The sequence below is a fragment of the Nicotiana tabacum genome, chromosome 4 (assembly GCF_000715075.1).
Source record: "Nicotiana tabacum cultivar K326 chromosome 4, ASM71507v2, whole genome shotgun sequence".
NCBI classification, from domain to species: domain Eukaryota; kingdom Viridiplantae; phylum Streptophyta; class Magnoliopsida; order Solanales; family Solanaceae; genus Nicotiana; species Nicotiana tabacum.
The window spans coordinates 54,271,787-54,390,244 of NC_134083.1; the positions used below are offsets into that span (position 1 = coordinate 54,271,787).

General features: G+C 36.2%; 9 protein-coding genes across 10 annotated transcripts; 4 read left to right on the forward strand and 5 right to left on the reverse strand.

The window, feature by feature from the left end:
* Positions 1–7,566: 7,566 nt before the first annotated feature.
* Positions 7,567–8,624, reverse strand: LOC107804689 (uncharacterized). The gene is made up of 3 exons (XM_016628614.1): positions 8,435–8,624; positions 7,720–8,330; positions 7,567–7,635 (listed from the first exon to the last, which is right to left on the reverse strand). Exons 1-3 carry the CDS (start codon positions 8,622–8,624, stop codon positions 7,567–7,569), a joined length of 870 nt encoding a protein of 289 aa, XP_016484100.1.
* Positions 8,625–21,848: 13,224 nt separating this feature from the next.
* LOC107804694 (DNA polymerase alpha-associated DNA helicase A) lies at positions 21,849–30,464 on the forward strand. Of its 2 annotated transcripts, none has more exons than XM_016628626.2 (7): positions 21,849–22,971; positions 23,550–23,858; positions 23,950–24,233; positions 26,143–27,174; positions 28,201–28,369; positions 28,734–28,891; positions 29,907–30,464. In XM_016628626.2, exons 1-7 carry the CDS (start codon positions 22,218–22,220, stop codon positions 30,147–30,149), a joined length of 2,949 nt encoding a protein of 982 aa, XP_016484112.1. In that variant the 5' UTR covers positions 21,849–22,217; the 3' UTR covers positions 30,150–30,464. The 2 variants fall into 2 exon arrangements, 1 of the variants encoding a protein (XP_016484112.1); XR_012708697.1 differs by having other exon boundaries at positions 21,899–22,971; positions 28,201–28,411; positions 28,705–28,891.
* A 1,777-nt stretch (positions 30,465–32,241) lies between these two features.
* Positions 32,242–35,235, reverse strand: LOC107804699 (protein BOLA4, chloroplastic/mitochondrial). Its single transcript, XM_016628631.2, has 3 exons — positions 34,901–35,235; positions 32,729–32,796; positions 32,242–32,634 (listed from the first exon to the last, which is right to left on the reverse strand). The coding sequence occupies exons 1-3, from the start codon at positions 35,153–35,155 to the stop codon at positions 32,487–32,489; spliced, it is 471 nt and encodes a 156-aa protein (XP_016484117.1). The 5' UTR covers positions 35,156–35,235; the 3' UTR covers positions 32,242–32,486.
* A 2,470-nt stretch (positions 35,236–37,705) lies between these two features.
* On the forward strand, positions 37,706–55,366 carry LOC107804693 (dual specificity protein kinase YAK1 homolog). The gene is made up of 18 exons (XM_016628625.2): positions 37,706–38,391; positions 41,712–41,911; positions 42,478–42,631; positions 42,725–42,834; positions 42,921–42,990; positions 43,087–43,169; positions 43,253–43,331; positions 43,409–43,449; positions 44,015–44,137; positions 45,196–45,346; positions 48,528–48,642; positions 48,753–48,835; positions 51,548–51,622; positions 52,102–52,176; positions 52,305–53,101; positions 53,473–53,634; positions 54,277–54,560; positions 54,749–55,366. The coding sequence occupies exons 1-18, from the start codon at positions 38,230–38,232 to the stop codon at positions 54,823–54,825; spliced, it is 2,841 nt and encodes a 946-aa protein (XP_016484111.2). The 5' UTR covers positions 37,706–38,229; the 3' UTR covers positions 54,826–55,366.
* A 1,069-nt stretch (positions 55,367–56,435) lies between these two features.
* On the forward strand, positions 56,436–62,823 carry LOC107804695 (RNA polymerase sigma factor sigA). The gene is made up of 10 exons (XM_016628627.2): positions 56,436–56,893; positions 57,540–58,351; positions 59,146–59,344; positions 59,467–59,559; positions 59,838–59,966; positions 60,056–60,109; positions 60,185–60,262; positions 60,689–60,751; positions 61,684–61,796; positions 62,318–62,823. Exons 2-10 carry the CDS (start codon positions 57,663–57,665, stop codon positions 62,424–62,426), a joined length of 1,527 nt encoding a protein of 508 aa, XP_016484113.1. The 5' UTR covers positions 56,436–56,893; positions 57,540–57,662; the 3' UTR covers positions 62,427–62,823.
* Positions 62,824–63,373: 550 nt separating this feature from the next.
* LOC107804700 (putative folate-biopterin transporter 7) lies at positions 63,374–66,025 on the reverse strand. The gene is made up of 2 exons (XM_016628632.2): positions 65,333–66,025; positions 63,374–64,680 (listed from the first exon to the last, which is right to left on the reverse strand). Exons 1-2 carry the CDS (start codon positions 65,658–65,660, stop codon positions 63,623–63,625), a joined length of 1,386 nt encoding a protein of 461 aa, XP_016484118.1. The 5' UTR covers positions 65,661–66,025; the 3' UTR covers positions 63,374–63,622.
* Positions 66,026–81,066: 15,041 nt separating this feature from the next.
* Positions 81,067–84,392, forward strand: LOC107804691 (uncharacterized). Its single transcript, XM_016628616.2, has 2 exons — positions 81,067–81,741; positions 83,547–84,392. Exons 1-2 carry the CDS (start codon positions 81,266–81,268, stop codon positions 84,190–84,192), a joined length of 1,122 nt encoding a protein of 373 aa, XP_016484102.1. The 5' UTR covers positions 81,067–81,265; the 3' UTR covers positions 84,193–84,392.
* A 665-nt stretch (positions 84,393–85,057) lies between these two features.
* Positions 85,058–97,454, reverse strand: LOC107804690 (alanine--tRNA ligase-like). Its single transcript, XM_016628615.2, has 23 exons — positions 96,974–97,454; positions 96,436–96,674; positions 96,156–96,296; positions 95,230–95,376; positions 95,003–95,155; positions 93,813–93,942; positions 93,184–93,280; positions 92,945–93,065; positions 92,114–92,173; positions 91,505–91,555; positions 91,332–91,427; positions 90,576–90,677; positions 89,971–90,093; positions 88,403–88,546; positions 88,219–88,290; positions 88,050–88,125; positions 87,793–87,935; positions 87,602–87,710; positions 87,335–87,522; positions 86,332–86,421; positions 86,066–86,248; positions 85,793–85,972; positions 85,058–85,445 (listed from the first exon to the last, which is right to left on the reverse strand). Exons 1-23 carry the CDS (start codon positions 97,338–97,340, stop codon positions 85,374–85,376), a joined length of 3,084 nt encoding a protein of 1,027 aa, XP_016484101.1. The 5' UTR covers positions 97,341–97,454; the 3' UTR covers positions 85,058–85,373.
* A 4,213-nt stretch (positions 97,455–101,667) lies between these two features.
* LOC107804696 (cysteine proteinase inhibitor 6-like) lies at positions 101,668–106,102 on the reverse strand. Its single transcript, NM_001325761.1, has 4 exons — positions 105,839–106,102; positions 103,220–103,439; positions 102,598–102,743; positions 101,668–101,839 (listed from the first exon to the last, which is right to left on the reverse strand). Exons 1-4 carry the CDS (start codon positions 106,085–106,087, stop codon positions 101,699–101,701), a joined length of 756 nt encoding a protein of 251 aa, NP_001312690.1. The 5' UTR covers positions 106,088–106,102; the 3' UTR covers positions 101,668–101,698.
* Positions 106,103–118,458: the final 12,356 nt, after the last annotated feature.

The window sequence follows — 118,458 nt, forward strand, 5'->3', positions numbered from 1 at the left end:
ATAAGTAATCATTCAATAAAATCTTGGATGGAATAATTGATAACTTTTAATCCCTCCTTTTTAATTTGCATGGAGCACAAAAATATAAGAAATAATGAATGATTTGATTATGCTATAAAAAATTTATGGTTTTAAAAGGATTTTTTTTTGTTCTCATTTGATTTTTATATCAAATCATAACAACTCACTATTGATGAAATGATTTAATGAACTAAGAATATTTACTAATAAATCACGGTGGAGTGGAAAAAAAAACGCACATTCGTAAAAATACATGTCATTTATTTATTGATTTGATTAAACAGTAGATGCATGTAAGTTTTTATCATATAAAAGTATGTCATTAAAGATAATAATATGAGGAATTTAAATTATCTGAAAATATATTACTAATTTTTTAAAATAAACTAATAAAAAAATAATGTGACATAAAGTGAAAGGAAGGAATTATCTTTCATGTACATGGTGGTCCATGACAATATCTGCTCAAGTAGGAAAACAATAAATGCGAATAATCCTGCAAATATTATGTTATATTATGTGTGTGTATATGGTGGTCCCTGACAACTGAATTAATATAGATTTTGCAGTTATTGGCGGATGAGTAGTAGCCTATTTTAGGTACACCATGGTAGATATCTGGTAAGCAACCTCCACTTCCAACCAAGAGGTTGTGAGTTCGAGTCACCCCAAGAAGAGCAAGGTGGAGAGTTCTTGGAGAGAAGAATGCCGAGTGTCTATTGGAAATAGCTTCTCTACCTCATGGTAGGGGTAAGGTCTGCGTACATACTACCTTTCCCACACCCTACTAGTAGGATTATACTGGGTTGTTGTTGTTATTGTACGTACATAGTAACCATAAGTTTTTTTTTTTTTGTTACTTTTATGGGACAACTCTTGATGCTTCGTCTCAATCTGTACGTAATTTGGTCCAAAGGTTGGTCAATTTTTCAAAACTAGTCATTTACTCTTTTTCGATCCGTAGATAGTAAGTTTATCTAAATAATAAATGTGAGCAAGAGTATGGTAAAGTAATTATTACTATGTATTTCTTATACATTTTAAAGTTTGAAAGACGAAAATAACCCTCAAAAATTGAATGACAATTTTGCCCTTCACATAAAAAATGACTTCTATTAAATGATAATTTTGGCTACATTGAGTCGGACTAATAGAGGATTGTTTCACCTGTGAGGGAAGTTGCGGTGGTGAAATATTTTTGAGAAAACTATTCTGTATAGCCCCTAAAAAATTTAATAGCCCATATTTTTTTTCTGAACCCGAAATGTTCCTCCGGCCCAAACATATTACATCTAATGACCCATAATCCATAATACACTGACCCGCCTCTTAACTCATTTTTCTATTGCTCTCGGCTCTCAATGCACTAACCCGCCTCTCGAAACACCATTTCTTCTCAAACACACCTTCTCCATGTTTACTCTTGCTCTCAATGTAAGTCAAAAATTTAATAGGTTTACCGATTTTTGTTCATAGTCGACTCTATAATGGAGAAAAAGAAGTCTTTGAAGAAAAATAAGATGTTGAGGGCATCTCCACATTCTTTGAAATTAGCTAGTAAATTAGTGAAATATAACCCTAGTTTTATTAGGAATGATGATGACGATTTTGAAAAATTACCAGAATTTGGGTACAATTTGGGGCATGCAACCCCTCAATATGTTGAAGCAAGGCAAAATGTCCCTATTGAAGGATGTAAAGTACCACTGTTAATAGAAGGACTCGTTCACATAGCGGGACTCCCAGTGATAGAGTAACGAGGTCACAAACTGCTCAGCGAGTAGTTGTTGAAAAAGGCACAAGTTCAAAAAGAAAGATCAAAATGGTGGAAAAATGATGTTGTGAAGGATAAGGGTAAAGATTCTAAAAGGAAGGCTAAAATGGATGGGGATGATGTTCCATCAAAAAAAAGAGAAAAGTTTATGTTGATCAAAAATGTTCTAGCTCATCTGATTTGAAGGTATTTTCTAATGATATAACTCTGACTTGTGTGCGCTTAGTTTATTTTAGTATGTAGAAAATTTATCCAATATATTAGTTATGTTCCAGATTTGAATATAAAATGTATCATTCTTTTTCATATTGCATATAATTTGTATCAAGTCAACAAGTAATGTGCAATTTGTATATAAAGTGTATCATCTATCCACATAGTGTATAAGTAATGTTTAAAGTGCGTATTTGTGGTTGTTATGAAGCTTATATATATTTATATTTTTGTGTTGTCTACAGCTTTGGGATTACTATATTCCTTTGGATGATCATTATAGTACTCGTATCAGTGTGCATACAAACTGCAGTATAGTGAAATATTTGAAAGATACTTTGGATGATCACCAGATTGGGATGTTTAGAAGAACATGTTTTGGTTATTTTGTGAACTTGCCCGAATTTTTTATACAGAACTAATTTATCCATTCACTATTGCTTAGGAAAGTGGTGTCACCAAAAGATGATGAGTTATGGATTAAAGTGAATAGCACCAAGTTGCGCTTTGGACTTGCAGAGTTTTGTATTATCACAGGTTTAAAGTGTAATGATGATCCCAATAAGGATTATGAATATGTCAAGTCGAGTCGGTTTATAGAATTATACTTTCCAAGCATGTCGAAATTGTCTAAGAAATTGTTAAGTGACTGTTTCTTGAAAAAAATATAGAAATCTGATGAGGACGCATTAAAGATTGCAGTATTATATTTCATTCACAGTTTCCTATTTTCTATTACGAATGATGATTTGATAACAAAGAATGATTTTCTGTTGGTTGAATCTGGTGATTTTGAGACTTTTCCTTGGGAAAAAGTGGTTTTTAATGCTACGTTGGAGTCAATGAAGGATAAGGTTCGTAGCAGGAGAGAGATGTATCGATATGATGGTTTGCCTTTGGCATTCCAGTAATGGTTTTATGAATGCTGCCCCTATACTCAAAAAAACCTCACTTACCGGATTGGAGATCTTGTGCCATGCATACTAAACTTGACTGTAAAAGAAAAAGGTGACCTTCAAGAGGTTGAAGAAAGATTTTTTTTTTTTAAGTCAAGAGCAGGTAAAAAAATATTTTTGATTAGTTTATAACATTTTGTAGCAATACATATGAATCTACTTTTGATACATAAATTATGCATTTCTGATACATAAATTATATATTTATGATACATAATATCAATTAACTGTATGGTGTGTAGTTTCTACAAGTACTATATTGGTTGTCTTTTATTTTTTTAAAATTTCATGATTGCTAAGTTTTTTTTTATTTGTAGTTGGTGTTTGGTAATATTGCCCCAACAAATGTTAAACAAACAAGGCTTGATTTGCATGATTTTGTCCCTGTGTATGAAGATCAAAATGCTGAAGTTAATCTAATAGATGATGTTGATGATTTCAACACTCAACCTAAAAAGAAATGCTAAGAAGCACCCAAAAAATAAGCAGGAATCACAACCTATTAACAATGAGAATACGGATCCACAGCCCAGTAACTTGAGTTCAAGTGAGAATGAGCTGAAACTTTTGAGAAGTGAAACCAACATGGTACCGTTCTATTTTGACTTTAAGCAGTTTCGACAACTTAATTGATATTCGATTTCACTATTTCTTTTATAGGTAAACGACAAGGTTTCATATTTGGAGTAGTTAATGATTACCTCGGTTGAAAAGGTTTTTAAAGCTTTAGGTGAACGCGATACTTTAGTATTCTCATGACTATGCTTATTTGTTATTTTTACCTATTATTATAATTTTTATAATTTTTTGTATATTTTTTCTGAACAGGGTAATAGAAAAGATGACGATCATCATGATAGTCATGGCCATTATGATACTGGTGATATTCATAAAGATTATTTTGGCGATAAGGAAGTTGCAGAGAATAATTTTGGTAGTGAGGAAGTTGTAAAGAAAAATATTGACACTAAGGTAAGTCTAAAGCAAACCGTTATTGTTATTGAGGGTATGGTGAAGGATTCTATAGAAACTGATAAAAGTAGTGAAGGAGTTGGTGATGACGAAGCCTTGATTGAGGATGTCGAGCCTAAAATCACTGCAATCACCCAGAAGTTTTGTGAAAAGTTATTGGTGGAGGATTCTGTACAAGTTGTTGGTAAAAACAGTTGTGAGGAAGTTGGTGAGAACAATGGTTGGACTAGTGATGTTGAGGCTCAAATAACTGCAATTACCCAAAAGTATTTCAATCAAAATATTGTACATGGTAATTGTTTAGGAGTGAATACAAATATTGCTACTATGCAAGAGGATCGTATAGTTGTTGTTGATCATGACACACCTGAAATGATCCCTAGAGAAAGGAAACGAGCAGGGGTCATGAAGTCACCATTCATGAACAAATTTGACTCTGGTGGCACCATTCAAGTTGCTCAAGATAAGCCAACTAAGTCAAAGAAGCCAATCTTGACAAATAAGTCCATCTTCACTATAAAGTATCCTTTTCAGAAAAATGTTGACAATCCTATTGATTTCAGAATATTGTGTAAGTGGAACACTTTCATCAATTGAGGCTTAAGGACTAATGCACCGTAAGTTTTATGTTTCAGTTTTTTCTTTTTCTTTTTTTTTCTTGTTTATTTTTCGTGTTTCGTGTTATGCACCAATCTTTTTATCCTGATTCATCATGGACGGTGTTTATACAGAGATTAGCAATAAGCTAAATAAAATATTTAAATTTGGAGCTGATGATATTGGAGAAAAAAATGGTTCTTCACATTTGCATATCCCGGCCTACCCTTGTGTGATTCAGTAAGTCAACGTTATAATGGTTGTTCATATTTTCAGTATATTGATGTTAATTTGTTAGCATAAATATCATTTCTTTTTCTTTTATCCATGTTGTAATTACATAAAGATTATAACTGTAATAAAATGAGAAATGAGACTCGCTAACCCATGGATAGCAGGCGGAAGAAAGGACTAGAGCTATATTGGCAATAGAAAACATAGTATCAACTTGGAAGAATATCTTTTTATGTATATTTGCAGTATCTTCTGTAAAATGTATAATCGATTTATACATAAAATATATATTTTAGTTTTCTCATACTGTAATATTCTGACAATGTGTGTTTATTCTTCATATTTCAGCATATTGATGTTATTTTTTATTATTTGGGAAAGAAAAGGAAGTACAGTGTTGATGTTCCAGTAAGATTCACAACTACCGACTGTTGGTTTAACTGCTTGATTTCGAATTTGTACAAGAAGTTTTTGAAAAAAAAGAGAGACATGAATTTGATTACTGAAACAAATCCAATTATTGAGTATATACTTGGGTGTTTTTTAAGATTTAATGTTCCTTAGTGTACTGTTGATGAAGTCCTTTTCCCTATAAATATGTCAAGAGGCACTGGATATTGGCGAGACTGTCATTCAAAGATCTACGCATTTATATATACGATTCCATGAGTGGAGCACGGCAGAATAGTGCAGTTCAGAGATCAATTGAGCCATACTCAGTGTTGCTCCCATATTTCCTTCATCGTATTGATTTTTGGGACACAAAGGAGAATCCAATGGGAATCTCCACCATTGATCCTTTTGAGATTCATGTCATTGATGGGTTGCCAACGCAAGATAACACGTAAATTATTATTGAATATTTCTGATAATTATTCATTTTTTTGTACATGAATTCCTATTTAGATATTATACTAACTTATTCGTTTATGTGCGACCTTGTATATAGTGACCGTGGTGTTTATGTTATTGCATTTGCTGAGTACATCATTCAAGGCAGCAATATTCCTGAAGCTATTGATATTGATGGGATTCGGAACCGATATGGTATATTGCTATGGAATTATGGAGTGAAGAAACAAAGAGCACATGCACTTAGTGATGACGAGTCTACTGGTAGATTGAAGGATCTAGCCAAAAAGGATAACAAGAAAAAGGGCAAGTCGCATTCTATTGTCGATGACATGGATTTGAAGGATAACAAGAAAAATGTCAAGTCGCATTCCGTTATTGATGACAAGGCTTTGAAAGATAACAAGAAAAAAGGCAAGACGCGTGCCGTTGGTGATGACGAGACTTTGAAGGATATTAAGAAAAATGGCAAGTTGAAGGGCAAGAAAAAGTAGTTTGGGATAGTTTAGCAAAAAATTCACATGTAGTTTTAAGATGAAGTAGTTTGGTTATGATATTGTCTTATGATTGGGTACAATTGCATACTTATATCACGTTTTATGCTTTTTGTTTAGGATGTTTTTGAACAATATGTTTGAAATGCTAATGTTGAATATTACTTTTAATTGCGACTTGTTTGTTTTCAGTTAATAGTGAAATTATGTAAGTTTCAGATTGTGTAGTTTTGACTTTTCTACAATTTTAGTTTTGTATTTTATACAGATAATTTGTTTCGACAAGTTTTACAATTTTAGCTGGTGTTGCTAAGTTGTTATAGGAAGTTTTATGAATGAAGTTTGGGGGCAGCTAAACTGTATATAAATTGTATAGCGACAGTCTATTTTGTATAGTAACAGTCCTTTTGTATATGTTTTGTATAGTGACATCTATTTTATATATTTTTTGTATAGTGACATCTATTTTTCTATATTATTTGTATAGCTATTCTGTATATTTTTTAGAGAAGTCATAGTCTATTGTATGTAAATTGTATATACAGTAGTGACGATTTTTTATTTTTTTTTGGTATAAATATACAAGTTCTATTTTGTATATGTTTTGTATAGCGACAGTTTATTTTTTGTATAGGAATAAAATATTATATATAAATTATATAGTTACAGTCTATTTTGTATATTATTTTTTTGTATAAATATACAAGTTCTATTTTGTATATTTTTTGTATAGTGACAGTCTTTTTTGTATAGTGACATCTATTTTGTATATGTTTTGTATAGCGACAATTTATTTTTTTATTTTTTGTATAGGAATAAAATATTATATATAAATTATATAGTTACAGTCTATTTTGTATATTATTTGTAAAGTGATATTTTTTTTTGTATATATTTTGTATATTTTTATCTATTTTGTATTTGGAATAAAACTTCTACCAATACTTTCATTACGACAAAAGATAGCATCTTTATTCATACATCAGAGAGAATCTGATTGCAAATCTCATTATTTTTTCATTATTCTAATTGTAACATTCACAAGGAAAAATGTTACAAAATACTAAATCATTGATGAACATCTACTAGTTGTCTTGAGCATTCCTGCATGTTCTTATGTTGTGTCCTTATTTTTCACACAGTCCACAGGTAACTGTTTCAGTATACAGATATTCATAAAGTCCCTTGCGTCGCGACTTCGTCGGTCTTCCTGATTTGCCCTTTACTATTGGTGGTAGCACCACATTATCTAACACCTCTGTTGGAAGGTCCCATGTAGTTTCATCTAGAAGTGGATTACTGGCACTTCATATGTCTTCTTGAAGTATTGGTTGGTATAATAGGCAGAACAATATTTGGGTACTTCTATGTGTGTGTAGTCCAATACTGCCATAGCATGTGGACAAGGAATCTCATCCACTTGAAATCGTTTACACGAGCATTCTCTTTTTTGCTAGCATACTATGCTCCGCCTTTGTTCAGCATCCATTACTATATATACATAATCGGTTGAAGGTCTCACCTAAATTTAAATATATATCATTAGTAAAATAGGGATATGACAAGTATTAATGTATGAAATAAGACATGATAAAAGAATATTTACCGTCATCTTCTGCGACAAATAGCTATTTTCCTTCAGTACTTCGTTATATTTTTTTTCTAGGCCAGTAAATGCACTCATTGCAGTCATTCTATTTGTATTATTCCATTCCATAACCAAATTCATCATATAATCTAGCAAACTTATGATTGGTAGCTCTCTTGCCTCTTTGTTTCTTGCATTGAGTGACTCGGCAATATTTGAAGTCATCACCATGGATCTATTAACAGTGGAATGCGTTATGGACCACTTTTTAAAACCAACTTGGAACAGGTAACCCCTTACCCTCTTATCAATGATGTCCATATCTTGCATGAGGCGATTAAAATCTTCAATTTTGTATGCTTTAACCATTGCAAAAAATACTTCTCTCATCCGGTCATGGTTCTTCTTGAACTGCTTCTTTATGTTATTCCAAAGATGAAAGATGATGACACAGTGAGATACCTCTGGACACACAATTGAAGCACCCATCAATATGCTTGCATGACGATCGGATACGATACACATCCTTTCTCTTTCCCCAAAATCCTGTCTAAACATTTCAAAAAACCATTCCCAAGAAGCATCATCTTCAGAATCGACAACAACATATGCTAGTGGAAAAAATTTACCTGGTTAAGCAAATAAGAAAGCATCCACATGTTATTTTTGTTATACACGGATAAGAACTATCTATACCATATATAATTATTATACAAGTCTGCGACATATTCACCTGCCGCATTTTGTACGCTAGCTCTTAACATTGTTCCCGTGTGTGATGATTTGAGGAATGTCTCGTCAACCACTACAACAGGGTAGCAGTATTTCCATCTTATGATTGATGCATTTAGTGCGACAAAAACATACATGAAGTGCCCATCCTCTGATTTATGTAACATTGTGACAGAAACAGAATTTGTCATATTTATCATATACAAGTGACCCGGTAGTTTACTATAAGATTCGTGTGGTATCCCTCTTAGCAGTTCAAGCGCCCTTTCCTTTGTTCTATAAGCTTTTACGTAACTCATATTAATCCCATATTGTTGTTTTATGTTGCTCATGATGTTTGTCGGAGTGTATATTATTTTTGGATTGGCATATTTGTTGCAAATCATTTTTGCAATGGCTGACGAAATAGCATGACGTTGTGAAAACAGTCTACTCGTCTCTGGACAAGTGTGAACATCATTGAACCGTCTAACCTTGAAGACATTTGATTTGTGTAGACTTGAAGATCTAAGACTCCATTTGTAACTTTCATCCACGTATTTAAGACAATACCTATTTAAAATATAGTGTTATGATAATGCACTTCTTCAGATTTTTACACTTGTGTCTCTAATAAACAAGCAGTATACATATGCAATCTCATTATACAATAATACAAGCAGTATACACAAAATTACAGAGAAGTTCAATCTCATACGTAGAAATCATACCTTGTTGTAGATGATCTATCAACTATAAATTGATATTTTTCTCGTATTGCGTAGTTCTTCATTACACTAATGAGTGTATGTTTGTCCCAATATAACTGACCTTCTGTAATTTTTTCATGTTGTGGATTGTCTATTATACAATTTTCCTTCATTATTTCAATCTTGTCTTCTTTTCCATGATTATCCATCATCTCTACAATATTAGTTCCGTGTACTTATTCTACGTTCTAACATAGTAAACCAGCTGAAGTTGTTGTGAGTAAGTTGTCACCCAAGTATGAACTTGAATATGAGTATTCGGCACTTGAATACAGAGTTTTCAACGTTATGCATAATAAATATTCAGTGATATCCAGGATTTTATTTTTCACCTCCATATACAAGCGCACACTCATATCATTGTATATTGGAATTGCTATATAGCCATCATTCACTGTATATTATATCCACATCGCGCTTGTAATTGAATCTATATACAATTGCTTGTATATCTCATTAACAAAATACTCATAGCTACATCCCGAATTGATCAACACGCCATTAACAAGGAAATTAATAAATTTACTTTCACTTACCCATTCACCACTGTGTTGAAGTAAAATCAGAATTAAAATTGGAACAATAGTTCCAACATTCACAATCTCCATAGACATTAGTTGAGTTTGTCGATTTTGTATCTATTTCACAATTTAAGAACAAAATCTCAACTCTATTAAGCTGATTGTAGGCCGCAATTGTGCAAAAATTTTGAATTTCACCGTGAATATTTTGGAGCTCTTCTCTGGGTTTAATCTTCAGAAACCCTAGAATTTTTTTGACAATGTGAATAATTGGGCAACTTTTATACTGTTTGGAGATTGAAGATCCCATACTGAACGCGTGAATTTAGGTAACAAAATCGATTATGAGTGCTTTCCTTTTTGTTTAAGTTGAGCGTATGGTTTCAGCTTTTTCAGTTGCTAGCCTTTATTATTATTTTTAGGCTATGACTTGTAAAGGGTTATGTTGTGGCTATTAGGTGATATAAGTTTGGCCCTAGTGACTACAAATGAACTTCTCTCAATAATTTTTAGTAACGTTGTGGTCTTTTCATATTTTTGCTTTAATTGTTTTGTCTTTTGAGTTTCCAACGATTATAAATGTAGCCTTTTCACATTTATGTTGCACTATATAAAAGCACAATAAAGTGTCAGATCACTTTATCTTTTTTTTTCTTGTCCCATAAACAACTACTATGGTATATTTTGCTAGATAAGATATTTAGAACTTCACCAAAACCAAATAAATTAGTCCAAGGATCAGATGAAAGACATACTCTCCAGAATATTATACGGTGTAATTATGGCCAATATTTTGGCTAATGGAGTCCATCTCACATAAGCATAAGCATCCTTGCAAAGTGTAGACTTTGTTGGCAATATTCTTTGGGACCCAAAAATATTGCATTATGTAGTGGACATCATTTGCACAACTTGTATCTCTTCTTTTACACCTAAGAGACAAAGACTTTTTTGCCTATAAAAGGGAAGGCAATTAGTTCATTTTAGACACACCAACAAGACTTGTCTTCAATTTTTGTTTCTTCCTTTCTTCCTTTATTAAGAGTGTTTTGTATGAGAGTTAGTGTTGGCAAGCACTTGTGTAAACCCTTTCTTTAGAGTGATATTGTGAGGTTATTCTCTTACGGTATTTGGGATTAATTAGAGTGTTTACTCTAATTTTGTACTCTCTTTGGTATAGTGAAATTGCTCCTCTCCGCTTGTGGACGACGTAGGCCACTTTGATCGAACCACGTTAAATTTGTGTCTTCTTTCTATGCTTTAATTACCGTTGTTATCAACTTCAATTGTCTTTGTCATTGTCATTATATCGTTGTTTGGCAAAATTTTGCACTACCCGAATTCCCGATCCTAACAAATTGGTATTAAAGCCGGATCTAACCGGGTTAGTTTTAATAGCCAAAATGACTCTAACAAAGACCTATGTTGAGAAATTTGACCGAAGTGCAAACTTCAAAATGTGACAATTAAAGATGGAAGTTATCCTAATTCAGGATGGCTTAGACTTAGCGTTGCAAGGAAAGGAGAAGAAGTCGGATAAAATGACGGACGAGGAGTTTACCATCATAGATAAAAAAGAAAAAATCAGGTATCATCTTAAATCTCTCAAATGAGGTTTTACGTAAAATTTCTGTAGAAACCACAATCAAAGGCATATGGAAAAAATTAAAAACTTTATATATGAAGAGGACGGTGGAAAATAGACTTTACCTAAGGCAAAAGCTTTATACAATTCGTATGGGTGAAGGTACCTCTATTCTCTCTCGTCTTGACGCCTTTGATTCCATTCTTATGGATTTGAGTAATATAGATGCTAAAATTAAAGATGAGGATCAAACCGTGTTATTGCTTTATTCTCTACCCCCATCTTTTAAGCATATAAGAGATACTATGCTTTATGCAAAGGATAATATCTCTTATAAAGATATTAAATCTATCTTAAAATTAAAAGAACAGATAGATAGTGATCACTACTAGAAATTCGGTAAAAACCGACCAAAAAAACGACCAACGTTGGTCGGTAATGGCCAAAAACCGACCAAAATGCGACCATTTACGTGTGAACGGTATTTTTGTGGTCGGAAAGGAATACCGACCAAAGTTGGTCAGAAATTACCGACCAAATTTTGGTCGGTCAATTAAATTCAAAAAAAAAAATATTGCAAAAAAAAAACCGACCAAAGTTGGTCGGTTTTTTCCGACCAAATTTGGTCGGTATTTTAATTATGTAATAAAAAGATTCACCATCTGGGAATCGAATCGGGGTCTGTACTGTGGCACGATACTATTCTACCACTAGACCATTGGTACATTTTGTTTTAAGATTGTCTTTTATTTGATTTATACTCTTTAATTGCATTTTCGCACGAAAATAACCGACCAAAGTTGGTCGGTTTTATTAAAAAATAAAATTACCAACCAAAGTTGGTCGGTTTTTTTAAATGACCCGCCGAATTAACCGACCAATTTTGGTCGATTTTTTAAATATTAATTTTAATTTATTTTAATTGAAAAACCGACCAAAGTTGGTTGGTTTCTTGAAACATAAATTTTGCGGGACTCAAAAATAGTTTCCCGCATTTTTGCGCCAAAAAAAACCGACCAAAGTTGGTCGGTTTCAAAAAAAAAAATTAAAAAAAATATTTTGAGAAATCGACCAACTTTGGTTGGTTTTTTGGTCGGTTTTTTGACCGACCAAAGTTGGTCGGTCGACCTTGGTCGATTTTTGCCGAATTTTTAGTAGTGGATATTACTGGGGAAGCTAGTGCAACTCAAGCGGAAGTTGGCTTGTTTGTTAGGGAAAAATCCGACTCCATATCCAGATACAATAATTTAGAGTGTCGCTATTGTCATAAGAAATGTCACATTATTTTCGAATGTTTTAGGCTGAAAAATAAAGAAAAGCATAAGAAAAGGAAAAATGAGCACAAAAATACTCACACCGCCGAAGCTAGTGTAGCAATTGAGGAGATTTAGGGAACTATATTTTTAGCAACTGAAACAAGTTTCAGATTAGAAAATGAGTGAATTTTAGATTTCGGTTGTTCATATCATATGTGTCCTAGCAGGGACTTATTTTCTACATATGATTCAGTTGCAGGTGGAGTTGTCCAGTTGGGTACAATGTTACTTGTAACGTTATTGGCAAAGGTACAATTCGGATCAGAATACACGATGATGTGGTGAGAACTCTAACCGATGTTAGATATGTTCATGAGTTGAAGAAAATCCCATCTCTTTGGGCACTTAGAATCACTTGGGTGCAAATTCAATGGTGAATGTGGAGTTCTAAATTTTTTTTCAAGATGCTCTTGTGATCATTAAAACTCACAGATCTCGTTCGTTGTATACTTTATTGGACTCCACTTTTATAGGCCCTACCACAGTTTCGGTATAGACAACTTGTCCGATTTTTATGGCATTAAATTTTGACATATGCCCATTAGGGCTTTTACGGAGAAGGTGGAGCAAATTTACTATATCAACCAAAAATAGGCTAAGGTGGAGATTTGTAATTATGGCCAATATTTTGGCTAATGGAGTCCATCTCACGTAAACATAATCATCTTTGCAAAGTGTAGACTTTGTTGGCACTATTCCGTGGGACTCAAAAATATTGCATTGTGTGGTGGATATCATTTGCACAAGTTGTATCTCTTCTTTTACATCTAAGAGGCTGAGACTTTTTTGCCTATAAAAGGGAAGGTCATTTGTTCATTTTATACACACCAACAAGACTTGAGTCTTCATTTTTTGTTTCTTCCTTTCTTCTTTTATTAAAAGTGTTTTGTATGAGAGTTAGTGTTGGGAAGCACTTGTGTGAACCCTTTCTTTAGAGTGATCTTGTGAGGTTATTTTCTTAGGGTATTTGGGATTAATTAGAGTGTTTACTCTAATTTTGTACTCTTATTGGTATAGTGAAATTGCTCCTCTCCGCTTGTGGACGACGTAGGTCACTTTGACCGAACCACGTTAAATTTGTGTCTTCTTTATATGCTTTAATTGATGTTGTTATCAACTTCATTTGTCTTTATTTTTGTCATTATACCGTTGTTTGGCAAAATTTCGCACTACCCAAATTCTCGATCCTAACATATATATGGTCATGGTATGAGCTATTCGTGACCGTTCATTTCTGTGACTTTTTTGTTTTCTGCACAATTAATAAATATGCTTTCTGGAGAACAAAAAATACAACCAGGTTATTTAAAAGAATTGCTGTAGTACTTTCAACACGCAAAACTAATTATTTTAAAACCATATTTCTAACACAAGCAAACTAATCAAAACGAGAAAGTGGAACGAAAATAAAATTGTTTAACTGTTCAATGACATCATTATCTGTATCACTGTATGGTATATAGTTTGTTTGATTCGGATTCTGATAATTAAACTTTTTCTTAACATATCACGTGTTAGTACAGGAGTATTATTGGAGACCATGAGAATGATATCCCACTCGTTTTAGGTTCAAAAAAGCCTCTTTCCGAACAAAATGTCTGGACAAAAAATAATGAATTACGCAACCGACGATTCTAATGTGATGTAATTAAGAGACCATTAACTGCATGTATTACTCCAAAACTAAGCATGCCTAGCTTGCTTTTAAGATATAGGGTAAGCAATAGGGTAAGCAATAATATAATATGCTGTTACTTCTCAAAAAGGGATTTTCCTTTTTCTTATGTTTAACTACTACTGTAGTGTAAAATAGAGATAGAGACGACGTTGTCCTTGCCTTGCATTGAGAAAAGAAAATGACGGAGAAAAGAAAACCTTTGTTGCTTGCATGCTTCCATGCAAGAATACTAGACGCAAATTAGGTGTCTTCGTAGAAACCTCACATCCAAAATTGACCCTATTGCTACTATACTTTTCGTCTACAGCACGTATTGCCTTTTGCAGGTAAGTTTTTGTAGGTATCATGTCCACATATATAAAGAGAGAGATACGATATTTAATGTCAAGTCATTCTTCCTCAATTGTCTCATTATAACTTAATAAGAATACAACGACCCCATACTTGCTTTCTTCTTTCGTTTGAATCCTCTAGAAAGTTTTGACGTGTGGGTTCTAAGGATGCCAAGTGTATAGGCCTTGCCATGTCCTATTCAAATGAGATTCATATCTGCCCGCAATGGCGAAGTTAGATATTTCACCAAGGACCGTAAAAAAAATAATAAAAAAATAATAAATATATATATAAACTTTTAGCTTACATTATAATTTTTCGACAAGTGATATCAATTGACACCTCTTAGCCTAAGGTGGCTCTGACAGTGCTGGCACATGTATTGCGGGTTTAAACTTCATGCGAAATTTTGAATAAACATGGGAGCATGACAAATAATTGTCTTTAATTTGTTTTTATCATATACTACTTGTTTTGTTAAGGAATTTTTGTGCATCTTCTTCCACTTTAAAGACTAGTTAGTATTTAAAATTTTCCAACATTATTTAAATAATAAGCGTCCATCCATGTGCAAGGAAAAGCAATTTAATATATCAAAAAAACTACTACTAAATTATAGTATCTCCACATTCAATTTTCTAATTTTGGTTCTAAATTAATCTTGATTTGATGCCAAAAAGAGAACAAATATTAATTTGCTTTAACTTGATTGGAAATAAACGTTTTAATATATGTAAAGAATTGCTGACATTAATTCGGGCAACTAATTTGCTTTAACTTCTTTCTATTAATTAAAGTTCACCTCTCTTTAATGCAACTTTTCTTAATTGATCATTACTTTCAAGTGAACATTGGAGAAAAACTACAAAATTTGAAGGTCCTACAACCTTTAATTGTAAAATCGGCATAGATTTGCTTCTGAATTCTAGAGAAGATCAGATGGACTGCTCGAGAAAAGAAAAACAGAACATTATGCTAAAGTGTAGAAGAAGAAAAAAACACCCCAGGAACAGTAGGCCTCTCTTTTGCGCCAACTAGGGCCACAGTTTTCTTGGTTGCATTTTTTTGATATTTTATTATTAAAAAAAATGTAACATAGTATCAAGAATTAGTCTAATATTTTAAATATTCTCTATTTCTTAACTCTGAATTCGTGACGTTCGACTTCAAAAACTAAATTAACTTGAAAAAGAATGTCATATTTATTGGAATAACTTGGACTATAGTGCATGCCCTTTATGCGCTATAGGTCTTTGGAAAAGGCCAACGTCAATTAACGTTGGCGGTTAACCCAAAGACCTATAGTATAAGGGCCATGCGCTTTACGTATTCTTGTTCTTCTTCTTTTTTCATGTTAACTTTGTTCTTGAAGTCTAATCTTACGTTACTTTGATTCCGGACTCAAGAAAATAGTGACACAAGGAGAACATCGGAGAATGATTGAATATGAGTGGTTATTAGGGAAGAATAAAAGCGTCACATTTGTCAGAGAAAAGCCCGACATATCATGGTACATAATTATCTTAATAGTCCATTGTACATATGATGGAAACCCGTGTGGAGCCCAATAAGAAAGCCCTCCAACAAGTGGGTCTGAAGTTGAATCTACTTGAGGCCCATTATTCATGCACAAAGCGAATATCATCACATTCATTTGTTTAGGAATTAGGATGTGAATAAGATCTAAGTCTTCAAAATATATACTCATTTAAAATGAAGACTTAAAAAACATGGAATAGTACTAGCAGAAGTTATGGTAGGATGAATAAGATACCTTTATCCTTAATCAAAAGTCTAGGGGTCGAATTCCGGGAATAAAAAATATCTTGGTGGAGAGTGCTTTCTCATTTAATAGGTTTTTCGTGACACATATTCGGATTATTCGAGACCCTAATATGGGTACCAGACACTGGATTGGAAATAAAATAAAAAATAAAATAGGACCACCAAGGGTTGTGATGGGATGGATAGGATCCCTCCATACTTAATCAGCGGTCTAGGGTTCGAGTCCTTAGAATGATTTTTTTTTTGGGTGTGCGAACAAAATCCCACATTGGTAGCTAAAAAGATTGGGAGTCTATATATAAGGTGTATGGATCTCTTAATGGTGTGAGACCCTTTGGGAAAAATCGTGCGGGCTTGGCCCAAAGTGGACAATATCACACCATGTTAAGAGTGTATTTGAGCTAATTTAGCCTAACAACTGGTATCAGAATCCAAGTTCGGCGGGACGAGTATGAAGATGGCAAAGTGATGGTGCGGGGCGGTGCACGCACAAGAAGAAGCTAGTTGCGGCCTTCGGTCGCCATAATACTTTAACAATGTGAGTGGCACACAATGAATCTCGAATATTGACCCGTGGATCGTGGTAATGTTCCACATGGAACTTAGTTCAAGGGGGAGACTCGTAAATCGTAGTACTGGGCCATGTGGAACTTAGTTTGAGGGGGAGATTGTTGGGTGTGCGAACAAAGTCTCATACTGGTAGCTGAAAAGATTGGGAGTCTACATATAAGGTGTATGGATCTCTTAATAGTGCGAGACCTTTGGGAAAAAACGTGCGGGCTTGGTCCAAAACGGATAATATCACATAATATTAAGAGTATATATGGGCTAGTTTAGCCTAACAACTGGTATCAGAGCCCAGGTTCGGCGGGACAAATTAGGAGATGGCAAAGAGATGGTGCGGGACGGTGCGCACACAAGAAGAAGCTAGTTGGAGGCTTTGATCGCCATAATACTCTAACAATGTGGGTGGCACACAGTGAATCTCGAAAATTGACCCGTGTATTGTGGTAATGGGCCACATGAAACTTAGTTCAAAGGGGAGACCCGTGAATCGTGGTACTGGGCCACGTGGAACTTAGTTTGAGAGGGAGATTGTTGTGTGTGCGAACAAAGTTCCACATTGGTAGCTAAAAAGATTGAGAGTCTACATATAAGGTGTAAGGATCTTTTAACGATGTGAAGCCTTTTTGGGAAAAATCCTGCGAGTTCGATCAAAAGCGGACAATATCGCAACGCAAATCCGAATTACTTTTGACCATAATGTGAGTATTGGATAATGAGTAGTAACAAAAAAACATGGGACGGGGCCACATGAACTTATATGATTATTAATCACTAATTGCTAAAAGCAAACTTCAATTATTCCTTCTTTAATGTACGATGTGGCAAGAAGTAGTGGGGCTGGCAGCTAAGAGGTAGGCCTCGCAATGACCATTTTAAATTGATTGGTCTTAGTTTCTTTTTCATCATAAGATTTGATGCCTTCAATCATAACTTTTATTTCCTTCATTTATGCATGGCTCTCGAGATATATGCCTTACCACATATTTTGGAGGAGTAATTTATTTTCGTTGTTCTCAACTCTCTTTCATCATCAGAGCTTATTGAAACTTTAATTAACAACTTTCTTATCAGGCCTCTTCCACTATTCTTTTTCTCAGTTCAAGGCGCAAGTCAATGAAATTACAAATCGAGATTTATGGTTCCCTAAAGTTAAAGAATTTATGGTTTCTGGTTTTGAAATGAAATTTTGACAGGTTTTGGCTGAGATTTTCTAGCTTGTACTTTAATTTCCCTCAAACATTATGCAATTTAGACCTTAATTAATCTCTCTTAACGTTAGTGACAGGTGCAAATAGCAAGGGGGAAGAACTAAAGCTGGCATCCTTAAATATATTTTTCTTTGGAAAGGCAAACTGGAATTCAAGGATTTTTTTCTTCTTTTTCTCACCATAATCTAGTTGAAGTTGTAGATATGGAATGTCAGTATTGAAACTGAAGTAACTCTTGCATGGTATAATAAAATCGACATGAGCCTAGACAAGTGGAATTTTCCGAATGCTCAACTCAAGTATTATGTTAGTCATGTTCAAGGTTGCTTAACTTTGTAATTGAATTTGGTCGAGTTCAGACTCAAGTTTAGCACAATAAATACTAAATGAATATTACTAAGAAAAACAATAATAGCGCTTTAATGGAAAATTGTAATGTAACAATACTTGGTGAAATAATTACTTATCATCCAATTTTGGGAAAAAAATCATAAATAGTTTGATTTACAATTGGTAAATAAAAAATAGATACAATTTCAAAGTAATCGAAATTTAGCCATTTTTTCATATAAAGATAAAATCACAAACAAAAACACCCTAAAAACTCAAAAAAAAATTCACCATAATATGCTGGAATTTGAATTTTTTTACATATGATATTCTAGCATAATGTGCTGGAGTTTCAAAAATAATATGCTGGAAGTTTATACGCAAGGGCTTCAATATTCAACATGTTATGCTGGAACTTTCTGTGTTTCGGCTAGGCTATTTTTGTCCAGATTTTATCTTCGCATAAAAAGTGACTATTTTTTAATAACTTTGTAAACACTGCTATTTTTTTATTACCAATCCGAAAAAACCGGCTAACCCATGCTATTTTTGCTCCAATTTTTGTGGAATGGAAGACAAGGCCCAAACTTTAGTAAATGACTCGAGTAAAGAGCAGTGATGGGCCAATAGTCTTTCTTTAGCACCATTTGAGGCGAAAAGCAATAGTGATTTTTTAGGCCCAATTCAAGCAACTTACAAACATGACACTGAATTTGCATTAGTGGATAATTAGTAAAATAGTTAAAGAATTAACCAAAATAGCCGTTCACTACCTTTTAAACTAAAATAGTCGGTAGACATATAATATATGTATAATTTATGTGTAATATGTGTATAACCCTGTATAATCAATATAGGTAAACAGTAAACCGTAAATCCGGTTGATTATTTATGTAAAGATCCCATAACAGTTTCAGGATTTGTTAGGAACATTTGAACTTGTTCCACTATTTATTATACATGCAGAACTTTTCGTTATTAGGTGCTTATGAAATGTTATCATACATATATCATGTAATTGGAAAAACCATCACCGTAGCTGAGTATCTAACACGATTAAGAAGAAATAAGTTGCATGGGAAGGATCAATATTAACTTGATGTTCCAACTTCAGCTTCGTTTTTTGTTTTGTTCAGACATATAGTATTCGGAGTTCACTTACAGAGTAATCTGAAATTTCACCACGTAAGGCCTAATTAAGAAGAAATGCTCCTTGCTAAAAATGTCTCATTCTCAAAATTTAAACATTTAGACCTCTCGTTAAAATGAGGATAACCTTTTTAATAGAAAGAAATGAGAAGGAAAAAGGATCAAAGATCTTTGATGAGAATTGAACCTCGCACTTAAGTTATGTAAGATGTAGTTGCAATTAAGAGATTACAAATTTAGTTTTGGCCTCCAGCTCACAAAAAAAAATAAAAATAAAAGAGAGTAAAGCAAAAAAAAATTAAAATAAAAGAGAGTAAAGAATCGATGAACCCTCTAATAGTCCCTCAAATTAAAATAATACTCTTCACCTGGAACTTGTGACGTCCCAACAGACACTTGGGAAGTCTTGGTTAAAAGAGTTCTTTTTTCTTGTTTTTTCCAAAATAGATGTTTGGCAACACCAACCCGAAGATACTCTCGTATGGTATAATATTATCCATTTTAGGTCAAGCTCGCACAACTTTTCCTAAAAAAACTCATATCATTAAGAGATTTTTACAGGACTTTATTTGCATATCAACAGTTTCGGGTCAAGCCCGTACGATTTTTTTCCAAAGAGGTCTCACACCTTTAAAATATTTCTACACTTTATATGTATGCTCTCAATCTTTTTAACTATGAATGTGAAACTTTGTTCGCACCCCGGCGATAGTCCATTATGAAAGTTGTGTCCAAGAAGATATTTCTAACAAGCTGACGAGTGATAGCTCAAGACAAAACTCATTTTTGGTGTGGGTGAAAAATATAGCTAAATATCGACTTTTAATTTTTCAGAGTATGATAGGGCCACGTTTACGAGCAAGAAAAGGTGTCAAGCACTCTCAACCACTACATCATCCAATTGGCCACTACCAATAGCTTTTGAGATTCATTTTGTGTTGTTGTAGTTTTGACTTTGAGTTGAAAATCTACGTCAACAAAAGGGTCTGTCTATGAAACCATTAAAAGTTTCAGAAAATGAATGTGAGGTGCTACTCCTCTAAATTAATCTCATACGAACTAAGATAAAAAAAAAGTAATCGCAATATTTGAATGCTTATAAATTATTTAACTTTTGTTGCGTAATTGAATTTTTATCTCATTTCCTTTTAGTTTTCTTCATTCATAAGTCATTTGATTCGGATAAAGTTTCCTTATTGTTAACTACGAGGATATCATGAATTTACAGGACTTTTTTTTTCCATGTTTGAAAGATTTCTCCTGCAAACCAAGCTAGTGACAATAAATGCAGATGAATCTTCAGCTTATGATTGTAAAACTATTATACACTTAAATGAGGTATTCAATGAACATTTCGTCATCATTGCCAGAGGAAAGCGCTCGGGACCATTAGAAAAAAAGTAAAGGACGAACAGTAAAAGATGATGTAATTTTGCTTCGTCTAATTTCTGTAGTCATTTTCTATTACTAATGAGTATCTTACTTTTTTTTTTTGTTCTATATTGGGTTTTACCTGTTATGATTAAGGAAAACATATACAAATGTCACAATGTTAAGGCCGTATTCAGGAAATCACATATGGAGCTCAAAAGAAGGCCCAAGTCTACTGAAACACTAGAAAAATGTTAGATCACAATTTTGATTCCTTAAACTTACTCCTGAACAGTTTTGGTCATCTAAGTTTGTCGAAAATAAGCAATTTTGCTCTTCGTCAAATATTTAACAAACTTTGGGTATTAAATTTAGTTAGAATTGTGATTTTTTTAAAGTTTATGACATGTGTCACGACATTATTGATGCGTGTCATAACAAGTAGTAAGAGGTGGGTAGAAAATAGATTGGGGAAGATTTGCCGTATAAACATTTGGGCAAAATACAAACTGGCTGATTAAATATATATTTTGTCGGTTATTATTCCTAAAAATGGCTAAAAATATATATTTTTCTTACATTATAGGGGTGTCTTAATAGGAGTTTAGCTACAAGTTCGATGGCAAAAAATTTATTAAGCCTATTTATTACTCGTGCAACATAGTTGAAGTTTGTTTATTTTTTGACAATTGGAGCTTAGATCAAAATCTGGTGGTTTAAAAACAAGAAATAACCAAAGAATCTCCGTCCCTCAAACGAGTCCACATTCTCCAAAGCATTTTTCATAGGCTATAAGAGGACAGAAAATGAACACGTTGGACAAACAGAGGTCACAAGCCCTCTTAAGTCTTAACTATAGAATCCCAAATACCCAATAGAAAGACGTGTTCAGAGAGAGTTCAGATCTTCTCTCTCCCAAAATACTCCTCAGATAACGACTTTCCATTGCTTTCACAGCCTCTTGTTTCACCACGACACAATCCCATTTCCTTTTTTTTCTTCTCCTCCAATTTTAATTCCCTAAAAATAAAAATCTCCACTTGAATCTTAATTTCCTATATTAGCAGCCTCTATCCCTAGCCTCATATCATTACTGTTCTCACTTCCCGTAATATCTTAAATACTTTTCAAGAATCTTGATTTTTTCTGCTTCAATCAATGGCATTCTGATCTGAGTATTTTTCTGTTCAGGATGCAAGTGAAACTACTAAAGATGGAACCTTTATGCAATTCCTGTGGCAGCATCTCCACTTTAGCTCCAAGCTGCCTCACTCTCCGCTTCTATAAAAAAAGATCCAATCTTTCTTCTTTCTTTGGCTCTGTTAATCTTTCCAACCCCCAAAAACGCATCTTTCTTGATTCCTCCATATCTTTCCCTAATTACAATATTCAAGCCAGCTCAAGTAGTACTACTGGAACTAAGTCCCTCAGTCCCAGAAGAAGAAAACCCAAGAATGTTAAAACTACTGAGATTCCTGCAGTTACATCAAAAGGGTCATTGGGAAAAAAGACAGAGAAAATACAAGAATGTTCACCAGAGGAGAGAGATAGTGGGCCGGTTGACGTGCGAGCATTGAATGAAAATGGTGACCCAATGGGGCGCAAAGATTTGGGTAAGTGTGTAGTGAGGTGGATATCACAAGGGATGAAAGCTATGGCTACAGATTTTGCTACAGCAGAGATGCAGGGAGAGTTTATTGAGGTTAAACAGAGAATGGAACCAGGATTGACTTTTGTTATTCAAGCTCAGCCTTATCTTAATGCCATACCTATGCCTCTTGGCCTTGAAGCTATTTGTTTGAAGGCCTGCACTCATTATCCTACCCTCTTCGACAACTTCCAGCGCGAGCTAAGGGACGTTCTTCAGGACCTTCAGCGCAAGTCCGTGGTCCAAGATTGGCGCGATACTGAGTCTTGGAAGCTTCTCAAGGATCTTGCTAGTTCAGGTAACCCTCTGAAATTTACTCCCTTTGAAGTCATGTTATATGACATGTTTGTCTGGAAGGTTTATGTTATATTAATAATTGCAGTATAGTAGTGAAAGAAAGGGATTAATCATTGAAAAACTACTCTTTGTGCTTCATTTTATATGATGATGTATGACTGGACATAGAGTTTATGAAGCAAAAGAAAGACTTGATACATAGGGTAAATATATATAACAAATCAATACTCCTAAATTCTTGTGTTTCCATCATGTCATGTCATTCCTATAAGGGAATTTCATTAAGGGTTAAATGACAGTGTTAAAATCTCATAGCTTTAGATATAGAAAAGTGTCAATCTTCTTGAAATAGACCAAAAAGGAAAGAGCGTCCTGTAAAATGGATTGGAGGGAGTATCGGATTCTTGGAAGTTGTATAAAGCAACATCAATAGAATGGTGTCAAACTATTTAGGACATAAAGGAAGATAAGACTTTTATATAGATTGAGAAAGGAAGAACATATTTTATTTTATGTTCTACTCTGACTATGGGTTCTCAGATTGATGAGCTTGTTTTTCCTGACACTATTTACTTGCAGCTCAGCATAAAGCCATTGCAAGGAAGACTTCTCAACCAAAATTTGTTCCTGGTGTAATGGGAATGGACCTCGAGAAAGCCAAAGCCATGCAGAGTAGGATTGATGATTTCACCAACCGGATGTCAGATTTGCTTCGTATCGAAAGGGATTCTGAGTTGGAGTTCACTCAGGAGGAGTTGAATGCTGTCCCTGCACCTGTCTTAAATTCCGAGGAACAGAAACCATTTGAATTCTTGGTTAGCCATGCTCAGCCCGAGCAGGAACTCTGTGATACTATCTGCAATCTGACAGCAGTTAGCACGTCTATAGGTGAAATAACTTTCTCTCACCACATGGATGTTTGCCAGTGTGAATTACCTTTATTGAATTGGGACATGTTTTTGTCTTTACCAACGCACAGGATTAGGTGGAATGCATTTAGTGTTGTTCAAATTGGAGGGAAATCACAGATTGCCTCCAACTAACCTCTCACCTGGGGACATGGTTTGTGTCAGAACATGTGATAGTAGAGGCGCTGGTGCAACTTCTTGCATGCAAGGATTTGTGCATAATCTAGGGGAGGATGGACGTAGCATCAGTTTGGCTCTTGAGTCGCTTCATGGAGATTCTACCTTTTCCAAGCTCTTTGGAAAAAATGTGCGCATTGATCGCATTCAAGGATTGGCTGATGCACTCACATATGAGGTATATTTCGGTCCTTCAAATCTGCCCGGTTATATTTCTTGTTAAAATCATATTGAAAAGTAAATGTGTAAAGCTATGTGGAAAGGTGAAACTAAATGGTTAGGTTATAAGGAGAAATAATTAAGTATGCGATTAACCTAATTAATTTAAATGAGTAAAAACTGTAAGGGGTCTACCAAGTCCCTTCGACGTCCCAATTCTTCTTCTTGGTTGATCTTAGGAGGGAAATGCACACTCCACTGGTGATCCTCTACATTTGTCTTATGATTTTGAAAGGAAAGAATTGAGGTTAAGCTTGCTGTTCCATGTTCTTCTGAATTAAGCTATGTTGTGGAAGTGTTCTTAATTATTGAATTTTCCTTGATTAAAAGGTTCTTCTCCATAAATCATTGTTGCATGTGGCAAGACCTGTGGTAAATGCAAGGGTATAGTTTGATCCTCTTCGCTTAGCGGACAGAGAGACTCTGGCACACCTAAGTTCTACTTTTTTAGAGAAGCTCATACTTCATTTCCAAGTTTCAGGCCTAACTTTGAAAAATCTAAGAAGCTCATACATTTGATTTTGTAAAAGCAATTATTTCGTTGATTTGGGAGAAACTCCTGTATACAAGTAGTATACTTCATTTCCAAGGTTCAGGTATAACTTTGGAAAACCTATGTATCATCAAATGCTTATAAATCTTGAATGACCTTCTGCCACTAGGACTGCTTTGGCAATTGATATTGTAGAATCATCAATGCATGTCGTGCTTTTTGTTCTCATAATGTTCTAAGTGCCTTCACCATTTCTCTTTTTTCACTTTCTTCACTTGTTCTCTTTCTTCTTTATGTTATCCTAGTATTATCATTTCATGCTATGCTTTCTGGTAGAATAGAAAGCTTCATCTAAGGAAGCCATCTCCATACAATTGTCTTTGGCTGTTGTCTCACCAATCTAACCATCCTTTGTATCCATAAAGTACCTCGGAAATGGAAATACATAAAAGGGGCTGGTTTTGCTCTCTTATTTTATCAGGATTGTTGCTAAAGTTTCATAAGTTTGGACGCTTACATGCTCATGGAGGCACAACATTACTTCTTTTAAAGGGATCTCGTGCACACCAGTGAGATACCTGTTAGCTTAGATGATAGGCTGCTTTTTATAGAGAATCATATTTATCTAAGACTCAAACTTTTGTATTCCTTATCAAAAAAGATTCAAACTTTTGTAAATCCACTGCAAAAAGGAATTCACCTATATAACAGTACAATTATTACCTTATCAAGAAATGGAAGACTCACTGAAGCTTTACAGGCACTTAGGTCTTAAAAGTAAATCCTGCGTGCCTTTGCATATGACCGTGATGTGTGAAAGTTGTATATGATCAATGCTAATGTGCAGTTCTTGATTATCTGCTGGTTAGTAATTTACTATATATAATCATGGATCACCATAGGATTTCTTGTGCTAGGTTGTCTTGCATATCAACTTTCGTTGTTATTTCCATATTGTTAGTAAGGGAAATGTCTTGTGGTACTCCTAAAGTTAACAAGACATACAAGATCAACTTATTTGTGGAGTAAGAGTTGTATTTGACACAAATAGAGGATTAAGTTTGATTTGGCTCTTTATCTTTGGTACAAGATGTTTGCAATATTGATTTTTGATAGATGTTGCCGAATGTTTTATGGTAAGTTCTGTCTTCCTTGGGTCATTATTATTCATATCGTGAAAGAGTAATTTTGTGTAAAAAAGTTTTAGAACCTTGCGTCGTGACCAATGTTTAGATAGAGTAAAACGTTATATTCTGTTGAATTAGTGAAATGTCACAGCATCTTTTGAGAATTCCAGGCTTCTAATCAAGCTTGAGAAGAAAATAATCTATCTTAGAAATTTAGAATGTGGTATTCACCCCTTTCATTTTGGCAGCGCAATTGTGAAGCCTTAATGATGCTTCAGAAGAAAGGCTTCCTGAAGAAAAATCCTTCAGTAGCTGTGGTAGCTACACTTTTTGGAGATAAAGAAGACCTTGCGTGGCTCGAGGATAATGGCATGGCAGATTGGTCTGAAGTGGAACTTCCTAATTCCACAGACAGAAAATCATTTGACGCTTCCCAGAGAAAAGCAATTGCATTAGGTTTAAACAAGAATCGACCTATCATGATAATTCAAGGGCCTCCTGGCACAGGGAAGACCGGTATGCTGAAGGAATTGATTTCTCTAGCTGTTAAACAAGGTGAAAGGGTGCTTGTAACTGCACCTACGAATGCAGCTGTCGACAACATGGTTGAAAAGTTGTCTGATATCGGACTCAACATTGTTCGCGTTGGAAATCCTGCACGTATATCCCCTGCTGTAGCTTCAAAATCTTTGGCTGAAATTGTGAATATCGAGCTGGCTGATTTCCGAGCAGAGATTGAGAGGAAGAAGTCAGATCTTAGAAGAGACCTGAGATATTGTCTTAAGGATGATTCTTTGGCTGCTGGTATACGTCAACTTCTGAAACAGCTTGGAAAGTCCATCAAGAGGGAAGAGAAGGAAACTGTGAAAGAAATCTTATCAAGTGCTCAGGTTGTGCTTGCAACAAACATTGGGGCAGCTGATCCACTAATTAGGCGGCTGGACACGTTTGATTTGGTTATTATAGATGAAGCTGGTCAAGCAATTGAACCATCATGTTGGATACCGATATTGCTCGGAAAGCGTTGTATTCTTGCAGGAGATCAATTCCAACTTGCTCCTGTGATCCTTTCTAGAAAAGCATTAGAAGGTGGTCTTGGAGTTTCCCTACTGGAGAGGGCAGCAAGTTTGCATGATGGGATGCTGTCTACAAAGTTAACAACACAGTACAGAATGAACAATGCCATAGCTAGCTGGGCTTCAAAGGAGATGTATGATGGATCATTAATATCATCTCCAACCGTTGCTTCTCATCTTCTGGTGGATTCTCCTTTTGTCAAGGTATGAAACACTTCTCCAATTTCACTAGGATTATAACTTTATGATTTAAATTATTGTACCTTGTCTACCTTTTGTTCTTTTCTAAAGTACGAAGGAGGAGTTAGGTTCCTTTCTTTGTCATTTCCGTAACGTAAAACTTAATGGCTTTTCATGAATTTCTTCATGCACGTCAAGTATTAAATAGGAAAGCGTAGGTGTAGAGGTTAACATATAGTGCAGAATATCTGTGCCATTGGCAGTGTTCAAATAGGATGACTTTTTCAGTAGGAATTTACCTTTTCGGATTATGAGATTTTATGAAATTTTATATGGACCTTAGAAGATACCCTTTTTGAAGTAAAGGTCATTAATTCTACCTTATGCCTAATTTCAAGCACAGTGTTATAATTTCAACCTGCATATGAAAAATAGATACATAGAACTCTAAACTTAAGATTACAATGCTTCATACTGTTAACCATGTGAACCAACTCATCTTGCTTTCCAATAGTTAGAGAGGATTATTTATTTAAAATCTGCAACACGATCGCTGATGTGCGAGCCCAATTCTTTTTTTTTTTTGGGGCCAAGCATGTCTATTTTGTAAATGTGCGACTGTGAGACACTAGCTTGGGATAGAGGTGTAGATGTTCTTGTTTTTTTGGTGGCTGTGAGATTTAACCTCTTTGATATCATGGAATTATGTGAACTACCTAATCTAATAGTTTAAACCATTAAATAATATTTGGCCTAAACTCCTTAACTCCCATAATGTCTTTCTGCATTTCCTTAATATCTGTAAATTTGAATCTCTCTCCCTAACATTTGCTTACTGATTTTACTGTGCAATACATATCATGTTTAGAAATAAAGGTGCTGCTGAACGCTTTATTGTGGAGTTACAATTTGGTTGTTCTTGGCACTGCATTAAAACATTAGGCAGGGTTATTGCTTGCTTGAAACTTTAGCATATTGTTTGACCAATAAGTAAATGGTTAGATAATGCATTCCATTGATGATTTTAATTCTTGTAATTGCTGCATGCAGCCCACATGGGTTACACAGTGTCCGCTGCTATTGCTTGATACGAGAATGCCTTATGGAAGCTTGTCAATTGGTTGCGAAGAGCATCTGGACCCTGCTGGCACTGGCTCCTTTTTCAATGAAGGGGAAGCAGATATCGTAGTTCAACACGTCTTCAGTTTAATTTATTCTGGTACATTCTCTTTACTATTAATTTTCTCTGCAAATAATAATTGTAGATCCTTTAATTTCTCAGAAAGTATTCATAAACAAAATTTGCATGATGAGTGTTTCTGTGGCTCAAGCGACTAGACAACATACGCATTCATTGAATTCAATTATCAAATATCTTGTGCTTAGGTGAGATAGTGATGACAATTTTGTATTCTCTTGTTATAGCCTATGAATGCATCTTTTACGTCTGAGATGAGGGAAATTTTTTTTATTTACATTTGGGGAATTTGGACGTACTTTCTACCTTTGTTTCTTCATAAATCATAAATTAGTATTGAATAGCCAAAGAAGTAGTATCAATTATCTTAAATTATCTTGTATAGGTGTTCCCCCTGCAGCTATTGCTGTGCAGTCTCCTTATGTCGCTCAAGTGCAACTGCTTAGAGACAAAATCGATGAGCTTCCCATGGCCACTGGCGTTGAGGTCGCAACTATTGATAGCTTTCAAGGCCGCGAAGCAGATGCTGTGATAATATCCATGGTAAGCTGTCACTCTACTCGTATACATGTTGACATGCTTCTTTGGATGGTTCTTTCATTTCATTCTCATCTCTGCCTTATAAGGATCATTTTAATTAATTAAACTTCCTAAAGCATTTTTTTTTCTTGCATATTTAATCTTGGAGGCTTGGTTTTGAAGTGTCCTAGAGGAAATTTTGTGGTATCCTCTGATAATTAGTAAAAAACAGTAATTCTGATCGAATGCTCAGTTACTATATGCTAAGTTATTTGGAGGGGGATGACTGTGTGTTCCAGTTTCATATACTTGATTAAGTAGTTAAAGCCATTCCCCAAACAGCAACTTTTAGCAGGGAAGGAGGAAATCAATCTGGAAACTTTATACAAGCTTCAAGTTTCTGTTTAGTAGAGAAGCATATTATTCAGTGTGCTAAATACTCTCCATTGCCTTGTATTAATTAGTGAGTTGGGAAGACCATCTTTTTCCGCTACGATTGTAGTTATGATTGCACTCTAAGGGGTCGTTTGGTTGGGAAACAAGTTATCTCAGGATTAGTTATCCCATAATTGTTATCGCATCCTCCCATAGGGATAAAAATAACACTACAATCCTCGGGATTAATTATACAGCGATTTTATCCCAACCAAAAGTGGGATGAACTTATCTCAAATTTAATCTCGGGATTAATTATCCCTTATCCCTCGTACCAAACAAGCCCTGAGGGGTTTTGGGCTTCTTATTTCTCCTTAGATAACTTCATGTATTGGAACAATGTATACATAATCCTTATTTAGACCTTTGAATTTTTCTTATATAGAAATGAAGTTGAGCCTATATAGGTGGGGTATGTTTTACTATTTGGTTCTTTCGCCGAATGCATTTGACATGGCAAGTACCTTCAACCTTAGCACAGCTTATCTGTTTCAAAAATAGATCAAGCTACGTTATGCACTTCAATATATATTGTTCAAATATTGAGAAAGAGAGTATGTAAGTGCATGCTTAATTATATAATTTTGCTTTGATAATCCTGCAGGTACGATCGAACAATCTGGGAGCTGTTGGCTTTTTGGGAGATAACAGGAGAATGAATGTTGCCATAACAAGGGCACGAAAGCATGTAGCAGTTGTCTGTGACAGTTCAACTATATGTCACAACACATATTTGGCGAGGCTGCTTCGCCATATCAGATACTTTGGCAAAGTAAAGCATGTCGAACCTGGTAGCTTTTGGGAATTTGGCCTTGGTATGGATCCAATGTTGCCTACTGCCAGTTAAGTTGGGAAGAGTTAACCAAGACCCAAATTTTTAATGCTCGTCGTCCAGCTGATGACGAACTGGGCGGATTTTCAGACTGATTGATGCCCTGGTTTGACCAAGAGGACGAAGCTCGGGGTAATTTTTATTTGTATATATAATTCAAAGAAAACTTTGTGAAAGTGTACATATATATTCATATACAGCTTCAATGTCTATATACAATTCTTGATTGTTTAACTCCTATTTTCCCTTGTATTTGAAACAGCATGAAGATTATAGTTTCAAATTCACTGACTGCAGGAGTTGTACATATATGAAGTACTTTTTGGAAAATTAAGAGTCAGAGTGATCTCCAAACTTTCGATAAACAAAAATCTTTTATTACAGAAAATGATAATTGTGTCCAATTTTGCAATGAAAGAGTTATGGCATGTCGAAAAATATATACTTTTACTTCTAGATGATAGCTGCAAATTCAGAGTGGGAAATCGCAATTAAAAACTTGCATTCTGAGTTTAGTGGAGTTAATGTACAAATAGAGATCAGTTTTCCATTTTTCTACTGCTGCTGATTTGTGATTGATGAAATGATGATTAAGGCGTATGATATGTATAGTAATACTACCTTAGGGAAGACATGCTTACTGCCATCAGAAACAGAGTTGTGGGGTTGTTGAAGTTAAATAACACAGACCAAAAGGATGCTAGAAAATAATGCAAAGTAAACATCAATTTCGAACAAGAAGTAAAAAAAATCTCCAGAATCTCATATTCAAAGCTACATATAGACCAAGTTGTCAAAATGGTTTTTTTTCACTTTAAGCCCGTACCAGAAAATATTTATATTCGGTAGCCGAAAAGTGTATAAAATTTATATATAATATACAGAATGTATATATATACAAAAAATAAATATTTTTCAGCTATTATTTTGAGAGCGACTATACATTGTCATTTTCCCAAAAAAATCAAAGACAGTGAGGATGGAAAAGGAATGTAAAACAACAACTACTATATCTCACAAGTCGTGCCGCAATTGCAGTCTGTACTGCGTCTAAATGTTCAATATGGGGTTAACGTGTTGATAATTATTCAATTGAACTTGCAATACACGTTAATGACGTTATTCATTGGGACTCTTTTGATTTTCTTACTCAACGCGATCTTCTAATTCACGAGTTGATACATATCACACAAGTTTATGAGACGCATCTTTTCTTTGGCTTGAGCAGTTGGATCGCTCCTCTTTCAAAGATTTACGGGAGAAATTCAAAAATAGCCAGATTTACAAGTGTTAATTGAAAAATAGTCACAGTTTCAAAAGTAATCGAAATTTAGCCACTTTTCATGTAAAGATAAATCTGAACGAAAACACTGTTTAAAATCCGGAAAATATTCCAACATAATATACTGGAGTTCCAGTGTAATATACCGATCCATCATAATATGCTGGAAGTTTATACACAGGTGCTCCAATCTCTAGTATATTATGCTGGAACTTTCCGCGTGTTGGAGTTCAGCATAATATGCTGGAAGTTCATACACAGATGCACCAATCTCCAGTATATTATGTTGAACCGGTCTGTGTTGCAGCAAAATAGTGACTATTTTTCAAATGACTTTGCAAATGCTGGTTATTTTTGAATTACCAATCTGAAAACTAGCTAGCCCGTGCTACTTTTACAAGATTTATAGTAACTCTTATATCTCGATCTTTTTTTTACTTGTTCTTTTGCTTTTCAAACAAGCCAACTTTTTGTACCCACTTATGCTTTTAGTTCTATCGTCACTTTGATCACTTACCAGAAATGATTAGAAAATTTCGTCTTTTTCACTTCTAATCAACACTACAACAATACAGCTATTTTTCAAATGCAATTTCCATTGGAATTCAATGGATATCTAAAAAAACAATCAAACAAGAGTAGATATTTCGTGCTAATATATTGGCAACGACAGAGAGCTGATAATTTTCCAACTCCAAATTTCTGTATATATTCAGCCAGCAGTGAAATCCAATTTCTCTCAAGCTTCTTATTTTTCATCAGAATTTCAGAAACATTGCGCAAAGGCCTTAACTTGACTTCATTTGGATGGGGCATATTCGACTATTGTTCTTCAACCACCAGTACGGAAGAACTAGATTTTGAAAATGAGCCAACTGCTGTTACAAAATGGCAGGCATTCAATGCCCTGTCTCATACTAACAATGTAAAGCAAACACTACTTTAGAGTTGACATCACTCAAAGTTATCTTTGTTCATTGTAACATATCTGATATCAATTGAAAAGCTGTGACTTGAAAATAGAGTAGTTGATGGAGGTGGTGCTTTGATACTCCTCGGTTGTGTCTTGATCACTTCCCAGCTTCGGTCGGTGTTTTTGTAGTCATCTGGTCAACTGCATGCACAGTGTTCTGAAGCTCTTCCCATATGGCTTTGTAGACCATCCTCTGCCTATTCACAGCAGATTGTCCCTCAAAAGCTGAAGAGACTACATCAATGCTGCAAAGAGAAGAATAACAATGACTTTACAGAACTAGCAACAGATACACTCACCACTTGATTTAGGCACCATCTAATAGAGAAGAAACCTCACCTGACATGCCGACCATCACCATAAGCATCTTTAACGATGACTGAATCCGCATTCAACTGTTCCTTGATCTGTTGACATATATTTAAATTTCAAATGGACCATTTTAGGCAGAAGTACAAAATACATGAAGGTAAGCGCATTGATGTCCCCAGTAGAAATGTAGCCTAAACTATTGGAAATATAGGAGCATAGAATTTATAAAGCTAAATGTGCATAAGCCAATCAAATTCTGCTATCTTTATTAATGTAATAGTAGGCTACAGCCTTGTTTATGTAACTGTGACAAAAATGACAAACATGTAAAAAGGTCAATCATCAAAAGTGTCTGTAATGTCACATCTGAATGGAATTCTTGAAGAAAAATCTACTTCAACCAATATGCCCTTAGGCACGGCCACACATACATAGAGATCACGCTTGGAAATGGTGGACAATGAGCTACAGCAAAACTGATTGCGAAAGATGGGACAAGGAAGAGTAGTTCTTTACCAGAACTGAAATTGTGGACATGCTGCGCTTAAGAGCTGTTGCTGCTATATTTTAGTTAAAGTAGGTGCTAATATATGCCATAAAGAAGCAGCATTCTACAGTTCGTTCTTATATGACTCCGACGTTAATGGCATTTGATCAATATGAACCACCTGCGTTGCACCAGAACCAGTTTGCAAACAAAAAACTTATACTTACTACGAGGAAAAAGAAGAAAAAAGCAAACTATATCTGAGTAATTGAGAATATTGTAAACTAACATGTAAGGATCCTCTAGAAGGGATTCACGTAAATCCAAAATCCAGACCGTGCTTTCTTATTTGGTGCGATGAAGTCTTTTTATAAGCATAGTTCTATTAACATCAATACGACACAGCGACGAATAATGTGAGATTCTCCTAATTTTTTGATAAGGGAGATTCTCCTAATATATGATAATTGCTTGCAAAATAATCCTTTCCCCACCCACTAACACTATCGTCAACAAATGTACACTCCCTCTATATTTTTTCTTCCCTTTACATAGTTCAAGTAGTTTTCAGCATCTATATCTGTCTTCCTTTCTCATTCAGCCACTTCCCGCATCCAGGAAACCACTCAAACTCATCACAGCTCTGGTGCCTATAAAATTCAATTTTTCTCATAACTTTACAGTTTACTGCACATGGATCAAGGTGTTGCACTGCACCATGCCAGTAGCTATTTGATATAATATGCAACATCTGTGATCCTAGGGAGGTTAGTTCAACTTAACCGATAAAATTCCAGAGGCTAGTGGCGCACGGTTTGAAATTCGGTGGATAATTGGCCTGCCCCTCTACCCTTCTCCACTTAAGTACCAAGCTTATGTTTGCAGCACGGTTAGACGCACATCACGAGCTGCGCTCTTATCACTAGACCAAAGTCCTAAGAGCAAGGGGTTTCATTGCATGCTTCACTGCACATCCAGAGGTTGCTTTATTCACTGTTTTTCTTGATCCTTTTTTTCTTTTCAAATCATAACATCTTCAACTCTATGATATACCATTGTAATAAATATCATGAATATTTTGTAGCTTCAAGATGGCACATACTCATCATTATCAGGTTCCTTCTATATAAATTGTATTGTAAGATGGCACGTACTCAAGGATGTTTTCTTCCCAAACTGAATTTCTCGCTCCTCTACGTCCCTACCAACGAATTGAACCCCGTACCTAAAGCCCCTTGAATTTACACCTCTTTTTTCGTCCTTAAATTTAGACCTCAAGTTCTTCTTTTTGGTCTCTAAATCCCTCCTCCCAATTCTAGTTCTTCCTTTGAATTTTGATAGTTAACGTACTATTCTATTCACTCTACATTTTTTTCTTGGATCAACACTATTCAGTGCACTCTACTTATCTTTCATAACTATTCTAATCTAGTAGTGAGGCTCATTTGGACTCGGTATTCAGATGCATTATAGTTAAAAAAGAAAAAAGTAACAGCGTCAGTAGCAAAAAGAAATATGCTTCCAAGAACATTTCTTGGGGTCAAAGCCTCAGTAATCCATAAAGTTTTAAGCTTTAGAACGAGATACTAGCAATGCCCAAGATATAGAAACCACATAGCAGATAATACAATCCCAATTAAACAAAATTACAGGTTTTATGGTCACAAAAGGGGCAATAAACGCATACTAAAAAAAGAGTCGATAAGATTAACCTTTTTCTGCATAGACTCCATAAGAGGAGAATCAATCGAGCCAGTATCGCTAGTTGCACGAGTAGAGAAAGTCCGACGACCAGCGAAAAGCTCAATCTTTGAACCTATTTGGGGAACGAGCTTCATCGGCCTGTAGGAACGAGCAGAAATAGAGACGCATTTGAGCAATGAAGGTACACGTGGCTGAACGGAGCTGCTCAGTCGCCGGATACACAGCGCCGCCACGTTTGGCCTTACAAACAACGCTTTCGTCATCTCTACTCTCTTTCCTGTTTGGCGTCAAAGCGAATTAACACCTTATTCTTTTTAGCCCTTTTGTTTGTGTATCTTTTTTTTTTTTAAAGAAATGTATTGTTGGGTTAACTTGCCCCCCGTGACAATAAATTTTGTCCAAGTTTTTTTTCAATTTTTTTTGGCAAAACTTGTTTGTTTATAGATTTTATCCATGTTTTAAAAAATTTTAAAAATAAAATTTTTAAATCCCCAAACTAGCTCTAGACCTATTTTTGGCCCAAAATATTACTTTTGAATTTTTTTAACAATTTCAAAAATTATCCCAAACTTTTGTATTTTATAAAAAAAGTCTACCATCAATTATGACCCAACTAATCCACCAGGTAATTACTATAGTTTTCTTTTGGACTAATAAATCTTGTAACATTATTGTAATTTGAATAATTATAGTGGCTAGTAATTGTGTTATTAGCAGTTGATATTAAAAAATTAAGTTATGGTTTTATGATAGTGTATTATGTAATTTATTATAAAAATGATAATTTTGTGCCAAACTTATTATCTATGTTCAGGACTATGGTTTGTGATAATGATAATGAATGACATCGATGAAAGTTATGCATATACAAGATTAGTAAGTTTGTTTGTTTAGTGTTGTTGGTTATTTTTGATAATTTTTAGAACGGGTATAAGTCACATTTTATGCTTTATTTTTCAAAAAAAAAGGTAAAATATATTTTGAAAAATTATGTCCAAACAAACTTTTATCTCCAAACCAAAATCCACCAAAATCAACTTTTTTAAAATAAATTTAGTAATCTATGCCAAACGCTAGCTTGGACTCACCTCGAATTGTTTAACCAGAGAAAAAAAATCTCTTTTTGTTTGTTTGTTTAGATTGACATTTGAAATTTTGAATTCTAATCTTCTTTAGTTTGTATCCCCTTCTCCATAAAAAATATTTAATGGCACTCGTGTTTGTATCAAACTAAGTAATTTATTATTTGAAGTTAAGAGTTTAAGTAAAAATGTGTATTATTTAATCATATTAAGCCCATAATATATGTATAAAAATATATATTTTATATTTATTTAATTGATGTAAACACTTGTTATGGGTTGTAAGTATAGATTTTACCATCATTAACACTATGCCAAACTTTTAATTTCTATGCATCTCTATTATTTAGCCAGTTAAATAAATAAATAAATTTAAGTACTGTATTTCTTTATACACACGAATATCTTTTTCAAATTTGTATCAGCTTATGTCTGCTTTTTGACAAAATAAATAAATATAAAATGAAAGCTAAAATTCTTGGCATTACTTGTACTTTTTCCTCATTGTATATCATTTAAGGAGAAGAGCTTAAACCTTTGTATTTGGACGTATTGTTTGTACTTATACGTTGTCAAGCAAAAATAAAGAAACAATTGATGATCACACATTTTCCTCTTGTATATCATTTTTCAGAATTCAGAAATATATAATATGAAAACAAACATAGTTTTGATCAAGATATGAAAACAAACATAATTTAAAAATTGATAAACAATAAAAATTCTTTTGCTTGTCTTTGAACTGTTATCATTTACAGTATCTCTCCCCTGGGGCTTGCTATTTCCTTGAAACTTTTAAACAATATAAAGGCTAATCATTTTGGCACTGTTAGGATTTTGTTGTTATATTCATAATGTTGTCACTATTGAAACATTTATGTAAACACCACAGCCGTGTTAGATTTTTTTTTGAAATGTAATGGTTTGATATTTTGATCAGCTTTTGCATGCTCGTTTAATTAAGTAATGAATGTATAAAACTCAGTATATTTAAATGTAAAAGCATTTTGCAATTACATAATCAATATAGAGAGAGGAATTTCTTAGTTAAACATAGTCTTACTTCTAAAAAAATGTAAAAGAATTTTAATTTAGACATTGATGTTGTGTTAGAGTTAGATACAATTGAGAAACTGCACAATCTGTAACTATGTTTTTGCAGCACTAGCTTGTGCTTGATCTCTTCATACTAAAATTCTTTATTACTTACTTAAAAAAAAATAATTTTATTAGGTCACTTAAAAAATACTTATAAGTGGCTTGCCAATCAAAAAATAAAAAATTTAAGCAATCTATTACAACAGATAAAACCACATGTAGTATAACAATTTTTAATATTTGAAGTACACAAATTAATAAATTCTTTCAAACAGTGTTATTTAATAATTTCTCTGTTCCATTGTCCATGAACCTTCTCGGAATACGAAATGTCAAATTAATTAATTTTAGTGTGAATTCGAATATAAATTTTTTAATTTTTTTTAAATAAAATTTATATATTTAGAAACTATATAAAAAGTACCATAAGTTATTAATAATTAATAATTTAAAATATTTATAAAAATTATAATAAAAAAAATTATTTAAGTCACTAGATTACTTAGTTCACATAAAATGAACACAGGGGGAATAAACACTACTCCTATAATTGGAGAAACAAAAAGATAATAAAAATGTAAACGGCGGAGTAAAGATAGAAGAATAAATAAGTAACTAATATATAGTGCTAATAATAAAAGATTTACATTAACGTGTAGCTGTGACAGAGCCGGGTTTTTTCCCAAAAGAAAACAAAACAGAAAAATCCCAATCCGGAGCAAACTCCACCGAGCGACGGTGGCTTCCTCTCCATTTGACACTTCTTCTTCTACCTCAGATTCACTCGCCCATTTCTATTTAATCGTTATTTCTGTTTTTCGCCCCACTACTTTGATCAATTGTCACGCCGATACCCTCCCACAGTTTCTTTTGTTATCTATCATCATCACCGATAAAGACCAGTTCTTTTACGAAAAAGGGGAAGAGATATTTGAGTTAATCGCCGTAGGGGAATGACTTGAAAATCTTGTGTGGATGGATCTATGGATGATAAAGATCATGGTTTGACTGTTAAGGAAATTGGTTGGTGAATGAGGATGGGATTAGAATCTTCTGGTGAAACTAATCCTCGTGATTTCCGGAAGATTGTTGCCATGATTCCTTTGCTTTAGGGTTTCGTTTGTGTTGTAATTTTGTGATACAAATAATAGTTATTAATGGATGAGGGCAGTAGTAGTTCTAAGGAACAGGCGGCAGAGGAAACCTTATCATCATCATCGTCATCATGGCGGCCCAGCCAGGGAGTGTTTGGTCCTTATTTGCCTGTTCTTCAGCCAAATGCTAAGCCCCAAAGTTTGCGGGTAGTTGTTAGAAGACCTGTAAGTGTTTCTTTCCCCAATAATATTTAGAATTCTTTACTTTGTTTACTGTATTCCACTTTGCATTTGAGCTTTCTTGGTTGGGGGTGAGATAAAATTCTGTCCACTACTGCATTCTGAATTTTGAGTTTTAGCAATTGATGAGTCACTGGAACTCTGGACGTACATATATAGATAATGATTTTCTGTAGAACTGTCATAAGTAACTAGAGGTGAAAGTTTATCCTAAAGTTAGTCATATGGTAGTCGAAAGCCGTGTCGTTTATACTGTCTGTTTTCTTCAACCTCGGGTCAAATGACTAAGAAGGAATCCATTTGAGGTTTTGAGGTAGTTCAATCTAGATATAAGCACAAAATGGGTTGCTAGTAATAAGAAAGAATCTTGGTGTATTTGTCTTATGGGTCACATGTAACAGCTGATTGCTGAGGCTGTACCGCTGAGAGTTAAGAGTCCACTACATGGCTAGCCTGATCTGCAACATTATCTTGGGTGGACTGATGATAACTGTTTGTTATATCAGCTCTAAGGAGGGGTGAGTATGGTAAATGTGATTTGCGGATGATCAGCGATAAGGTTTATGACTATTTAAATGGAATGTTTGCTGTATTTACTCTTTAGACTGTAATTTGTAGCCATTCCAGCAACCGCGATGATGCTCTGACTCTTCTCCCGACAGCTTGCTTCTAATTATGATCAATGAGCTGAGAGGCGGCTCTACTCCCAGATAATATGCCCTTTAAGGGTGTCGTATTGCGACCTTCATCCCGTCCTGAAAAAGAAAGAAAAAGTATGCATTTTTTGTCTGAAAAAAATTCACATTGTTAAAAAGAATATATTCGGAACTAGCATGCATGAAAACTCCAGTGTTTCAATAATAGAATCAATTGCATGCTTATTGAGGGAGCCCTTTCTCTAGACAAAGGATGGCTTTGCAAACAGGTACACTCATGTTAGCTGTTACTGATATCTCTCTTGAAGAGCGATTTGTTTGGGTTTAGTTTCTTAGGTAAGAGGGATAACCTCGGAATGTTTGGTTTCCACCTCTTTCTTAGTGCCCTAGGTAGTGCTCTGATACTGTAGAACCATGCGAGGAAGGTTAAGGGAGCTAGTTTCACAATAATGTAAACATCTATCGAAAGGAAGCAGACTTACGCTCCTGAGGTCCACTTGCCATCTAGTACAAGGAAGCACTTCAGTGGCCTTCTGACGAGGATAAAGTGGAGCAAACAGTGATGAATCATAACGGGAACAAGGCATTGTGTCTGATGTTTTAGCTCTCACTCTTTCTTTTGTCTTTATTGGAAGTTAAATGAGGATGTTACGGATTGTTGGAGCAGTTCTACCGCACTTGTGCTTTAAAGAGAAGCTTCAACTTTTTATTCATTGTCTTGATCCTTACGATGTGATATGGCCATCAAGAATTCTTGACTGTTTCTACCAGAACATTGCAAAGGTACTTTCTACGAGATTTAAAGGTGTTAGAGATAAGGTCATACCTACTTCGATATGCTTTTCTGGTGGAAGTGAGATATTCTGAATTCTAGTGTTATGGAAAATGAAGTCGTGGATCCTGAATTGAAAATTGGCCAGGTGTATGACGGTGTGGATGGTAAGTTCCTACTCTATCTCCTTCGCCGGACAAGGTTAGAGGATTAATACATCATTGCCTCCCACGGGTCTTAGAAGGAGGGAGGGTCCATTATCTCGGATGCTTATTTGTTTGTGATGGAGTGAGACAAATCCAAGCTTTTGGTCCCTGGTGTGATTTAAGGTGGTGTGCTACAACCTCCGATTCAACATGAGGAAGTTTGAGGTGATCCGGTGGAGTGGAGTGTACACAATTTAAATGTGTTGATGATGAGGGAGAACTTAAGGTTGTCAAACTCCACATGAAACATTTGGGTGTTGGAAGGAAAATTTAAAGATGGTAGACTTTATTAGCGAATGATTTAGAAACTTGAAAGAAGAATGGAATGGTGGAAGAAGCATCATCACTCTCGAAGGAAGAACACCTCGATACAAGCAACAATGTCAAGTGTTCACTCTTATATCATGTTCTTATTCTCAATCCGTCATGCGAGAATAGAGAAATTGATCAAACTATTTGTTAGACGACACAAATAGATATAATAAGCCCCACATTATTTGTAGGAATAAGGTAACAACTCCTCTAGGGAAGTGGAGTTGGAGATTGGAACTCTTGAACATGACATTGTTAAAGAAATTGCTTCCGAGATTTGCGTGGCCTATTGTGAAGGAAGGTAATCTCGGTGAAGAAAATGATTAAGGTAGAGAAATGTAGTTTTTTGGTTAATGGGGCATCATTGTACACCTTAAACCTCAGAGGTTTTTTTTTGGGGGGGGGGGGATAGAAGTTAGAAAAAATAATAAAACTAGTAAGATGTCGTGCTTTTGGGGAGAGGATAGGGGATGACTGTATACTTAGGTATGAAAAACTCTTGGATCAACACTCCCTCCCTTCCACCGGTCAATGAAGTGGAAGGAGAACAATGAGGTCTTAGGTCCAAAATTTCAGCAGAGGAAAAAACACTAGGTGTTTTCTTCCTAATTGCCTTAGCTTTGGGAGCAGAGTTACTCGGTACATGTGTTGATGGGAGGTAGTAGGTCGGTGGAATAGCCAAGGTATACGCAAGTTGGCATGGACTCCACCGTCATAAAAGAAAAGTACTCCCTCCCTTCCATTTTGTGTCACTATTTCCTTATTATTCCATTCAAAAGTGAATGACTCCTTTCTATATTTGGGAACAATCTAACTTTAAATATCCCATTTTACCCTTAATGACATATTTTTATAGCCACAAAAATCTCATTGCATGTTTAAGACCACAAGTTCCAAAAGTTTTTCTTTCTTAAACTTCGTGGCAGTCAATCTACGCTATATAAATTGAAATGGAGGGAGTAGTTTCTTTTTTTGCAATAATAACATTGTGTAGAATATTTCATTTATTTCACTTTGGTGTATTCATTTCAGTTAAATGATATATAAGTTACATGGTCATATGAAGGCTTTGTGTCGTCCAACTTATTCATTTATTTCACTTTGGTGTATCCGTTTCAGTTAAATGATATATAAGTTACATGGTCATTTGATGGCTGTCCTCCAAATTCCACCTTCGTTTTTTTTGCATCTGAATGTAAAATGCATTTAGTTTGTGAGATTATGGAAATTATTTGGCATCTTCGCGATTGTGCTTTATCATTATTTTTATTTCTATTTTTAATTGTTAATTTAGCCCTGAAATCTAAGTTTAATCATCAATAAAGCGTTTTCCATCACACCATGATCTCAAAATTGCAGTTGGTGGCAAGGTTGACTAAAGATATCGTTGAGACATACCGCATCTGCAATCCTCAGTTCAACTACTCTGAAGAATTGAATCCAAAGAGATTCCTGACTTCCCCATCGGCTGGAGTGTTGAATGATGGCTATGATAATGCAAACTCAGACCTCATTCTTTCGGTCAATCTTGAGTTGGTTAATTTGGACACAAAGAGAAGGTTGTTTATTCTTCCCTGTTACACAATTTTCTATCTTGTATTTGTGGGTCCTAATTGCTTGAAATGCAAAGCCTTTAGAGAAGAGGAGATTCTTTTTATACTTTTCCCCTGCTAAAGTTTCCGGTTTGGTTAAACCGGAATATTTTGCTGGCAGTTGTCTCATTATCGCGATTGAGTATTTTTTGTTGTACACTATGTATTATCTGGTCTAGTGCACTTTATTTATGTGACGGTGCTTTGCCTTTGCAGACTTAACCTGAAAATGTAAAAGAAGAAACATGTCTGAATATTTATCCCAAGATTATTTTAGATGAACAAGAAAAATAAATATTTGATTATCTACTTAATGACATGAATTTGCACGCCTTTCTCTTGTTTATGAGTAAATTACGGTAGTATTACTGTGTGATTAGTCTGAAGTGCTTTTCTAGCCATGGAGCAATTTGATGATCACTAAAGTTCTACTCGTTCAAATGGACATACGTCATTTTAGTCATAGTTTCCTTGTAAATCCTCTCACTTGTCACAAATTGGTCTAATTTTTGTACTGCTTTCACTGTATACAGGTATCTTATCAAGGATATGCTTGGCCATGGAACTTTTGGTCAGGTTGCTAAGTGCTGGGTTGAAGAAACAAATAGATTTCTTGCTGTTAAGGTCATCAAGAATCAACCAGCTTATTATCAACAAGCACTTGTTGAAGTTTCTATCCTGACAACAGTAAAAATCCCTGGGCTGGTTTTGTACTTTCAGTGCTAAGTCAGCAAAGTTGATCTGGATATCATTAGCTCCCTTTTCTTTTTCTTTTTCCAGTTAAATAAGAAGTTTGATCCTGATGATAAGCACCATATTGTTCGGATCTATGATTACTTTGTATATCGACGTCACTTGTGCATTGCGTTTGAACTGCTTGACACAAATCTGTAAGTTGCTGGAGAAGCAGCATTTTAAATGTTTCGTGTGATTATCTGCATCAATTACAGCCACAACATTCTGAGATTTAATGCAGGTATGAGCTTATAAAGTTGAACCATTTTAGAGGATTGTCACTGAGCATTGTCCAGTTGTTCTCGAAACAGGTAATCAGTTGCTGCGCTGAAGGTAGAACTTCTGATGATGACCACATCTGTTTGTGTAATGAAGATTTTGATAAGTTTGCCTTCCAATGTGTATAGATATTGCGTGGATTAGCGCTTATGAAAGATGCTGCTATAATTCACTGTGATCTGAAGCCTGAGAACATTCTTTTATGCACAAGGCAAGCTTCTCTGATGCCATTGTCGGTGATGTTATTGTGCTTCACTGCCTTTTCATTTCATTTAGTTTCTTGCATCTTGTCAGTGTGAAGCCAGCTGAAGTAAAAATTATAGACTTTGGATCAGCATGCATGGAGGATCGTACTGTTTACTCTTATATCCAGGTGATTGTTGCTTCTTTCTGTTCAAATTTACTTGATTGCGCTGATATCTTTAAATTTACTAAATTCTTCTTATGCAGAGTCGATACTATCGGTCACCTGAAGTCCTTCTGGGATATCAGTATCCTTAAGTTTTTAGTTAGATCCTACTCTCTCTCTTCACCTTTTCTTATAAAAGTCCCTGCAGGAGGCTGAACTGGTGCAGCCACAGAATTTGACTGCATGTGTAATTGGGTGGAGAATTTTTGTAGTAAATTTCATAGGCTCTCAGATAATAGTGGAAAATTATTCGTTCAGCTTTATGTGGCAATATAATTGGAATGCTTTCCGTCCTTCTGTCTTAAATATGCTAAGTTTCTCATATTTTATCACCAGAATCACAAGCCATCAGGTTGGGCATTCTCTAATTAGATAGATCAAATAGGAGAAGCATGTCATGTCCTCCCTTAACCTCCGCAACTATAAACTCATTGAGTTTGGAGCTTTTGCTACAATGTTTAAAGTGAGCAGTTTTTGTCCCCAGTGAAGTCATCAAAAGATATATGCCAAAGAGCTTTTCTTTTTATGCAGTATTTTACCATGTTGGGACAATCATAAATGATGGGAGTTCACATTTTATTTTCTATGTACCTCATTATTTGAATTTGTTATAGTTTTCGTGTATTGTATACCTTAATCTTTCTCAGATATACCACTGCTATTGACATGTGGTCATTTGGGTGCATAGTTGCTGAATTATTTCTAGGGCTTCCACTGTTCCCAGGAGCTTCAGAATTTGATCTTCTGAGGAGAATGATTAAAATACTTGGGTAAACTTCTTTCCCGTGTCTTGGAGATCTCGTATTTCGTCTTACAAATTCTTTCCATTTTTTCTAATAAGGGAAAAAAAACTTTACTAGTTTTTGCTTCTTTTTTTTTTTGTCTTTCTTTTGTTAAAATTGTTTTTACAGTTACTTTCTAACAAGAAAATTACACAGTTATGGTATCAAAACTTGGATACCATATAGCTACTTTGAGTAGCTTAGCTGATTCTGCAAACTGTAGTAGTTTCCTTGTTTTGATGGTTCTATGTACGTAGTAAAAGGATGGTAAGGTTTCTCTCTGAGAAGACTGAACCAATCATCATGATAGTTGCATGTGATGGGTTGATACTGAGTGAGCTGGTCAAGGTCATGCTCATTATTAGCGCCTAGCGAACTTTGAGTAGAAAACATTACTGATTAAGGACTGGCTAGAGAGCCTGAATAAGAACAAAAGAAAGCTGACCCTGACAAGGCTATTTTCAAGTCCTAGTAACTCCAAAGCAAGCTAATGCAGCTATCATATTCAACAGAATCAGTCCTAAGGACTAAATTAACATAGGGTAAATTTTCGATGGAGTTCTTAGAAATGGCTTATTTCAGGAGACTGCTCCTGTCTCTAGTAGAGGTCATTTTTGGAGATTATATAAATTGGTGAAGATGCTCAAACACTGGAAACCCAAGTACATATGTGTGTGATCTTTTACATGTTGACCTTACACACTTGTGGGATCTCAAAGATGTTTGTTTACATGCTTATCTGAGTAAGGTGCCACGACGAATAGTTATCTTCTTGTAGCTTGCACACCAAAACCTTCATCTCTAACTGGTTAAGATTTTTGTCTTCACTCTTTCCTTGTCCAGCAGTGCAGCTGCTCTGTGAGCTGACGCCTTTAGGCTTTATCTTCTTATAACAGTTATATCTGCCATGCTAGTTGATTTTGTCATGCCTTGGTTATGAAGGAAACAATTTGGGTTGCTCTTCTGTTCATTATGTTGCAATATGTTCAGGTTTTCGTGTATCAACTCCTGTGGCTTAGTTGAATACTATTTTAATTTTTGTGCAGGGGGCAACCCCCTGATCACATACTAAAGGACGCAAAAAACACCAGCAAGTTCTTCAAGTTTGTTGGGAGCATTAGTCATGAAGAGTGTGGACCAGGTCCTTTGAGCAGATCTAGTGTTTATCAAGCTTTGACAGAAGAAGAATATGAAGCTGTAAGTCAATGAAATTCAAACCTAATGAATTATGACAACAGGGTCACTTCCTTAGTGCTGGAAAACATTACATTTCTTTTACTTAAAAATTGGGGTACTTTTCTCGGTCTCTGGTCTTGTAGAAATTCGTATTTGCTGGTAGCTTTTAGAGATTAAGTTCATTTTTGATATGTTATCTTTTGGAAATGAAATTGTAGCTAGGACTTGGAAAAGTTTTTCTTTTGGAACTGAAATATCTAAAATACCAAGATCGAGGAAGAACATTAATAGAAAAAACAAGCACGTAATTTTGTGCATTACATTGGTAATATGTGGGCACCTTCACGTGTTTACTAGCTGTTTTGCTGGAAAGATTGTTGATTTCCTTCTTGGTTATGTTCATGTGGTATCCTTTGTCTGGGAAGCATCTGTGAGAGTAGATGGAGATTAGTTTATTTTGCTGTCTTTTCTGCACTCAGTAAATGCATAGATTGTATTAATATCTTCTTTACTGCTTCTGACTCATTAGAGTTCTTTGATTAGAGAATCTTTTAGCAATAATATGCACAAATTCAGTCCCATGGTGTGCAAGTCTAGGAGGTGTCCATTTAAGTGTCACCTACTTACCAGCATCCTTATTTCCATTGCCACAATGATGTGCACGTGAAGGTTTCTAGCAGGTTACAGTCTCTGGTGGCAGCTTACAAAAACAGTCACAGTCGTTATCATTCTTGTCAGTTGAGTAAGAACGATGTCTGACATTCAACATAACTGGAAAACTAGCGAAATTACCAGGTGTTGGATGATAAGTGTTGAATTGTGTGACAACTTCATCAAAACACTTAAACTGTTAATTGAAACACATTTATTTGTCTATTTATTTTAGGTCTGCAACTATCAGTATTGAGCTAAAAACCTGACTGGTTTTGGTAAATTGTTACTTTGAGGTAAACTATTTTGAACGCTATATACTATACCTCTAAGTGATACCAATAGACTTCCAGGTTGAAGGGACGAATGTTCTTCAATAAACTTCCTTGTTTTGCTGTGGCCTATGAGATTTGTGTTTACAAGCAAATTGAAAAATAAGGAATGAGAATTTAAGAGGGCAATCTAGCACCAAAGGGTGTGTCGTAACTCGTAACGGTCAATGAAGTGGGTAAAACTATGGGAGTCAAATTCCAGCATAGACAAAAATTCTAGGTGATATTACCCATTTGCCTAAACCTTGGCTGGTAAAGTTAGTGAGTTACCCGGTGCCTGTTCTGGTGAACTAGTGGAAGGTAGCAGATACTTGATGAATAATCAAGGTGCACGCAAGCTGGCCCGGCACCATCATTGTAATATATGTTGAGGCGGATCCAGAATTTTGAGTTTATGGGTTCTGGATTCTTGAAAAGGCAGGTGACTGGGTTTTAGATAAATTTTTTATACATAGTGGATTTCTTATCACAAACACAGGGTTTGGCCAAAGTTATTGGGTTCCGCCAAACCCGTAACTAGAACTTTAGCTCCGCCTCTGAATATATATGTACACACGCACAGTTATCTAAGCGGTCAACCTATATGTTCTCAGGTTTACTGACATCGTAGTAGGGTGCTTACGTTTTTAGCTTAAGTGATGTCAGTAATGTTTGAATAATGGAAGTGCTACCTACTAGTAGAAACTGGGATAGACATGCTGAGGGCGAATTATTTCATACCTGCAAATTCCTAAATGAGAAGTACATAGAGAGGGAACTCTTTCTTCATTTCACAGAACTCTTATCATTTGCATTTGTTGGGATAGTGCATTTAGTTTTGGTACTGAATTCTGCGCATAAAGAACAGGTGTTCAGGTCTCTATCTTGGGTGGAGAAAGATTTAACATGAGAGACAGATAGAGATTTCTCACTATTTCCAAACCTTCCCTTACCAAGACTTCTAGCTGGACCCTAGTACCTTTACAGCTAATATTGGAGTTGCTGACATGAAATGCATGAAAAATGGATCTTGATAATGTCTGCTTTTGAAATTATTCGTCAGACAATCTGGAACTTTTTGCACAAAAAGACCTGCAACTATCTGTAGGAAAGAGTGTGCTGAACCATGTGAACTGAGGTTATTTTTGAAGTGGTTTGATGCAACTATCGGACTTTTGTATCATTTTTGGCGCTGATGTAGCATTAGTCAGTGTTATGATCTTTAACCTGAGATTAAAGCATATGATGCTTCCTTTTCTTTCTTCTCTGTATAGGTGGAGGGGAAAACAGGTTAAGCAAAGTAACCTATAAAAAAGATAATAAAAAAGGATATGCAAAGAGAAATATATATGAAAGGTAGAATGTTTTACTATAGCTTCCTCGTATTGCATGTCTTTATTTTAAAACATCAGCTATTTTCTTTTTTTCTTTATTTTTTTTTTCTTTTTTGAATTTTAATATAGAGGAGAGCCTTTGAGATATTGGTTCCTTTCATACATCTAGCATTTTGGTCGGTTCTCTTAGACCTTTTTTTTGGTTGGTCTTCACCTGGACAATAACTCATGTTATGAAATATTTGACGCGTAGGAGCTCCAGAAAACTATGAAGACTTGAATTTGGAAAAGATACTAGTTGCTTGTCAGTTTGATAGTCATGAGGATGGCTGTTATTGAGTTTAAGCTCTTTTTCCTCTAATTTCGATAGTGTTCTGTTGCATGTGTAACAGCTCCAAGTCATTTCATTTGTGAGCATTCCAGAATCTGGCAGTGTAAACATCATTGAAGTAATTCAGGATCTGATATCCTACCTTTGCAACTGATATTTTGCCGACTTAATGGAACTTTTCTTCGGAGAATAGCATTACAGGAAATTAGGTTCTGGGGAAGAGCTTTTACTTCTATGATCTGCTTTGCAGAATCTTCAATTGCTACTTTGTCCTTCAGGGCGCATAACAGCATATTAATCCAAACAAGTTACTTATCTACTTATTTGTGTTGGATGCTATCTCTAAGCTCAATTATAGTATGAAATGTCCCAGGAAAGGTTCAACCAAACAGCTTCTCCTGAAATTTCTGATAGTTTTAATTGCTAACTATAGTGCACCTCGTAGCGATTGATTCTTTCCTTCTCTGAATGGCTATCTCAGTTCTCAATGCATCTTTACAAGTCATATTGTAAGATAGTCTTCAAATGCTAACATATTGTCAGCTGCTAATGACATGTTACTGCATCTAATTCAGAGAGAGTCAAAAAAGCCAGTAATCGGGAAGGAGTATTTCAATCATATGAACCTTGAAGCAATTGTCAGAAAATATCCTTACAGGAAGAATTTGGCAGAGGAGGATATTATTAAAGGTTGGAAGTTATACTTTTCAAGGCTTATACAGTATATAAATAGGAAATCGTGAATGTTATTTACATATTTCCGAAGAGTTTCTGATGCTTTGCAAAACTTATTGTTGCAGAGAGTCAAATACGATTAGCACTAATAGACTTCTTGAGGGGGCTTGTGGAGTTTGATCCAGCTAAGCGATGGTCACCTGTGCAGGTTGCTTATTATTTACATGTAGAAAAGATTTGATTTCCAGTTTCTGTTAAATGACATTTTTGGTGAAAGAAAAATATTTGTGAACAATGTGAAATCATTTGAAAATTGTTCTTGATGCAACAAGTTGGGCAAACCAATTCTTAATTGGTGGTACCATAAAAAAAAAAAGCAGCTGACCCTATTGAGTCGGAGAACTCTGATGCTTTCTCACATAAACTCTCAATAGTTCCACCCTTCCTCTAATCATATCATTGTAAATTCCTGGAATAATGAGCACCACATCTACAGTAAAGTTGTTCTAAAGCAGCTACTTGAATCCTTTTATTCGTAACACAGGTAGTTGCATGCTCTCTAACGGGTAACACACTCTTATTGCTTTTGGTGTAGGTTTTACCTTGAGGTTGTTACTGTGATGTCCTTGGTATAAAGTCATTCTGTCATCATGCTTTTGTAGAAATCTTGTGGGACCCCTGTTTAAAGAATATTTAATAAGAACTTTCTGTAAGGCCTTCTTTGATGAAAACGAGTCATTTTTAATCTGATAGGTTACAGATCATGGGGTGTTAGTTTGATTCTTCAGAGTCAATCTGGATTTTATGTACGTCACTGGGTAGTTAAACTTAAGGCAAATAATTATCTTAGTGCCAAAGGTGGACACAGTATTAGAAGATGAATTATAATGCTTTGTTAACTTTGTAGCAGGATGCAGGATATTCTTTCAGGGTGACATCAGCCTCTAGGTTATTTCATTTAATGTCTGCAGACCTCCCCTCCCTTTGAAAACAACAACAACAACCACCACCCAGTAGAATCCCACTAGTGGGGTCTGGGGAGGGTAGAATGTACGCAGACCTTACCCCTACCCCGGAGGGATAGAGAGGTTGTTTCCGGGAGACCCTCGGCTCAGAGACAATAGATTCGTAACCACAACAGAAACCACAAAAATAGTATCAGCATCGTAAAATACAACAAATAAATGGAAAGGCCAAAATATGAAAGACGACAACAACAAAAAAAATAAAAATAAATAAATAAATAAATAATAATAATAAAAATAAATTATGAAACACAACAAAAATCGCTAGCAGTCCTAGACAAAACACTATCAGACTAGCCGGTGCAGCAAGGAGAAACACTCGACTACCCTCTAACCTACAACCCTAATGGTCGACCTCCACACCTTTCTATCAAAGGCCATGTCCTCGGAAATTTGAAGATGCGCCATGTCCTGCCTGATCACCTCACTCCAGTACTTCTTAGGCCGCCCTCTACCTCTTCTCGTAACTGCTAGAACCAATGCTCACACCTCCTGACCGGAGCATCTGGGCTCCTCCTCTGCACGTGCCCGAACCACCTAAGCCTCGCTTCACGCATCTTGTCATCCACGGGAGCCACGCCCACCCTCTCCCGAATGATCTCATTCCTAATCTTATCCATCCGAGTGTGCCCGCACATCCATCTCAATATCCTCATTTCTGCTACTTTCATCTTCTGGATATGTGAAATCTTGACTGGCCAACACTCAGCCCCATACAACATGGCCGGTCTAACCACCGCTATGTAGAACTTACCTTTAAGTTTCGGTGGTACATTCTTGTCGCATAGGACTCCAGACGCTAACCTCCATTTCATCCACCCCACCACGATACAGTGCGTGATATCCCCGTCGATCTCCTCATCTCCCTGGATAATAGACCCTAGGTACTTGAAACTCTCTCTTAGGGATGACTTGTGAGTCAAGCCTCACTTCCACATCCGCTTCCCCCGAAACGTCGCTAAACTTACACTCCAAATATTCCATCTTGGTCCTACTCAACTTGAAACCTTTACGCTCCAGGGTCTGCCTCCATTCCTCCAGTCTCACGTTAACGCCGCCTCTCGTCTCATCAATCAGAACTATATCATCAGCGAACAACATACACCAAGGCACCTCCCCTTGAATATGGTGTGTCAGTGCATCCATCGCCAGGACAGATAAGAACGGGCTGAGCGCAGATCCTTGGTGTAACCCCATAACTACCGGAAAAGGCTTTGAGTCACCTCCCACTGTCCTAACCCGAGTCTTAGCTCCATCATACATATCTTTTATCGCCCTAATATAAGCTACCGGAACACCTTTCACCTCCAGGCATCTCCAAAGAACGTCCCTAGGTACCTTGTCATACGCCTTCTCTAGGTCAATAAACACCATGTGCAAATCCCTCTTCCTATCTCTGTACTGTTCCACCAACCTCCTAATAAGATGGATAGCTTCCGTAGTAGAACGACCCGGCATGAACCCGAACTGGTTCTCTGATATAAACACCGCCCTCCTTACCCTCTCTTCCACCACCCTCCCCTCCCTTTGAAAATGGAGTTTATTTTCTCTTTCAATATCTCTATCCTGTTTTATTTCTCAGATTAAACAGAATAAGCTATAATGGCCACTGATATAAATCTTCTGCTATATGATAAACTTCTTCATTTGAACTCTATTTAAGGGGAATGGAAGTAACTGACTTTCACAATTTTGAGAAGTTTCATGCATCTTACTCCTACAAAAGCAATAATAAAGTATGCAACTGTGATTCAAATGTCGTCAGATAGCACCATTAGTAACGGAAAGGAAATTACTTTCGTTAAAGTTGATCGATGATAAGAGAGAATTAACAATCACCCACAGCATTTTATGTCATTTTTCATATTTTAAGAGATTCAAATATTGTGCTGTAGGCATCAAAGCATCCTTTTGTGACTGGGGAGCCTTTCATATGTCCTTATAGACCTGCACCAGAGACACCTCGACTGGTGAGTGGATCATTTTTGGGCTACCAGGAAATTTTTTTCTATCTATATGATCTTGAGTGTGTTATCTATCTTATATGCTTGTCAGTCCATACTTAACCTTATAAGAAAAATATGCTTGTGTGTCCAGTTTTTAGGAGTAACTATGTATTTCAACATGAGTTCTAAATTTTCCGTTGTCTGGCTTACTTCATTGTTATGCCTGTGCTCATCGTTCTTTTACATAGAATCTGAATTGCTCTTCAGCTGAGTTTTTTCTCTCTCTAAGCTTTAGTATGAATTGAAGCTGACAATTTCATGATGGTTTCTCTATATACTGATCATTCTCTTCACTTTGCTTCAAATGTACTATGCACCTTTGGTAAGAATTATTTATTTAAAATGGACTTTCAGAAGATGAGGGTATATGGAATCGCACCTGATCTTTTTTGTTTGATAAGGTTATCACATCTGATCTTCTGACTGATTGTCTTTTCTTGTAGCCTGTTTCTCAGAATGTTAAGGTGGATCATCACCCAGCTGGAGGCCATTGGTTTGCTGCTGGTCTATCCCCTAATGTGAGTAAATTGCTGTATACATACACAATTAAATATGCCTACTTGTCATCTTCTTTTACCTTATCAACATTCAAAGGCAAATATTGGTTTCAGTAACGTTATGTAAAGGATTTTGTATTGTCATGCAGATTCCAGGCAGGAATCGAGTGCCTGTGCAGAGCAGCCCTCATTATCAGGTTATGCAATATGCACATGTAGGTAGCTATGGTAGTCTAGGAAGTCATGGTAGCTACCACGATGGTGCTGGTCTTAGTAGCAGTTATGGAAGTTATGGTGATAGCAGTAATCTTCATGCATTTTATTCGCCTGCGGGTCCATCAGGCATGCATCTCTATGCACAGAATGGTGTATCAATTCTCGGGAGCAGTCCAGACACCAGGAGATTTAAGCAGCTCCCTCCTGGGAATGGGCTTGGTGTCAGCCCAGGAAATTTTATTCCTATGTCTCTTGGAACTAGCCCATCACAGTTTACTCCTCCCAACATGTATAGTCAGATCTCTGCTGGTTCTCCTGGAAATTATGGTCCTTCGTCACCATCAAGGGGTAGTTGTCATGGATCACCTTTAGGGAAGATGGCAGCAGGTAGCCAGTATAATAGAAGAAAAGGATGGGGATATCCTGGTAGCTACCAGTCTCAAGAAATATCATCATCCTCTCACTGGCAAGGGCAGGTTGCAGATGGCAACAACTCTAGCCAAGCCAATTCTCCTGTCTTTGGTGGCTCTCTATTGCATCTACACAGTAACTCAAATCCCAGACAGCAAGGATCAAGCAGTGTGACTGTTGGTTACTCTAATGCGCATAATATTACAAGTTCATCAATGCAAGGTGGTCATACACAATTCCAGAAAACTCAGGGTGTACATGATAAAACTGAGGGTAGTAACTCATTGCCTGATCCCGCCGATTGGGATCCCAATTACAGGTAAATTAAGGGGATGCATCATTTAACAAATCCAAACAATGTTTAGAGACTGGCTTCTTTTCAGAAAATGATATAGAGAGTTCACTGGCAGAAGGTGGTAGCTGTATCCTTGCTATATCTCTTTCTATGTTTTTGACACCTCAGGCTCTAACACATCAATTTATTCTATTCACTACTGATATTTCCCTTTTTATCCTTTTCAATAGGTGTAGTACAATAAAAATGATTGTCTTCTGTACTGGCTTTAAGTTGAAACCTCTTTCATGAAGTTCTCTATGAATTTGCTCTTCCATATTGTAAAATTATTGGGTTAATCCCTAGCGTATATGATGTGTGATAACATGTTTGGTTTTGCCTCGTCTTTGAATCAGTGAAGAACTGCTTCTGCAAGAAGATAGCTCAGAAATGAGCAACTTAACAAGTGAATTCGCCAAGGGGATGCATCTTGGTCAAGCTGCAGTCTCCCAAGAACCATTGTCTGGAGTGAGAAGACCAAGCCAGATCTCAAATCTGAATCCCAGTATGTCTCAGAGGTAAGTTTTAATTTTATATTTTTCTGAAGGAATAACCTTACATGTCCTCAAATCCCTTTTCTTTGTTGGTATACATTTCTTTCCTTCGAGTCTTATGTTATGTGATAAAACATATCAGGTCTATCTCTCATCATGCCTGCTTTGGGTAAAATTGAAGTTGTATCAAGGCAGTTAAGACTTCTGTTTGTTTCCCACAAGATACTGGGGGCTCTGATTGCCAGGAACTCACATCTAATATCTAATTTTGATGAATTGTTGAAAACAATTTGATAGCTGAAATTTATGCTTCAAGATGCTTTTTTAGGACACTCGTGGGTTTTCTGCTTCCTTCCTTCTTCCTAAATTGTCTTAGTTGACTTTGCATGGTTTGTCTGGTAAATATTTGAAAAATTAGTATTGTTTAGTATATTTTTTTAACATGTAGGGTCACTTAATGAGTTTTGGTTTTAAAGAGAAATTGTACTGAAAAAAGTAATAGTGGGTCTGACATTAATCTTATAGAATATTTCTTTATTTGGGATATGGACATTATTTAGGATGCACACTTCTTTCTTTGTTTTATTGTCCTTTCCTTTTTTATCCATTCCTGCTTGTGCAAGTGCTCTTGTTTTCTTTCTCTTCACTATTGCTTGCATGATTTAGACCAACGGGGCAAACTCAAGCATTTTTACCTGGAGAGGTAGGAAGCCCTCCTTCAGGTCATGAGCCACATGCTGGATACATGCACACAATGGCAAATCCATCATATTTAATGCCTCATTTTGCACAAAGTTCTCCAAGCCGCTTGGGACAGCAGCCTCTTTACCGATTTAACCAGGGGAGACCAGCTGTTCATTACAATGAAAGTCATGCCAAGGCGCAGTCATCTCATTCTACCTATAATACAGATGCTCCAAATTCTGCTCCAAGGAATGGTGCATCATGGGGTAAAGATTCACTAGTTTCTCTCTCTCTCTCTCTCTCTCTCTCTCTCTCTCTCTCTCTCTCTCTCTCTCTCTCTCTCTCTCTCTCTGGGTTTGGGTCTTTTCTCCTTTTGTATTTGTTCAAATAGACTCTTAACAGTTGATTGGATAGGTTTTGACATGTTTCCAACCACCACCTTGTGCTGTTGTAGGGCGTAGAGGAAGCAATCCTATTCCAAACATTCCACCAACTTCCAGGACAAGAAAAGACTACAAGAGAGTTGTTTAACTTTTTGTAGTCTTCATCGACGATTAGTTCGATAAGCAGTTCAGACAAGTGAAACAAAGCGGGTAAGCCTGCTTTAGTGGCGTGCGTTACAAATCCTCATCGACGTTCTTTTGTAGTGCTTGCATAAATGTTAATTTAACACCGCCATGATCTGGTCATGCCTGTTTGTCATCACCATGCTCGATCTGGGAGCTCGAATTCTGCTGTTCTCTCCAGTTCCGAAGGGCCAAAAGATGTGGACGTCAATTCCCTGGATCTAATTTATTGCAAGAAAACTCTAACCAAGTTGTCTGTTAGTACTGTTGCTCCAGGGGATTAAGGGGGATTTATTAATTATTTATTTGAGCAAAGCTTGGTTGTGTTGAGTAGGGTGTTGAATCATAGTTTAAGGTTTATTTTTTAGCAATCTCTTTGTAAGCTAAGACAGGAAATTTGATTCCTTGTAAGTTGGATATTTATTTCAATATCCTCTTAACACATCAATGTGACTACTCATAAATTAAATGGAATGACGTGAAGAAGCGTGGAATTTGTGTTCTTAGTTTGTTTACCATTGATATTCACAGAAATATAAGTCAATCTTCACTGCAGAAGCTAATTATGACGGTTGTAGTAAGGCTAGTAGCTGTTTAGTTTTTTTGGTATTCTTTTTCAATGATCTATTCCTTTTGATTTACATAAAAATAAGAATAAGATTACTATTTGAGATTCAATTATTTGGATTTCTATTTCAATAATCCCCCGTATCTCAATAGAAGCTTGTTGCTGGTTAGCATTATAGTCGGAGCAAGATCATACGTTTTGAAAAATACATTGTGGCTTATCCTGATAAGTGGAAAAATTACTACTTGTGTGAGGTCTTCTTTTTTTTTTTTTGTAAAAATAGCACGGACTAGCCAGTTTTCGGACCGGTAATTGAAAAATAGCCAGCGTTTGCAAAGTTATTAAAAAATAGCCACTATTTTGCTGCAACACGGAAAGTTCCAGCCTAATATACTGGAGATTGGTACACCTGTGTATGAACTTGCGGCATATTATGCTGGAACTCCAGCACACGGAAAGTTCAAGCCTAATATACCGGAGATTGGAGCACCTGTGTATTTACTTTCAGCATATTATGCTGGAATCTAGTATATTATGATGGAGTTTTATATATATATATTGGAACTCCATCATAATATAATGGAGTTCCAGCATAATGTACTGGAACTCCAGTATATTATGCTGGAAGTTCACATGTAAAAAATTCGAATTCCAGTATATTATGCTGGAATATTTTTCGGATTTTGAACAGTGCTTTTGTTCAGATTTATCTTTACATGAAAAGTGGCTAAATTTCTATTACTTTTGAAACTGTGGCTATTTTTTAATTATCACTTGTAAATCTGACTATTTTTGAATTTCACCTCCTTTTTTTGTCTCACAATTTTGTAGTCCCAGAATTTTATGAACCCAAATGTGTAAGATATGAGTCCACAAATATATGAGATAAAAAGATAACTCATACAACTAATGTTAGTTGCGTGAAATTTTTTTTACTTTGTACCTCACACAAGTAATGTCAGTTGTGTGAGACACAATAAAATCATTCGAAGGGAGGAATGAGCATTAGCAGGACCTAGAACTATTGATGGAAAGAGTTTGGGAGAGGAGAAAGCTCGAATAGGAAAAAGGACAAAGTAAAGAAAAGAGAAAAGCCAGTGGAAACGTGTACCGCTGACAAAACAAATAAGAAGTCCTACGCCACACGATGTGGGACCCGCATATCTATTCCAGCCAATGGCCAATGGCTATTGATCTCTACTGACCCCACCCCCATATCCAGAATTAAATTCACTCTTCTCCTCTCGCGTTATTTTCATTTCCTCCATCAATTTAATTATTATTGAAAAATAGCAACCAAAAAGAAACAATACGTAAAAATACAAAGAGAAACAACGAATATCAATTCTGTTGCAACAAACTCAACTTCTCCCAACGCCATTGCAACAGCATTACTGTCACTTTCTTCTCTTCATTCTCTCTTATCTGTATTTTTTTCTTTTAGTGGTTCAACTGCCAAATCCAGGTATGTAGCTGCACTGATCACTTTAACATCTTCCATTTGATTTCAATTTTAACAGAGATTGCTCTAATTTTCTTATCGTACATAATTTTACAATCTGTTCGCCTCGTAATGTTCGCTTTGTATACAAATCTGTTAATTCCCTCGTAATGATCGCCTTTTGTGGAGATGCAAGCTGTTATTTACATTGCGTACTGTACTTGTTATGGTTGTAGTTTGCGTTGTCCTGGCTTTATAGTAGCTAATTTTAAGCTTTATTGGAACTTTCAAAGAGCTCTGTAGGAAGATTGTGTATATGAGATTGCAACTCCGCTTACTTTGTTTCATACCTGGCCTGCTAAACTACTTGATAATTGAAATTTCTTAGTACAACTTTACTGAGGCTTCTAATTCCCTTACCTAAGTATGGAACAAGTAGCTAGCTCACTGAATCTAACATATATACCATTGCTTTCTGCTATAATTTGTTTTCCTGTATTTACCGCGTATCCGAAAGAAAACAAGACCAGAAAATGAACTTTTTGAATGTTCAGAAAACGTTTAGTTGTTGTTTGTCTAAATTTCTGCTTGTTTTCCTTATTTTTGATACTAAGTCTCTCTATGGTTGTTATTTTTGAATATTTGAAATTTTCCTTGTGACTACCTGCAGGAAGCTGCTAAGTGATTAAGGAGATTAATATCAACATAGCAACTTGGTCATATGTTGTTGTGATTCATCTACCTTGTTAGACGACGTGTGATGGTTTTGGATTTTTAGAAAGGCATAGCCCTCATGATGGCCACAGCAGCAGTTATTGGACTTAGTGCAGGAAAAAGACTCCTAAGCTCTTCCTTTTATTATTCCGATCTTAATGAAAAGCTAAATTGTACCAGTGGTCATAGTTTGCCCTGCCATCAAGTTCCTTCTGTTAAGAATGTGATCACTGCGAAGAAGTCATCCGATTACAGCCCCAGTTGCGTATCCAGTCGAAAACCACAATCCGCCAAGGCTCTTAAAGAGCACGTGGACATTACAGACGACCCTTCTGATGTGCCGTCCTGGTTTGAAATGTATGAACAATTGCAAAATGAAAGCGATGATGAGGACGATTCGGTGGAGGTTCTCCTCTTGCTGCAGAAGTCTATGCTTGAAAAGCAATGGAATCTTTCTCTTGAGCAGACATTGATAGCTTCTCCGCAACATGAAAAGAAAAGTAAGAAGACGCATATTACTTGCTCAGGGACATCTGCTAGGCGGAGGAGAATGGATTCTCGACAAAGAGTTCTTGACCGAAATATTTCAGCTACACCAACCATTGCAGCCAAGCCACTGAGATCAATTATTGGTCCAGAGCTACTTCAAAATCGTTTAAAAGGTTACGTTAAGGGTGTAGTAAGCGAAGAACTGCTCACACATGCTGAAGTGCTTCAACTATCCAAAAAAATTCAAGTTGGCCTTTATTTGGAAGAGCAGAAATCCAGGTAACTAACTTCATGCCTCTTCTCTTAAGTGTAAACCTGAGATACAAGCTGAGCATATCACGACTGTAACAGAACCTAGTGTACAAGAACAAAAATGAAGTAAAAGAAACCTGTCTGGATCCATCCCACTTTATTTAGCTTTTTATCCAGGCAAAACACACACTCATGAAACTAATAGTAGTTGTTATCAAAAATAGAAACAGTCTATTTCACAGATTGTCTGACTGCTCTCTTTACTTCTCTAAAATTATTTATTTCAAAAACAGAAAGATCTTCATAAAATTTGATGTCAGACTGTTAGCACCATTTGTTGGACTGCGCGGTATACTTCTCTACACTTATTTATTTCGAAAACAGAATGGTCTTCATAAAATTTGATTTCAGACCGTTACGACAATTTAGTAAAGCATGTGAGGAAGGTTGTTGTGCCCTTAAAAATGCTATGCTACTGTGGGATTGAATTTTTGGGGTGATTACGGTTCAGGTCCTGTCTTATCATAAAAGAGGAAAGAACAACCGAGCTGGAATGCTGAAGGACGGTGTACTTTGCCTGTATAACTTATTTCGTTTATACACTTCAAAAGTTTCTGTATCAAGAATTCTAGTTATTTCCTTATTGTTAACATGTTTCAGTTCAGGAGGAGTAGTTAAGCTTTTGAGATAGATTGGGGGTTGGAATTAGTGTTTTACCATAATTATAGCTCCACTATTCTTTCATTAAATAGGAATAATCTTAACTATTGAAGGTTTTAAAGATGTCTCACACAGTCTTTTAAAATCATGGAAAACTTCAGGCTGAAGGAAAGATTGGGATGCGAGCCTTCGGATGATCAACTTGCTGTTTCCTTGAAAATGTCACGTACTGATCTACAATCTACATTGATCGAGTGTTCCTTGGCAAGAGAAAGGCTTGCAATGAGCAATGTTCGTCTTGTCATGTCAATTGCTCAAAGATATGATAACGTGGGTGCTGAAATGGCTGACCTCGTTCAGGTGACTCAAATGTTGTGCAATCAAAAGTTAGATATGCAAATTTCTTGCACTTATACATTGATCAATATAGTTTGAAATCAAAATTTGCACCTCTGAAAGAAAAGTCTTTAATTTTCATACAGGGAGGCCTTATTGGGCTGCTTCGTGGGATAGAGAAATTTGATCCCTCTAAAGGATACAAAATCTCAACTTATGTTTATTGGTGGATTCGCCAGGTATGGTCATTGTTTGTCCAGAATCTCAACCAACAAAGTACATAAAAGATTTCAACCAACAAATTATTTCCCGTGCTTCCCTTATTTCTAGTTTCTCCAAAACAATTAAGTTCATGCTTATTGAGGGGCTTCTGTCTCTGGAGTCTGGATATACTCTCTGATTTCTTTTGTTTTGGCAAGAATTGTCAAGCCACATTCCACTCGTAGAGGTCTTTTATCTGGTCACAAGTTTGTAATAGTGTCAGGACCTTTCCTAACTTTTTTTGCCCCTTGTTCAGGGTGTCTCGAGAGCGCTGGTTGAGAATTCACGAACCTTAAGATTGCCAACATATCTGCATGAAAGACTCAGTCTAATCCGTAATGCAAAGACGAGGCTTGAAGAAAAGGGAATAATTCCATCTGTAAATGTAAGTTCTGTCAAATTTTGATATATTAGAGAAATTTTTCATGTCACTTACGCAGTTCTCTTCTTACTGGCTCATGTTCCACTCTCCAGGATATAGCTGCATCCCTAAATATGTCCCAGAAGAAAGTCAGGAATGCAACTGAGGTACAATAATTTTGTGGCTTAAACTTGTCCTGCTCATTTTTTCAGAAAATTTTGCTTAAACATTTCTTCTTACAGGCAAGCAGCAAGATGTATTCACTTGACAGGGAAGCATTTCCCTCTTTAAATGGTCTCCCTGGAGAAACCCTTCATAGTGTAAGTCCACACTCCAAATGTTCATATATTGTATTTAACATTGTGGTTGACAACTTTTATGGATTTTATCAAATAATTCAAGCACCGCCATGCATCTCAAAAAGTGCATGTTGACGATTCGTTTGATATTTGAGTTGATAATTACAGTAGCTATCAAAAATTTAGATTTAATTCTCAAAAATTTGTGACAGAGAATGGAAATAAAAGTTACTCATTTTTGGGGGAGAGTTTGGGCATTAGAATTACTCACATAAGGTGAACTGTAACTGTATCATACTATCCTGCTACTGGGGATTTGAACCAAAAACAAAAAGAACCAAGAGCCTGAGGTCATTGAGGCCACGTGGATTCTTTTTATCAGTCAATACTTCATTACTGAGCATTGTTTCATGATCTCGTGTCTTTCTTATCTTTTCTTTTGTGCAGTACATCGCTGATAACCATCTGGAGAACAACCCATGGCATGGTGTCGATATATGGGCACTCAAGGTAATTTAGTGAAGTAGAGCTGTCACAAGTAAAATGGTTAACATATAAGGTTCTTAATATCTAACCTGGGGGCATAAAATAAAGAATTCTCTATGAGCAAACTACTGGAATATTTATGTTCTGATTTATCCCCCTACACCAAACCAATGAGAAAAAAAGTAGTGGTTGCACCCTAATTGATGTATCTCCAGAGATGGTCTTACTTCCTAATGGAATTCAATTCTAGCATTTTTGCCAAGCATTATTTCCATTAGATATATCTTCCTTAACTGTAATGCAGTTCTGAGTACATCAGCTCATAATGATGGGTAAATTCCAAATCTCTCATGGAAAAATAAGCTCTTACATTCTTCGTACTTTTATGGATAGCAGTTAATTGTGGCCTTCCCATGCCGATCCCGTTATCGAGGCTTGAGTTCCATATATATTGCTTGATATAAGCTTGTGATTAGAGGTGGATCCCGGATTTGAAGTTTATGAGTTTCCACAACGACCTCAAGTTAATACTACAATATTAACTGGGTTCACAAACAAATAATTATAGAAATTTAGTGGATTTTTTAATATAAATACAGGGTCGGGGAAAAAGTTACTAGGTTCACGTGAACCTTAACCAAATGCATTAGACCCCCTGCTTGTGATGTCTCGGGAGTCTCTTCTAGATTTCTAGATGTCTAAATGTCATGCTGCTTTTGGTTTGCTCATCTTCTTGTTCCATTTCCTATTGGAGGAAGGGTAATCTGTCAGTTAGAAAACCAGTATGTAAGGAGAAACTGACTAGTAACTAAAATGTTTACACTTTCATCAGGTTTGCTTCAGAGGAAAAAGTACCATTATATGCTTCTACCAACTCTTTTAGCAATGTATAGATGATTCAAAAGTTTATATCACTGGTGAAGAAATATCATCGCTAACGTTTATAAGTTTTACAGGATGAAGTAAACAACCTCATTTCGTCAACTCTTAGGGATAGAGAGAGGGAGATTATCCGACTGTACTATGGTCTGGACAATGAATGTCTCACCTGGGAGGATATTAGTAAAAGGTAAGACTCAAATATTCGTGGTTGTTAACTTTTAATTAGATATTACTTGTCCCATCAATACACTTCCATTGTGGAGATTATGTTGATGGTTAATGAACGTTCATGTTTAACTATGGTTCTTTTGGGATATTTTAGAAGTCTAGAGCTCTTATCTCAGTTCAACTAGGGTTTTTTTGGGATAATTTAGAACTCTAAAGATCTTATCTCTTAGAAGCCAAAATGAAACGGCATTACATATGAAGCACATAAGGTATTCAGGTTGCCACAATCGCCATGTGAATAATGAGAAACAATTAAGTACATAGTGGAATGTAAAGAAACCGCACAGACTGATCAAGCTTCAGAATGCGGACATATTAAGACATGGATGTTTGCACAAGCATCTACCCGTACTTGTACTGAAATTCGCCATGCTAATGTTGCTTATTGTATGGAAATTCATGTTTTGTTTATTGACACACATTTCCTGAGTGCATACGAACCAATGAGTTATTCTAAATGCACTTTTCTTTTTTTAACAGGATAGGTTTGTCCAGAGAAAGGGTCAGACAGGTGGGATTAGTTGCACTTGAGAAACTAAAACATGCTGCAAGGAAAAGGCAACTAGACGCAATGTTGATCAAACAGTGATTTGGAGCATTTGCTGCGACTATAATACAAATTGACTGTACATAAAATGTGAGAAACTTCCATCTCCAACTTATTTTTTTGATGAGGAAAACGTACAGATAAGGACCCGACGACATTCCTGACCACCCGCCAACACCCCTCTCCCCAACACCAAGCCCCAAATTTGTATGTGAAGAGACAGAAAGATGTAGCAAAATTTTGTGTCCGTATATTTTAGAATGCCAGACGTGCAAAGAGCAAAGAGTTTGTTTGCTGAGATAGGAGATAATTACAAGCAAATGATGTGGATACATTCTGCATGAATATGTGTTTCCACTTTGATTTGATGCTGATAGCTTATTGTTGATAAGAGAACATATATGCTTGCCAATACGTATTACAGTATTACTAGCTAAAAGTCAAGCATTCAGAATTTCAAAGCGTTTTTTATCATTCAATTTTTTCCTTTTTTTTAAATAATGGTGGTGTCCAGATCAGTTTGTGCACACTTCAGCTAATTCTTTAGAGCTCTTGTTACTTCTCACCAATTCAGTACAGGGTAACTCTATCCACCAACATTTACATGGTAAAAATTCACTTAGCTTTCTTGTCTCCAAGTTTCACACGGCTCATTCTAGCTTTATTAATCGCTAGACCACACCTGCCATTTTGTTTACACTATTCTATGGTTCAAAGACACGGCAGAGAAATTGATAGCTTCATTATATTCTCTTGTTACTACGACTCTAAACACTATACCTGAATCCGTTGCATTCTAATACTCATAACATATTCGAAGACAAATAAAAGCTTCACTAGCATTAGTAATCAATCATATGCTTACAAGTTACAACTCATGGAAAAGAATATTAAATAGTAACAGCCGAATCAGAATGTACAGTGAAACAGAAGCTATCTCAAGGGTACAGAGCTTATTTAAACTGAAGACAACATCAACAAGAGGCTAATTGGAGCTAAAGCCATAAACCAATTAAATTATTAAATAGTGAATGCTAACATCCGAAAACCTAAACTATGAACTACTCACGTATGTAACTCTATATGTATTATGAAGTGAATCTCCTCCCAAAGTTTTGTATGAGATCCTCCTGGAACGACTAGTGTATTCCCAGGAAATTGGCCAAGGCCGAGGCTAGGGGAAGGTGAGTTTGAACTACTGCTGAGCTGAAATGACTAACACTCACTGCTAGAGCTCATCAACCTTCCTTTGATTTGGTTTTCGGTTTGACACCATCAGGTATGCATGATGACCAATAAAGCGGCAAAAGTGTGCATACTGACTGTATTAAAAGGGCATGTTGTAAACCAGAGAAGTCATTCCCTGTCACTTGGACAAACGATGACAGTGCAACACCAAAATAGCCACTAATAATAACAGCTAGAGCTATGGCAGACATGAGAAATGCCATGACAGATCCTTCATACCCCGGCGGGCAAAGCTGTGCCATAACAACAGTGAAGGGTAAAATCTTGAAGAAGTAGAGAACCTCCAGAAAGCCAGAGAAAAGCACCACATACAATGAGTCAGGAATACCAAACATCCTGTATACCCCTTTCACGAATAAGAAATCCGAAAACATCAGAACAGCCATAGTAGCCTGAATTGCTGAGATTAGCTTCCTAGGAGACGTTGATTTTAGGTTCTTGTTATAGATTATACCCCACAACAGCATTGCAGCCTGCCCGAATACCTTAGATATACCCAATACTGATGATTCAATACCTAAATGTTGTGTCTGGTAATAGAACATTGTTCCTGTTAAAGCTGGAATTACTGCATAAGAAGCTGCAAACCACAAAATTGAATAACAAATCTCTGGCTTCCGCAATGCAACTAGAAGCTCTGAGAGTTGCTTTTTGATTCCAAGATTAGATGGACTCTTGGGAAGGTCCAAGGAACTTTCATGAATAAAAATTGTAACCAGAAATTGAATAGTTAAGAGAATGCCAAACATAAGGAACATCACTTGAGGTGAAACACGGTCAATGGCAATACCGCCTGCAAGGTTACCAAGAACTCCACCGACAGAAGAGGCGATCCAAACAAATGACTGGAGCTGACCTGATGAAGAATGTTGCTTATTTTTGGACGAAGAACTAGGTGGTTTTCCTAACTCCGCAACAATGGCATCGTTGGCAACCTCAACTATTGAAGCACCCAAGTTTCCAAGCAGGAGATACAGAGTGATTGTAAAAAATGAAATATTTGAAGGGGAGAGGAATATAGCAGTCCATGACACTGCCTGCAGAAAAGCTGAACAAAAGTATAATCAAGTGAGTCCAAATGCATATTAATGCCTACAGTAAACTACATGAAAACCACAAAATGACTTGTTTCTGGAACCCTATCTTCTGATTAACCTCCATTACACAATATACTACACAAATAAAGAAGCTTTCCTATCATTTGCCTTTTACTACTTTAGGATTACTGCCTAGAATTGTCGAATCTCGATAACTAAATTATCAATCAAGTACCAGTTCCCACCTTTGCAATAGAACAAGGATGCTGCAATTTCATATTCAGCAAACAACTAATCTATGGTAGATCACAGAAAACTCTAGAAAGTAAATACAATTTACAGAGTGGTGAACATAGCAGGTGGTAGATGAAAGTGAGGTTATGAAATAAAGGTGCAATCTTTCTTTATTTTTTCCCTTCTAATTTAGCATTTCGTGCTTGTCTATAACTTCAACCTTGTTTCTTCTATTTCTGTTCAGGAAAAAATGGAGGCAGCTGACAAGGGTGATATCTTATTCATACTATACAAAACTCATTTTCATAATCAATTTGACTGTGAAGAATGGGAAACATAAGTTGCGAAAACACTCAGTACATGTCACAAGCAAGTTTGTAACTTATAATAAAGCCACTAAAAGAGAAGAAACAGGGCAAGTAAATGCACCTCCAATGGCAATATAAGGAACACGATGCTGGCCAAAAATGTAAAAAGAATCAGATAGAATTCCATAAAAAGGCTTAGCCACCATAGGAAGATTAGCAGAACTCTGAAGGATCTGAAGTGTGGAGGGGTCCACCTTAAGGCCATCTTTGAGGAAAAAATTAACAGCCATCCAAGGGAAACACCTGAATCCCTGCACCCAAAATCCTAACCCTAACAGCAATTTCCTCATCCCTTCACTCTCATTGCCACCACTACTACTATCATTATCACCTCCTCCTCCGTCTCTTTTCCTTCTCCCTCGTTCTCTGATACTCTCAGATGATACCATAATTATTTATTCAAAAAACAGATCTACTTGACTTGATGATATATATATATATATATACACACACTATGATTAATTGTTACTACAGTAAGGTATCAAGAACCCAAAAAGGTGATACCTTTGATCAGATTCAATGGTTTAAGTTTTTGACAGCAATTTTGCAGAAAGACAGTGAAATGGGTATGATTCCAAGATTCGTTGTGCGATCCAAGACAGTGGCAGGTAAAAGCAAAAAGAGAGTTTGGGGGTCGTGGAGGGAGGAGGGGTCTGTAGGGGGGTGGCAACTGGTAAGATTTTCCAAATTTTCTGGATATAACAACGTGGCGAGTTTTCACGTCGAGTATGCGTAGGAAGATTCGTATTTTATTGTCTGCACCTACGTATCTTTTTCATTTGTCTTTTGGGCATAAAGTAAAAGGTGGTACTAACAAGATTCAATTATTCATTTGTGGACACAAAGTTCAGTAAAGAGTGACGTGGTAGCGCTTTAAAGCATGTTACAGCTGGGACCACACACATATATACACATGCCGTCAAATAAAATAAGGGTATTAATGGATATTTAAAAATCGATTAAACCGATCGAATCGTACCGTTAGAGTTACTTATCGGACAGAATTATGCTTAACGGTTCGGCTTAACGGTTATCGGATTATAAATATAGTAATCTGCTAGCCATCCAATAAGATAATGTGCTGATTGGTATCGGATTAATGATTATCGGGCGGTTTATCGGCTAAAGCGGATAAAAAAATTTTGAACAATCAATACCAAACGACCATAGTAAGATGACATGTCGATACTTTCAGACTTATGTCGGATTCAACTTCAAAAGACTGCCTTGTTAATCTAACAGTACTTTTGAAGTGTCGCCTTCCAATCTAGTACATACAAGAACTACTAATAAGGAAGATATAACAGATACTAGCTAATCTATGCAAAGAACATAGTTCCAGTTCATTGCACTATACAAAATCCAGATGAGCATCCTAAACATGAAGAAAACTAGTTTCATCGATCTTACTATAGCTCCGCCTAACTTTACTGTGCTATAATATGAGCTAAATGTCTCGCTTTTATCATTTCAAGTAGAACAACACAGAAAGCTCAAACCAGTTGAACCAACACAAAAGCAGTTGCAGAGTCGTTTTACATAAGGATAAAAGTGTAGATATAAAAATTCTTAACGGGTAAACGGTTTACCCGATAAGAAAATTGAGTAATCCGTCTCCAAACCGTTAAGCCGTTAATTATAAAATCTCAATCCGTTCACCATTCATTACCCCGATAATCTGATACCAATAAGCCAATAAGCCATCGGTTCGGTTCGGCTAACGGTTTCAATTCGGTTTTGAACGGCCCTACATACTGTATCGAACTGATTTTTAAGTTTCTTTTAATAAAACAGTAAGTTTTTATATAAATCTATAACCACAACGATAATTAGGGTATGTTTTTTATTTTATGAAAATAAACCGAGAAAATACCGAACCGTACCGAATAAATTTACATGTGTAAAATATATTTATATATTAATTTTAAAAATAATAAAGCATTAAATTTTTTCTTAGTCTTGGAATTATGAAAATAGTTACAAGCCAACAAGTAATTAAACTCAACATCCTAATTCACAAACCTATTATGCTACTTCTATTAAAACTAAATTATTTCCAACATATTCACTAGCAAGATAAGACACAAGGTATTATAGTGATTATGAGTAGCAAACTACAATGTATTGCATATGTTTCCTTTCGTATGATTTAGATTTTTGAGTCTCGACACTATGTTTGGATCGTTGTTACCCATTATTTTATAATGTATTGTATTGTACTGTATTGTATTGTATCGTATCGTTTTATGAATACAATGTTTGGATAGACTATATTGTTTATTGTTGTTAAATAACATTTTGCTTTTTGGTTTGACTGTATCGTACTGTACAGTAATTGATAAGTTTACTAAAATACTCTCAATTATTTTAAATATTTAATTTATCAAGAATTACATATAAAAAATATTTAAGAAAATCACTTTCTACTAATTTATCACCAATTATGTCTTATATATAAGTTAAGCGATTAAATTCATGCAAATCCTATCGAAATTAGTGGAACAAGTTAATAATATTAAAAATAATAATAAGTACACTATGTTCATAATTAGATCATATTAATAATAAAATAAAATAAAATGTTAAGTAGACTCCATTTAGAATTTAGATCATAAGTAATATTTCCTAACAACCAATGCCATAAAGCTAATTGGAGATAAAATAATTAGAATTGGAATTACAAATCAAAGTAGAAGAAAGAATAAAACAAAAGTTAGGGAAAACCTATACTTGAAGAGTTTGGAAGCGGTAGAAGCAACGAGATTTTCACGTTACTAGACTTCACGTATATAGCTTATATTTGGGATGCTGTCTTTGAGAATTTATATAGGTTATTGGACTTCACGTAGAATTTTATTATAAAATTATATGAGAAAGAGACGTTGCTATTATTTAAAATAAAAAAAGATAAAGGGTAAAATAAAATTATAAAGTAATAAGTTAGGGCATAATTAGAAAGAAAAATAGGAAACGATCCCAACACACCAAATCGGTTGTTTCAAAAAATGGAACTTTTCATTGTTCCGGAACAATGGATTTAACAATACAATACAACCAATTTTAACTAAACAATCGAAACAAACATTGTTTTGGGAAAACAATACAATACGATACAATGGGTAACACCGATCCAAACAAGTTGTCAGTCTCAGCTTGGTTAATATCTTTCCACTCGTGTGATTTATATGTAATTTTTCCTACGTGTGTGGCCCAATAGGTTTAAGGCCCATAATTAATATTTAATTAATGATCAAATCTCATCCGTCCGATCGGTTACTTGATGGACGTACCAGATTAAGTGAGAACCTCTATAAATTGGTCCTCTCCCCACCAATTAGGGTTACCGTATTTTTCTATTCTCTCTTCCATCACTAAAGTCGGCGGTAACGAAAGTTAGGGCAAGGGGCGAGAAACCAATTCCAATTAACGTTCCCGCTTCGTGATAATGGCTTATGATTCAGGTATGTTTTCTATAATGATTATATGTAAGATTGTTATGTTCAAGATCCTGGTATGAATTTAAAGTTTACGCTTACATTATATTTTCTTTGTATTAATTTGCTTAGTTTCTTTTACGCCGCTGTAGAATAGTTGATGGATCTATACTCTAGCCATCTTTCATATTTTCTTAATTCATCACCCTTTCAAATGTAAAAATGTCAAAAAAGTTTTATTAAGTCTTATAAAATTACGTATGTTATTGTATCATACTCCTACTAGTGACTTTTACATAAAAAATTAACTGTACAATACCGATACCGAAGAGAAACTGATATGATTGGGACAGTTTTGAAAAGTTCAGTTTTGATTATACATAATAGAATAACCAAAAAATTGGTGTGATACGAATTTTATAAAATAACCGGCCGAACCTAACCATTTACGCCCCTAGTGGCAACTGCCAACCTTAATTCGTTTAAAAAGGCACATGTAATAGTCATCGTTTGGTTTAAAGACAAACGATACGAAGTCGAATTAATAATGTAGAAATTAATAATACAAGAATTATTATTTATATAATGGTTAGTTAACATATTCAAATAAGTACATAATATATAATTTAAAATATTTGTATAACATTTAAATTTTAAAAAATATTCTAACTATTGAGAGGGTTAGTTTTATCATTTAATATTTTGTTTCATGTATTATATTAATTTTTACATTCTTATTTTAAATCTATCCCGCATAATTTATGCAGGTTTTTTTGGCCGATTATTATCAATAAAATAACAAAGAGCAACCAAACATCATAAGTAAAACTGTATGTTGATTTTGTGTGGAGATATCTCTTCAAACTCATACCAAACATTGCATAATTTAGTGATGATTTTTATGTAGAGATTAGTTATGCTAAAGCCCCAGTCAAACAAACCCTTAAGTGATATATGCAGAACTTTATCCGGGCACTGTTAATTACTTGATTTACTGTTACAAATTGATTTGTAAACTTATGAAATTTGTAATGATAAATTTTAAGATTTTACTTGTTAATCTTAAATTGATGTTTATGTTACGTTAGTATTTGTCAAGCTGTGTTTTATTCTATATAAAATACACTTGAAGCATTATTTTTAAATAAATACTACTCCACACATATTTTCCTCAAATTCTACAAAGTTAGGGCGAATTGCCGCAATAGTCACTTTTAAGCCCGTTGTATAAAATGTATTCATATTTTACAATGTATTTAAAGATTAGTCAATTCATTTAAACTTTAAGACTAAGTATCCTGAATTTAGAAATTCAAGACTTAGGGGTCGTTTGGTTCGCGGACAGAATTATCCCGGGATTATAATCCCGGAATTAATAATCCCTAGATTATTTAGCACCAATGTTTTGTTTGGTTTGTTGAATTGAAAATGGGATATACCGTGTTTAATCCCAGACTTTTGTTTGGTTTGAAACTAAATAAACTTGAATATATCATTTGTTTCCATTTTTAACCTTAGTATAAACTTGAATATATCCCAGAATATATATTTGTTTAATAGAAGTTATGTAATGTTATAATCCTTGTCTTGTAATATTCTAGAATCAAAAGATTGGATCACTACTTTATTATTGTTCGCTGCTTGTTTTTTGAAAATGTTCTTGGCCGGTTCCAAAATTGACCACATAAATTTTATAATCCATATCATATTCTCTGTTCATTCGTTGTGCTGTTATTTAATGGAGTTCAATTCGAATTAATGGGACTACTAGAATGAAAATCCAAACACATTTCATCAGTTCAAAAACAGTGAAAAAGAAAAGGTCTTAACGGGGATAACATGGTCATTTTTTAATCTTATCATGGGATTAGTTATTCCACCTATAAGGTAGTATTAAATAATCCAAGATTGTGGTATAAAATTATGGTGAGATTAGCTAATCCCTACAATCAAACATGAGATAAATTTAATCTCAATTCCTATACCACCTTATCCAACATACCAAACGACCCCTTAGTATCCTGAATTTTTGAGCTGATAATTTGAAATTCAGGACTAAGTGTCCTAAATTTCTGAACCACTAATTTAAAATTCAAGACATAAGATTCGAACTTCAGGACACAATTTTCGAACTTAAGAACACGATGTCCTAAAGTTTGAATTTTGAGGTTTAAATTATAGGACGTCGTGTCCGGAAATTTGAACGAAACTGCTAATTTTTAAAATCATTATATTCTGTGGATATATTTTAAATGCTTAAAAGTAAGTATCTGACGTCATTTTCACGCAAAGTTGGTTAAATGACATCACCTCAACGACTTTAAAATTCCTTTCCACCCAATTGTGCAATTTGGCATCGTTGGCTCCAATTTTTTCCTTCCTTTACTCCCTTTGCCACCTTTCTTCCGTATGAATCCAAAATTGAGGTGGGAAGGGCATGTTAATTGGGAAAAATAGATTAGTGAAAGAGATGAGAGTTTTTAGTGGACCTAAGTGTAAGTGATCTGCGGTGAAACATTTAATTACTAATTGCAAGCTCAATTCTTGACCAAATATCCAATATGCTTCTAGGGAAAACAAGAAGGGCAAAAGAAAAAGAGGAAGTAGTGGCAATTAACTACGGAACATTTTTGCATTTATTTTCAATCAGAAGAAAATATGGTCTCTGTCATCAATAACTTTGCTTAATAAATCAAATCCATTCAGTAGTTTTAATGAATATTTTTAAAAAATACAAATTTGGACTGCTGTGAGACTCGCTTCAAGACGAGACAAAGCTATGATCAATGTTTTGAGACAATTATGGGAGACAAATCTTTCGGGGGATTAACATATGATGCTTGAGTTATTTGTTTCATCTATATTTTATGTCTTGAGTTAATTAACTCCGGGGGCGGATCTATGTAGGTATACGAGGATGTCCGCCTCGAATAAACTTTGTATATATATATATAAGGAACTTTTACCCGGACTCTTTCTTTTAGACTTTATTACCGTCATTTGTCCGATATCTTTTTACCTAAATATTTAATTTTTTTTATTATCTAATTGTGCAAATTCTTCATATTTGATGGAGTGGTGATATTATCTTTAACGAAAAATGACATTGTATAGCCGCTTTAAAAATAATAATCGAAAAAATGTATAAAATTTGTATATTTTTGTATATATATACATTCTGTATGTAATATACAAAAATTATACAAATTTTATACACCTTTTCGGCTACCAGATGTAAATAGTTTCTGACGCGGGTTAAAAGTGATAATACCCCTACCTTTAATGGATGATACATGTTGCTGATATTATACTCCATAGAAATTTTGAAGAATATTATCTAGTTGTAATACTTTTACACTTGGATAATTTGTTGCAAAAAAATGAGAAGAATGCCTAATGAAAATAATGCTTTTAATGGATCTTTTTTCCAATTGATAATTGGCTAATTGATAAGAAGAAGAGAAAAATATAAACTGACAAGTGTGTAGACAATAAATTGCGTCGATAAAATAAAATCAAGACCGAAAATATTGTAACAATCATAGTATTTTATTTCAAATAATTGAGTGTTACAATCTCTATGAATCCTCTGATTCTTCTTTTCAATAGTAAATAAAAGAGTCTCCGAGCTTAATCTTGAATTTTATTTTATTTTAATCCAAGTGCTTGAAGCTTGATCTTGATCTAGACGTATTTTTAATCCAAGGGCTTGCAGCTTGTTCTTGAACTTTTAATCCTTAGAACACTTGAATGCTTGTAGCTTTTAGAGAAATCCGTAGCGTGTGATCCACGAGCTCCCTCTTGCTTCTTGTTATAACTTCTGGTCCCTTTTCTGAGTTATGAAGACCGCTACTTATAGTTGTGGAAGGGAAGAGTTATGATAAGAACAAACTCTTTCCGACCAATCAAATTGAAGTGCGACAAGGCCGCATTTGATTGGCCAGAACATGTCACTTGCACACGTGGCGCGGTTTCATTGGCCTTTTAATTTGACTTGGCATGTCTTGTCATTTTGACACGTGGCATGATCCAATTGGCTCTTCTGTTTGACTTGGCGTGCCACGTCATTTGACATGTGGCACCAAACTGGACCTCTAGGAAGATGACATCTTGGGCTTAATGAAGTTGGCTCATCACTTTAGCCCAATTAAATAGGCTAGCCCAGTGGATTAAGACTTATTTATTTTATCCATACACATTAGACTTATATAATTAATTCAATTATATTAGCCCATAATATTTATTTGAACCAATATATCTTGAATCTTAAAATATAATTCAAATTATTTTATGAATTTAATTTTAGTAAATTTATATGCCTATAAATGCCCCTACTTCAAGACGTGTCGAGGCGTAGACTTTTAAAACCCGAACTTGGCCTTGAAGTACGGATTAATCCAGACATATTCCTTTAGATGATAACTTAGATAAGAAGAAACTTTTTACACTTGAATTATCTCAAAGCAGAACCACACTGGACTATGTAATACGTCCAATATTGCTTTTAAAGTAGCCTTCTAGCTTATCAATTCAAATAATGGCCTCACTTATGTACTAAAGTTAATATCATGTTCTTTCAAGATTACTTATTCTTGCAATTGAAGCCTTGTAGTTAATTGTGCCAACTTGATCCAGTCAACACACATGTTATTAACTAAACAAATATGAAACCATCATAACATCGGACAACATCTCATTTACTAATTCCTTACAAAAGCCACGTACACATTTCTTTGACACAAACGAACACGCCGCTATTAATAGGTGGCCTTGTCCATATGGAATTAATTTTGTTAGAGTCCAACACAGAATGGAATTGCTTAACCAATTCCAACTTGGGCACGGAAGATTTAATCACTGTCGCTACAACGATCCCACACCGAACATGGATTGTTATTGCCTCCTCTCCTAAATCTATATAAAGCATTGTGCTCATATTTGTTGAGCATCAATTCGTAGTATTTTCAAACCATATTGAGTCTAATTTTATAAAGCGTTGACGCATTTCTTTTTTGTTTTATTTTGTTGTCTCTTTTTTTTCTTTTTAGAAGTAACTTCGTCAAACTACGAAATCCTTTAAAATTTTGCGATGAAGACCTTTAAAATTTACGACGAAAAACCATAAAAGTTCGCGATAAAGACCTTTAAAATTTATGGCGAAGATCCATAATAGTTCGCGTAAAAATCCTTAAAAGCTCGTGGTCAAGATCTTTAAAAGTTCACAGTGACGGATCTTTAAAAGTCCGTTGTGAAGACCTCTCAAATTTGTGGCGAAGACCCATAAAAGTTCAAAGATCCTTAAAATTTGCAGCGAAGACCCTTAAAAGCTCGCAATGAAGACCTTTAAAATTTGCGGCGAAGCCCATAAAAGTTCGCGATGAAGACCTTTAAAATTTGTGGCGTAGACTCTTACTATATGACCTAGTAAAATTTGTGGCGAAGACCCATAAAAGTTCGCGCAAAGATCGTTAAAACTCGTGGTCAAGATCTTTAAAAGTTCACAGTGACGGACCTTTAAAAGTCTGTTGTGAAGACCTTTCAAATTTGTGGCGAAGACCCATAAAAGCTCGCGATGAAGACCTTAAAAATTTGTGGAGAAGACCCATAAAAGCTCGCGATGAAGACCTTTAAAATTCGTGGCGAAGATCCATAAAAGTTCGCATAAAGATCCTTAAAAGCTCGTGGTGAATACCTTTAAAAGTTCACGGTGAAGACCTTTAAAAGTTTGCAGTGAAGACCTTTAAAATTCATGGCGAAGATCCATAAAAGTTCGTGTAAAGATCCTTAAAAGCTCGCGGTCAAAACCTCTAAAAGTCCATAGTGAAGACCTTTAAAAGTTTGCGGTTAAGACCTTTATAAGCACGTGATGAAGACTTTTTAAAAAATTAGTGGTAGAAATCTTTAAAAGTCGGCAGTAGAAACTCTTTAAAGTTCGTCACGAACACCTTCACAAGTACCTTTAAAAGTTCGAAACATACGCCTTTTAAAAGTTTGGAACGAAAACCTAAAAAATCCGAATGCTTTAAAAAGTTCGAGACGAACACCTTTAAAAGTTCGCAACAAGAACCTTAAAAATTCGAATGCCTTTAAAAGTTCGAGACGAACACCTGTAAAAGTTCTCAACGAAAACCTTTTAAATAAAACACCTTCAGAATTGTCCCGGACAATATTTTAAAACCAGCTTTATATTGCACCATGCTGGCAATTTCAGATTTGCGCAGTCTCATCAAAATATTTGTATCTTGATATAGAAACGTTGAAATTATGAATAGTTTGGTTTTTTGGAAATTAGACTTCAAGGTCTAAAACATGTCCAAAATGTGGGATTTAATACCTTAAGGATAGTTTCAGATAATATTTCGAAGTCAACTTAAAATTCCAACACGCTAACAATTTTAAACTTGCGCGACTTCACCAAACCTCTTATATCTTGATGTAAAAATGTCGAAATCATGAACCGCTTAATTTTATGAAAAATAGACTTTGAGATATAGGACATATCCAAAATTCAGAATCAAACAATTTGAGAATCGTCCCGGATATTATTTTAAATCTAACTTTAGATTCCGACACGTTGACAGTTTTAGATTTGCGCGACTTCACCAAAACTTTTATATCTTGATGTAGGAATGTCAAAATCATGAACCGCTTGGTTTTATGGAAAATAACTTCGACATCTAGGACATATCCAAAATTCAGAATCAAACAATCTGAGAATCGTCCCAGATATTATTTTGAATCTAACTTTAGATTTCGACACGTTGACAGTTTCAGATTTGGCGCGACTTCGCCAAACTTTTATATCTTGATGTAGGAATGTCGAAATCACTAACCATTTGATTTTATGAAAACAAGACTTCAAAATCTAAAATATTTCCAAAATGTAGGATTTAATACCTTAAGGATTATTTCAGATAGTATTTCGAAATCAATATCAGATTTTAATATACCGACAGTTTCGAATTGGCGCGACTTTGCCAAAACTTTTATGTTTTGGTATGGAAGCCCGGGGTTCACAAGACATCTTTCTTGCTATTAACGGAAATCCAAGAACTCCATTCTCACAAATATCTTGGGTCCAAGTCTCTTTGAATTTAAAACGTTGTGCCAAGGAATCTTTCTTCTTATATTTGTGTTCCTTTTTGACGCCTCTCTTCTCCCCCTCCCCCCTCCCCCCCTTTGTTTTTGGGCATGAGCGAATATGAAGTCCAACAAACTTGAAGGTTATGCGAACATGAAGACATAACGAATCCCCAGACTTTGATGCAAATATTGTCATCATTTCAGTGAAGACACCATTTTACCATAGCAGCTTGCCCCCCTTTAAATCAAATGGGATCCAAAGCTTAACAAAAGAATGATATCTCAGCTCGATTTTCAAGTGCTGATTAGATGGATTAGATTCCATCGTACTTCATTCAAACAACAATTAGGGCACTGTGTATCTTTTGAACTCATACGACTGAACTCATAATGAAACTCTAAGCTGCCTACGTACCTCGGTGAAGAGGATCAAGTCATACCGTAGTTCAGAATTGGTGATTTTTTTATCCTAATTTTTGCCTAGGCTACCTCTTTTGAGATTTTCAACCGAGAGGACTCTTTTTTTTTTTTTGGTGGGCCGTACACAGTTTAGACTCATGCGGTCCAGGAGTATAGGAACGTGCAGTTTAGGCTCATGCATCAAGGAGTGTTGCAACTTGAAGATTTTGCTCAAATTTGAAGAGCTTCATGACATGCAGTTTAGGCTCGTGCGTCCAGGAGCAAAGTAATTTGAAGATTTAGCTCAAATTTTAAGAGCTTTGCAACTTGAAGTCTTTGCTCGACTTTGAAGAGCTTCCGATTTGAGTCTTTGCTCGAATTTGAAGAGCATTGCAACTTGAACACTTTGCTCGAATTTGAAGAGCTTTACAATTTGAAGACTTTGCTCGAATTTGAAGAGTTTTGCAACTTGAACACTTTGCTCGAATTTGAAGAGCTTTACAATTTGAAAACTTTGCTCGAATTTGAAGAGCTTTACAATTTGAAAACTTTGCTCTAATTTGAAGAGCTTTGCAACTTGAACACTTTGATCGAATTTGAAAAGCTTTACAATTTGAAGACTTTGTTCGAATTTGAAGAGCTTTACGTCTTAAAGATTTAGTTCAAATTTAGGTAGATTCATAACATACAGTGTAGGCTCCTGTGCCAAGAAGTATTATAAATTGAGGAGCATTATAACTTGCAGTTTAGGCTCATGCATTAAGGAGCATAGTGACCTTCTTCTTCTTCTTCTTCTTCTTCTTCTTCTTCTTCTTCTTCTTCTTCTTCTTCTTCTTCTTCTTCTTCTTCTTCTTCTTCTTCTTCTTCTTCTTCTTCTTCTTCTTATTATTATTATTATTATTATTATTATTATTATTATTATTATTATTATTATTATTATTATTATTATTATTATTATTATTATTATTATTATTAGGCTCAACGACAGGTAGCCCTTGGTCGGCACTTATGACCATATTTAGTTCCATATCATGAGCACGAGTTGATAGTTTTTCAAATGTTTTGGGATTTATACCTTGTAAGATATAGCGAAGACTCCAATGCATGCCTTGAATGCACATTTCGATACCAGAAGTTTCACTAAGGCGATTTTTACAGTTGAGGCTTAAGCTCCTCCAGCGGTTGATGAAGTCAATAACTAGCTCATCCTTTCGTTGACGAGCGTTTGTAAGTTCGATCATGCTTACGATGCGTCTTGTTCTATAGAAATGATTAAGAAACTCCTGCTCTAACTGCTCCCAACTATCGATGGATCCAGGTTCGAGATCTGTGTACCAATTAAATGCATTACCTTTGAGAGATCGAATAAATTGTTTGACAAGATAATCACCGTACGTTCCAGCATTGTTGCAAGTTTCAACAAAGTGCGCCACATGTTGCTTTGGATTTCCTTTGCCATCAAACTGTTGAAATTTTGGAGGTTGATAGCCAGCAGGCATCTTCAACATATCGATTCTTGAAGTGTATAGCTTTGCGTAGGTAAAAGAGGACCTGGAAGCGACTTGATATTTGTTTTTTATAGTCCCTTCAATGAACTCCTTTAGTTGATTGATTGGAATCATCCCTTCCGAAGAGGCTGGAATTTCCTTAGTGGATGCAACTTGTCGTGGAGGAGGATCAATCTTTTGAACTTCTGGGAGTATTGCCAGGTGCATGGATGGATTCTTCTTCCATCAAGATTCTCACCCTATATGTTAGCTTGTCGATTCTAGCATCTTGATTTTGCATGCACTTGGTCAAGCCAGCGATTGCTTCCGTCAAGTTTGCCAACTGCTCCTCCACATATGAAGTGTTTGTCACCATGGCTTGCATGATTGTCGTGGACGATAGAGAGTAGTATGGATTTTCACACAGATTGATCCTTGATTAGCTCACTCTATGTGGTGTAAGTGGGGAGGATCCATCACTTGAAGCATCATCATCTTCCTTCACAGCAGAGTGCTTGGATCCGGAGAGGTCAAGCAGAGCAAGAGTTTTCTTGATCTTTTCAGCAACATCGCTTCCTCCTTCGGGTGCGTTTGTGGAAGATCTTGCTCATTTTGAGGATGAAGATCCGAAAATATGGGTTGATGCGGACGGCACTTGGGGTGCTTGTCATCCTAACGAGCTTGCTTTGCTCCTCGTAACTGGTCCAAAGCTTCCAAAAGTAACATCGAGGATGCTTTCCACATAACATAGAACCTGGAATTAGCAGCCTTGGTGGAAGTTGAAATAGAGTTGATTTTCTTTGAAGCCATTTCAATGTTCTTGAACTTTGGTGATTTGAAAAGTTGAGGTGAGGGGTAGAGATGGTCCCACTGGGCGTGCCAGAATTTGTAGACAATAAATTGCGTCGAGAAAATAAAATCAAGACCAAAAATATCGTAACAATCGTAGTATTTTATTTTAAATAATTGAGTGTTACAATCTCTATGAATCCTCTGATTCTTCTTTTCAATTGTAAATAAAAGAGCCTCCGAACTTAATCTTGAATTTTATTTTATTTTAATCCAAGTGCTTGAAGCTTGATCTTGACGTATTTTTAATCCAAAGGCTTGCAACTTGTTCTTGAATCTTCATCTTGATCTTTTAATTCTTAGAACACTTGAATGTTTGTAACTTTTAGAGAAATCCGCAGCGTTTGATCCATGAGCTCCCTCTTATTTCTTGTTATAACTTCTAGTCCCTTTTCTGAGTTATGAACACCCCTATTTATAGTTGTGGAAGGGAAGAGTTATGATAAGAACAAACTCTTTCCGACCAATCAAATTGAAGTGTAACAAGGCCGCATTTGATTGGCCAGAACATGTCACTTGCACACGTGGTGCGGTTTCATTGGCCTTTTAATTTGACTTGGCATGTCTTGTCATTTTGACACGTGACATGATCCCATTGGCTCTTCTGTTTGACTTGGCGTGCCACGTCATTTGACACGTGGCACCAAACTGGGTCTCTAGGAAGATGACATATTGGGCTTAATGAAATGAGCGCATCACTTTAGCCCAATTAAATAGGCTAGCCCAGTGGATTAAGAGCTTGTTTTGATGGGCTTAAAAGCTGGTCAAACCAGCTTTTAAGCAGTTTTTAACTTGTGAAAGTATTTGGCAACCAAAATATGGGCTTAAAAAAAGTTAAAATCTGCTTTAAAAAAAAAGCCAAAACCAATAAGTTGAAAAATCTATTTTTTTCTAAATTGGCTTAAAAGCCATATTGCTTTGACCAAAGATATTACATTCTTATCCCTTATAATTTTTTTTAATCTCAAAATTATCCCTAAGTAAAAATCCTACAACATACTATTTTTTTCTCCATTCTCCAATATTTGTCAATTTCTTGAAGTTCTTAACGTGAAGCAAACAATAGTTTTTTAAATAATGTTTGATACATTCCAATATTTTGTAATATTGTTCTTTTGGCTTCTTTTTTTGGTTCCATAACATTTAATTTTTTTGGTCGTTGAATCCTTCCTTTTTTTTAATTGGTGTAACTATATTCTAAAATCAATTCATTCAATGAATTTACGTGTTACCCCTGAATTTGAAGCTATGAACGAAAAATATAATATTATAGTCATCATCTTCTTTATAATGTTAACAACTTTAAGGATATTTCAGTCATTTTAACAAGAAAAAGTGCTCACAATACTTGTTTACCAAACACTTCATCAGCTTGTTTTAAGTTTCAACACTTTTATCCAAACACGTAACTTCTTATTTATAAAACAAGTTCCAACACTTATAAAGTGCTTTTAAGCACTTAACTTAAAAGCCATTTTTTAAGCCAATCCAAACAGGCCCTAAGACTTATTTATTTAATCCATATGTATTGGACTTATATAATTAATTCAATTACATTAGCCCATAATATTTATTTGGACCAATATATCTTGAATCTTAAAATGTAATCCAAATTATTTTATGAATTTAATTTTAGTAAATTTATATGCCTACAAAGTGAAATAAAATGATTTGATACTTTGTGTTCTGCTTTCATAGTGGTCGTTTGGTAGGGTGTATAAGAATAATGCGGAATAAGGTGTATTAGTAATGCATCAATTAGTAATGCATGGGTTAGTAATGCAAGCATTAGTTATAGAGATATTAGTTCTTATCTATTGTTTGGTGTGGTGTATTAAAATTATAATGCATTGCATAATTTTTAAGAAAAATAGTTGTTTACAAAAATGTCCTCCGTATTCTCTAGCTTTAAGGGACTTTAAGGACAATTTTGTCTTTAACCATACTAATGCATGCATTAATAGCCTTGGTATTACTAATGTCATGGTTTTCTATGCATTACTTATGAATAAGATAATGCCAAGTATGATGTATAACTAATACATAATTATACACAGATTGAAAAAATATATCAAATAAGATATTAGTAATGCATAGTATTAATGCTTGCATTATTTTTGCTAATACCCCTACCAAATGACCCATAGAGTGAAATAAAAGATGAGAAAAGGCTAACATATATCACGATTTTTTTTTTTGACCTTCAACTTTGCACTTGGGGAATTTTCACTTTTAAAATAATATTAGACACATGATTATGCATTTTGACGAGGTCAACCATGTTCTAATTTCTATGTCCATTTAAAAGGTCGATGGATATTATTCTTGTAAATCTAAAATGTTAAAAGGGTTTAATAGAATTTGTTAAGGAATTTTAATTTTATACATTATTAGTATAGAAAATATTTACAGATCAATAAAAAAATAATTGTATGTACCTAACTTAATTACTAAACATTTATTAATAATATAAAATAAACGATAATTAACCTATTAAAGTACATAACATTTTAAATTACCATTTATACTTTAATCTTATATTTAATGTAAAATGACTCAAAGGATAATTACTTCCCCTAAGGAAAGCCAAAAGCGGAATTAGCTGAACCGTTAACACACTGTTTTTAGCAATTGAAATTGAATCTTCCTCCTGCTATTAATCAGCGCCATTGATGAAGAATTCATTCAAAATTGTGCAAGAAGAAGAGTAGGGTTTGTTTGATAATTTTGTGCGCGGAGAAAATGGAAGAGGCGAAAGCGTTGGCTCAACAGCAGCTAATGCTGCAACAGCAACAGCAGCAACAACAACAACATCAGCATCTACTCCTATTACAGCAGATGCAACAACAACGTCAGAAGCAGCAGCAACAACAGGAAGCCATGGCTCGTTTCCCTTCTAACATCGACGTTCATCTCCGTCCTCAGCAGCTCCTTCACCGTCCCCTCATTAACCCCCTCCAATCCCAATCCCAATCCCAAAACCCTAATCCTAACCCTAACCCTAGCTCTAGCAATAACCCTTCGAGCCAGATCCCCAATCAACAAAACCCTAGCGTTGGCCCGAACTCGGCCCAAAAGCAGCAGCAGCAAAAGATGGCGACCCGGGTTGCCCCGGAATCGAATCGGGTGGAGCTCCAGATGGCTTACCAGGACGCTTGGCGAGTCTGCCATCCTGACTTTAAACGTCGGTTCACTTCTCTTGAAGACGCTTGCGAAAGGTAATTTCTATGTGGTCTCTTTTACAATTAGTTTTCATAAAGTATGTTTTTTTTTTTGGTTTTGTAAACCTCTTTTATGCTTTTCTAATTTCTTAATTTTCTTTGTTATTCAAAACGTCTATTTTCCACAACTGCTGTAATTTGAGCTGATTCATGGGAACTAAAGGCCTCCAAATTCATCCTCATGCTTATAAATGTTGAGAAATAAGTTTAGAGAAAATGCAACCATGCAAAAATGTAATAGCTATCGGACTTGTGCACATATAGTTCACATATGGAGGATTTAGCAGGTTGAGTTGCTGGGGTATTATATGGGAGGGGAATTGTTTGGGTGGTGCAGAGTTAAGGAGTTAGGGGTAGGTTTATTTTGTGACGGTGCATTGAAAATGGAAGTTGTGCTTCCCAGCTTTGCGAGGAGTCCCTTTTGATATGATAAGTCTCCAGTTATGGAGAGCCAGAGAGGGAATGCTTTTGTCAAGTCTAGGAATAGATGGCAATTCGGTGAACGTCTTATACAGTAGCAAAAGTCTTTTTTCTCCTCATGTCTTTCTGCAACTAGTATGCTCACTGTGCTACAGTCAGCGAGCTGTGCATGCTGAGCCCCTAAAAGACTTCTAAATAAACACAATGTAGCAGCAGCATCACTGAACTCTTCTTAGTCAATGTCGATAACTGTATGATATACAACTTCTGTGCACTTATTTAAAGTAGCTTCAAGCTTTACTGGGAATAAGAGAATGTCTTTAGCATGTTTTTTGCATATTACTGCTTTTTCCTTTTTATCTTGGTCAGTCCAAATGATCAAATATAAACAGTTAATTAATAATCTCTTACTTTTAGAGCAGACATGGGAAAGTACTTGAGTTCCTAACAGCTTTCATCATTTTGACTGGTAAAAGAAAAAGAAGAAAAAATATAAACAATATTGCTACCTTTTATCTACTGGATTCAGCAGCTTTTTATGCTCGGTAACCTACAATCTATTATGACTTTCAACTGACAGAACCATTGTTATAAGATCAAAGTATTCAGAGAAAAGTATAGCGTACCAAATATATTAGTGCTTCTTAAAAGTATGCAAATTGCTTGAAAACTTGTGTTTTAACTTTGAAAAAGGTGATCAAACATCCTCGGCTGTCCTTCTCTTCCTACTTGATCTAAAAGCAATAGAGAAGCAGAACTCCTACTCATCTTTTTGTTATTCCCTCCTTCCATCCTCTACCTTCACTTTTTCTATCTCCTTCCAGGGGGCTCTTTTATTTGGCAGAAAGATGTCTGAGGTTTCTTTATGTGAACTAGGTGTTTTATCGTTTTCTTCTTCTTTTTAATATTAAGTTCATCGTAGAATTGTTTTCCTCATGCATGTCATCCACAGCTTTTGCTCCCAATGACTACTTTAACTCTTCAACGACTTTATGCTAACTATGCACTTAACCATGGAATCAAAATACACCAACTCGATCTTTTGTATTACAAAGTCTAGTATTTCTAGCTCAATTATGGGGAGTGATTTCTTGAAAAAGGAACTCCAATATTTTGTTTCATGAGAGATGGCTGTGTCTTGAATAGGAGCATCTGAACATAATTTCCTGTTCTTCACTGCGGACCATCAAATTGGACAGGTTTATGAAAATCAGGCTATCTATAGCCAGCTTCACTGGTTGCCAAATTCCTGATCATGTAAAATTAGCACAGTTTACTGGAAATAGTCTGTGTTCACCTATCAAAAAAGTTATTAATATAAAAAGCATCTTGCCTGTGGTATTGACATCAGAATTTTTCCTTGTGTCATGGATTTTATTTAGGCTTCTGCCTTACCATGTGGTGGCGGACTATGAAGCAGAGGAGGATGATAAGATCCTTGATTCAGACACTACAGGCCAAATGCTTTCTCGCTCACAGCAGTGGGACCACAACATCGCTGCCAAAGTTGCAGAGTTTACCGCGACATTTGAGAAACAAGTCCTAGCGTTTAATATAATTTCCCGCAAGAGAGATCTTGGAGAATTCCGGACAGAGGAGAAGCTCATGATAGAGCAGTTACTGTTGCAAGAAGAGAGGAGAGCTCTGCTTGAATTGAAGACAGAGATGGATGCGAGACAAAAAATGGGCCGAGAGATTCATGATCCTAATTTGCAAATGGCGGCTCTTGTTCATGCAGAACAAGCTCGCGCTGAATCACAAGCTCGTGCTGAGATAATGAACCGAGCACCAATACGAGCTAGTGCACTTGGGCCTAGGGGGAGCAATATTCAAATGGGTAATGATGTGGGTGAGCATGGACAGGAAGTCAGCCCTGATGAAATGATCAATGGTTGGGGCAACAATGGACATAAAGATGAAAAAGAACCATCTGAGGACTTTCTGAATGATGAAGAAACTGATAACGGAGATATGGGCACTCAGAGTGAGTGGCGTGGAGGTGGGGAGTTGGACCTGAACACAAGATAAATCTTAGAGTCTGTGTTTGCAATTTCCATGTGAAAAGTGAATGCTTGTATCAAAGTTTTAGCCCACCATATGCTTTGGTGCACTCTGTAACTGATTCTACACTTGAAAGTTGGGAGAAGCTCACCTATTAAGATTAGGATGACTGAAAATTGAGTGTCTTACTATGCTTAGACTGGAAATGAAATATGGCCGTCTTTCTATGATTCAGGGTACATAATTTACCAACCCCGATATCCAGATACAGCAAAGCTGCATTTCTGGTGAAAATGGTATGCCCGTGCAACCCTTTTTCTCATGGTTTTCGTCGTAAAAAACTTATGTTGCACTGTGACCTGTGAGGAAGAACCCCACTGCTCCCCCTACTCCCCACCACACTTTATGCTGACAACGATTGCTTTGTCGATGACATAATCGACCGGTTTGCAAAGATCGATTTACCTGCACAGTATTCTTTTTCTTTGAAGCATAGTGGCGTTTGGGATAGGAAAGAAATGCTTCTTCGTTGGTGGAGTAGGTTGAGTGTTACTTTTTCCTGTTTTCTGTTACTCAGCTTTCCTCAAACTTTTTATGATGATGGTTATGATAATTTGTTAATCACAAAATATAAGATGAAGTCCTCAAAGCTGATTGATTTGTCATGGAGTGGAAATAAGTTACCTCCGTAATTTCTCTTTTCATATAATGGAGCTGTCATTCATAAATAACCAGTGAATTACATCCTGCAAACCACAACACTAAGGCTAACGAATTGGACATTCAAATTCATAACTTGGAACTAAATTCAAACCTTGATCGCTCAGTTTCCAGCACGTTCTTTTCTTTTTTTCATTTTACATCTAAAAAGAGCCAGTCCAATCCATCCCAATTTAAGTGAACAAACATGAACTACCATAAAACCAGAAAATCTTCTCCGTTCATCATTTTCTTTTGTGTATAACAAGTATGCAGTATCCAGTAAACAGGTAACATCAACATAAATGTTTCCTAATTTTCTTTCACTTTCTGCATATAATAAGGTAGCTCACAGAATGCAACATAATGACCGAGTGGCAAATGACGGAAGTTGGCTTAACAAAAGCCTCCCACCACCACTATTAAGATCATGACCAATCAAATAGCTTAGAATAGCTGCATCACCTTCAAGCCGGTAAAAACTGGCATTGGCGCCTTGGTCTTACTCATCAATTTAATTTCATAGCTGCAAATGACGCTGCAACATCCATTGCCTCACCAACATGTGATATATTAGTTGCCTGAATGGAAAAAACTTAACCATCGTGAATACAAAAGTAACAAACAACGGACATCCCACATAAGAATTAAGGAAGAGGAATATCACGTCAGATAATTTTGCGATGCACACATTATGTGCTTTTATTTCTTCCCATTAAAGGGCTGCAAATGTATGCAACCATCACAAGTAGTAACATTTCAGTTTCTAACTGAATCTACTTTGTGCACTGCGCAAATATTTACAGATATGCCAGTAAAATCAAAACTATTTTAAGAGGTAGAAAAATACAGTCCAACACTAGTTCCCAGAATTTTCTTTGATAACTATAGAAACTTAGAAGGTAACAGAAGTGACTACGATGCAAACCTGGCCTTGAGCGAGACCACCTTTTCCTCCTCCACCCTTACCTCCCAAGGGCTTCAAAGCTGCATTCAACCAGTCTTTAACGTTCAACTGCTGGCACTTGTCACCTTTCTCAGGTACACCAGCACAGACCAAAACTTTGTTAGCAGCTTCATCTGTGCTAAATACCAGAACTGCCATACCCTGTTCAACCAATGACACAGTCATGACTTGTATATATATTTTACATTTTAGAGGAAAACACAAGCTTAAGTTTAACATGTACAAGCTAATAACCTTCTGTTCCATGACTTTGACAACTGCTTCACGGACTGCAGCAGTGTCCAAACCCACGCTAATCTGCAGGATGCAGTATGCTTTTCCACCAGAAGCTGCAGCTTCAGCCATTTCTGATGCAGCTTTAACAGCTTTTTGTACATTCTCTGCAGCTATCTTCTTTTTGGCCTTTATCACTTGATTCTGAAGTGAATCATCATCATCATATTACTTTTCTTTCCAAGACAATTTTGTTTACCTTCAACCACAACACAAACAACACATACCTGGAGAGCAGAGAGTTTGGCCTTGAGATCAGCTTTCCTAACAGTGGGAATTTGGGCCCTCTCCACAGCAGCATTCAAAGAAGTTACTTTCTGAAATTAAGAAATTGCTGGATGAATGCATCATCGGATAAGGAGCAATAGCAGCAGTAGGAACAAAGATCAGTCCTAAATTTGAAGAGCCTTGGATCAACTAGAACTCGCCAAGATTAAAGAACAAAAAGATGCTTGGCCGAATAGATTAGCCCAGAAACTGTCAGCTCCACGACATCCCAAGGAGGAAGATACAGTGCAGGGGACAAATAAGAAACATGACTGAATAAAAAGATACATCCAATCCTATATCCTATTCCATCTCCACTAGGAAACAAAAACAGTCGACCATACACCCATACAGAATATAACAATTCAGAGCGGAAAGTGCAGTACAATGTGAAACTACATTTTTGGTAAGTTCACAACAACAAACAACAACAAAAAACCCAGTGCAATCCCACACAGTGGGGTCTGGATTTTTGGTAAGTTCACGAATATGATTTATCATCTGCCCAGATCAAATATGTGAATTATGGGACTTTAATAAAATAAGTTAACGACAGAAACATCTAGCCTCATGTAACACACAAGCTTACGGATGCTATGATGAAACCACCATAGCATATGCATCATCAGATTAAGACTTGTAGAAGGGTGACTCTCTCTGTCTGCTATAGTTAGCCAATGAAACTACAGCATCAAGGACTTCATAGCACAACTTTTTTTGGGGTTAGCACTATTGCCAATCAATTTCACTTCAAATCCTCACGATAAAAAAAAATTATCTCAACAAATCAAATCCTCAATGATTACAACTCTTCAGGATATTTTACTTGGATGCACATTTTCCAGGAAAGAATGCCTGGTTTTATCAACAAAAAAAACAGAGATCGAATTCCTGGCAAGGATAGAGACCAAAACAGAATTTAGATTTTACTGGTTCAGAAGAGTGGGTTATACAAGCACTAACCTCTTCCAGCAAGCTTTCATCAGTCTGGAATGCTTCATTTACTTTCTGTTCGAGTGAGGATGCCAAATCTGTGGCCTCAAAAGCACGATGAGTTGTAACAGCAGTAACTCTTCGGATTCCCTTGGCAATTCCCTCCTCAGACATCAGAGCAAATGCCTTAGCCTCTCTTGTATTAGAAATGTGTGTTCCTGAGTATCAATAAATTAATCACAGGAACATCATAAATGCACTCCAATAAATAGCAATTAGAGAAAAAAAGAAAATTACCACCACAGAGCTCAGCAGAATACGATAACCATTCTTCATTTTCTGGATTAGCAAGAAGGTCCTCCACTTTACGACCAACTGACACAATCCGGACAGGATCAGGATACACCTACAACCCAACCAGGACAAAAGTAAGACACAAGTTTAAATGTCTGAACAGAATTAAGTCGGGCTAAATCGTGAATGCTTACTTCGCCAAAGACTGCTCGAAGACCTTTTATACTCTTAGCATCAGACAGCTCTGCCTCCTTCGAGAATACATCCAATTCAGACTTAATCTGCTCATTCACGATCGATTCAATTTTTCTTAGCTCCTCTGGCTTTACCGGCTTCCCTGTTCAAGGCATTAGAAGATTATCATTCGTCATAGCAAGACGCCAATACTCACAACAACAGCTTCAACCACACATACACACACCCAAAAGAAAAAAAGAAAGAAGTTACTTACCATGAGAGAAGTCAAATCTCAATTTTTCAGGAAGAACAATGGAACCTTTCTGGTCAACATGGTCGCCAAGTACTTCCTGAAAAGTTCAATAACATCATCAGACAATCAACTCCAGCAAGTATGAAAACAGTGGAATTGCCATCCTTTTATATTCAGCTATGGAAAATACCTTTAAGGCGAAATTTAACATGTGAGTGCAGGTATGATTCGGAGCAATCAATGTACGCCTGTTATAGTCAACCTGCTCAATCAATCAAGGAAATCAAACCTAATCATGTAAGTACAAAGAGGTACAACAAATCCAAAAGCCTGCATCACATGGTTTTAAAAGGCCAAGCAGAAGAGAATGTCACCTTACAAATTACTTTATCACCAACAGAAAACTTGTGTGCCTGTCCACTGAAAGATCCTATATGAAGAACGAATCCTCCATAAACTTGAACATTACAAACTTGAAAAGAGCCACTGGGACTCTCCAGTGATCCAGTGTCATATATCTGAATCCAAATAGTCAAATAGCTTTATCAGAAACAGGAAACTAGAGTACCACATGACATAAGGAGGAAAAAAAGGGTGGATGAATTTACAATGCCACGAGCAACCAGAGTTTCCCTATCACATTCTATAAGCTTAAGTTTCTCAAATTGCAGAACTCTAGTTGAAAGAAGCAAAAACTTGGTAAAATGAGCATTATTCTGCTGGACAATATGTTAATTTCACTTTTAGCCGATTGCTTACAGGCTTTCAACCAGAAACATCACACAAATAAACTATTCATAGATGTTCTTTTTTACGCATCAAGTGACAAAACTAACATTAAGGTTACACTCTCGGTTATCAAAAGAAATGACTCCTCAAGTTTCTGAAGAATGTGATTCCTCACAATGTCTACCCACCATAACTCATGCTGCGTTTGATTGAAAAGAAAGGAAGAAAAGATGATACGAAAATATCAATTAGATTTCACTACAGACGAGAGAGGGGCTTCTCTATTTGTAAAGCCCGTCCACCTTCAACCAATTGGGGTTTGCGTCACCAAGAGGAAAGAGAGAAAAATGCTACCCTTGCGAGGGAGGTGGGTGGGGATTTAAAAGTTATCCAATCAAAAAGGAGAAATTAGATTTTAATATAGTTTTAACAATATTCATTTAGTGTCTATATAAAAAGCAATATTCATATAGTGCTTACTAATAATCTATTCATACTAGCAAGTTTAAATCTTACTTTTCCAGTTTCAAGAAAGAATGCATATGCAAAAGGAATAAATCTCCTGGTAACCACACATGTTTGAGAGTCTTTTTTGTTCACTTACTTTCCTAAATATTTCCCAGGAAATACTTCCCCTTAAACAAACAATTAGCAAATGTTCATCATTAGTGCTTAGCATCCAGAAAAATATATGCAAGTGTTAATTAGTCGCTACTCTTTTAAAGTTTAATAGAGGCAGCTCCTCTTTAAAGCTTTTTTATTCAGCTTAATTTATCTCTCTCTGAGTGTGTGTCGGGGAGGGATATGCATAAACACGTGTCTCCATACAGATTCCAAATATATTAGACCCTGATTTATGCAGTTTATTAGCTCCCTGATTTTAGGATAGCTACCTCTATTTAAGGAGTTAATCGTCAATTTTTGTGTGCTCAGTTATAACATCCTTATACTATCTTTTTCCACCAATTTGATGCTAGCAGTGAAACTTTTACTCCATCGAAAAAGAAAATCTAAGACCCTTTGACTACATCAATACAAGAACTAACTTAGGTTACACCCTCCTCTAACGGACTACTAATAATAACAATATTGCTATTCAGTGTCCTTCCAGTAATATTTGAAGAAGAATGAACTTTTTCTTATCAGTATTTTGAAAAAGAGTGGCTTATCATCATTTGACATTTTCTAACCAAAATATGAAAGGACATTTTACCTGACCACCTTGTTCAGCATAGAAACTAGTGCTCTCAAGAATAATACCAACTTCATCACCTGCTGCTGCACTTTCCAAGAACTCATTTCCAGTGTATATAGCTTTTATCTCACTCTCATGATCCTGAATTAAGAAATTCACAAGTAAACCTCTGACGTGAGCACTAAATCATATACGTATATTTTTACAACTACTAAGCACTAGACAGTCACGTTAAGAGGGTAAAATAAAAACGTTTAGAAAAACGCATGAGCGTACAAGTTAGAAAAATAAATAGGCAGGAAATCCAAGACAAAGAAGTACAGTAATAAAAAATTGAATGGAGGAAAACACAACTAATGAAAGAAGCAAGAGTGATTAGTTTGTTAGGTTAGGAGGGTTGATCTGCACTGATACAATTCAAGGGGACCAAGAAGAAGAAGCCCCAGAAGAGGATGGGGCAGTGAAAGAAGTTTTGTCCTTGGCTAGAGAAGTTACAGAAATTGACATGCAAAACATATGAAAACCATCTAGCTTGAATCCAATTAAACAACAGCAGAAAATAAAGCGAGCAACAATTGAAGAAGTCAGTCATGCTAGTTTCATTAGGAAGATAAATAAGCAACCTGAAACCAAGTAAATTTGAAAATATCATTTGTTGCAGCAACCCCTTTCTTGTGCAACGCAGCAGTAGCGTCAGCATCCATGGCAATAGCACCACCAGCGTTCTGTCAGGTATAGGTTCAGAACATAAGGTGTAAGCATAAATTATTAACTTGTGAAGGTAGAAGTTATAAGATAAATACTTGACATATCAAGAATGACAACAACGAATGCTCTCAGAAATATGAGTAGAATCTAGAGCCTAACTTCAACAGTTGTTTTTCAGCTGTAACCTATTTACCTTCACAACCCATTCTACAAGACATTTGCACTACTTCTTCAAGTGTATAAAGTATAGGTGTCGCTGTCATATTAACTCAATTTACCTCTATGTATTGCATGTCGCCTCAACCCTTAAGTGGTCCATGCGGCATCATTCCTTAGGCACCTTTGACTGTCCAAGTCAAATTCATCCATTTGCTTAGCTTCTAAAGTATGATGTTTCTAAAAGATTAAACATGATTTCCTTCGGATCTATTTCTTTTCCAGAAAAGAATACTCAATCTTGACATGGCTCCAAAGAGATAAACACAGAAAATCATCTAGCATCAGTTAAATTCTTAAGCCTTTTCTACACAAAATTTCATATTTATTGGCGCAAGCTTAAATTGCCCCAATAAAACCAAATGGGTCTAGATGTCATTCCCTTACAGCTCAAACGGTGAAAGCAAAATTAACCTAGCGAGAGACAGTTGAGAAACGAAAGCAACAAAGAGAACCTTGCTCTGAGCATTTCTTGATCTTTCCCTGGCAGCATCCATAGCAACATTAAAACCATCAACATCAACCACCAAGCCTCGTTCCTCTGCCATTAACTGAGACAAAAAAGATTAGTCAGCTTTTTATCACTGAGATTAGGAGATATGAATTAACACGTTGGAGCACCATTTACCTGGGTCAAATCTAATGGAAATCCATAAGTGTCCCACAAAACAAATGCATCCTGAACATGACAACAGAAGGAAGTAAGAAAAGAAACAAACATAGCTGAGATACAAGGTCGCCCAGAGCTAACAAAAGAAAGTTGCTTTTTGAAGTGCATGAAGATAGAACGATCAAAATAAAGGATGGCACAAGTCCTGGAGTAAATTTGATCATCACTTGAAAACTGACTAATAACAACATTCCCTCCATTTGCTTAGCTTCAGCAGTTAAAATTGCACCTTTTTTTATAACCATGGTGTCAAATTGCCCCTTTCTTTTTTATCAATGTGAAAAAATAGTATTGTTTTTATACAATGGGGACTTTTTAAACAACTTATGTTCCATGTGAAGCTACATTGGACCTATAATTATTATTCTTCAGCGTAATTTCCGTCTATTCCATTCAAGAAAAAAAAACATTTGGCCCCACATGTTCCTCCATTAAATATAAAACAATCTAAATCAATTTGAAATGAACTGGGTATTAAGTAAGTATTAAGAGCACAAATAAGAGATTGAATTAGAAGGGACTTGGCTGATTTCTCTGTCACAAGTTGTATTTGGCTAATATGCTTGCCTGGCCACTAAATTGCTTCCCTTGAACCTCTTGAGCTGCCTTTTTAAATTTCTCGATTCCCTGGAGTAAGAAAGAAGTTACATACAATGGGAAATATTTTAAAAAGACAAAACCAGAGTATAATAAGTCACGTTATTCTACCCAACTGGAAGCAATCAAGAAGCAGCAACCGCTCAATTAAAAGTCATGTATAGCGCTTTACTACACTATTTGGTCAAATACAGTTGTAAGAGAGAAACATTTCACTAAGCTGAGCACATAGAGAGGAACTGGTTTAGGTGGGAAGGAAACAGGTAGTTTGATAAAGTCATCACACATTTCAGTACATATTTCAGCACAGTGATGAATATTTTTTGGGGGGGACATTCTGCTGAGCACAAAGGTGAGTCGGGTTCCTATACAAAGAGACAATAGTTCTTCAGATTGAAAGTCTCGATGAAAAGCAGCTCATAGTAGTTACAAATTTCAGTCAAGTGCTAATTTTTTTCTTTGGTTTAGTCTTAAGCCATCACCTATGTAGTTATCAATATGCAGTGCACACATGCCGAGAAGAATTCCAACAACATCAATGTCATTGGCACTTCACCTAAATGCTATTAGCAAGCTGTTTATCTTGTATGCATAACGGTGAGTTTTATGCATGAATTTTCCTCTATTAGCTATCTGGAATGGTTACCTGAATACTTCTATTATCCCACAAAAAATCAAAAAGGGATTTACAAAGATAATATCTACAGGCTCAAAACAGCGTTTTGGATAGTTGATATACAAAACTACAAATTAAAGCATTTGCGCGCTTGTTTCATTTCATGACATTACAGCATAGCTTACATGAAGCAATGTCCTCCCGAAGCTAGTTTCTTCATCAGCAATCGTATCCCTTATATGTGTCTCACGTTGCTTCAGCTCTGGGAAGACATCACCCATCACTTCTACCACCACCTTAACAAGGCTATCTCAACAAAAAGCAGAGTGTAAATAATATATTGAGGCGGGTATAGCCAAAAAACTGCTAAATATCGAATAAATCCACTTTCAATGAAACGAGGCAAATTCGTACATATTCATACCTACTGAAAAAACCTTGTTGCGCTTTCAGAACCTCTGTACCATAGCGCACTGCTCGACGCAGAATGCGTCTAAGGACATATTCGCGGCCTTCATTCCCTGCAAAGCAAGAAACATGAACATCAGATTTACCAAAGATCGAACCACAGACCAATATTTGGCTTTAACTGTTGGAACACCATCAGAACCTCATCGAAGATACTAGCACAAAATCTTAAACCAAGCACGGAAAGTCATAGTACCCAATTTCCAGATTCATGGATGCATATCTTTAGGTTTCAAATAATATTAGGTGAAGGAAATAGGAGAAAGAATTACACAAGAAACGAGCAGCCATCAACTCAGAAGGTCACAAACTGTAAAATACAATCCACCTTATAGCAAAAAAGCCTGCAAACTCATTATAAATGATTTCATTGTCATGTGAAAAAATGGCTCCACAGGCAACTGAACACCAACAAGATCGCAAATATAATATATCTCATCATACCTAAACACTTTACAAGTAATGAAAACTTTTTACGTCGTATAAAAGTCCTAACATTAGGGGTCAATTCATGACCAAGAAAGGAGAGGAACGAGTTTGAGCAAAACTAAACACTAAACGATAACTAGATTAATAAGATCCTACCTGGGCAAGAACCATCAGCAATGGCAAAAGACAGAGTTCGAATGTGGTCAGCAACAACTCTATAGGCCATATCAATTTTGTCCACATCATCAGCTCCAACTTTGCCAGAGTATGGACGAGCTCCAGTTGCCTATTAAGAAAAACATCAGTTTAGGAGAATAGCATGAATAAGTATAGCAATATGGAAATTTCAGTAGCACAACACAAGATCAGGTCCTGAGTGAGTGGCAGTTCATTTGAGAAATAAGAGCTTTGAGCACGTAAAAGCACTTCTCCAAGTGCTTGGCATTCTTTTTTTAATCCGGTAAATCCCACTCCTACCCAGCCCTCCAAACCTCCTGCCAAGGAGTCAACGGTGGCTCTTCCAAACTTGTTCCCTCATGAATTAAACCACAACCTCTTAACTGGAAGTTAAGTGCTCTTGTCGTTGGAGCACTTTTAACATAAGCTCAAATATGGTCATCTTGAAACTGATATTGAGTCAGTGAAAAAGAAACTGACATTTGAGTTTAACATTTAGCCATTATTTCAGAGAAAACTTTCCCCGTTACAAAACTGAAACCTTTGTGCTAATTTTGTAAATGAAACAGGAATGCTTTAGAGAACAATGTATCAAGGACTTATTAAGTGCTCACACAAAATTATCAATATATAGAAGTGATCATGCAAAAATTTAAGTACTTTTTAAAAGCATTACATTAATATGTATTTCTTTCAAATCCACTTAAATATAAAAACAAGCCTCCATATTGCACAAAAAAGTAACAAAATTTTCAGCAAAACTCAATACAAAGGGAATGGAATCATTAATATAGCATTCCCATTTAAAGTGGATTTTATAAGTTCATGCTTCATAGCATCATATGCTACACAGGTAAAAAAATCACCTTCTGAAGACGAAATAGGGTCTGGTCAGTAATGCAACTACACGATCAGTGAAAGAAGATTACAATGTAAATTATCAGAATGTCAACCCAAAAGTAACCAATAACGACAGTAGGAAAGATAGTCCACTCAAGAGAAGATGAATCAAAAATAGGTAGACACACAAACAGACATGCAGAATATCGCTAGACATTAGGCTAAATAGGAAACCCAAAGAAAACCATATAGAATAGCAGCCATAACTATAAGCTTGCCAATGGAAACAAATCAGTAAAGGCAAAACAATAAAAACCTATTAATATTACCTTTTGTATAGCATCGAATATAGGTAAGAACACGTCAGTATCGTAATTGCTCATCTTGTTCTGGAGGATAGAAGTTAGTCTTTCAAATCCCATTCCAGTATCAACATGCTTAGCAGGAAGGGGTTTCAAAGAACCATCAGCTTCCCTGTTGAACTGCAAAATACACGCTTACAAGAGTTAAACATAGCTCTCAAAAGATCAGGCACAAAATTTGGAGATAATGGTACCTGAATAAAGACAAGGTTCCATATCTCAATCACAGTGGGATCATCATTATTAACAAACGACGCAGCATCACGATTCCCAATTCTATCAAAGTGTATCTCAGTGCAGGGTCCACAAGGTCCAGTATCACCCATCTCCCAAAAGTTGTCCTACTCAAAGAGCAAAGAGTTAAGAAATAACCTGACTGACTTAGCTCAAAGTAATGAAAGTCTTTTAACAAGGCAATGAAAGGTTTTCAGACATAATCATTAGACCATGATCAAATAATTTGGACTAAGAAAGAAGTACTGATTTTTACATATAGAAACAACATTTCAGTGGTCGGAAATGTTACATAAGAACAATGGAGATTGTACATCAAGTACTTTTCTCTTTTGATAACCAAGAAATCCCCGAGGGTCAAAGGTCAATCCGAACACGGTGGATAACCCGCCCCTCTACCCTTCTCCACTTAAATGGCAAATACCACTTTTTGCTTCTTTTTTTCCAGCAAAAAGGATACTTAATTTTTGTAAGTCAAGAATGATGCTTATTATTTTTGTAAGTCAGGAATGATGCTTATCACTGCCCCTCAACAGTTTAAGTTAATATGCTTCTTAAAGTATCAATACAATACCCTGCTCCACTTAAATGACAATTACCAATTTATGCTTATTTTATCAGCAAAAAGGATACTTATCTTTTTATAAGGCAGTAATGATACTTATGACAGCCCCCCTCTCACTTCATGACAAAATTCATCCGAATTGAGATGTCCACGAAGTTAACATACTTCTAAGAGATTCAATAAGATTCGGGGCTTTCAAAAATACCAAATACACTTAAATTTATCTCGGAACAACAATAGGAAGAATTAGTTTAATGAATTGCTAATGCATAAAACAGAAAATGATGATGATAGAATTCAAGATACAATGTGATAACTTACTTTGCAACCGAAAGGCAGCACCCTGCTAGGGGGAAGGAACTTAAGCCATAGTTCTCTGGCTTCATTATCTGCTGGAAGGCCAGATTTTTCATCACCCCCAAAATAAGTGGCGTATATCCGATCACCTGGCAGCCTATATACCTAGGGGGAAATCATCAAACACGGAGAAACAAGTATACAAGTCAGCATCCTGTCATTTCTTTATCATACATCATATATGTTGGGAGCACAGCTGGCTATTATTACAAGAATATTATGAATTAATCAGGATAAAACATGCCTGAGTAAGGAGTTCCCAGGCCCATTCAATGGCCTCTTTCTTGAAATAATCCCCAAAAGACCAATTACCAAGCATCTCAAAGAAAGTGTGGTGGTAGGTGTCCTTGCCAACATCATCAAGATCATTGTGCTTGCCACCAGCACGTATACACTTCTGTGTATCGCAGGCACGCTTAAGTTTGCTCAATGGACTATTAGGGTCTACTATACCCAAGAAAATAGGCTTAAACTGATTCATCCCTGCACAAAAAACCCAATCTTTAACCATTCAACCACTGAAAAGCAAAACCAACAACTATAGCTTTCAGTAGCGCATAATCCAGTTTTAAGTTCTATGCACTAAAGGTGTAAACAATATTACACAACCAGGTTATTTATGAGGTAATTAGAGGTAAAATCTCTACATAACTAGAGTAATAGTAATTCGGTTAAAAATGGTAAGTAAACCGCTATTACGCTGACAATTTAAATGAATCTTTTATACCGTGCATATAACTTAAATCCATAATCTATAACATATAAGTGAAGGAAGAACAAACCAGCATTGGCGAATAAGAGGGTCGGGTCATTATGAGGAACCACAGGGCTGGATTCGACTTGTTCGTGACCTTTGCCTTGGAAGAAGTTGATGAAAGTTTGACGGACCTTGTTGGCCGGCCATTCCAATTCCGCCGACTGAGAACCCATCAGCCTTGAGCTACGTGTGAAAATAGACAGTCGTCTCCTAATTGTATGGGAAATTGAAACCGACGGCGACAGAGGAAGCAACGACGCGGCGGCGAAGGTGGAGGAGGTAGGGTAAGAGGAAGAAGGAAGTGGCGGAAATGGAAGTCTAGTAGCTCTTCTGCTGAAGGGTAAAGCTAAGGCAATACAACGCCAATTCCAGCCGTCGATTAAAACCCTCATCCATTCTTCTTAAAGCATAACGCTAAACTTATAAGTTTATAAGTATTGATGCCGACGTGGTGTTGACAAAAATACTACTCCCTCTGTTTACGTGAATACATTTGACGGGCACCCAGTTTAATAGAAAATATTTAGAATTTGTAAAATGAGTCGTTTATATTTTGTGTGTTAAATTATTTTTAAATAAATGTAGAGTTTTACTGTATTAGGGGTTTATACGTCGGAGATGACACACTACTTCCTAGTCTCTTGAACGAGGAGGGGGACAGGAATATTGTACCGAATAATTTAAAATTCTTCGGGAGTTATTGCGATTTTGGATATTGTAGGTGGATTAGAGTTGAGGAGATTGAGGAGGGTATGCGTAAAATGAGCAGAGGCAGAGCGACCGAGCCAAATGAAATCTTGGTGGAGTTTTGGAAGAGTGCGGGCAAGACGGGTTTGGACTGGCTCACAAGGTTATTTAATGTCATTTTTATAACGAAAAAGATGCTCGAAGAGTGGAGGTGGAGCACAATGGTTCCTTTATACAAGAACAAGGGTAATATCCAAAATTACAATAACTATCGGGATTTCAAGCTACTTAGCCATACTATGAACGCCTCGGAGAAGGTGGTGGAGCTAAGGGTGAGGATGAGTGTGTCTATTTTTGATAATCAATTCGGGTTTATGCCGGGGCGCTCGACTACAGAGGCTATTCACCTTGTTAGGAGTTTGATGGAGCACTATATGGATAGGAGGATGGACTTGCATATGGTGTTCATTAACTTGGAAAAGGCGTACGATAAAGTCCCGAGGGAGTTTTTGTTGAGGTGTTTGGAGGCTAGAGGTGTACATGTTGCCTACATTAGGATGATTAAAGACATGTATGATGGAGAAAAGACCCGAATAAGGACGGTGGGAGGGAACTCGGACCATTTCGGTCATGATGGGGTTGCACCAGGGGTCGGCACTCAGCCTTTTTTTGTTTGCCCTGACGATAGACGTTCTGACGCGCCACATCCTAGGGTAGGTGCCGTGGTGCATATTATTTGCAGATGATATTAAATTGATTGACGAGACGCGATGCGGTGTGAACGTGAGGTTAGAGGTGTGGAGGCAGACCCTGGAGTCTAAAGGTTTCAAGCTGAGTAGGACCAAAACAGAATACTTAGAGTGTAAGTTCAGTGGTGAGATTCAAGGAGGAGAAGGGGAAGAGGAGGTGAGGCTGGACTCGCAAGTCATCCCTAGGAGAGGTAGTTCTACGTACCTTGGGTCTATTATTCAGGGGGTGGGAAGATTGATGAAGATGTCACACATCGTATTAGGGCAGGATGGATGACATGGAGACCCGCTTCTGGTGTTTTGTGTGACAAGAAGGTGCCACAAAAACTTAAAGGTATGTTCTACAAAGTGGTGGTCAGACCGACTATGTTATACGGGACTAGTGTTGGCCTGTCAAGATTACCCCATATCTAGAAGATGAAGGTAGCAGAGAGGATGTTGAGATGGATATACGGGCACACCAGGTTAGATAGGATTAGGAATGAGGTTATTCGCGATAAGGTGGGTGTGGCCTCCATTGAGGACAAGATGCGGGAAGCGAGGCTTAGGTGATTTGGACATGTGAGGAGGAAAAGCACAGATGCCCCGGTGATGAGGTGTGAGCGGTTGACATTGGAGGGTCTACGCAGAGGTAGAGGTAGGCCGAAGAAGAAGTGGGAATAGGTGATTAGGCAAGACATGATGCAACTTCAGCTGACTGATGATATGACCCTTGATAGAAAGATGTGGAGGTCGAGGATTAGGGTAGTAGGGTAGATTGTTCATACCAATAGGATTAGTACGCACTCTCGCATTCTGTTGGTAGTAGGTTTCTATGAATACCCGTTATTTTTTTTTTTATTTTGATCATCTTATTATCGTGTGGTTTCTATGTTACTTTTACATGGTTTTTTGGTGTTGTCCCTCATTGTCTATCTTTTTAAATAATGTGGTCCTTATATTTTTCTGAGCTGATAGTCTATTGAAAATAACCCTTCTACCTTCACAAGGTAGGGGTAAGGTATGCGTACACACTACCCTCCCCAGACCCCACGATGTGGGCTAATAATGGGTATGTTGTTGTTGTTGTTGTTGTTATAAGGAAATAGATCATTCTGTTTGGCACAGACTAAAAAGGAAGTACGTTCACATGAATTGAAACTGAGGGAGTATGAAGTAGATTCTTAGTGAGAAGATAGATGCATATAATTTTGCCTATTATGAAAAAGAATGTGTTTATATTTGATGGACTCATTTTTCAATAAAATGTTTATTCCTTTTACATATTTGATTGCTATAAATATTTTTCAACAAAAATATTTTTTTCCATTATGAGTAAAGTAATTTTAACTAAAATTATTTTAAATTTTTTATTTTATAGAGTATTGTTTACTCCGACTAACACTTAATATTTAGTATTTTTTAATAATCAAACTTTCATCAAAATACTTTCCGCTTGCCAATTTTATTAGTAATCCTTAATACATATACATATATATAGAGAGGGGGAAGTGCTCCTAAACACTCACCAACAAGAACTCGAATAATATTTTTCAAGAAGTATTTTTCATGAAATATAGTAACTTTTATTATACCAAACACATCATGTTTAGTTCAAGCAAATTATTGTTTAATTATTCAAATCATAATCATGCCAAATAAATAGCTCGTCTAATCACTTGCTTGCAATATTATATTTACTTTCATCTTTTTTGTTATCTTGAAAGTCGAAAAGACTTGATATTTGAGTATTTGATCCCTCACAACTTGTTGGGATGGTTGCTATGTATTGTTTCATAATGTATCGTATAATATTGTATTGCATTGTACTGTATCGTTTTGACGTATGCAATGTTTGGATATATTTTCACGCACCAACAATATGAAGAAGAAAATTATAAAATTATTTTTAAGAAAAGGTAAGATACGAGATAAAATGACTATATAAAAAGGTAAGGTAAAAGATAAAATAAGATTATTTAATAATATAAAATGTCAAGATGAGAGAGAAATTAAGGGAACGACGCGACCACACTAAATCGATCGTTCCATAAAGTGACACTTTTCGTCATTACATAATAACGAATTTGACGATAAGATACAATAAAATTTAAGTAACAATCAAAACAAACATTATATTTAAAGTAATAATACAATACAATACAACAAGTAACAACCATCCAAACGTCCAATTAACTTTTTGAATGCTCAAATTTAAAATTTCCATCTAGTTTTCACTTTCGGGTTTAAGCACTCCGTCCCAATGCCCTAATGGAGCCGTATAGTTCGACAATGATTTGTTTGTCTTTCCTTCCTTTACTGCAATCCACACTTATTTTTATTTCTTTCTTTCCCATTTGAAATCTTGATGCTTAATACAATTCAGCAAAACTCATCAAAATCTTTGTCAGTGAGTTTTGAAGGACAATGACATGCATATTTTTGTTAGTCGACAACAGATAGCAGCACCCCCAAGGACAATGACATGCATATTGGTCTCGTGTTTTGAAACACGAGACCAATTCTCCTTGATAGAGAATTACACACTGCCTTTCCAACTCAAGTTTTATACACAGCTACAGTAGACTACTATCAATCCACATCTTAATTGAAAACTTCCATCCAAATCCATATAGTACATTCATCATATATCGCAAAAGCCGGCTTAGGATATAAAATTAATATCGTGCCCAAGGAGTATTCAGAACAGAGTACGTTTTAGTTAGAAGAGAGAATGTGCCATCACCTTTTTGGTGTTGCTTCCTCATTTCAGATGCAAACGCCAACTGCAACAACAAAGATATGCAAAGACAAAGAATCGCCACTTTCTAATTGCTTGCGATGAGACAAGATTGAACCCAAATACTGAGACCTTCCCGAGCTTATACTCTCATATATATATATATTGTTACATTCCAGCTGCCAATTAGTATATATTCCATGACAAAATGTATGTTTTCAGTTCAGTAGTTGCAAGCTTTGCTTCTCTGATATTACTCTCCCCACTTTGCCTTTCCTGGCATTACCCTCATGCTTGTACTAAAATAAAGTAACCTCACCGCTCACGAAACAAGGTGATATAATAGCAGCTTAAACATTAAGATACATGAAAACACAGCAAACAGATGTAACAGATCTTAATGAAGCATGGACCAAAGAACCTTACTAGAGACAGAAGCCCAACTTCAGATAAAATACAAGCAGAAATATATAAATTGTGCTGGTTACATGCTTATTTACTTCAAAGATAGATTATGTATCTCCCATAGTTCCATAGTGGGAACATTTCTTAAAACTTTAAAGAGGTAAACGACGTCCAGAGCTAGTTCAACAGTTTAGGAGTGGTCAGGCTCCATATGATTCAGTTGGAAGGCACCTTCTTTATTGTGGTGCACTTGAACTTTGAACTTTTCTTGCTTCCCTCCCCTGCTAGTTTTGATGAGCATATGAAGCTTCATATTGTCCTCCTCAATGACCTGTTAAAAAGCAAATCGACTTCAAATACAAGGTACATAGCAATAAAATTCTCTTAAAAAAACTATCATTTCCCAGAATGCATGCAAATGCTGCTGCAAGGGAATTTGGTTAGGAAGGGCGAAAGGAACTTCGCAATGTAAATTCATCCTGAACAACTTTCTATGGTAAAGCTACCATTAATATTTGGGGTGCGAAGGTGGTTCTCAAGTGTTTGTAAAGACTTGAGTGTGAAGACATCTGTGCAGTAAGCATCACAGTTTTGATTCAAGATTCTTCTCACATCACTTGAAGTTAATTACATGCCCCTCTGTTTAAAAAAGAATGGCACTATTTCCTTATTAGTCTATTTCAAAAAGATTGGCACCTTTCGATATTTCCTTAGCAAGAAAGATTTATAGCCACACGAGTGATATGATAAGTTTCAGACCACAAGTTCTAAAAGTTTTAGAGCCACACAAATGATATGACTTATTTAAAACCACATATCTCAAAAGTCTTCTCTTCTTTATTAAAGTTTGTGCCAAGTCAAACTAACATAATCTTTTTGAAACGGAGGGAGGGAGTAGTTCTTTTCACCCTTCTGACGTTTTCCTCCCTTTCCGGTTAAGGGTTACAAACAGGTCATGATGTCCGGAGTATGGTTGATAATAATTTGCAGATCTAAAACCATCACACAGTAACAGCTTGTTTTGCAAGTTACCCGCATGACAACCCAATCTCTGGCAGAAAACAAGACAAACATGAAACAAGGGCATACCTCAGCATTTGCATGAACAATCTCTTGGAGTTCATATGGAAGTAGTGAGTTGGATCTCTGCTGGATGGTCTTAATTGCATGCTCTGCAGCTTCTTGAACCACCGGGTCATGCACAGGCACTGATTTCAATCCAGAGCCTTCCTCTTCTGCATAATTTAAAAGAAAGAGAAAAGGACCATCAATCTAACAACTTCACAGAGAATCAAGTTTCCAGATGGTTCCATGACCATATATAACCACAGCAATAATTTGGAGAAAACATTCTCTACTAGAAGAACTAGACAAAACTCCCTGCGATTCACCTCGGATATGCTGTTCTATATTTTTTCTTCTTCAATAGAAGACAAAGAATACCAGAAAACAAGCCAGACTAACAGAATAATTAACCCAAGTCACAGGCACATATAGCAGAGACCTGGAGAGAAGCACAGAAGTATCTGTACGTAAGCGCAAACTTGACACAAACCTATATCACCTGACCAGTTTCTCAAAAGAACCATTGTTGAGTACTAGTGAAAGCATTACGCTGAGTTGATTTGATCTAATAAGACTATAACTGCAATCGTTGTTGATTACATTGAATAGAACACATCAGTAATTAACATCAATAAGAGAGAGCTACCTTGCTTAACACCTAGATCTGAAGAAGTTAAGGTAGGAACATCTTCAACATGACTGAACTCTTGAAGTTCCTTGAAATTCAACCATGGTTTGACCCAAACCTTAGCCTCATAGAGTTTCTTTTTTCCAGCATCTATGACCTCAAGAGTCAGATGGTGCAGTGTACCAGCAACAACTTGCTCTCGCGCCTTCACAACTCTGGCCAACTCAATCATCGCATTCTGGAAAAAAATTGCAGAATTGAAATCTCGAATACTCTCATGCTTTAAAACGTTTATTATAATATATGCCTTTTATCAACATAACGAGTACAAACAAAATGATTGTATCAAAATAAGGTCTGCTATCAAAAGGTGTTAAGAGGAAAAGAAGCTGAATAAACAGGGAAAACGCTTGTCCCTTATAGCACATACATTCAACAAAGGAAGGTGATCCTTGGACTGGTTAAGCAAGTTCTTGACAAAGAGGACAATCAAGATGCTTTTCTGCTGTTTTCTCCAGAATATCCATGTGTTTTTTACTACAAAGAAATACCGAAATAGTCTCCTTAAAAACTTCTTCTGTTTTTATCACAGCCTGAATTGTGTTTCTCATGACTCTCTAAGTACTACCCATTCCACTCTTCTAAATAAACCTCCCTTATTCTCAGACTCAATAGTCCTTCTTGTAAATAATGTTTGACCACAAAGGCAGAAAGACTAAAGCTTACCAATCAAGAGAGAATTTTTTCTATTAAAAGAAAGTGGGGGATTCCGCAGTACAAGAATCAAGAATAAATAAGAACATATGAACATTTTCTCTGCTTATCTCTCACCTTCCCGGCACCCGTGCATTCACTTGATTCTCCACGTAAGCAATCATTTTTTAATCAAGATTAAAACAGAATATCCCAAATTGTAAGTGAGCCTGTACAGGCCAAACCTGCTGTAGATTCTGTATGCTGTCAGACGCCACTAATAAAAAACAGTGGTTAACTGACAAACAGAGAAAGCGCACGGTGACTCTTTGGATCTCAATTCAGTTCTCCCTGGCAATTATAACTAAATGTCTAAATCTTTAAGACCCCTTTTTTGTACTTGAAAGGGACAACAATAGATTTACATAATGAGAGATGAGAGACGCAACTACTGTGTTAACTCTCCATCAAGACATATCTTCAATGAGACTGCAAACCATACATTCACTTTTACTGTTTTCTCACTTTAATGCTTTTGAGCACTCTTTCAGACAAAATAACTACCTTTGATATTTCTGCAAGCTGGGCCCGCACTTTTATGAGGGGGCATACATCTATCTCACCTCTTCTCAACACTTTTCTGAAGGTCATTTTTGTATGAAAGATGTCATAGCTATACGACCACAATTAGGAAGCACAAATAATTCTTAACATCATCCTTGTCATTACAAGGAAACCAGGAAGTCCATGTCTCAGCCAAATCTCCAGCCCAAGCAAGATGACACATGTGATAGATAACCGGGATACGAAGTGCATGCATACGTCTTGGCGAATAGTCATTATTGAAGTTACAAACTCTTCAATCAATAAAGAAATTCGCATAGATTATAAAGAAAAAAGAATACATAGCACAAGTTACTTCTGCTATATACTTGCCATTTGGTGGTCTAGCTTGCTTTTCGCGGTGAAAAAACCAAACATAACTCCAAAGTGACCCTGTTAGACTAGTGATCCTTCCCTAAAACCAGCACTACATCTCGAGAAAAATAGATAGATAAGCATGCATCATAGTGAAGCACTATCATGGATAACCCCTTTTGGGGAAAAAATAGAAAGAGAATAAAGTGAGGGACTATAAATTATAAAAGGAACTTTACACTAGATCAGCCTAAACAAAAAATGAAACCAATAGCTTAGCTGGTAAGCTACTGGAAAAGACCTGGAACCCCTTTTTGAATCTCATTACAATGTGGGTTCAGCTGACTCGAGCTCTATCATGGAACCCCCTTTTGGGAAGCCTTTACCCTTTCAAATTCTGCAATAGCAAAAAAATAAAAATCCAGCACTAGCCTGATTTGCGCTAATATAACGCTATACTAAAATGGATCGAGTGGATATTATTATGAAGAGAAAAGATCATTGACACAAATCACTAGTCCCAAAGAAAATGCCTGAAAGGTCAAGAAACCATTAGGTGCTTTAATCAAATTACAAAGCACTGAAACCAAACTAGAAATCCCAAGGGTTCAACTGCCTCAGTAAACTAACCTAAAGTGAGATTTTTTTATTTTTTTTGTAACGATGCGTCAGGGCAAGTTGGCGCAGACCTTAACTAAATCAATTGGGTACTCGCTACCTCCCAGCGGACCTAAAGTGAGATTATTTTAAAAAGAATCTTACTTTCTGTTCTTTTTTTACAAATTTGACCAGGAATTATAATCGTGTGACATTTTAGTTAACTTGGGAGACTACTGTTCCCCCTTCCCATCATTTGTCGCCCCAACACAGAAGGACGCACAGTAACAGTATACTAGCAGCAATATTGGAAAAAATACGGTGAATTATAAGCAAAAGCTTACAGAGCCAGGGATGTAGAGAGATCAAGTGCGATGATACTTAACGAAGAAGAAAACAGACGATAGAGATTTATTTTGGGAAGCTAACCTCCTTCTTGTTGTGCTCGTCGACGGCAAATTTTGCAAGGTTATGGATCTCGTCGCTGTTCTGGGACGAAGCATGAGAATCACGAATCCCACCAAGAGTAGTCATCTCAATCAGATTATTTCCTTTCCCTTCCTCTTCCCCGCAGAATCCTTCGGTTTTCCCTTGTTCGCTTAACCCAAACGCAGAGAACAGAAAACTTAATGACAGAATTAAAGCAAATAGCAGTGTGGTGTTACCAAATACTCTCATCTGTGGACTGCACTCTTTTCTCTTTTCTCCTTCAACTTAACCAAAGCGAATGCCTTTTGTCTTTTTTATTATTTTCATCGACTCCTTTATCTTAGTTCCTACGTTTCCAATTCCCAATGTCTTTTACTTCACAACCGACACGCAGATGGTTTCATTGTGGCACGTAGCGTACGCGTGTTAGCTCATTGGGATTCTTTTGCAAGTTTCGCTGAATACAAATAGGAAAATTGGGGGAAACAAATTATACGGCAAAATCAAAGTTGAGGAAAAGCCCAAAACCAGATCTTAGGATTTTTTTCATATGAATTACTAATAATACGTTTACTTTAATAAAGTCATGCACTTTTAATCATAACACTGAAAAAAATCTAAAAATATATATTATTTTTGGCTTTAGACTCAAAATCATACATATTCTTCAACGTTTAACACTAATAGTTCATTTACTTTAACAAAGTGATACACTTTTAGTCATAATACTAAACACATTTTAATTTTTAACAAAAATCTAAGATTTGACAAAATATTTGTTCCCTTTATTTTCTTGTTTACCGAAAGAAATAAAGATAATAGATTTATCTAGATAGCAAATAGTAAATATACATAGAGTTTATTTACTATTTATCTATTTACTATACGTAAAATATACATTTTACTAAGAAATTTTAAACACCGTTAATTTTTATTTGCAATAATTTTTATCTAGATAACCTCAAATGGTATCTATATTTTTTATCATATACATAATATTTACTATACGCTGACATAAAATAAATATACGTAAAATCATTGCTGAGAGTAAAATAAATTTTATTACTAAAATAAATGTACGTAATATATATTTATCAGATTTTTTTATTTCATAGGAGTCAGCGTATAGTAAATATAATAAAAATTTAAAAAAAAATTAAAAAACTAAAAGCTAGGAAATCCAACGCCCTCTACGAATTCCACCAGGAACGTGAACACAAAACAGAAGATTGTATCACCCTGAGGCAAGAGGTAGCGAACATATTGCAGCAACGGCACCTCAAAGAGCTGCTCAGCGACAAAGGCAGGAACACCTTCTCTAGGGTTCGAGAACGCCAAGGCCCACCGAAGCCAACCTCACCAGCTTGTACCATCAAAATGATTATTGGTGGCAGCGATGATGCCTCCATCAATGACATCAAGTTCACCACCACCCACAAGCTCAAAAGATCGATCACACATGAACGGTATGCCAGACTCGAAGAAAGTATTATCTTCGACGAGTCAGATGTCAACGGTTTGACTTTCCCTTACAATGATGTCCTAGTCATTATTTTATGAATTTTAGATGCTTATATTAAATGTATCATGGTAGATGATGGAAGCGGAGCGTGCATCATCCATCCCCGAGTCCTCGCCCATATGAGATTCGAGGATAAAATGGTGTCACATTGCATCACACTAACCCGTTTTAACAATGCAGTTAAACGGACTTCGGGAGAAATTACACCATCGGTCCTCACCGGTGGGGTAACTCTAGAGACAATGTTCCACATCATGGACCAGCCCACCGCTTATAATGCCATAGTGGGACGACCATGGATAAACCCTATAAGAGTCGTCCCCTCCAGCTTATACCAAGTGATCAAATTCCCAATACCTTGGGGAATATTCGGCATACGAGGGGAACAACACACGTCCCAGGAGTGTTACTGAATCAACATGGACAACACGACAACTCAACAAAAGAAAGATAAGAAAAAAGAAGCATATGAATCAGCAAGGTCGAGGTAGCCACGAGAAGGAACTTGGGAAGTCATTATGGACCCCGAAACAGTCGAAGCCGCAAAATCAACCATAGAATACCTTAGCCCCATTCAATTAAACCACAACAACCTCAGTAAAAAGGTCTACATCAGCTGCAAGCTCCGAGAACCAGGTAAATTTAGTCAATTCTTAATAACTAACGTAGATTTGTTTGCCTTCAGTCAATGCAAATATGTCGGCATCCCCAAAGAAATCGCCACCCGCAAACTGGACATTGACCCATTTTATCCCTCGGTAAGGCAGGTCCGACGAAAGTTCAACACCACCATCAATTATGGTGTCCACAAGGAAGTAGAGAAGCTACTAGTGAATGGCTCAATCAAGGAATCGAAGTACCCTAAATGGTTAGCCAACGTGGTGATGGTCAAAAAGAAAAATGGGAAATGGAGGATGTGTGTGGACTTCACAAACATGAACAAAGCATGCCCAAAAGATTTATTCTTGTTATCACATATCGACCAACTCATCGATGCAACGGGCGGTCACGAGCTGCTAAATTTCCTAGATGCATATTCGGGTTATAACTAGATACTCATTGTTGCACCCTGTTTTGCGCGAGTCAAAACAAGATTCAACTTGTGGGTTCCATGTTGATGATAAAAGAGTGTCGCCACCTAATATTTAAAGGTATACTGGGGTACCTATTTAATTACTAAAGATCATTTCTTTATTGGTCTGCCAACCGATGAGATTGTGGGTAAGGGTTCGTGTTCTTCCAAGGGCAAAGTGTTATGCACCCCTTAAAATCTACCTGAGGTAGCTCCATAGGACTTGGACTATGTTTAAATGATTAGTTTTTTGTATTCTGTATAATTAGTGTTAAAGGGTACGGTATACTATATTAATTTAGAACATGATACTTGCAAAATGATGGATAGTTTTAAAAGGATATAAGTTTAAAAATGTCTTGAAAAATGAGAATTTAATATATGTGCATGATATTTGTGTTTATGAAACATATAAGAAGGGGCTAAGTTATAAAATATTTTGTATTTCAAGAGTATGACTATTTGTGTAACTCTAACGAAATAAAGATGTTTTAATGAAGTGAGCCTAAGATGTACCTTGGCTTTCAAAATCTTAATTCTTAGACTTGGGGAAATCGTTTGAAAATCTTTCATTGGGCGGCAGAAATTTGTTTTGAAAGATTCAATTTTCTTTTAGAAGGTTGGTTTTGGATTCAATTTTCTACTTTTGAAAAAGAGATATTGTCGTCCTTTGCTAAGCTATTTTTTGCTTCAAAATCTGCATGAAACATTAGTAAACATAAGAAATTTAATAGCATGAGCAGTATATAATTAGCCAATTAAAACTAATTACTATTAAGCTTAATGCGTCTTTTAATCCTATGTTCATTAGGGCTTGCCTAAGTTGCTTACATGATTCAAAGGGTAAAGTAAAATATTTAATCATATATGATAAGTGTAGTGCCATATACATGTGATAAATATAAATAGCATAATGTAATGAAGTAGTAAAGGGTAAGGAAATACTCTGGTTTGGGCATGAAAGAGGTAGGCCTAGCAAACAGCAAGAATGGACAGCAGTGGGCTTCAGACTCCCAAGTGCACTGGTACAAGATTTTGGGCCTGAGTTTATTTGAGAACTCAACAGACCCAATAGTTATACACGGTAAAAAAAAATAGAGAAGGTCGTTAGATATAATACTCTATACATGCAATAATGCATGAAATATATAGGTAAATGACTTGAATAAATTATAACAACCAATAGTAATTTGAATTACTAAAGTTATACTAATGTGGGGCCATATATGGTAAAGTGATTCACATTGAAATTCTTTCGTTGTCATTAATCATTAAACCTATAAGGGAGTAATGAATGTCAATAGATTAGAGGCTAAGAGTAAAGTTCCATTCAAGGCCAAGGCTCTCTTTGGATCCCTCACATTTCAAATTTCCCAAGGGTCTTAAGGCCCAAGGCAGTACTTGTGTCAGGGAGAGTAGCCTAACCAAGAGCTAAACTCTACCCCCAAATACCACTCACACTCACTCTTCCCCATAGGTTTAAGTGACAATGAGGCACTTTCAATGTAAATTCTGACACCACAGTGATACCATGCCACAAAAGTATATATACAGGATACTACAAGACAACATGTTCATATTATTATAACCGTATTCCAAAACTAAGTGCATCATTTACTATGAGTAACATGTTAAGTAGGTTTAAAACAAATCAGCTTTTAAGCATACATAGAGGCAGAGACATTATCATACTACTGTTAAAGAACCAAACGCATGCGATCATATATCTTAAGGATAGAAATAATACATAGTTCAAGTCTGCAATAGTTTATGAACACAAATACATCTGCCTTAACAACCTTCAATTAGACCAATCAAAGATTGATTTTGACTTAGGTCTTTCCCCCTAGCACACACACAGGTTAGCGATCCTAATTGAGACTTCTAAAAGTGTTAACAAAGATATGGACTAATAATTTTAACTAAACTTTTAAGGAGCATTAGTAGATGGAAGATTAACAACTACAATTAGAGCTTATAAAGAGTATTAACAACATTAAATGTTAAACACTACAAATGGTATTTCCTAAAGAGTGCTAACACAGACACAAAATATCAATTTCAATTAAAAATGCAGATCAGTAGCCTCAATTAACAGGCACAAGTTGATAACTTCAATTAGAACATTCAGAGTGTATTGACAGAGATTTAGAACAACAATCCACAGTTAGGACTCCTACAGGTATTACCAGAGATGCCAAACTACAAATCAAAGGTTCTAAAAGCATTAACAGGGTTACAGATTCTCAACCTAGAATAGAACTTTTAGGAATATTAACAAGATCACAAATTAGCAAGATGCAATTAGAACTTCCAAATATATTAACAAGGTCACAGGTTCACATATTTAATTAGATCTCCTAAGTGTACTAACAAAATCTCAGGCTATCAGTCCTACTTAACTTTAAAATTAGTGACACAATCACTTATTTTTAATAGTTTTACCTTCACACTAATCTCATTGAGAACAAAGCATGTTGTTATATACAAGCAGTAGCAACAAGAGATTCTCTTATAGTTCACATAGTAGGTTTAATACCTTTAAGAGAGCTTAGTGAGGTTTCAAAGACAATCCAGACATATATGTGGTTATGAAGGACAAACAGAGGCACTGAATAACAAAAATGAGTGCTAAATCACAAGAACACACACAAAGGACACTTAGCAGAGGTCATTTTATGAAAGTATTACTAATAGTATCACCCTATGAGCCTTAATAAAAGGATAAGGGCATCTTCACATTGGGAAACATGTTAAGCATGTATGGGATAGGGTTTCAAGTATAACGAAACTTAGCAACAGTATTTTAGCTAAACAAATGTGTCACCATGACTTAAATACATCTCATCCTTACTTCATGGCTTAAGCTAAGTATAAAGTAATCTCAGAACATACACAAAAGTGATACAAAGATATAACTAGATTAAGATAGGTTTACATAAACAATAATGAGTTCAATCAGCTAGTTAGCATAATCACAGAGGCATGTCAAAGAGATAAAACAAGTTTAAAAATCATGAGCTAGTATTTCTAAACTAAGGTAACAAGGTGGTGCTCAACACTAAATGTCTCATACTTTGTTTAAATCTGGACTATTAAGTAAACTACAAAAGTAATATTCAAAGCATATTAAGCATAACAGTCAGAATAGTGCTGATAGAATCATTAAAGAGGTATGAAACTAGGTATTAGGAACGTTAAAAAGTTATTTAGTCACTTTCAAAGTTAATAGTAAACATAAATCATTAGATGTATATCAATATCAACATATAATTCTGATTTCAACAACTCAAGAAAGTTCATGATCGCAGAATCTACTTAACAATCATAAACATACAAACCAGTTAAAAAATATGAATACATTGTTTAATAACATCATTGAGCAAAAGTAGTAAAGCAATTCATATTCAGAAACTTAAACTAGTAAAAAAAAGAGTAAGGTCGAGGTTTTACTGACCTCCTTGGGGCAGCAAACTAAACGAAGGTCCAAATTAGCCTTTTAGGAAGCCAAGAGCTCAAGCTCTCAACCAGTAACAAGCTCAGAATCAGAAAAGAAAGGCAAAGTAGAAATTGATCAAGAACTTAGACTTTAATCGAAATGTTCCTAAACAACTATTAAATTCTCAAATGCTAGGTATAGTTGGTAGGTATATCATGTTGTGTGTTAGGTGAAAATATTAAAAGCCCCAATGTATAGTGGTTGTTGAAGCCCTAAAGTTCACAGATTCAAATTGATACTGGAAGATGACGAAGGATGGATGATGATAACAAGGAGGGTGAAATCAGAGTAAAATCAGAGTGAAACAAATGGAGAAAATAAGTGAGAGCCTTACCTGAGTGGGTGACAATCGATACAGGTGAGAAACCATCGGATAAAGACTGAAGGTCATTTCATTTGGCCTCTGGCTTTGAATAATCATCATGAAATGCTCACGCATGAGAGATTTTGTTGCAACATCGTAGGCTTCAAAGACTGGAAGTTGCACGTTTGTGTTTAAGTTCAGAGAACTCAAGATTTCAAACTCTTGTGATGAAATGGGGAAAGACCCGGCGGGATTCGCGGGCAGGGAAGGAAAAGCGGATGACTCAGGGTCAAGATTTGTGACCTTGCATAAATTTGTGTAAGGTTTATTTGATTGATAAGTTATGTGAGTCGAGAGACGGAAGAGAGAAAATAGAAAGGGCGGCGGCGGAGTCGAGGAGAGAAATGATAAGGGTTTTGGGTATTGGGTTGGTTGTCTCTGAGTTATGTTTGAGAGATGGGATTTGGGTCGTTGATCATTTAGATCAACAATCCTGATTTATAAGGATTTAACATTTTTTATGTGGAGTTTTGGTGTCCGTTGGATCTTTGTCATCAAACGGTGAGGATTAAGTCTTCTGAGTGTTTTAAAATTAAAAAGAAAACGAAGTTAAAACTCGACTGTTGATCAAACAGATTGACAACCCGGATTGAGTGTGCTTCTTTTGTGAGCATGACAGACGGGTTGTGTGGTAGGTTTTTATTGGTCCAACGGAAGTGGCATGGATTGCCAAAGTGGAGAGGAAGGGGTTGTTTGGACTGGGTATTAGGGCATGGGCTTGCATATGGGCCAAAAATGAATTTAAAAGATAGCCACTTTGTGGTTAAATAGAGAATTGCAATTATATACTTTAGCCATTTTAATCCCTTTTGAAATTAAATTAAATAAACTTAATTGTTTTCAATAAAATATAGTAAAATTATAACTATCAAATACACCACTAACTGTTGTAATTAATTATTTATAAAAATACTTTTTTTTAATTGTGATATTAATTTCGAATTATTGAAATGACATACCAATTAACTAAAAAATCAAAGAATAACTAATTAACTAATTGTAAGACCTATGCAATTTATATAAGGTTATTTTAATAATTGTAAGATAGTAAATATGATATATTTATAATTACAATTATAACATTGAATTATCAATTTCAAAATTACTAATACCAAATTAATTTGTAAAAATAGGTGTTATAGATTGAAAAATATATTCAAAATATTCATTGTAAATTATTAAGTATAAATAAATTAATTTTAAAAGGGAGGGTCAAAATTGGTCGTCAACACTAATGGAAGAAGAATAACAAGAAAAAACCATGTTTATCACCCACACGGAAATACATTGTTATAGGGTCATGCCATTTGGGTTGAAGAATATTAGAGGTTGGTCACAAAAATGTTCAAAGACCAACTCGGCAAAACCATAGAGGTATATATCGTCGACGTGTTGGTCAAATATTAGGGTAGAGGATCATATCGACCACTTGAAAAAAGCTTTCAACATACTGAGACAGTACGAGATGAAACTAAACCCCGAGAAATGCGCATTTGGCGTAGCCTTGGGAATTTTTTGGGGCTTCTTAGTATCCCAGCGGGGTATTGAAGTCAACCCAGATCAAATCAAGGCTATCGATGGGATACATGAGCAATTGACTGCTAAGAAGCAAGTCCAAAGATTGACTGGTCGAATTGTCGACCTATCAAGATTTATCTCGCGGGCATCCGATAGATATCATAGGTTTTTTGGCGTACTAAAAAAGGATAACAACCTCGAATGAACGCCCGAGTACGTGCAAGCACTACGAGAACTGAAGGCATATTTGTCATCACCACCTTTACCCTCGAAGCTTGAACCCGAGGAACACCTCCTCGTCTACCTCGCCGTCGCTGAAGTAGCAGTAAGTGCGGTCCTGGTTCGAGAAAGCAAAGGTATACTATCTCCTATTTATTACATCGCTAAACCACTTGTCGCTGCCTAGACGAGGTACCTACACCTCGAGAAGTTAGCCCTGGACTAGGTCATAGCTTCACGAAAGCTTAGACCCTTTTTCCAGTGCCACCATATCTCGATCGTTACCACTTTACCTTTAAGCAATATTTTACATAAACCCGAGCTGTCGGGGACGCTGGTCAAATGGGCCATCGAGCTAAGTGAGCACGACATTGCATACCAGCCTCGAACAACAATAAAGTCGCAAGTGCTCGCCGACTTCGTCACAGACTTTAGCGCAAAAGTAATGCCTCAGGTCGAGAGAGAAGTCATTCAAATTTCTCTTCAAACATAAGACCTTTGGGTCCTATACACCGATGGCGCATCCAATGCTTTCCGGATCGGGACTGCGACTCGCACTTGAGGTCCCCACCGATGAAGTAATCCGCTAGTCCATAAGATACCAGGATATGACTAACAACGAGGCCGTGATTGCAGGGTTGAGGCTAGCACTCAAATATGGGCAAAGCGGCTGAGACTCCATGATTTACAGCTCGTAGTCAACCAAGTTACAGGATTTTCCAAATCAAAGAATAACTGATGCAAAAAATATCAAGCTGAGATTTGTAACTTGCTGCTCAATTTCGACGAATGCCAGCTCGACCAAATCCCACGAACTTAAAACATCGAAGCAGATGACCTCGCCAAACTGGTCACTGTCACCAAAAGCATCACGGCAGGGGACAAAAGCGTAGTCTATCTCCTCAACTCGTCACTATACCAAATCGTGGTAAAATCTGTAAGTTTAACTTGGGACTCGCGTAATTATATTATTACGTATTTGCATGATGGCACCCTCCCAAATGACAAAAAGGAAGCTAAAAACTAAGGATACAAGCGGTCAGATACATACTCTTTAATAACGACTTAAACAAGGGAACATATGACGGTCCTATGGCAAAGTGTTTAAGCCAAAACCAAACCCAGCACGTTCTCGAGAAAGTCTACGAAGGCCATTGTGGCGCTCATTCCGGTGATCGAGAACTCGCCAGGTGCCTCATACATGACGGGTACTACTGGGCCACCATGAAGAAAGACGCCTTAGAGTTCGTGAAGAGATGCGAGCAATGTCATAAATACGCCCCAATAATCCACCAAGCAGGCGAACACCTTCATTCGATCACCTCCTCATGGTCATTTATTAAGTGGGGAATGTAAATCGTAGGTCCACTCCCATTGGGGCGAGGTAATGTACGATTTCTTTTAGTTTTAGCTTACTATTTCTCTAAATGGGTGGAAAAGTAAGGACATTTTCTCAAATTCGCGAAGAAGAGGTAATTACTTTCATATGGAGAAACATCATCTGCTGATTCGGCCTACCTAAAGAGATAAGTTGTGACAACGGGCCTTAGTTCACGGGGGAGAAAAACTATCGAGTTCTTCGAAAAATGGCACATTAAGAGGATACTTTCAACTCCATATCACCTAGCCGGGAGCAAGCAAGGTGAAAAAGAAGCTTGAAGAAGCCAAGGGATTGGTGACAAAAATACTCCTAAAAGTATTATGGGCACACAGAACCACCCTGAAGACGAGCACGTGGGAGACGCCTTATTCCCTAGTCTATGGAACACAAACAGTTATACCAGTTGAGGTCGGAGAACCCAGCTGAGGTACTCCCATGAAAGCGGCACTAGCAATGACGAGAGTAGAAGGCAAGAACTCGATGAGGTCGACGAGCAAAGAGATATGGCGTACAAAAGGATGGTTGCCCAAAAGCAACATGCGGAGCGTTACTACAACAAAAAGGCAAAGGTCCGACCACTCAAGATCGGGGACTACGTACATAAAGCCAAAAACCCAAGCGAACAGGGATCCACGAGAAGGCAAATTGGGAACCAACCGGGACAGACCATACAAAATCATAGGCAAAGAAAACAAGGGTTCATTCTGACTAGAAATAATGGAAGGAAAACCCCTACCAAACAATTGGAGTATCAACCGCCTCAAGTACTTCAACTTCTAGAAAACAAGAAGTGCCCCCAAGTCATACTTTTTTTTCCATCGCTTAAGTTTTGTTCCAAAAGGGTTTTCTCACGGAGGTTTTTAACGAGGCGACGAGTGGGACACTTCGAGTTGGAGCGTATACTGGGACTGGGACTGGAATGCTATCCAACACCCAAAATTTAAAACTTTCTCCAAAAATTGCCCAAGGGCAAAATAATGTAATTAGAGCAACGACGTCAAAGTAATAGAAATTCACATTTATCGAAACTGCTCTAAACGAAAGGTTAAGTTCGACCAAGCTCAAACAGCACCTACCGGCCATCAGCCACAACTTAACGAAAAGTTAAGTTTGACCAAGCTCGAACAACACCTACTGGCCTACGGGCACGACTTAACAAAAGGTTAAGTTTGACCAAGCTTAAACAACACCTACCGACCATTAGTCACGACTTAAAGAAAGTTTAAGTTAGACCAAGCTCGAACAACACCTACCAGCATCAGCCACGACTTAACAAAAGTTTAAGTTCGACCAAGCTCGAACAACACCTATCGGCCCTCGGTCACAACTTAACAAAAGATCAAATTTGTCCAAGCTCGAACAACACCTATCGACCCTCGGCCACAACTTAAAGAAAGGTAAAGTTTGACCAAGCTCGAACAACACCTACCGGTCCTCGACCACAGCTTAACGAAAGGTCAAGTTCGACCAAGCTTGAACAACAACTATCAGCCCTTGGCCACATCTCAACTAAGAGACATACTCGATCTATATAAACAAAGGGCCGATTTGGCCCAAGGATATTCGGTTAAAAGGCTACGGTCAGCTAGAAAACGGCAACAATAAAAGGGATAAAGAAGCAAAACATGCAAACAGATAAGCAAAACACACAAGTATAGAAACAAATCGCAGGAATGAAAAAGTTACATGTAAAACAAAGATCAACTTTGATATTCATACTTAGAATTTTTTTTTACAAAGGCGCTTGAAGACGCCAACAAAAATACACAAAAAAGTTAAAACAAAACTACTGGCCATTGCCGTCATGATCCTCAACACCCTCACCGTCTTGGCTTTCAACATCATCACCATCCCGATCTTCAACACCATCGCCGTCTCGGCCTTCAACGCCCTCGACATCCCCGTGTTGACCATAGGCAGAGTCATACCATGCACCACCCGCAAGTCAATAAACATCCTCATCCTTATCCTCATCGGAACCAGGTCAGGGCGTAGAACCAGGTCAGGGCGTAGAAGGATCATAGCCACAAGCAAGCCGAGCCTCGTGAGCCTTGACCTGAACATCTATGAGGGCCGCCTCAGAAATGAAGCATGTTTCATGCAAGTCACAGAACATATCCAGTAGGGCTTCAGCATAGATCCACTCTTCATACAACTCCCGAGGGATGCTGGAAAAATCAGAAGCATTCGACGAAGAAGCTCGCGCGAGCAGTTAGGCTTTCTCGACCTCGAGCGCAATAACTTGATCATGCAGCTCGGAGTTTTCCTTATCCAGCTCTCCAATCCTCTCCTTAAGTCGATCCTCCTTGGACCTAGACTTTGACAGATCATTCTCTCACTCAGAACGGATAGTCCTGCTCGCCAACTCAAGGATATTAATCTTTCTCCGAGCATCTAGTTGGGAAGACCCCGCCTGCTCAAGAAACTACTGCTTCTCAGCGACCCCCCAAGGGTATCAATTTCAAGATGACACCCATCCAACAGACTTCGCAGTTGAACCAGCTGAGCCTGAAGATCACTACACTAGGCCTCCACGCCCATACTTATCTCGAGCTCATCTTCCTTGCTCTTCAACGCTCCCTAGAGGACGCTGAACTTTTTCACGGCCGCCATCAGCTCCTCATCCCTTTTCTTCAAATCTTCTCTTAAGTCTAGCACGTTGCCTTCCTCACGAAGACGTATTCGAAGATCTCGGTACTTCCCACGGTACTCTATATACTTCCCCTTTATCTTCACATAAATTTCTTTACGTCTTTTCTCTTTCCGAGCACTCTCAATTTCCAAAATAGTTGTCTGCAAATCAAAGAAAAGAAATTAGAACTTAAAAAATAAACTAAGGCATAGGAAAAGGGCGGATAATAGTCGTACTTACCCTGAGAGCGAGAACGACGATACTCTTCGACAAAGTACCGTCGCTTATCTTCTTGAGGGTCTCATCCTCGACGTCAGAGAAGAGATGACCGAGAGCGGAGATTACCTCCTCGGTATTTACCAACAAATCATGATCTATTGGGATCGTGATGGTCCTCGATCCTCCCTTCATCC

Bases quoted from the DNA above. Each gene is read 5' to 3' on its own strand.
- LOC107804691 (XM_016628616.2), top strand. From the start codon at position 81,266: ATGGAAGAGGCGAAAGCGTTGGCTCAACAGCAGCTAATGCTGCAACAG. The intron at 81,742-83,546 runs GTAATTTCTATG...GATTTTATTTAG, and splicing joins CTTGAAGACGCTTGCGAAAG to GCTTCTGCCTTACCATGTGG.
- LOC107804696 (NM_001325761.1), bottom strand. From the start codon at position 106,087: ATGAGAGTATTTGGTAACACCACACTGCTATTTGCTTTAATTCTGTCA. The intron at 103,440-105,838 runs GTTAGCTTCCCA...ATTTTTTTCCAG, and splicing joins ACGAGCACAACAAGAAGGAG to AATGCGATGATTGAGTTGGC. The intron at 101,840-102,597 runs GTATGCCCTTGT...GCTTTTTAACAG, and splicing joins TTGTTCATGCAAATGCTGAG to GTCATTGAGGAGGACAATAT.
- LOC107804694 (XM_016628626.2), top strand. From the start codon at position 22,218: ATGCAAGTGAAACTACTAAAGATGGAACCTTTATGCAATTCCTGTGGC. The intron at 23,859-23,949 runs GTGAAATAACTT...ACCAACGCACAG, and splicing joins AGCAGTTAGCACGTCTATAG to GATTAGGTGGAATGCATTTA. The intron at 28,370-28,733 runs GTACATTCTCTT...TATCTTGTATAG, and splicing joins CTTCAGTTTAATTTATTCTG to GTGTTCCCCCTGCAGCTATT.
- LOC107804689 (XM_016628614.1), bottom strand. From the start codon at position 8,624: ATGACAAATTCTGTTTCTGTCACAATGTTACATAAATCAGAGGATGGG. The intron at 8,331-8,434 runs GTGAATATGTCG...TTGCTTAACCAG, and splicing joins TAGCGTACAAAATGCGGCAG to GTAAATTTTTTCCACTAGCA. The intron at 7,636-7,719 runs GTAAATATTCTT...ATTTAAATTTAG, and splicing joins ATTTGTCGCAGAAGATGACG to GTGAGACCTTCAACCGATTA.
- LOC107804695 (XM_016628627.2), top strand. From the start codon at position 57,663: ATGATGGCCACAGCAGCAGTTATTGGACTTAGTGCAGGAAAAAGACTC. The intron at 58,352-59,145 runs GTAACTAACTTC...GGAAAACTTCAG, and splicing joins TTGGAAGAGCAGAAATCCAG to GCTGAAGGAAAGATTGGGAT. The intron at 61,797-62,317 runs GTAAGACTCAAA...TTTTTTTAACAG, and splicing joins TGGGAGGATATTAGTAAAAG to GATAGGTTTGTCCAGAGAAA.
- LOC107804699 (XM_016628631.2), bottom strand. From the start codon at position 35,155: ATGACGAAAGCGTTGTTTGTAAGGCCAAACGTGGCGGCGCTGTGTATC. The intron at 32,797-34,900 runs GTTAATCTTATC...ATATGTCAACAG, and splicing joins TGGAGTCTATGCAGAAAAAG to ATCAAGGAACAGTTGAATGC. The intron at 32,635-32,728 runs GTGAGGTTTCTT...TTCTCTTTGCAG, and splicing joins GGTGATGGTCGGCATGTCAG to CATTGATGTAGTCTCTTCAG.
- LOC107804690 (XM_016628615.2), bottom strand. From the start codon at position 97,340: ATGAGGGTTTTAATCGACGGCTGGAATTGGCGTTGTATTGCCTTAGCT. The intron at 96,297-96,435 runs GCATGTTTTATC...ATTTCCCCCTAG, and splicing joins CCTGGGAACTCCTTACTCAG to GTATATAGGCTGCCAGGTGA. The intron at 86,422-87,334 runs GTTAGTGCTTGT...TCTTAATTTCAG, and splicing joins ATGAAAGCTTGCTGGAAGAG to AAAGTAACTTCTTTGAATGC.
- LOC107804700 (XM_016628632.2), bottom strand. From the start codon at position 65,660: ATGGTATCATCTGAGAGTATCAGAGAACGAGGGAGAAGGAAAAGAGAC. The intron at 64,681-65,332 runs GTGCATTTACTT...ACTTTTGTTCAG, and splicing joins TCCTTATATTGCCATTGGAG to CTTTTCTGCAGGCAGTGTCA.
- LOC107804693 (XM_016628625.2), top strand. From the start codon at position 38,230: ATGGATGAGGGCAGTAGTAGTTCTAAGGAACAGGCGGCAGAGGAAACC. The intron at 42,835-42,920 runs GTAAGTTGCTGG...GATTTAATGCAG, and splicing joins GAACTGCTTGACACAAATCT to GTATGAGCTTATAAAGTTGA. The intron at 48,643-48,752 runs GTTGGAAGTTAT...TTATTGTTGCAG, and splicing joins AGAGGAGGATATTATTAAAG to AGAGTCAAATACGATTAGCA.